This window comes from Dunckerocampus dactyliophorus, chromosome 14 (assembly GCF_027744805.1).
Source record: "Dunckerocampus dactyliophorus isolate RoL2022-P2 chromosome 14, RoL_Ddac_1.1, whole genome shotgun sequence".
In the NCBI taxonomy this organism is placed as follows: Eukaryota; Metazoa; Chordata; class Actinopteri; order Syngnathiformes; family Syngnathidae; genus Dunckerocampus; species Dunckerocampus dactyliophorus.
The window spans coordinates 28,705,438-28,809,616 of NC_072832.1; the positions used below are offsets into that span (position 1 = coordinate 28,705,438).

Genomic DNA, 104,179 nt, shown 5'->3' on the forward strand with positions numbered 1-104,179 from the left:
AATGCAGCATGTGACTATAAGGTAAGCGATCTACTGTACGTGAATGCAACATGTGAGCTTCACAAGTATTTGGACAATGAGGTCTTGTCTATGGAGTCAAATGTCCAAATACTTTTGAGCCCCTGGAAGTGGAGCTATTCTCCATAATTACTAAATGCTAAAGGCTATATTTTCATGAAATATCGGAAGCTAAAGCTGTAAGTGTGCACTTTGATTTGCTTGTTGTGGCTGCCAGTGTGACTGAATGTGCTCCCACTGGGCATAATCAGCATTTACATTCTTAATGAATGAATGATTGTCTTGCATTCAACCTTTGGACTGGTTGGTGTTTTCATCTGTTATGTTGAACACAAACACTCTGCTGAAAAAAAAGCAGTTCATCTTGCCATCTGCTTTTCCACAGTCATGGAATTATGTTTTTTACCCCCCACCCCCCAAAACCATCCCCTTCCCGTCCCGTTTGGCATCATCGGAGCTTGCACATAGATGTGAGTGGAGCCCCTCCTCCTGTCCTTGTTTTCCACCACTGGAGCAGAACCGAGTCACGCTGGCTGTGAGTCATGAGAGTGGAGGTCAGTGCTGCATGCGTGGGTGTGTCGCGGGGGGGGGGGGGGGGGGGGGGGGGGGAAGATAAACTATATTGAAAGAATGTTGTAAACATGTTCAAAGTTGATAGAAGCCGTACGTACGCTGGAACCTCAACTGTCGTCACTTCAGTCTTACTTTTCTTCTGGCTTTTTTATGTTTATTTGGGACGCTTGCATGCTGCTAGCAAATAGAAAAATGTGATGATAACCATAGAATGGGAAATGGAAGCTAGGAAAGGGTGTGGCAGTAACAATATGCTATGACACACAGCAATACCTATAAAACTCCACTAGGGGGGCATGTGGATCTACAAACACCTTCCTCTTGCATCTTCATTGGTGCGCACTTGTAACTTTACTGTATGAAATCTGACACACATACACTAATCCTTCATTGAAGTCACTTACTGAAGTATACTGAGGTAGAACACGCCATCATACAGTATGTCCAAGTGGTATTTTAAACAATAAAAAAGAAAATAAGTCAAATGATGAAACCATGAAATAAATAATCAAATTATGAAGAACGGTTAGAACAAAAACTTTATTGACAACTTCCATCTGCCACCTGTATGCCGTGTCTTGCCTGCACTCATGGGCCGGCTGAGGCAGAGCCACCGGTGCACACCTGCTTCTGGTCACCGGACGTCCCGGACTAAAGCTTGGCACTGGGAAGCATTCAGTGCCAGATGGTCTTCTTTATGCTGCACGTGTTCCCTGTGCCGTTGTTTCTTGCTACCACGTCTGGCGTCGTCTTTGTTCTGCATGCTGTAAGTCTTTACTTCCTGCTAGGTAGTTCCAGCAGAGTTTGCTATTTCCCTGCTGTGGATTTCCAGCAGCGCCTCGAGTTAGCCATTCGTGTCTTTTCCCCTGTCTACTTTGTGTAGCAGTGTTTTTGTGTTGTCCTTAGGTGGCCTGGCCCGTGGCTTGTGTTTGAACTGTTTCTGTACTGCTGCTTTTTTGGGCTGGCATTTTTCCTGCTAAGGACACTTTTTGTATGAAACAATTCCGTGTTTCACCACTACGTGTCACTCTCTGCTTTGGGATCCTAACTCGGGCTACTGCTGAATCCTAAAACCGTCTACGATGGGTCATCGTGGGTCAGATGACTGCAGTATTCAAAGTATCGGTATTTTCATTTGAGAATGAAGAGCTGGTATCGGAAGGATCGATATTTTAGTATGGTTCCGCACATCACTACTCAGCTCAGATACAAACAGAAAGTCCGGCATTTTACTTTGAAGAGCCAATTTTCAGCGTTGTATGAAAAGAAGATGCAAGAATAGAATTCATCAGTGGAAGCATGTTGCTTAGCAACCTTATCAGCTTGCTGCAGCCTGCGCACGTGGAAGGCACACGCTCACCAGTTACATGCAGACACCACCGATCCACCAGGGGCAGCGTACCACGCCTGCCAGGGTGGGGCTGTAGTGGACTTCCTAGTTGGAGGCTTCTTCCTTGGATGGAATGAGCTTTGTGACATCTTCCAGACCACGACTTCACCAAAGATGGAAAGTGCAGAAAAGAGGGGCTGACTGGTCTCTTCTCGGGACAAACACACTCGTATTACGTTTCATGCTCTCTTCGTCAAAAGATGTTAGTTTGTAGTGAGATGTCAGCGTGTGGAAGAACATGCGAAGATGCTGTTTTGTGTGCTATGCTGGAAGTCTCGTCCAAAGTACAAAAACGTCCATGTTAGTAAGTGTAGCTTGTGATGACGGCCTTGTAGACATCTTTGTGGTAAAGTAGCAGTTATGCCAGTCATTTGTCATATCGTTGAGTGGTCCCAAGTGCAAAGTAACCATGCAGTGCGCAGCACGCATGTCAGCCAGCTGCAGCACTTTCTTCCACAATCCCCCCTCACAAAGTCTAATAAAAGATAGAAAAAAATGGTTCCCACCCCCTCCCAACATAAAAAACGGGAGCTGCTGGACTTCCTTCTCCTGTGCTTGTTTTCAAGTTTGCAGGCTGACGCGTTCAAATGTCCTGTTGGGCTGTGGGACTTTAGAGCTCTTTTCCTGCTACACCTGCCCGCCTGCCAAGCAGGCTTAAGGGGCGCGGCTGGGACCTCTGCCCACATCGCTTGGGGAAACTTGTGGCAAAAACGGAGAGGACTTTGAGGAGTCCAGACGCCACGCTATCCCCCTCAGGAGGTCCACAAGGCGAAGGGGACTCTATTGACTCACGGACTTGGAGGTAAGGATCTTAACGGACTAGAGATACTTTTTAACCAAAGCTGGATGTTGCTGCTGGTTGTGCTTTCATGACAATAAGTTGCTAAATGCTTAGTTGCTAAATGCTTATTGTGCGTTTATGACAATAAGTTGCTAAATGCTTATTGTGCGTTTATGACAATAAGTTGCTAAATGCTTGTCCCTCTTCTGCTCACATCTCCTGTCTTTATAATTAGTGTGTTACGGTGATCTGTGGATAGTTTTACATGCACTTTCCTGAGCTATTTCCATCCCTCCTAAATATATTCCCCATCTTGACCTCCATGCTAGCTAACAGTGGGACAGCAGCTTGATGGACTTATGCATCAAGGCAGGTTAGGAGGTGAATTAGGCTGTGGAGGAGGCTTATTAGGTGGCTTGTTAGGATGCTGTGTGTGGTCGGGATAAGGCAAATAGGAAAGTGGAGTGTGTGAAACATCCTGAGGGTGTGGTGAGTCAATGGACTTTTGTGTGTGTGTTGTCCAGACACAATAAAGCTGTGCTTCTATGCCCTTCTTGACATTTGACTTTTCCAGCTCTTTTGTCCCTGAAAGGTATAAAGTGTTAGCTTGGAGCCCCATGGTTACCTCTAGTGGTGTAGGTTGGACCCTAAAGGACACATAGCGTACATTTAGGAGTTCCTAAGTGAATCTTGTGACACCCTTGAGCTGCTTTCTCCAGCATGAGATGATGATTTATGGCCTGAATAAACATTTGGCACTCTCACTGCTCTAAACAAGCATCCATGTTGTTCTTATCATGTCAGCAGAAAAGATGGGATGGAGCAGCTAACCACACTGGTGGACTTCTCAGAAGACTTGGCAGACCAGCAGGGTGAGCTTTCTTCACTGGAATTCTTTCAGGTGTGTTAAGAAACGTCTCCAGCTTAGACCCGAGTGGTCAGCCTCGGATTTGAAGAAATGGAAATAGAACTGGTTCAAGTCACAGTATATCAGTATGCATATCAATATATCAATATACCATCATATCAACATATTCATATATCAATATACCATCATATCAACATATTCATATATCAATATATTCATATATCAATATATCATCATATCAACATATTCATACAGTATATCAATATACCATCATATCAACATATTCATATATCAATATACCATCATATCAACATATTCATACAGTATATCAATATACCATCATATCAACATATTCATACAGTATATCAATATACCATCATATCAACATATTCATATATCAATATACCATCATATCAACATATTCATACAGTATATCAATATACCATCATATCAACATATTCATATATCAATATATCATCATATCAACATATTCATACAGTATATCAATATACCATCATATCAACATATTCATATATCAATATACCATCATATCAACATATTCATATATCAATATATTCATATATCAATATACCATCATATCAACATATTCATACAGTATATCAATATACCATCATATCAACATATTCATATATCAATATACCATCATATCAACATATTCATACATCAACATATTCATATATCAATATACCATCATATCAACATATTCATACATCAACATATTCATATATCAATATATCATCATATCAACATATTCATACAGTATATCAATATACCATCATATCAACATATTCATACAGTATATCAATATACCATCATATCAACATATTCATATATCAATATATCATCATATCAACATATTCATACAGTATATCAATATACCATCATATCAACATATTCATATATCAATATACCATCATATCAACATATTCATATATCAACATATTCATATATCAATATATCATCATATCAACATATTCATATATCAATATACCATCATATCAACATATTCATACATCAACATATTCATATATCAATATATCATCATATCAACATATTCATATATCAATATACCATCATATCAACATATTCATATATCAATGTATGGATATATCAACATATGAATACAGTCAAACTTGTCTATAGCGGCCACTAGAGGGAGTCTGCAAAAGTGGCTGCTATAGACAGGTGGCCTCTATAGACAGGTTGGCGTCCAGTTTGAATGTTGACCAGTAGAGGGAAAAAAAAGAAAAAAAAGGGAAAATAATAATAATAATAATGTTGACCAGTAGAGGGCACTGCGGACTGCTGATAAAAGTTGTACAGCACTACTAGGCTTGTTATTATCATGGTTCATGGTTTTAATCCTGAACATGCATGAGTCAAACAGTAGCACATCACATAGTACAATTCACAATTTTGCATGTCCAAAAAGGAGTAGGAAGAAGCAAAGCTTATTTAATCCTACCCCTCATCAGTTTCACATCAGTTGCAATACATTTATTCACCTCTTGTTCTTCCAAGTGTACTTTGTAGGTCTACATGACAATGTAGTGCAATCATAGCCAAGGTTTTTACTTACTAAAAGGAAGCTAGAGGCTTAATAATAACTGATAAGTGATAAAATACTTCAATTAAGTACAACCAAACTCAGTTTTGCTCCCGCTGCCGCATGCATGCTAGCGTATGTTTTTTTTTATTGTAGCGTCGCTGGGAGCACGTCCTGTTCCCAGCATACTTTGCGGTAATGTTTTGGTGCAAATGCTCTTAAAGTTACATGTTTGACCAGGAAATAGCAAGCTCAAAAGAAGACAGCTTTTTTATGTGGAACAACTGACAGTTTGTGTGGATCTTGTGAATGATTGTGACTGAGCTAGGACTCAGTAATTAAAGTCTACACACGACGGCTTCATTGATTGAAAAACTAAACTTTTTCATGCATGAAGCTTCTACTTGAGTCGGCAATTTGGCCGCTATATGCGGTCAGATATTGACCAAGGGAGACAAAATGGGTGGCCGCTGGCTGCGTTGGACAGGTGACTGCTATACACAGGGTCTATAACATGTAAATTTGCTGTGAGGGATTTTTCCGTGGCCGCTATAGGCAGGTGGCCGTTCTATAAAGGTGGCCGCTAAGACAGGTTTGACTGTATATGAATATATCAACATATTCATATATCAATATATCGATATATCAACATATGAATGTGTGTATCACTGTTTGGTACGGTAACTGTACAACACGTGATAGGAAGGCACTCCAGCGGGTGATCAAGACCTCACAGAACACTGTTGGGGCAGCCCTCCCCTCACTGCAAGACATTTATAAAACTAGAGTCCTACGAAGAACACACAACCTCATCAAGGACAGCACACATCCACAACACTCATTATTCACACTCCTACCGTCAGGCAGACGCTACAGGAGTTTGAAGTCCAGGACCACAAGGCTGGCAAACAGCTTTTACCCACAGGCCATCAGGCTCCTCAACGAAGCACTCGCACACGCCGCACGCAACACACGCACACACTCATAGCACTTTATTTATTCATTTATTTGTATTATTTATCTGTATTAATGTCTCTTCTGTTGTTGTTGCTTAATTTATTGGTATTTATGTTTCTTATGTTCTTATTCTTTCTTGTGTTTTCTTTCTTTTCTTGGGAGAATGAACAGAATAAGAATTTCATTGCATGGTATAACTGCTGTTTTACTGTGCATATGACAATAAAACTCTCTTGAATCTTGAATATATCAACATATGAATATATGAATATATCAACATCCTGTCCGTAGCATAAGAAAGCAATAAAACACGAGGGTGATGCGTTCCTACACAAGTTCATTCAACGTGTTTTGCAGACAAGAAGGTTAAAATGACTTCATAAAACGTCATCTCGCTGGAAAATCATTCCCTAAAATTCCACAAATCATTCCATAAAAGAAAGAAAAAGATAAAAAATGAAGAGTGAGGATAAAATAGTTTGAGTTGGGAACTTTTCATCCTGGATTTGAACATTGCCAACGTTGAGGATTGTCACGCGTCTTCTGCAAGACTTTCAGATTTCAGCAGCATAGAACTGAAACGCAGCCTCGCCGTATTTAGTCCTGACACCGAGCACCCAGAGGAGACCCCACCGCCCCCGAGCTTCTCAGAGTCCGAGATTAAGGACGTCATCACAAAACATCTCATTTTTTCAACATTCCTGATCGCCACGCAAGCGTAAAAAGAAGTGCACTCTTCTAAAAGCAGCAAAGCACTCCCATTATGGCAGTCACCTAGCTTCCTGCCTTATTACTCATTATTATTATTATTAATTATTACTAATTACTTAAAAACACATGACCAAAATCACCCCTCTTTTTAAAGACCCTTTTTGGACTTCATAAGACAAATTCAGAAACAAAATTATTACTTTCTTTTAAAGCATTTTTGTTTGAATTCTGAGTTGTCCAAGTGCTGCATCGTCACATTCTTGCTCTGGTTAGCGTTAGCGTTAGCTACCACTTCTCCACCACCGTTTCTTAGCTGCCACTTGTGACTCTTTTATTCCTGGGATGTTTGTGGGCGGGTGGGCTGCAGACTATTGCTTCTGCTTAAAAGTCTCAGCTTTCATATTTCTCAACCTCTCCTCCTCGTCTCACGTTTAGCGCTGCTGGCGAGCTTTCATAGCTGACTTATCAGCGTGCGTCTGCTGATATCCCGCAAGTGGACACATCATCAACTCACACCGCACTTTTCTTTGTGTGTCACCTTTTAATAGAATCCCATACACACATAGCTAGCATAGCAATGTGCTAACATTACAGGCACATTTTACCAGCAACATCATGCTAGGTTAGCTTACTCGCTGAAGTAAAACAAAGTGATCAAACTTTTTGCTCTCATGTCTTTTGCCAACTGACAGCTAGCTGGCCGCGTTCCAGGATATATTTTACAGTGTGTAGCAAAGCCTGTTTTTCAATTTTTCTCACATTCGGTGGTCATAAACACACTCTATACACCCTTAAAGGAAAAGTACACTTTTTTTGGAATGTTGTCCATCATCCACAATCCTGATGTGAGACATGAACGCATCTTTCTCTTTTCTGTGCCTTCTAAAGATATAAAAACAGGTAAAAAGAGGCAGCTAAGAATGCATGTAATGGGACACACCTGAAAAAAACCTCCAAAAAGCACCAACAAGGCTCCATTTCCATAATGTGATGCATATGAAGCACATTGTTATTATTATTGTTATTAACATTGTTACACCCAAGAACTACCTTACTGGCGTAGTGACACCTCACCACACCACAGCGGCTAGCTACTAGCCGGCTCGCGACTAGCTTCACCACACATTAGCCAAAGGTAATGCTACATATCGGAGCTGTGTTGGTGTTTTTGATGCTAGGTGTAGCGTTCCTTTCTATGTTGCTATGTGAAATCAATGCATCCAGGAAGGAAGTTCCCAAAATACTACAAGTATGACATGTTATCATGAATGTAGCTGTTAGCATGGATAGAAAACCACTAAACCTTGTTGGAGCTTTTTGGAGGTGTTTTCACAGGTGCGTCCCATTACCTGCATTCATTAGCTGCCTCTTTTTTTATCTGTTTTATATCTTTAGAAGGCACAGAAAAGAGAAGGGCGTGTGTTCATGTGTCACACACTAAGGATTGTGGATGATGGGTAACTTTCCTCAGAAAGTGCACTTTTCCTTGAAGACTCACATAAAAGTAGAAACACGCACATTAGAAAGGTGCAAAGCAAGTTTTAGGAGATGGACACAAAGCTGGCGTGACAAAGACTTGCTTGTTGCTTGTTGCTTTTTGGCAGCACAGCCAGAAGACTTGAAACACTTCAAGTAAGCTCGCCTTTACTTTGTAGCCATAAAAGTCTGCTAGAAGAAGAAGAAGAGGATGACGTTGCTGCATGCTATTAAAGAAACCTTTATTACTCTTATTGTTAGTCTTATTGGTCTTATTATTATTATTATTATTATTATTATTATTATGGGTGATCACATCCAGGAAGTATACACAATGACGGGACACTTCATTAGGACACTTCATTAGGACACTTCATGACGGGACACTTCTGCACTCTAATAAAAGACGACAATTCCGCCTTTCCAAAGAAAAAAGTACAAGTACCGTAGATTTATTGTTAGTTCTTGTGGTTCATCTTGTAGACACGTGGATATCATACATTGATCATTGATATATTGATCACTGATTTATTAGTGCTTAGCATGTTGGCCACACAGTCAGGAGATGTGGAAGACCTGGATTGGAATCTCCGTCGGGCATTTCTGTGTGGAGTTTGCATGTTGTCCCCGTGTGTGGGGGGGTTTTCTGGGTACTCCGGTTTCCTCCCACATTCCAAAAACATGCATGTTAGCTTCACTGGAGACTCTAAATGGTCCATAGGTATGAATGTGAGTGTTTGTCTATATGTGCCCTGCCATTGGCTGGACACCAGTCCAGCTGGGATAGGCTCCAGCATGCCCGTGACCCTAATGAAGAATAAGCGGCATAGAAAATGGATGGATAATTTATTCATCTTGCAACATTTTCATTTGTATTTATTTTACAATATCAATATCAATACATTTTATTTGAATCTTTAGTGAAATCAAAACTTTTTTACATTTTCCTTGGCATTTTTGCCATTTGATGAAATGAAGTTTTAAAGATGAGCGGTCCATAAAAGTTGTGATCAGATTGTTGTTTCCGTCTGGATAAATGTTGTTATTTGTTATAGTTTGCTTTTCTAAAATGTTGTTCGAATATTTCTTTCATTTCGATCAATACGTCTTCAGTGAGAAAAAGAAGTCGTTTGTAGGCCTGTTGTGATAATTCATAAATGGATGAATTGAATGAACAGGTGAAAACCAGGTGAGTCATTAAGCCGCCCTTGATCAGTGGACACGTGCACGTATGCATGCACAGGCTGGATGACAAGAGGGTTCACTCTGTGCGCATTGGTTCTCTAGTGGGGTGAAGGAGAGAGTGAACCCTCCTGTCCTCTCATTCAGCCTCTTTGTGGAGGCGGGGCTACCAGCGAGTGGCTACAGAGTGCTAGCAGGTAGCCTGGTGAGAGAGCATATGCTAACATGAATGAAGGCACAGAAGCCATGGTTTCTAAGGCGAATTCAACACCCCAGTGTGGGAATATTTGGGTTTAAGCAATGAACAAGGGGAGCGCATGAACACCAACCAACCGATATGTCGCATTTGTTGGAAAGAAGTGATGAGGAAGAAGGGGAACACGACCAATTTGTACGCACACCTGAAACACGACCAGCCTCTTCAGTTTTCCCAACTGGGAATAAAACTACCGCCGGAGGTGCAGCAGAGCCTTCGTCCCGACAGCCAACGCTTACGGAGGCGTTTGCTCGCCGATGTAAACAGAAACAAAATAGTGCAAAAGAAATGCAACCATTCAATACGGTTACGTGTCATACATTTTATGGTATATAATTCATGAAAAAATGGTCTTAAACGATAATTTGTTGCACAATTATCGACCAGCAAAATTTGTGCAACATGAATAACGTAGGCATATTTTCTCTGTAATATTGTTGTAGTTCATATTAAAAAAGCTGCTGTAGGCACTTGTTCGGATGTTCTGACTGATGGCAGCACTAACCTTGTAAGGAAGCGGTGACCTGTTAAGGATGCTTCCTTATTAGAAGATGTTCTAAGATGTCAGCACCACTCGGATGCATTTGGGACGACTCATCAGGCTCCCACTCGTTTGTCAGTTGCTTAGCAGGGATTACCGTTGCTGCTAAAGTAAACATTCCTTTTAAAGAGTAAGGAGTCTGTCATGATTTTCTTTGTGTTTGTGTGCTTCATCAGTGGTGACAGAGTCCACGAGCAGACTGACGTCCCTCCCGCCAAGTGAGTGCGGCCATGTCCTGGTCCCGCATGACGCTGGAGATGCAGTAATTATAAGCGCGTAGCAAGGAGGGAAGTGCCCGATGAGTAATGCTTTCTCCTTGTTTTGCTTGTGTGTCTTCTGGTTGCTAGAGGGAACCGCAGGATCGAGTCACAGGAACATGGCCAGCAGCAGCAGTGGGACGGCCGTGGAGAAGAATGTCTTAACCCAGAAGAGCAGCACCACTTACTTCACTTCATGTGAGCCTTCACTCATCACATGCCGACTGCTGCAGCCATGCACACGTTCACCTGCGCAAGCTTCCTATCACAGTCATATTAGCTGTTAAGAAGAAGAAGAATAGCAGTAAATAATCACAGCATGTTGCACATGTGGTCCCTGCAGCCTCAGTGGGCATGAGCAGCAGCAGCTACAGCTCCTCCCCGGGGGTTTACCAGGCAGGAGACGCTGCAGGAGGAGGCCACAACGGCACGGGGAGCTACCTAGATGGGGAGGGCTACGGCAGCGGTAGCGGAGGAAGCTACCTGGTGAGCTCCGTGTCCAAGGTCAGCTCGTCAGGTGGCGTTAAGAGAGGGCAGGCCGGCGCCGCCGCTTCGTCCTCTGACAGGAAGCACACGGCGAGCATCCGCTCGGGAGGTTATGAGGGTGAGCTGAAGCCTTGGCACACAAGGACACTGTTCACACTTGGTACTTGATGCTCTGCTATTGTGTCTCTTCCAGGGAGTTCCAGTGCTAATTCCTCCCCGGACTTGGCACGCAAAGACTATGGAATCTATTGTGAGTCACTTTGTTTTTACAGAGTGGAACCTCTACGCTCAACACAATCTGTGATACTACTGTAGTCATCTTTATGAGCTGTTCATGGGGTGTACACTGCAACAGTACACCCATCATTAATTCACTGTCCCTTTTGCCAGGGGTGGACTGGGACAAACATTTCACCATCAGCTTTTTGCTTCAGACTGCCCCGCTTGCCCCCATGATGAGCCTCTATGAACCTGTGTGACACCAACAGCAGAGATTTTATTCTCTAATTGGTGACAGAGCCTCAGGCTGCCTTGCACATCCTTTGAGCATTTGCAGAGAATGCGCCCCCTTGCAGAAAATGGGCTCCCCCTGTGTATCTGTGCCAACTACCCGCCATTTCTGTAGGGTTGTCTGCAGCGACATGTTCCCAGGCCAGCCTGGGACAGTTTGTTACCGTAGTTACCGAGGCCAGGTGCAGCAAAAAATACATTCAATCCATCCATTACTGATTGGCCCCGGTACTCCTGATGTTGGTTGTTGGTTTCGGCAACAATGACGATGAAGAAATTATTTTGGTAACAAACCTTTTTTTCATGACGAAAAGGAGACGGTGACGAGCTAAACTTGGCTCTTGGTCAGTTTTTGTTGACAAGCTGAGACTGGGGGTGGTCGATCACGGTGGCCCCCAACATTTTTACACCCACGGACCAGCTTGTGTTCCAACAAATCTCCGGCCGGCGTACGTACCCCATGAACGTGATATCCACTTCCCCGTGGGACAAAAGGGAGCTCCCAACTAACCGCAGTGCTTGTTTGTTTTAAGAACAAAATGTCACTCTGCTAAAAAGTCACATTTGGCGTCCCAACACCAGAAGCTAGGTGGATAACGCCATCCAGTGACAGCTAGGCAAAGCGTGTCAAGAAAGATGGAAGAAAAGTGTAAGATCAATAGGTTTGATAAGGGATGGGCGTGGATTGGAGTAGTCTGTGTCAAGCCGTCAAACTGAAGCTGTTGAGGTTTTACAGACTAGTGGCGATACGGGACAAAGTGCATCCTTTATCGTCTTTGCGGGATCAGTACGGGTGTCGGCAACCCTCCGTGACACAGCACACATGCTGATCGGTTGTTATGATCGGCTTTGAAAGGCATTTATCGACATATGCCATCACGTGTATTTCCGATATTGATCGGTGGCTGATTGATGGGAGCATCCTTACTAGCACAACCCTTAGGGGGCGCCACAGATGGAGTGTCCTCACTTTTTCATGTGTTTGGACTTTGCAGGCTCCAGCGGCACCAGAGGAAGAAGTGAGAGCAGAGGTATTGACTACTCATCATCCTTCATTTGTTCAACACCTGCACGTTTCAAAAGTGGATTTTCTTTTGTTTCTTGTTGTGATTTGGCTCAGAGAGCGAGATCCGGGCCAGATTGCAGAGCGCCTCTCCCACGGCCGGCAGATGTGAGTAGATATTATTACTAGTTACGCAATACATCGTAAAGACACAAAGCATCTTGCTTTGGCCTTGTGGACAGGGTGGGGGTGCACTGTTGCTGTCATTTTTCCAGATGATCCCACATAGGAAATTCTTTTATTTCTCACGTGTATGTTTAGTGACAAACGACTAACACGTGCTCTACATGCATAATCACAGCTTAGCTCTGCCCTGCGCTGTTTCTGGTGCACATTAGAGGCTGCAGTGGCACCAGTGACTCACTGTCATGTTTATTTCAGTCTCTGTGATCACGCCCCCTGCAGTTAGAAGAGAGTAATTGCACCGACTCAGTCCTGACTGTCCTGTTCACGTGTTTGCACAGCTGGAAGCATTGGAATCAGGATGAAGGGATTTATTGTCTTCTAATAAGAAGAAGAATGGTCCTTTTGTTGTGCAAAAAAGCCGAGCTTTTGCTTTTTCTTAGTAGAGAGACACAGCAATGTGCTCCTAGCAGGCTTAACCCCCACGTGCGGCCACACCGCGGTGTCCAATTACCCACACATGCTTTTCATTTGCAAGGGAGGACCTTCTCTTCTTTTCACTGCAGGGAAACTACTTTTCACATCCAGCTACCAAACAGTAATACATTACTCGAAAAGGAGTACATGACTCTTATAGTAATAGTAATGCATTACTCTAATTCAAGATTCAAGATTCAAGAGAGTTTTATTGTCATGTGCATGGTAAAACAGCAGTTATACCATGCAATGAAATTCTTATTCTGTTCATTCTCCCACAAAAAGAAAGAAAACACAAGAAAGAATAAGAACATAAGAAACATAAACACATAAACATATATACCAATAAATTAAGCAACAACAACAGAAGAGACATTAATACAAGTAAATAATACAAATAAATAAATAAATAAATAAAGTGCTATGAGTGTGTGTTGCGTGCGGCGTGTGTGAGTGCTTCGTTGAGAAGCCTGATGGCCTGTGGGTAAAAGCTGTTTGCCAGCCTTGTGGTCCTGGACTTCAAACTCCTGTAGCGTCTGCCTGACGGTAGGAGTGTGAATAATGAGTGTTGTGGATGTGTGCTGTCCTTGATGAGGTTGTGTGTTCTTCGTAGGACTCTAGTTTTATAAATGTCTTGCAGTGAGGGGAGGGCTGCCCCAACAATGTTCTGTGAGGTCTTGATCACCCGCTGGAGTGCCTTCCTATCACGTGTTGTACAGTTACCGTACCAAACAGTGATGGAGGCGGTAAGGACACTTTCCAGAGTGCATCTGTAGAAGCAACTCAGGATTGTGGTGGACATGCCAAATTTCCTCAGTCTTCTCAGGAAGTACAGTCTCCTTTGGGACTTCTTCATAATTTGTTGGGTGTTGTGAGACCAGGTGAGGTCCTTGCTGATGTGTGTGCCAAGGAACTTGAAGGTTTTCACCCTCTCCACCTCAGTCTCATCAATAAACAGGGGTCTATGCGGCTCCTTTTCCCTTGTTCTTGGATCGATGATCATCTCTTTAGTCTTATCTGTATTGAGAAGGAGATTGTTATCACGACACCAAGCTATGAGGTCCGCCACCTCTCTTCTGTATGATGTTTCAACACCACCAGTGATCAGTCCGATGACTGTAGTGTCATCCGCAAATTTAATGATGCTGGTGTTGTTCTGGGAGGCCACGCAATCGTAGGTGAAGAGCGTGTAGAGGAGTGGACTCAGCACACACCCCTGTGGGGTCCCAGTGCTCACAATTCTTGAGCTGGATGTGCGATTGTGGACTCTGACTGACTGGGGTCTGCCTGTGAGAAAGTTAAACACCCAGTTACAGAGGGAGGGTGACAGGCCAAGTGTGAGGAGCTTATTTGTGAGTTTGTGGGGGCTGACTGTATTAAAAGCAGAGCTATAGTCTATAAATAGCATTCTGACGTATGTGTCCTGGCCCTGTAGGTGAGAAAGGGCTGTGTGGATGGCAGTGTTGACTACATCATCCGTGGACCGGTTCTGGCGATATGCAAACTGTAGAGGGTCCACAGTTGCCGCCGGGATGCTCTTTTTGATGTGGGTCATGACTATTCTTTCAAAGCACTTCATAACAATAGGAGTGAGTGCTATAGGGCGATAGTCATTCAAGCAGGTCACGTTGCTCTTCTTGGGTACGGGCACTATGGTGGTGGACTTAAAGCAGGTCGGTACAGATGCTTGTGCAAGCGACAGGTTAAATATATCAGCAAGCACATCAGCTAGCTCTGATGAGCAAACCCGAAGTGCACGTCCTGAGATGTTGTCTGGGCCTGCTGCTTTTCGTGGGTTAATGGTAATACATTACTCCCAAACAAAAGACAACAAAACAAGGACACTGAACAAGTTGAACAAGTGCATTGCCTTCCACCTACCATTACTCTAATAGTAATAGTAATGCATTACTCTAGTGTAATAGTATTACATTACTCTAATGTAATAGTGATACATTACTCTAGTGTAATCGTAATACATTACTCTAATGGTAATAGTAATGCATTACTCTAGTGTAATAGTAATACATTACTCTCATGTAATAGTGATACATTACTCTAATGTAATAGTGATACATTACTCTAATGGTAATAGTGATACATTACTCTAATGTAATAGTGATACATTACTCTAATGGTGATACATTACTCTAGTGTAATAGTGATACATTACTCTAATAGTGATACATTACTCTAGTGTAATAGTAATACATTACTCTAATGGTAATAGTGATACATTACTCTAATGGTAATAGTGATACATTACTCTAATGGTGATACATTACTCTAGTGTAATAGTAATACATTACTCTAATGGTAATAGTGATACATTACTCTAGTGTAATAGTAATACATTACTCTAATGGTAATAGTGATGAATTACTCTCGTGTAATAGTAATACATTATTAAATTGGTAATAGTAATACATTACTTTAATAGTAATAATTACTTCAATAGTAATACATTAGTATAATAGTGATAGCAATACATTAGTATAATAGTAATAGTAATACATTACTGTAACAGTAATATGTTAGTGTACTAGTAATAGTAATAATACTGTAATAGTAATACATTAGTGTAATCGTAATACATGAGTGTAATAGTAATACATTAGTGTAATCGTAATACATGAGTGTATTAGTAATACATTAGTGTAATAGTAATACATGAGTGAAATAGTAATACATGAGTGAAATAGTAATACAGTACATGAGTGTAATAGTAATACATGAGTGTAATAGTAATAAATGAGAGTAATAGTAATACATGAGTGTAATGGTAATAGTAATACATGAGAGTAATAATAATAGTAATATATAAGTGTAATAGTAATACATGAGAGTAATAATAATAGTAATATATGCAATGTGCAAGGTGCAATGTGGTTTTCGTCCTGGTCGCGGAACACTGGACCAGCTCTACACCCTTGCAAGGGTACTGGAGGGTACTTGGGAGTTTGCCCAACCGGTCTATATGTGCTTTGTGGACCTGGAAAAGGCATTCGACCGTGTCCCTCGCGGTGTCCTGTGGGTGGTGCTCCGGGAGTACGGGATTGGTGGCGCTACTACGTGCCATTCAGTCCTTGTACAACCAGAGCAGGAGCCTGGTTCGCATTGCCAGTAGTAAGTCAAGCCTGTTTCCGGTGAACGTTGGCCTCCGCCAAGGCTGTCCTTTGTCACCGATTCTGTTCATAATTTTCATGGACAGAATTTCTAGGCGCAGTCAAGGTGTCGGGGGAGTCCAGTTCGGGGGCACTAGGATCTCATCTCTGCTATTTGCAGACGATGTGGTCCTGATGGCCTCATCGGGCTGTGACCTGCAGCGTTTACTGGGACGGTTTGCATCTGAGTGTGAAGCTTCTGGGATGAGACTCAGCACCTCCAAATCCGAGGCCATGGTTCTCAGTCGGAAAAGGGTGGATTGCTCCCTCCGGGTTGGGAATGAGGTCCTGCCCCAGGTGGAGGAGTTCAAGTATCTCGGGGTCTTGTTCACGAGTGAGGGAAGGTTGGAGCGTGAGGTCGTTGGCGGATCGGCGCAGCGTCTGCAGTAATGCGGTCGCTGTACCGGACCGTCGTGGTGAAGAGAGAGCTGAGCCGGAAGGCAAAGCTCTCAATTTACCGTTCGATCTATGTTCCCACCCTCACCTATGGTCATGAGCTTTGGGTCATGACCGAAAGAATGAGATCGTGGATACAAGCGGCTGAAATGAGTTTTCTTCGTAGGGTAGCGGGACTCACCCTAAGAGACAGGGTGAGGAGCTCGGTCATCCGGGAGGAGCTCAGAGTAGAGCCGCTGATCCTTCACATCGAGAGGAGCCAGTTGAGGTGGCTCGGGCATCTAGTCCGGATGCCTCCCGGACGCCTCCCTGGTGAGGTGTTTCGGGCATGCCCAGCCGGGAGAAGGCCCCGGGGAAGACCTAGGACACGCTGGAGGGATTATGTCTCACAGCTGGCCTGGGAACGCCTTGGTGTCCTCCCGGTGGAGCTGGAGGAGGTGGTCGGGGACCGGGAAGTCCCTACTGAGAATGCTGCCCCCGCGACCCGGACCCGGATAAGCGGAGAAAAAGGGAATGGAATGGAATGAGTGAAATACTGTAATAATACATGAGTGTAATAGTAATAGTAATACATGAGGGAAATACTGTAATAATACATGAGTGTAATAGTAATACATGAGTGAAATAGTAATACATGAGAGTAATAGTAATAGTCATACATGAGAGTAATAGTAATACATGAGTGTAATAGTAATACATGAGTGTAATAATAATAGTAATACATGAGAGAAATACTGTCGTGATACATGAGTGTAATGGTAATAGTAATACATGAGAGTAATAGCAATACATGAGTGTAATAGTAATAGTAATACATGAGAGTAATAGTAATACATGAGTGTGATAGTAATAGTAATACATGAGTGAAATACTGTAGTAATACATAGTGTAATCGTAATACATGAGTTTAATAGTAATACATGAGTACTATTACAAGTACTCCCAGGTATTTGCACACACACACACATATATATATATATATATATATATATATATATATATATATTTATATGTGTGTGTGTGTGTGTGTGTGTATGTATGTGTGTGTGTGTATGTATGTATATATAATATATATGTATGTATGTCTATATAATATATATGTATGTATATATAGGTGGATATATTTGTGTCTGCAGGGGCAGAGCTAGACGATGTCAAGAAGCTACTGAAGGTCCGCTCCAGCAGTGCCAACCCCACCCGCTCCTCCAGCACCTCCGCCATCATGGCTGGCCCTAAGAAGGCCAGCGTGGAGACCCAGACCATCTCTGTGACCTCTCGGGCCTCTCAGTCGGGTATTTACCCCCCTTACTCCAACACACACACACACTCAAACACACAGTCCTGGCATGCATGCACATACACTTTGTCTCCCTCCCGCTCTGGGTTTACTATTACTGCATGTCCGTGTTAGTCACACATACATGCATGCGCACACACGCACACACATACACACACACACGCGCGCGGAGGAGAGACTTCTCTTTACTTGAATCCAAGTGTCCAGTCAGGATTCCTGCTCCCTTAAAAACACATCTCACCACTTCCCAAGTCAAGGAAAACACCATCACAAAGATGGCAAAACATTCTCACAACATCCAACAGGAACATGGTGCCTTTCTTGCAATTGATTCATATATTTAATTGTACGAGTCAAATGTTAGCTATGATTTAACAACGCATTTAAATACGATGTTAGCTATGATCTAAGGTTTAAGCGTTTAAATACAATTCCTGGCTGCAGCCCTGCTGTTGGCTAAATGATATGAAAAAGGAAACATGAAATCACCTTGATTCGGCCACATGTGACATATTTGACTTAGATTGTGAAGAGAACATATGGTGTATGACAGGTACACTACATTACTACACTGCTGGTACACTACATTACTATACTACTGGTACACTACATTACTACACTGCTGGTACACTACATTACTACACTGCTGGTACACTACATTACTACACTGCTGGTACACTACATTACTATACTACTGGTACACTACATTACTACATCGCTGGTACACTACATTACTACACTACTGGTACACTACATTACTATACTACTGGTACACTACATTACTACATCTCTGGTACACTACATTACTATACTACTGGTACACTACATTACTACATCACTGGTACACTACATTACTACACTACTGGTACACTACATTACTATACTACTGGTACACTACATTACTACATCGCTGGTACACTACATTACTACACTACTGGTACACTACATTACTACATCACTGGTACACTACATTACTACACTACTGGTACACTACATTACTATACTACTGGTACACTACATTACTACATCGCTGGTACACTACATTACTACATCACTGGTACACTACATTACTACACTACTGGTACACTACATTACTATACTACTGGTACACTACATTACTACATCGCTGGTACACTACATTACTACACTACTGGTACACTACATTACTATACTACTGGTATACTACATTACTACATCGCTGGTACACTACATTAACCAACCCTAACACCACATCACTTGCTTGCTCGCCCTCTTGTGGCCAAGTGCAACAACGCAGGCGGACTGTATCCATATAAAGACCATTTAGCCACTTGTGATGATTTTGTCTCTTTTGTCTGTCTTTCACAGTTTTAACATTTGGTTCTGGTGTCAGAGCAGACGGCCTCCACGCGGTGGACACAAGCGGCCCATTTGAAAGCGAGCACTTTGATACGGTGGGGAAAAGCAGCCAGTACGAAGGCAGTGTTAAATCAGCACACTACAGTGAAGGAGGGAGACCAGGACGCTACGATACCGGTGTCAGATCAGTGGGTTACAGCACAGCTGGGAGATCAGGACAGTATGATAGTGGAGTAAGATCAGTATCGTATGATACTGGTTTGTGGTCAGGACAGTGTGAAGACAGTGTGAAACCGGACCCAGCTGTTCCGTCCATGACTACCGCTGTGAGATCTGCCCAGTATGATGGTAGTCTGAGGTCGAGCCAGTATGATACCGGTGTCATATCATCCCAGTACGATGGTAGTTTGAGATCGGGCCAGTATGATACTGGTGTGAGATCAAGCCAGTACAGTATCAGTCAGAAGTCAGGCATCCACGACTCCACGGTGAGGTCGGCTCGGTACACTTCCTCCACGCTGGATGGCGTGCTCCCGTCTTTTCCCTGGCCGCCCTCCTCCACCGCCACTGGTACCGGCGCCGTGGCAGCGGGCGGCACCAGCGGTGGCTACACGATACACCAGGCCAGTGCCAACAACGTGGCACCCGCTGGCATCACAGCACCTTCACTCTCAGGTCAGCACTTTTTAATGATCTTATTAGTAGCTTCTCATTGATTTCAATGGTTATTATATGCTGAACTATCATGACCATAATTTCATTTTATACTCATACATTTGGACTAATAGTAACTATTTGTCACAATGAACACATCGTAGAATAAATATGAATTTCATCATTCATTCATTCATATTCTGTTACTTGAGTTACATCAGGATATTCAGAAGATCACATCCAGAGGAAAGTATTAGTGCTTTTAGGAAAGATTTGGAAAAACAAAGATGGGAGTGCGTATATAGTGAGAATGATGTGAACGAGGCGTATAAAAACTTTCTTAATGTTTACATGAAGTGCTATAACAGACATTGTCCACTGAGAGAAGTATTTAATAAGCAAAGGAAGAGAAATCAGCCATGGATGACCAAGGGACTACTAAACGCCTGGAAGAAGAAAAATACACGATATAGGAGATTTATCATTCAAAACACTAAAGAAGCAGAAAAAATATATAAAACATACAAAAATAAGTTAACAAACATCCTGAGAGTGTGCAGGAAAGAATATTATAGTCAATTATTAATCAAGAATAAAAACAACACTAGAGCAACATGGGGCATTCTAAAGAGTATTATACGGAACGGTGCAAAGAAAGACTACCCTCTTTATTGTATAGATGGAAATGATAAATATGATAATATGAATCAGGTAGTTGAAAAGTTCAACAATTACTTCGTAAATATTGGACCGGAATTGGAAACAAAGATCCCAAATGACCCCCAGTAGAGGAAAGAAATGAGATCATAGACAAGAATCCCAATTCCATGTTCCTCACTAACGTCACACAAAAGGAAATCATAGATATTGTCAATAAATTCAAAGTGAAAACATCAACCGATTGCAACGGAATAGAAATGGAAAGGATAAAAAGGGTTATAAATGAGATTGTTCAACCGCTAACGTACCTTAGCAACCTATTATTCCAGACAGGTCAATTCCCAAAGAAAATGAAAATAGCTAAAGTAGTTCCAATCTTTAAAAATGGAAACAAACATCAATTCATAAATTACCGACCAGTGACCTTATTGTCACAGTTTTCCAAAAACATTGAAAAAGTATTTAATAACAGGTTGGACAATTTTATAAACAAAAATGAGTTACTCACGGACAGTCAATACGGATACAGAAGCAACATTTCAACTTCCATGGCACTGATAGAACTTACAGAGGAAATCACCAATGCTATAGATCATAGAAAGTGCACGGCTGCAGTATTTATGGATTTAACAAAAGCCTTTGACACAATTAATCATGATATTCTAATCACTAAACTAGAAAGGTATGGAATCAGGGGGTTAGTCTTGAACTGGGTTAAAAGCTACTTAGCTGACAGGAGGCAATATGTGAAGCTAGGAGAACATACGTCCGAGGAGTTAAACATATCATGCGGCGTTCCCCAGGGGTCAATTCTAGGACCAAAACTATTCAATCTACATATATAAAGGACATCTGTAAAGTCCCAAGAGACCTAAAGCTAATATTATTAGCAGACGATACAATCGCATTATGTTCTGGAGACAGCACACCAGAGCTAGTACAACAAATCACAGATGAACTAACTCTACTAAAAAGATGGTTTGATAAAAACAGACTATCACTGAACCTCAGTAAAACTAAAGTAATGCTATTTGGTAAGTGTAAAAAGGAAACGTACCAGCAAATACAAATTGATGGTGTAGACATTGACAGGGTGAACGAAAATACATTTCTCGGGGTTATAATAGACCGGAAGATGAACTGGAAATCTCACATTAAAAATTTAAAACATAAAGTGGCAAGAAACACCTCAATACTGAATAAAGCTAAATTTGTCCTTGACCAAAAAGCACTACAGTACATACGCTCTACTGCTCACTGATATTACCATATCTAACTTATTGTGTGGAGTTATGGGTAATAACTACAAAAGTGCACTTCAGCCACTAACTGTGCTACAAAAAAGGTCACTCAGGATCATCCATAATGCTGCTTACAGAGAACATGCACTCTTTATTTATAAAATCACAATTATTAAAATTTGCGGATCTAGTAAACCTTCAGACGGCTAAAATTATGCATAAAGCAAACAATAACCTTCTACCGAAAAATGTAAAACAATTCTTATCAACAAGAGAGGAGAAATATGATCTGAGAGGAAAATTTAACCTAAAACACTTCTTTGCACGGACAACACTGAAAACTTTCAGCATTTCTTTATGTGGAATCAAGTTGTGGAACGGATTGTGTAAGGAACTCAAACAATGCACAACAATGAGCCATTTGAAGAACAAGTACAAGCAGTTGATGTTCACAAAATACAAAGAAGAAGAGACCTGAACCACTGTGTACATACAATGCAACATCTAACCACTACTATACTGACTACTAACTCTTCATTGTGGTGAGTACATGGTCTGTACTCATTCATTAATGAGTCAATCAAACACTTCTTCAATCATTCTATCAGTTATTATTAAGCCTGTAGCTTCCTTTTAGTAAGTAAAAACCTTGGCTATGATTGCACTACATTGTCATGTAGACCTACAAAGTACACTTGGAAGAACAAGAGGTGAATAAATGTATTGCAACTGATGTGAAACTGATGAGGGGTAGGATTAAATAAGCTTTGCTTCTTCCTACTCCTTTTTGGACATGCAAAATTGTGAATTGTACTATGTGATGTGCTACTCTTTGACTGTATATGCATGTTCAGGATGAATTAAAACCATGAACCATGAACATAAAAACAATTCATTACACTCATTATGAGATCTGTTTTAAGGACTTGTTGCTGTTTTACTGGATTTCAATGATTGTTTGCATCAAAATAAGTCAACTTTTGCTTTTGTGACGTTAAAATGTGTACTACATTTGAATGATTATTAGTACATATTACTACAACATACCAATTGTTCTTAGTACCATTTATTAATATTAAAATGTGTATTTATCAATAAATGGCATGGTGTGACATAAATGAATCAATTATTTGTAAAAATTGAAGTCAAAAAGGAAATATGTGTTTTTCTTCATAAAGAAACAACTCTTAGTCACTGATGTTTTTTTTTAATTTATTGTTTTTCCAGTTTATGGCTTTCAGAACAATTTGGCGCCGACGTCTGGCGGCGCTGTGCTCACTGCAGGTGGAAGCAGCGCCAACACTAGTATGGCAGGTAGCGTCATGCATTATGTCATTTTCATGTTCTCACCTGGATAATAATGTGGTCAGTTGGATCCAATGTCCAGTTGTATTTTTCTCAACAGGTTATGGAGTTCAGAAAAACGTGTCCGGCATCAGCGGTGGTTTGGTGGGCACTGGAGTCTCTTCAGGTAAGCTCTAGCTCCCTCAGGTGGCACAATGCCGCACATTCGGTTATGATCCCAGTAAGCATCACGATTAGCATTGATTTCAGCCAATATTGGTAGCGTTATTATTGAGTAGCTGAAAGCATGCTCATGACAAGGTTATAGGGCTCGGCCTGGTCAACTTAAGACACCATTTTTTATTTCAGTATGCGCTACAGTTCGTCCCTCGTACGTCACTATTCCAACATCGCTCCCTCACCCTGTGGTGGTTATTCAAACATGAATTCATGAATAAATGATGGCTGTTGACTATTATTAACCAACAAATATAGAAAGACAAGTTGTTCAGTTTAGAATAAATAACCTGGGGGCTAACAAGTTAGCTCGCTATTCTTATGTCTCTGCAGTGATCCCGCAGCCATAGGAGCGTAAAGGTAACTATAGGGGTGTTATTCCATGTCCACAGGCCTCTAATAATGGTAAAAAAAACATAATTAGAAAGTCGTAAACAGGTTTTCTATGCTGTAGCTACAAAAATATTCCATTTATTAATATGGAATTCTGATTTGCTCCTCCCTGAGCTACCACCTTATCGTGGTGGAGGAGTTTTCGTGTATCAATGATCTTAGGAGCTAAGTTGTCGGGGGGTTTTATGCCCCTGGTAGGGTCACCCACGACAAGCAGGTCCTAAGTGAGGGACCAGACAAAGAGTGGACCTCTATGATGAAAAAAAACATTGGACCATGTTTTCCCTTGCCTGGACGCGGGTCACTGGGGCCCCCCTCTGGAGCCAGGCCTGGAGGAGGGGCATGATGGCGAGCGTCTGGTGGCCGGGCCCGGCCGGGCACACCCCGAAGAGACAACATGGGTCCCCCCTCCAATGAGCTCACCACTCATGGGAGGGGCCAAAGGGGTCGGGTGCAGAGTGAGCTGGGTGGCAGCCGAAGGCGGGGACCTTGGCGGTCCGATCCTCGGCTACAGAAGCTAGGTCTTGGGACATGGAATGTCACCTCTCTGGTAGGGAAAGAGCCCGAGCTGGTGCACGAGGTTGAGAAGTTCCGGCTAGATATAGTTGGACTCACCTCAACGCACAGCAAGGCTCTGGAACCAGTCCTCTCGAGAGGGGATGGACTTTGTTCCACTCTGCCGATGCCAGCAGTGAGAGGCAACGGGCAGGGGTGGCAATTCTTGTTGCGCCCCAGCTTGTGGCCTGCATGTTAGAATTTAACCCGGTGAACGAGAGGGTAGTTTCCCTCCGACTTCGAGTGGCGGGACGGGTCCTGACTGTTGTTTGTGCTTATGCGCCAAATAGCAGTTCAGAATACCCACCTTTTTTGGAGTCTCTAGAGCAGGGGTCTCAAACTCAATTTACTTGGGGGCCGCTGGGGATAGGGTCTGGTTGTGGCTGGGCCGCATGAAGTATTGGGAGCAATGGTACAAAACGATGAGGATGTTTTAGCAACATAAGTGTAAACAGGATTTTAGTTTCGGTGTCTGAAAAACAGTAAAGCTATTTTAAACTCATTCAGAAAACACAACATCTCATGTCTCTCAAATAGATCAATGATATAAAGTAGAATCATATCAAAAAGAAATATTTTTTATAGCATTTACACTATTCCTCCATGTCTAGTTGCGGGCCACAAAATATGACCAAAATATGGCCGCGAGTTTGAGACCCCTGCTCTAGAGGAAGTACTGGAGAGTGCTCCCTCAGGGCTTTCCCTTGTTCCTGTGAGGAAGCAGAGCCTATCTCTGGGGCTGAGGTTGTCAAAAAGCTCTTCGGTGGCAGGCCACGACTCTGCAGCATCGCGTGGACATCGGGGGCAGTACCTCCGGATTGGCAGACTGGGGTGGTGGTCCCACTTTTTAAGAGGGGGGACCGGAGGATGTGTTCCAACTATTGTGGAATCACAGTCCTCAGCCTCTCTGGTAAGGTCTACTCAGGGGTTCTGGAGAGGAGGATCCGACGTATAGTTGAATCTCGGATTCAGGAGGAGCAGTGTGGTTTTCGTCCTGGTGGTGGAACTGTGGACCAGCTCTACAGTCTCAGCAGGGTCCTTGATGGTGCATGGGAGTTTGCCCAACCAGTCTACATGTGTTTTGTGGACTTGGAGAAGGCATTCCACCTTGGTCCTTGGGGAATTCTGGGGGAAGTACTCCGGGAGTATGGGGTTTCAGACCAGCTAATTCAGGCTGTTCGTTCCCTGTATGACCAGTGACCAGTGTACGTGACCAGTTTGGTCCGCATTGCCAGCAATAAGTCGGACCTGTTTCCAGTGAGGGTTGAGTCTCTGCTTTTTGCAGATGATGTGGTCCTGCTGGCTTCATCAAGCCGTGAACTTCAACTGTCACTGGATCGGTTCGCAGCCGAGTGTGAAGTGGCTGGGATGAGAATCAGCACCTCCAAGTCCGAGTCCCTGATTCTTGCCTGGAAAAGGGTGGAGTGCCATCTCCTGGTTGGGGATGAGGTCCTGACCCAAGTGGAGGAGTTAAGTACCTCGGGGTCTTGTTCACGAGTGAGGGAAGGATGGAATGCGAGATCGACAAGCGAATTGGTGCGGCGTCTGCAGTGATGCGGACTCTACATCGGTCCGTTGTGGTGAAGAGAGAGCTAAGCCAAAAGGCAAAGCTCTCAATTTACCGGTCGATCGACGTTCCTACCCTCACCTGTGGTCATGAGCTTTGGGTAGTGACCGAAAGGACAAGATGGTGGGTACAAGCTGCCGAAATGAGTTTTCTCTGTAGGGTTGCTGTGTTTTCCTCAGAGATAAGGTGAGAAGCACGGTCATCTGGGAGAAGCTCGGAGTAGAACCGCTACTCCTCCGCATTGAGAGGAGCCAGATGAGGTGGCTTGGGCATCTGGTCAGGATGCCTCCATGGGGAGGTGTTCAGGGCAAGTACGACTGGTAGGAGGACCCTCGGGGAAGACCCAGGACACGTTGGAGAGACTATGTCTCCCAACTGGCCTGGGAACGCCTCGGGATCCGCCGGGAGGAGCTGGAAGAAGTGGCCAGGGAGAGAAAAATCTGGGCCTCCCTGCTTAGGCTGCTGCCCCCGCGACCCAACCTGGGATAAGCGGTAAAAGATGGATGGATGGATGGAATCCTGATTTGGACTTATGGACTTACTGGGAACCAATGAAGCGCCATAAATGAGGCATGACTGTATTAAGACTGAGTTGACTGTATGCCTAGAAAGTATCATTTGGACCCTAATACCCTAATACGTAACTTCTATGCTGTTGTTGCTGACACTCTTGTACTTCCTGACTTTGTATTCCGTGTGGTTTCCAGCCACTAGATCCCAAAATGAGGACGCATACAGAGACTACATGTTTGTCAACTCGGACAAGGAGAATCTATCGGGAAAGAGGGAGACGGAAACGCTGGTTTTGGCCAAAGACAGCGGCAAGCAGTTCAGCAGAACTACAGGAGGAGGTCCGTTGTACGCTTTGTCTCCCTGAAACATGAAATTATTATTCATGTCAACAGCAGAAGCATGAATTGAATACAAGCCATGTACAGTCGATATTTCATTCCTTTATGATCAATCACTTATTTCTCAGACTGTATTATGCAATGTTTCTGACACTTTTAAAAAAATGTATTCTTCATTCATCCTTCTTCTATGCCGCTTATCCTCATTAGTGTCACGGGGGTATGCTGGAGCCTATCCTTGCTGAGTTTGGTACACCCTGGACTGGTGGCCGGCCAATCACAGGGCACATATAGACAAGCAACTATTCACACTCACTCTTTATTAATCATTTATCATTCATTTTATTATTATTATTTACATTGATTTGATTTATTTTTATTCATTAGGCCTGTTTGGAACTGTTTGTGATTATTATTGTTGTTGTTGTTGTTGTTGTGCGTTTCCTTGCCTTTTTGTGTGCCTTAACTTTCATGAGAACATGAGAGAAGTTTGCAAGCTCAAAGCCGGGTGGAAAATGTTGTATTTTAAGGGTGCTGAACATGAACCCCAAAAACTCACTCAATCGCGCCCCCTACACTTTTTTGTAGCCCCTGCCACCAGTTTCATCCATCATCACCGGACTTGGTGGAGACATCAGTGCTGCTTTTTTTCTTTTTCTTCTTCCTTTCATTCATCACTGCATAAGCCATCCATTTTATGATAGTTAAGATTAGGATTATTATTAGGATTATTATACAGTACATCGGCCAAGATGAGACATGAATGAATGAAATAAGATCCTTTTGGGACATGCGGAGATGTGATCATGTGATGTAGCTTTGTTAAACATGTGCGTGATGTTCCAGGTTCTCTGTCAGGTGATTCCCTCCAGAAGGAGAAACTCATCACAAGCTTCAGTGACACGTCTCAGCTGAAGGCCGGAGCAGGAAACGCTTACTGTGAGTTGAAACAACAAGACATCTGCGTCCTGTGTTGCTTCAGTCCTAAGACATGTGCTTTCCTGCTAGATGGATCATCAGGAGTTCTGATGAAGGACAAAGCCACACATGCAAGTATGTATACTTTCATAACTTCCATGTGCAAACTATATGTAATCACATGGAGCCTTGGTTAGCATCATTCATCCCTTCAGAAGGTCCCACTCAAACCAACAGTCCTTACATGGAATGTACGTGCATTACATATAATGTACGTACATTACATTACATTACATTACACGTACATTACATTACATGTAATGTGTGTACGTACATTACATGTAATGTGTGTTCATTACATGTAATGTACGTGCATTACATGTAATGTGTGTTCATTACATGTAATGTACGTACATTACATGTAATGTGTGTTCATTAAATGTAATGTACGTACATTACATGTACATTACATTACATTGCACGTTCATTACATGTAATGTATGTGCATTACATGTAATGTGTGTTCATTACATGTAATGTGTGTTCATTACATGTAATGTACGTACATTACATGTAATGTGTGTTCATTACATGTAATGTACGTGCAATGTAATGTAATGTGTGTTCATTACATGTAATGTGTGTTCATTACATGTAATGTACGTACATTACATGTAATGTGTGTTCATTACATGTAATGTACGTACATTACATGTAATGTGTGTTCATTACATGTAATGTACGTACATTACATGTAATGTGTGTGCAGTACGTGTCATGTGTGTGTCTTTCAGGCTGCCGTAGTTTAGGGTGGTCTGAGATGGCTGTGTAACAAAGCAAGCACAAATAGAACAGTTTGCTACGTGCTCCATATTGCATGTTAACCAAGTGGGTGAAACCAAGCCCAGGCAAAAATTTCAATAAAAATTTGGATGCCAACCGAAAAATGTGCTATCTGGGGCAGATGTTAACTGAGGTAACACTCTATTTCACTTTAATGACACGTGGCCATTGGCTACTCAGAGATTCGCAGCAAGGGTGGTGTCTTCGGGGGTGGAGGATGGTGCTGCTGCTCCGATGCTTGCTGCTCCTGGTGGAAATGGCTGCTGGCCTTCCTCCTCCTCTTCTTGCTGCTGCTCGGACTCCTCTTCGGCCTCATTGCGTTGGGTAAGCTCCATTGTCATCAAGCGCTTGACCATCATGACCATCAAATAAGCTTGAGTCCAATTTGCTCTGTTGTGAATATGTTTTCTTCCTACTCCTTTGCCCATATGTTCATTTAGAGCATTGCTTCTCAAATAGTGGGGGGTGCGGTGAACTGTCAGGCAGGGTGTGAGAGGCAGGGACTACTTTCGTTGTTAGTGCTGTCACGGGCGGCGTGGAGCTGATAATTAGGATCCCAAGATGCAGAGAGACACATATCCGTGTAACAAAAACTTTATTTACAAGTCCAGAAAAGGATAACAAGAACAAAAATGCCAACAGGGAAAAAGTACAACAGAAACTCTGTGCTTTGCCGTGGGAAAAATATTAAATAAACTAATAACACCGCACACAGGGGAATAGCAGGAGAAAAGACACACACTGAGGCTAACACAAAACACTGCTGAAAAAATAGCCGGACAAAACCGAAATAGATACTGAAAACCAAGCAGACTCCAAAAATACAAAGTGCAAACAAAAAACACTGCTGCAATCTCGCAGGCAGGGAATACAGATACAGTCAAACCTGTCTTAGCGGCCACCTGTCTAGCACGGCCACCTGCCTATAGCGGCCACTGAAAAATCCCCCGCGACAAATTTACATGTTATAGACCCTGTGTATAGCAGTCACCTGTCCAACACGGCCAGCGGCCACCCATTTTGTGGGGCTTGTTGTGGGGAAGGAGAGACTCACGTCGCCGATGCACTTTAATGGCTTTATTAACAGCGGAGAACACTGCAGGACTTTACATCCACGCCAACATAAACACACTTCCCAACTCTCTCCAAACTCACAGCTAGCACTGAGCCTAGCTCTCCTGCTCGGGACGCCCACCGTCACTTCCCGTCACTTCCCGTCACTTCCTGATGAACTAAAGCTGTAATGACACTCTGCCGTATAAAAAGTAAAATATTAAAAACAAGCGTAAGACATTACTAGCACAGCTTTGTTCTGTGGGTCGTGGATAATAACAAGCCTAGTAGTGCTGTACAACTTTTATCCGCAGTCCCACAGTGCCCTCTACTGGTCAACATTATTTTTATTATTATTTTTTCCCTTTTTTTTCTTTTTTTTTCACTCTACTGGTCAACATTCAAACTGGACACCAACCTGTCTATAGAGGCCACCTGTCTATAGCGGCCATTTTGGAAGTCTCCCTCTAGTGGCCGCTATAGACAAGTTTGACTGTACTTATAAGGCAAGGAAGGGTAGACCAGAAAGCTGGGGTACAAGGAATTACTGACACTATGAGAGCAGGAATCAGGCAAGCATGGGAAGACAAACTGGCAACAGGTTGGTGACAGAGCACAGTCTAAGTAGTCCCAGAGATAATAGAGATAATAGAGATAATTGTCTGCTGGTGTGCAGGAGCTCCTCCCACATGAGTGCACAGGTGTGCTGCAACAAATAACAGACAGAGGGCAGCAGAGCAGTACCACAGCTCATGACAAGTGCAGGCTTGCCAACATGTACAAGTGTATATATGTATGTGTGTGTGTGTGTGTGTGTGTGTGTGTGTGTGTGTGTGCTTTTTCACCCTGCCAGCTACTGTTAAAATGAGCAAGTCTCAAAGAGCAAAGTCCTGCTAGAAACATAGAAAATATATCCTGACTATACAGTATGTATGAATAGGAGTGTTTGTGTATGTTGTACATGTACATCGGGGGTGCACGTGCTTTTTCAGCATGCAAGTTACAAGTGGACGTGATCTATCTCTTCCTATAAAACATATCAAGTATATCAAATGTAACTACTATACTAAATACTAATGATGTACAGGTCATCAAAGTAGTTGATATCACTCACTAATAACTGATACGGCAGTAAAGATAATGACACATAATACCTGAGTAGTATGTCAGGGAAAATAGCTAGCAGGCGTTCATCATGTGTTACGTCCGGTTAGCATTTGCTATCAAACATGACACATATACAAGACATGAACATGATTTAGTCAAAGAAGTCCAGGTGACATATTCAAGCATCATGAAATCATAGTTGAACAAACGCAAGTGTAGAAAACACACATTTCTATAGCGGAGTTGATGACGGGAAGCAAAGCCATCAAACTATTGACTTGTTTTCTACACGACGAGTCAACACACAAGTTTTCTTCTAGATATAAACATCTTACCACTCACTTAGTTTATCCCATCACCACAACCACTAAGATGACACGTCTCTTCAGCGCTTCATCTTTGACAACCAGGAGGGGAGATGACCCATGTCATGGGACATCTACCAAGTGACGTTTATACGATCCACCCAAACTACCTTGGCGATAGACTGGTAGCTCACGATGGACGTAATGGCCACCCCTGGTGTAGAGAGTGATTGTTTCATGACATCATGATCATATCAATTATCCCTGATCAAACATTTTATGATGAAATCAATAATAAGATGGAAATAGACTAGTTAAGTAGTACTAACTAGTTGCTAGTTGTAACAATGCAAAGAGCGTGTCATGTAGATTCCTCTTGGTGCACAAATCAAGTGTAAACGTGTGCAGTAAAAACAGAGTTGTGAGACTAGCAACATGATGACCGTACCAACATGAGCTAGACATACACGTGGCCTGGACTAGCATCACAATGCAGCCTTTTTTCCTCATTTATTTCAAAAGGGACTCAATATAGTCAGTCAAATTCAAACAGGAAGTAGTTGTACCAGATTACAAGAAGAATGAATACAGCCCCCCATGGTAGTATACAGCAGCAGTAGACACAGGCTGCACTGGTTTGGCTTTTTCCAAATATGAAACTGGTATTGTAAAGAACAATACCAGTGTAAGTGTAACACTTTTATAGTGCATGCAGAGCTAGATGAAGCTGCTGGATGCTGACCACTCATCATACTGCACTGCCATATATCAGGAGGTTACCTACAGCCACAAATGTCAGTGTTGTTAGACTGGGTGCTATGTGGAGCGTGTATGTTATTTGTCATTTCAACTCGTACAAAACTAAAGAGATATTGTTTCTTAGCGGAGGATGTGAGGAAGCTGAAGAATCGAGTGGCGACCCTGGAAACCGAGTCGGCCGTCGTGTCCGCTCGCACCAGTCAGCTGGCGGGTAACGGTGGCAGCACCTTTGCGGACGGAGGCGGTCAACAAACTGACATCTTCCTGGTAGGAGGAGGTGGCGGAGGCTCGGACTTAACTTCTGGTGCTGGTGCACAAGGCATTGGTGTCGGTGCTGGAGCTGGAGGGGCGGCTGACACCAGTGGTACCAGCATAAGTGGTGGTGCTGCTGCCAGTGGTACCGGCTCCAGTGGCAGTGCAGGTTCCAGTGGCACCATGAGTGGCAGCGCTAGTGGCACAAGCGTCAGCGGGGGCTCCAGCTCAGGTCGCACTACCATCGTAAGTGGCAGCACCCACGCCAGTGGTACCAGCGTAAGCGGTGGGGCTGGTGCCAGTGGAACCGGCTTGAGCGGCGGTGCTGGTAGCAGCGATAGCGTCTCAGGTGGCAGCGGCAGCAGAGGAGGCACCGACTTGAGCGGCGGTACCTCCTCTCGTCACACTACAAGCTTCAGTGGCACACGTGTGACCAACTTCAGTGGCGGTTCCAGCGGGTCCACTTTCACAAATGGCTTTTGGAGCAGCGGTACTGATGGTTACATGGATGCTGCTGCGCTTCAAATGGCCATCCAGCGTATGGTGAGAGCTGAGATGCAGTCACAGGCATTCCAAGGTGCGTTTCCGGGCAGGACACACGACACGCAGCACGCCCATCATCTCATGTTCAAACCTCTTTTGCAGCTTTTCTGGCATCCTCGATGCAAGGAGACAGAGGACTGCCTGGACCCAAAGGTCACCTTTGCTTCTTTTAGCACGCATGCTGCTCTACACTGCACACTCACACCTTAAAGCGACAAAGACGTGCTCCAAAAGTCAAACAAAAATGCAGAATCCCAACAAAAACAGTGTGATGAGATGTTTTGTTTTGTTTTGAGGGGAGTGCGGTACGGTCATGTAGTCCTGAAAGTAACTACTACTACAGTATAGTACGTATACTGACACTCATCATAGGCAAAGCTTGCTAAAGATGTGAAACATTCTCACTATGTTCAACTGGCATAAATCATTTCATTTTAATATTAAAAAATAACATTTTACATTACAAATGCACGATATGGCTTTTTTTCAGACTGATACCGATAACGTTCAGCCTCTCAAAACCGATACGGTACCAGTAACTTTTTCAAATGTAGATGGAAGTGTAGTTAGTGCACATGTGGAGATAAGAAGGACTGGAACTAATTAGGATGTGTTGATTAGTCCTAATGAAATACGATGACATCACTACCATCAGGAGAACCAGAGTATAGAGGGGGAGGAGCTGCCTGCTGTGGCCCAGCAAGGTGCATTGTATTCGGACACACGCTCCCAGCAGCCGGTGTGATGCCGCGGAGGTCTCTGGCAAACCTTTTGGACCTTTTGCAGTGCTGGCGTTCCAAGTAGCTGAAAAGCGTTTTTTCCCCTCATTGTGGAGCATTTGGTACAGCCAGCACGCCAGATGTCTTCATCTTAAAGCAAGTGTTTGTTTACAAGTGAGCTCAGGAGAACTTACGACAGACCGCAAACGTCACAGGCAGGAGAAAATGGAGCGCTTGATTTGCTCACCCGCACAGGTTATCTTGCCTCATTGAAGCGTTTTTTTTTATGTTTTATAAATGATCAGTTATGGGATCTATTTTGAATGTTATCAGATTTATTGGTATTGTTACAGCCAAAACTGTTGGCCTTTGTGTCTGTATGTGTTTTTGTATCCACTGGGAACGCCACGTTACAGGTATGACATCATAATTCCTTCATATTGGTCGGATAATTAGCATGCACCCCTGATTTAAAGAACAAATATTATTGTAAATGAATAATGTAAATGTTTATATCATTGGAACATTTCAAATCATAAAGACATTCCTATCATAAACAAATATTCAGATTATGTTTTATTGTTGCCAACTCTTTTAAAGGTGAACCAATGATCCAGGATGCTACTTATGACCTTGACATGACCTTGACATGTGTCCAATGGTTATTAATCATGGGTCATGTTTTCCTCCTGGCAGGTGATCCTGGTCATCCTGGAATTCCAGGTAAGGAATGACAAGTGTCGTGTTGCATTCAAGAAAACATCTCATTGGATTGTCACTCCAAAAGGAAAGACAAGCTAAAGAAGAAGCTAGCTTTTTGATCAAGATTGGAAGTGGTTGGCTGCAAGTTGACTTTGTGAATGCATCATGAGTTTGAAAGTAATGCAACGTGGAGTTCACAAGCCATGAACTTTCATTCATTATCAATGTGACCTTTGATCTCAGGTGTACCTGGTGTGATGGGTCATGAGGGCCCTCAGGGTCCCAAGGGCCAGAAAGGAAGCCAAGGTAAGGAGAGTTATGTGCTTGAAACTAAGTTTGATTTCACCTGCTAAGTATCTCCACGTAACGTGTCTGATCAGGTGAGCATGGCTTGGAGGGTCCTCTGGGTCCACGGGGGCGTGAAGGTCCATCTGGGCCCAGAGGTGAACCAGGCTTTGGATCCAAAGGTGAAAAAGGTACATATTGTATGTCCACGCTAGCGTACATCCACCAGGAAGTGGTATGAGCCTTCTGTCTTTGTGTTCATGCAGGTGATCCCGGATCAGTTGGCCAAAAAGGTAAAATGACAAGCCGCCACCTCCACATGGACAGCAGTGTTCTCCACTGAATGCACTTGTCTTTCATGTCAGGTGAACCTGGTCTGCTTGGGCTCGCCGGAGAGAAAGGAGCTAAGGGATCCATGGGTGAGTGACAGGACCACCACGGCCATCTTAAGTGATGTGTAGACCTAGCTACAACACGCCTCAACTAGTCTGCATGCCTTACTTATGTGAGCTTGTCTGCTAAGTGATAAATAGCCAAGTTCTGTACCGGTTGGTCAGTCAACAGTCAGCTGGTTAGTCACTCTGGCAGGCAGGCAGGTAATAAGGTTCTACTGTATGTCATCTACTGACACATGAGGGTGTTTGTGTTTCACTCTCGTTTGTCATTAGGACCAGCAGGGCAAGATGGCACCAAAGGCTCCCGAGGTAACATGTGAAGCACTTCCGCTTGTTCATTTGCAGTTATCTTGACGACGTTTTCTTCTGGAAATAAAACCCGCAGGTGATCAAGGCAGTCCTGGACAGCCGGGACTTAGAGGCCCCGCTGGGCTGCGTGGAGACGCTGGTCCTCCAGGTCCGTCCATGGTCCTCTACGCATGATCTCAATAATAATTTGATGATCTGATTTCGAAACTCGTGTGTCCTTCTCTGTAGGAACACCAGGGCTTCAAGGGCCGCCAGGTAAACATCTACCTGTTGTGTTAAAGTACAGTGGAACCTCGCTAGCGTACGCCTAGGTTAGCAGGATTTTTGTGTTAACCACGAAAAATGTTGGCAAAATTCTGCCTCTGTTTTGTTAAACATTTTGTATGTTTTGGTATATTTTGCGGTCCTGTTGTGTGATTAATACACTACGTGAGTTCTTCATGTATTTTTATCACAAGGCCTCTATGTTAGCATCCTATTAGCTTGCTAATACACGAGTCTCAAAAGGTTATCACAAAAAACATTTTTGTAGTTTTACATGCATAAACAATTGTACTGTAAATGATGAATGGAAGGGATTGTTGCCAAAGACAACATGTGGCAGCGAGATCAACACGGACACCACCTCCCTGTTTTGCTATGAGTTATTTCTTTAATTTAATAGCGTTCCTTGCCTTCTTCATCGGAATGCTGACACTTCCAACTTTCTTTGGCACCATTTTGGCTTATTTTGCAGCCGTGATCAAAAGAAAAGCAGAGACTTGAGGTGAGAAACACTGTCATTGATTGAAGAAATAACTCCTAGCAAAACAGGAAGGTGGTGTCTGTGTTGACATCGCTGCCACATGGTGTCTTTGGTCTTCAGTGAAGGTCAAAGTAAGTGGAAATGTTGATTTATCTCTCATTCATCATTTTATGCGTTTACAATCGTATGCACATCAAACTAGAAAAAGGTGTTTTGTCTTTTTGGCCTTTTGGATGGATGAATGGGATTTACGTTATTTCTTATGGAAAACTAGATTGGGTTTGCGTAAGTTTGGGTTCAAGTCAGACCTTCTGGAAAAGATTGCTAACGCTACCCGAAGTTCTTCAAGGTACTTCCTTTCAAAAGGCTGAAGCAAAGCAGTGAAAATGTTCTCTTCTACTTGAAGGGGAAACAGGAAGAATTCTTAATGCAGGTAACTCATCTACAAAAGTCACCACTGGTTGAAGAGAGCTGCTACCTAACCTCCCATTTATCCAGCTGGCCTCTCCACTGTGGGCATCCCTGGACCACCTGGGCCTGTAGGACCTCCAGGTCCCAGTGGCCCTGCTGGTCTACCTGGTAAATCCTCACACAGCTGATTTGACGTTGCATACAGGATGTCTGACCCTCCCCTTGGTGGTCTTGCCAGGTCCGAAAGGGGCCAGGGGAGAGCGAGGATTATCCGTGACCACATCTGAGACTTTCAGCTCAAGCGCAGCCGAGAGTGAGTGGCGCCCAACTGTATGTGCCATGTAGCGTTAGCTGAGCATTAGCCTGGTAATGTCAACCCATCAAGGACGTGAAACTATCCATGGATAGAGACGTGACTTATCTTACACATTTTTAGAAATGAAATGAAAAATTTGGGATTTTTTGTGGCAAAACGAAATCAATAAAAATGAGTATTAAAATACAATAAGAATCAAATGTAAAGTACTTAACATAGACGGGAGCGTTTGATTCAAAATAGCCATTCATTCCTAATAAAAAGTCAACATTGAATTATGAATTCATTACATTGGGAACATGCAAACAGGAACAAATCATTGTATTTATTTCTTCATGTCAATATTGATTTTACAAACACACTTAGCCACTCATGTGCCCACTTGACACACAAAGTGTTGGCTGTAGTGGAAGGAATTAGTAAAAATGACATGAATAAAAGAGCATTTTTGGCAAACACCATGACAAAAGAATCCTATTGAATTGAATATTTGATTGATTTCATGCTATTATATATTTTATTTTTGTTTTTGCTTGGAAGTTTGAAGTCAAAATGCAAAAATACACAGCAAGAAACTAAATAAAGAGAAATACCTTCAATGGAAATGCCCAAGAAATCCAAAGTAGCGTTCATCATCTCTTTCTTTCCCTCATGATTCAGGACAGTTTGCATCTGGTCGTGTCTCATTGCTACCGGGCCCACCGGGCCCACCGGGCCCACCTGGACGCCCAGGTAATCATACACCTCAACTGTTGTGTTATTTCTAAATATTTGTGTGAATATTTCCATTAGGAGATTCAAGGCAAGGACCTCAAGGTCCACCTGGTCCACCTGGTATGTCTTGCTGGAATTGAAACAACTTTATACATGCACGTCCTTTCTTTTCTAACTGCCATGTCTTGTGTCCACATTATGTGAGAGCAGGACCCAAAGGAGAGAAAGGAGATTCTGGTTTTGCATCCAGCTCTGGTACGTACCATCCAGCAATCTGCTCATTCAGCACTAAAGGAACCCATACGGGATGGCACGGATACCGAAGAGGAACCCATGTGTTCATATTAGCTATTTGCATGAATTTTCGATGTGTGAACACCTGAAAGCGATCTGTGTAAAGAATAGGCGTGTAACGATTGGTTTTAACTGCTTTAGCATCGAGTCAAGTGATCCTGGCAGGTACCGCCCGACCACAAAACACAGCATAGCACGTTTGGAGCCATTTACATCAAGTCGTCATTTCGTGCATGCCACACTACACCGCTAATTGCACGTACACACTCATCAGTCACTCCGGGCCAAGATGAACATGTTTCATAATTCATCACAATGGAATGAAATTTCCTGTGCAGGAGCGCAGATATTAAAGTCCATTTCTATCCTCATCCCTTTCATCCTGTCCTGAAGCTCTTTGGATGTGACTGGATGTGGTCCACCACTATAGAAACATCAAGATCACATCACATCACAGTGTGGCGTCCCGGAGGTCGGCCATCTCGAGTCTCTCTTTACAGGACGAAACCTCCCCGACGTGTGCTCTTTGGGGAGGACGTGTGGACTCCGTTTATTGAACTTACTCAACACCGTAACCCCTGGCAACCAGCACAGTGCCTTTACATGACGTCATCCCTGTGCCCCAGTCTACAGGCATGACTAATCAACTTAGGCCAAATCAAACGTTGAAGTGGTAAAAAACATCCATGTAAAGCCTGCCGTGCTTCCGTCCAATGATTTATTTCAATCCTTACCTTTGAAACTATGTTACATCAATATACGTTGGATCATACTGTAGGAATAGAAATCAATACATCCATGTATTGTATTGATGACCCGTTACACCCCAAGTAAACATCCATGGTCACAACCTGCTTCAAAGCCTTTGCTTTTGCTGTGGTTCTGATGCACCGCGGGCGTATTTGTATTTGTCTAGTACGACCATTTCAAGCACATTCCAAAGTGTAAAGTTGACTTGTCCCTCAGGAACCTATTATACTGGACCACCAGGACCACCTGGGCAGAAAGGATCCACAGGTGACACCAACAAGCCTGAGTCCTGAGCATTTTCACGCATGAACATAACTTCTTTCCAATGATGTTTCTATTAGGTTCTCCTGGACCAAGAGGTTACCAAGGTGACCATTTTTCTTCACTCTTACGCAAACAAAGGTTTTGTTGCATTCCTGACCATTTGTCATCTTCAGGTGAGCCAGGACAGCCCGGTTTGCCAGGAAGACCAGGAAGCTTGGAGAGAGGTCAGCTCAGGGCCGTTAGATTTACACATTCCACTCACTTTTTCACCCACTGTGTCCTGCTGGACTAAAGTTGAGTTTGCTTACAGTGTCAACCTACAGTGGAGAACATCGAGTACAAGGGCCTCCTGGACCGCCAGGGCCTCCTGGATTGCTGGGACCACAGGGAGTCAAAGGTAAAGCCAGTGAGGAAGCTCCAAACAGGGCGTGAAATATGAAGGCTTGTTATTTCTACTTCTGAGGTGACACTGGAGCGCCTGGTATTCCTGGATCTTCTCGAGGTAGATAGACTGAAATCCTCAAATAAAGATCATTTCAAGAGGTTTGCTCAAATAACCTCTCACAGCTTTTTCTTCTGGCGCCATGTCAGTCACCTCAGGGCCTCCAGGTCCTCCAGGTCCTCAAGGACCTCCAGGGCAGCCCGGCTCCTTGGCTTCATCCGTCGAGATGCGGCAATACCTGACAGATTACATAAGTACAGTCCTCTCTGGAGCTTCTAGACTAAGACTAGACCGCTAAACACAATCATATCCTCAGGTCGAAGCAGAGAGGCAGGCGTACCTGGACCTCCTGGCCCACCCGGACCACCAGGACAACCCGGAATCTTCACAGGCTCCATAGAAGAGATCTCTGCTCGTATTGTTGCCTACTTGCAACGTGAGTCTCTGGTGTTTCTCATGTTTTCTCTGGCAGCCAGAGTTGTCTAACTCCGTGGCTCTTCTGCAGGTTCAGGTCCAAGCTCGGGGATCAGCATTGGAGTTCGGGGTCTTCCAGGACCACCTGGCCCTCCTGGACCTGGAGGGGCACTGACAATCAGCGGTCTCATTGCCATGCTACAGAGTCAGTAGTACAAATTGAGCCTGTCGTGTCGTGGTGCTTTTCCACTGCATGGTACCTCCTTGCTATAGGCAAAAGCTGGTACTACCAGGGTCTACAGGGTACTATTTGTAGTACCTGTTCTCTCATTGGTCGTAGATAGAAACAAAGATGCTATCAAGCTGGCTTCTGCTGTGAGCATGATAGTCTCCGTTTGGATGAAATACTTGATAGTATTTACGCTTCAAATACTTCATTGCTTTCCTGCTGTACTGCACGGTGGAAAAGTGGCATTCAGAGTTCTCGCATCTCTCCAGGAGAAGAAGTGAGGAGGTACCTATCAGGGCCACCAGGGCCTCAAGGACCACCTGGAGCTCCTGGTGCATCAGGAAGCATTTCTAGCATTTACAGCGTTGAGGAGGTGGCCACGTACGTCTTCAATATCATGAACGGTAAGTCCACGGTCCAGTCGGAGGTGCCAGCGTTTCCGTCAACAAGCTTTCGCTCCACAGACAGAGGAATCGCTCGAGGCCCACCTGGACCACCAGGTCTCCCCGGGCCTCCAGGTGGAGGAGGCGCTGGCTACTCGACTGTGACGATAGATTACGCAGCGCTGATCAGAAGTAAGATGAAGACTACAGGATCATCAAGTAAAGAGCACAAGTTGACTTTCTAATCTTTAACAGATCCAGACTTCCGTACGTGGATTAGTTCCGCAGCACACCAAGGTCCCGCTGGTCCTCCTGGTGTTCCAGGGCAACCCGGTCCCCCTGGGCCTCAAGGGCCACCAGGGGTCTCCACTGCCACCGTGCCAGGAGCTGGTGGTCGCGGGTACAGCTTGGAGGAGCTTCAGGGTTACCTCCAAGGTAGTCTCACCCCGTTGGGGTCCCCTCTCCTTCCCGAAAATAACTATTTTCTTGAGCTTCTTCTGCTCAGCCCAGACTCTGTTTACTTTGTCATTGTCGGAATTAAATATCAATTCATTTTTATGTTTAACGCTAGCATAAAAGGTTTTTCTTTATTTTACTCAAGCTGCTGCACCTCCCCTGAAGTGTTCCAGTCACTCACACAAGGAAAACCCCTGAACTGCTGAATGGTCATTAATATTGATTTGAATGTTCCCCAGGCTCTGGACTCAGAGGACTTCCTGGCCCTCCTGGACCTCCGGGCCCACAAGGACCAGCCGGTGGCCACGGTGGGACCGTCTCTTACAGTGGAAGTGTCCCACGGGAGACCATCCGTACTGAAGTTCACAACTATCTCAGCAGTAAGCTTCTACGGCACAATGACACCTTCACATCAAACAAACATCACAGAAGAACTTCCCTCCAACAGCCGAGAGTGTTCGCCGCGCCTACACCGGAGCCCCCGGGCCTCAGGGGCCGAGAGGTCTCAAGGGGGAACGTGGAGAGCCGGGTCACACCCAAAGACACGGCCAGAGTCAAAGCGACTCTCGCTACGCCTCGCAGCAACATGAGATCGACGTCAGCAAGATCAGCGACAGCACAGACTACACCAGCGTGGCCTTGAAGGTCACAGACTACATCAAGAGTGAGTCCACCGCTCTTGTGGTAGAACCTCACGTGATAGCAGCACCATGACTCGTAAGCGTCCCATGTGGGACACTTCTGGCTTCTAACATGTTCAAAAGCAAGTTATGGGACTGGGATTTGATATCACGACCAAGATAGAAACCACAATGGTGGCCTACGGGATGTCCCAATAGTTCTTTAAATATGACAAAACTGAGTAGTAAGTGTGAAGACTCCACAAGGGACAAGAGAGGCCTTCGGGGTCAGGGTTGTATTTATTTTTTATGGATTACATTAATAAATATTAATATTATTATTATATATATTATATTATTATTAATATGTGGAACATACTGTGTGTATATTAGCATGTATTTGCTATATTATTACATACATTATATGCACATGTATTCCCATCTTTGTGATCATATAATAGCAATATGGTGTAAGTTCAGAAAAAAGCAATTTTGTCCAGTAGTCCTAAATCATTTGGATTCTTACCTGTATAGTTGATGTTGTATTGTTTATTTTATTTATACATACGCGCATAAATATGTTAAATAAAATAAATAAAATTCATCAAAGGGGGGAGGTGGGCCTAAGGGGCACCAGTGTGGAGACGCTGCAGCTTAACAAAAAGAAAGAAAATCCATTTTCCTCCTCTTTATAGACTACACTGTATTTGAAGCTCTAAAGCAGGGGTGTCAAACTCGTGCCATGAAGGGCGGAGACACTGCAGGTTTTCTTTCCAGCCAGTCACTAAAGCAGGTGATTTTAATGATCAACACCTTCAGTTTGAGGGAAGGAGCTCATCAATTAAATCACCTGCTGAAAAAACTGGTTGGAGAGAAAACCTGCAGCGTCTCGGCCCTCCAGGGCACCAGTTTGACACATGTGCTCTATATGGTGTTGTTCTATGTGGTATAAAGAAGATCTAGGACTGTGTTTTGTAGTATCATGCTTTTAAGTTCTATCCTTTGCGTGTAGACCAAGGCCTCCTGCAGGAGTACCTTGTAGAAGGTCCATGGAGGACTCATGTCAGAGCGGTTCAAGGCCCGCCAGGCCCACCAGGACCTCCTGGCACACCTGGCATGAGCCGGGTCATGGCTGCTTATGACAATGTCACTGCTGACCTCATGGACTTCTTCAGAAGTGAGACTTGCATATTTCCATTAAGTTGGGGGGCAAAACTCTGAGGTTCTGACGTAATCCTCTGCTCTCGGCACAGCTCATGGCACCGTGCCCGGTCCTCCGGGAAGTCCGGGACCAATAGGAGACAGAGGCTTCCCAGGACCCAAAGGAGACAAGGGTATCAGATGACACAGAGATGAGACGATTGCATCAGGATGAAAATTCAAATGTGCCGTTTCCAGGTGATCCAGGACGTCCAGGATTACCAGGAATTCCGGGATCGTACACGATCCAAATTCCACATGGCGTACAAAGGAGAGACACGGGTACGTCCTAAAAAAAAATATGCAATTCAAATAGCTTATGGCTCGTCATCTGTTGCAGGAAGTCAAGTGGTCAGGCGAAAGAAGCACAGAGGGCCACCTGACGGCGGCTAAAGCCCCAAGAGAAGCGATGCAATTTAAAGACAAAATGCTTTTATTAAAAAAAAACAGCTTGAGTATACATAATGAATAAAGGCGCTTGATGCTGCTGGTCACGGACAGTTTTCCATCGCTGACATGAATACTCCCTTTGGTGTTTCCAAGAGAACATATTTGATCTAGCTGTGTTTTTATGATTTGAAGTATTCTACTGTATTGAGGCCAATTACTGTTTGTTGTATAGAATAATGCTGTCCTAAAGCAAATGCTCATTTCAAATGAATGTGTTGCAATGTGTTAGCAGTTCACCCAGCCAAGTCATGACTGATGATTGCTTTACTTGAAACAGTTGGAAGGTTTAAAAAATCATCAAAAAGAAAGTTTTAGTTTGAGATATGTATGTTTTTGTATAAGTGCACACTGACTTTGTTACTTACTTCACAGTTTGACAAAGATTAAATTATAAATTGCTGCCAGGCTTGTTTGACTCATTTTATTTACAACAAATATGTCCCATTGACAGTTTCAATACATTTATTTGATCTGCATATTTTTCCACTGAGATGGACGGAGAAAGAGACAAAATCATTAAAATGTGTTCAAAAAAAAATCTACGATGACTGTTTGGGAAAAAAACTCCAGCATTTGTTATTGAGAGAATCAAACATATTTGATGGGATAAATAAATGACGTCTTTCCGCTTTTTATAGTCAATAACAGCATGACGAGTGGTCATTAGAATAAGCTAAAAGTGTCGGTTTGTACATGATTGATACTGCATATTCAATTTTTAGCTAATGTGGCAACAAGAGTGCAAATGAACAGTGACATTCCTTTGATATCAAACGCACTCACGTGTGTTGAAATGAATGCAGGAATGTGACAAATAATTCAAGTGCTGTAATGGACATCTAAATGCAGACACAACTCAACAAAGAGCAGAGGAGGCACTGGAGAGAATCCATAATGCAGCCGGTACGACCTTCTGCAGACTTTTCAATTCCGAACATGATTGAAAAAAACAAAATAGACTGATGGGGCCTATGAGCCAGAGCTGTGCAGATGTGGGATGGGGTAGAACTTGGACACACGACTCTGAGCAGTGGGGTTAAGGCATTCCGACTCGCCGCTCATCTGGAAGAAGACCTCCTGCTCCTGCAGCTTGCGTGTGAACTCCTCCTCTAGGGCCTGCAGGGGGCAGCAGAGACAGTGAGACTGAAGGTCTACTAGCAGTCTGGGTAAAACGGGACCAGCTCACCTTCTTCCTGGGTCTTAGCTTGTCTCTCCACTCCTTTATCTCCTGGCTGTGCTCCTCATCCAGTTCCTTCAGCTTCTGGGTCTCATGCTCAATGAGGAGGTGACATTTCTCATTCTGGAACATGATGGGTGATTGTTACGGAGTGCATGGTTGGACCAGTTGTCCTGAACCATGCTTGAGCAGGCTTACATGGTGCTACTGCAGTAGAAGTGGCGGCAGGAACAATGGCGTTGATTACAGTTTGACAAAAACAAGAAATGGGAGTGAGATGACAAAGAAGCATTGAAGTGAAATAGGCTGTTCACCAAACATTGAAGGGCACAGCTTTTAAAGGGCAAAATGTTGGTCACAATGTGGTTTGAATGTGATTTACTGTAGTGTGTCAGGTATTCACACTGTCATCATCTCAAAAAAAGCTTTCTGTCTTTGATTGCTGAGCTGCATAAGCAAGGCTTCTCTCTCGCTGGGCACCATTGCTGCCGAGCTTGGACGCAGTAAGACAGTCATTCCAAAAACATCCTGAGGCTCATGGAACAAAAAAGTCAAGTGGTAGACCCAAAATGAAGGTTTTGATCACCATCAGACTCCATCTGCCAGAGAAGAAACAACATCTTCAAAGGCCTGGTCTCCTTCAAGGTGTGGAATTAGCAGGAGAGCACCAAACATGGGACATTGAAAGGTGGAAGAAAGTTTGATTCTCCCTTGACGGTCCTGATGACTTCCAACGTTACTGGCGTGACAAGGAGATCCCACCTGAGATGTTTTCCACATGGCATAGTGGACGGGGCGCCATCGTGATCCTTCGATGACACAATGGCGCTTCAGGTCGCGCAGGGTCGTCAAACGGCACCCAGCTATGTGGAGATGTTTCAGTTCTATTTTAGGGGGGTTTTGGGGTTATGGCCTTAAAAAGTTTTGATCAGCTGATGAACAGCCTATTTCACTTGAATGTTTCTTTGCAATAAATTGCTTTTTTGCTTCACTCCCATTTCTTCTTTTTGCATTTTGAAGCTCCAATTAGAACCTCCTGAAGATTCAACAGTTCAAAATGTACATTCTTCACATTTTTCAACTGCTCTTGACATTTTGATGAGGAGTGTATACAGCAGTGTGCCCGTGCATGAGCAAATGTAACGTGCATGAGCACATCCTAACAAACTTTACTGCATTCTCACAACTTTGTAGCTTATTTTGAGCTGTGGTGATTAAAAATGACATTTTGTGGGTCTAGCATGCTTCAACAAGGTATGCTTTGCTTGTGTGACTGCACTTGTGTTACGAAGCTACGGTTCACACCAACGTGCTAAATAAAGTGAGAGCTGCGTGAGAAGGCTTCAGCACTCATTTGGGCTTCACTTTAAACCAGGGGTTCCCATTACGTCCATCATGAGCTACCAGTCTATCGCCAAGGTACTTTGGGTGGATCGTATAAACGTCACTTGGTAGATGTCCCATGACATGGGTCGTCTCCCCTCCTGGTTGTCAAAGATGAAGCGCTGAAGAGACGTGTCATCTTAGTGGTTGTGGTGATGGGATAAACTAAGTGAGTGGTAAGATGTTTATATCTAGAAGAAAACTTGTGTGGTGACTCGTCGTGTAGAAAACAAGTCAATAGTTTGATGGCTTTGCTTCCCGTCATCAACTCCGCTATAGAAATGTGTGTTTTCTACACTTGCGTTTGTTCAACTATGATTTCATGATGCTTGAATATGTCACCTGGACTTCTTTGACTAAATCATGTTCATGTCTTGTATATGTGTCATGTTTGATAGCAAATGCTAACCGGACGTAACACATGATGAACGCCTGCTAGCTATTTTCCCTGACATACTACTCAGGTATTATGTGTCATTATCTTTACTGCCGTATCAGTTATTAGTGAGTGATATCAACTACTTTGATGACCTGTACATCATTAGTATTTAGTATAGTAGTTACATTTGATATACTTGATATGTTTTATAGGAAGAGATAGATCACGTCCACTTGTAACTTGCATGCTGAAAAAGCACGTGCACCCCCGATGTACATGTACAACATACACAAACACTCCTATTCATACATACTGTATAGTCAGGATATTACACATTGACATGTTTAGAAATATATTTATATGTTTCTAGTACAAGGTACATCATTCAAAATAGTTTGCAGGCTGGTCTACACCATCACTTCATAACACAATATGATGAACTTTTCTGACTGGTGGATTATTTCTAGTTGTCTATGCTTTTAATAAGCAGCAGCAGAAGTGATTGCATGAATTGCACCACATGTGTGCATAAGTGAGTGAGTGAGTGAGTGAACCACTACACTATCAGTGTGTGTGTGTGTGTGTGTGTGTGTGTGTGTGACCTGTAGTTGCAGCAGCTCTCTGATGTTTGAGTCGCACTGTAGCTGAAGATCCCTCATCTGGTTCTCGTGTTTCTGGTGTTGATGGAGACGCTCGTTCTTCTGCCTCTTTTCTTCCTGACAAGCAAACTGGACCAACAACAACAACAACAAAAAATGGAGCACTTGTCCACCAAAAAGAAAAGTACTAACTAGAACACGGGTGTCCAAAGTGTGGCCGGGGTCCATTTTCAGCCCACAGCTTGTTTTTTATTGGCTTGTGGAACATTGTAGAAATAAAATGAAACAAAAAAAACCCCAGCAAAACTGAGAAAAATAGTGCAAGAGGATAAAATGTAAATAAAAGAAAGTGAAATGTTGTGACTCATAACAAATAAAAAGTCACATCTTTGTCTTTAAATATATATTCAAAGGGTTTATTTTAGCCTTTTAAAATATGAAAATGTCAAAGTTGCCCCCGCATGCTTAGATTTTCAGAATGCAGCCCTCGTTGGAAAAGGTTTGGACACCCCTGAGCGAGAACACTGGGAATGCTCTACCTGTTTAATGCGTTCTCTCTCCTGCTCGGGGGTAACGACCGCCGAGGCAGCGATGCGTAGACTCTTCTTGAACATGGCCATGCGAGTCTTGCCGTCGCTGCGCTGGATCTTGGGCAGGCGGACCCTCTCCTGGGTCTGCTTGTTCTTCATCTCCTCAATCAGCCGCTGGTTATATCGCTGCATCTGCTCCATCTCCTGCAGCAAAAACACGGTGGTATCATCAGCCAATATTGGCAGAAAGACGAGATTCTGTTTCTTATTGGTATCGTGTTTCTCAGCCTGCGCGTGATGACCTTCTCCACACAGCAACAAGCTGAACAGCTCACAGATTTTCATGACTTACACTTTGCATTTTACTTTCCTCATATACGGATTTGTGGAAGCAACACGAGTCGTGAGTCACTGTGCAGTATCGTTATAATGGGGCAGCGTGGCTCAGGTGGTGGAGTGGTCGTCTCCCAACCTGAAGGTTGCAGGTTTCATCCTCCGTCCTCCCGTGATCGTGTCAAAGTGTCCTTGGGCAAGATACTGAACCCCCAGTTGCTCCTGATGCTGCGGCATCAGTATGTAAATGTGCTAACAGTTCAAAGGTCATCAGTACGTAAATGTGCTAACAGTGTCAAAGGTCATCAGTACGTAAATGTGCTAACAGTTCAAAGGTCATCAGTGCGTAAATGTGCTAACAGTGTCAAAGGTTATCAGTACGTAAATGTGCTAACAGTGTCAAAGGGCATCAGTACGTAAATGTGCTAACAGTGTCAAAGGGCATCAGTGCGTAAATGTGCTAACAGTTCAAAGGTCATCAGTACGTAAATGTGCTAACAGTGTCAAAGGGCATCAGTGCGTAAATGTGCTAACAGTTTAAAGGTAATCAGTATGTGAATGTGCTAACAGTGTCAAAGGGCATCAGTACGTAAATGTGCTAACAGTGTCAAAGGGCATCAGTGCGTAAATGTGCTAACAGTTCAAAGGTCATCAGTATGTAAATGTGCTAACAGTTCAAAGGTCATCAGTACATTAATGTGCTAACAGCTCAAAGGTCATCAGTATGTAAATGTGCTAACAGTGTCAAAGGTCATCAGTATGTAAATGTGCTAACAGTTCAAAGGTCATCAGTGCGTAAATGTGCTAACAGTGTCAAAGGTTATCAGTGCGTAAATGTGCTAACAGTGTCAAAGGTCATCAGTACGTAAATGTGCTAACAGTGTCAAAGGGCATCAGGATGTAAATGTGCTAAGTGTCAAAGGTCATCAGTACGTAAATGTGCTAACAGTTCAAAGGTCATCAGGACGTAAATGTGCTAACAGTGTCAAAGGGCATCAGTGCGTAAATGTGATAACAGTTCAAAGGTCATCAGTACGTAAATGTGCTAACAGTGTCAAAGGGCATCAGTGCGTAAATGTGATAACAGTTCAAAGGTCATCAGTACGTAAATGTGCTAACAGTGTCAAAGGGCATCAGTGCGTAAATGTGCTAACAGTTTAAAGGTAATCAGTATGTGAATGTGCTAACAGTGTCAAAGGGCATCAGTACGTAAATGTGCTAACAGTGTCAAAGGGCATCAGTGCGTAAATGTGATAACAGTTCAAAGGTCATCAGTACGTAAATGTGCTAACAGTGTCAAAGGTCATCAGTGCGTAAATGTGCTAACAGTTCAAAGGTCATCAGTACGTTAATGTGCTAACCGTTCAAAGGTCATCAGTCTGTAAATGTGCTAACAGTGTCAAAGGTCATCAGTACGTAAATGTGCTAACAGTTCAAAAGGCATCAGTGCGTAAATGTGCTAACAGTGTCAAAGGGCATCAGTACGTAAATGTGCTAAGAGTGTCAAAGGTCATCAGTGCGTAAATGTGCTAACAGTTCAAAGGTCATCAGTACATTAATGTGCTAACAGTTCAAAGGTCATCAGTATGTAAATGTGCTAACAGTGTCAAAGGTCATCAGTATGTAAATGTGCTAACAGTTCAAAGGTCATCAGTGCGTAAATGTGCTAACAGTGTCAAAGGTTATCAGTGCGTAAATGTGCTAACAGTGTCAAAGGTCATCAGTACGTAAATGTGCTAACAGTGTCAAAGGGCATCAGGATGTAAATGTGCTAACAGTGTCAAAGGTCATCAGTACGTAAATGTGCTAACAGTTCAAAGGTCATCAGGACGTAAATGTGCTAACAGTGTCAAAGGTCATCAGGATGTAAATGCGCTAACAGTGTCAAAGGTCATCAGTACGTAAATGTGCTAACAGTGTCAAAGGGCATCAGTGCGTAAATGTGCTAACAGTGTTAAAGGGCATCAGTGCGTAAATGTGCTAACAGTTTAAAGGTAATCAGTATGTGAATGTGCTAACAGTGTCAAAGGGCATCAGTACGTAAATGTGCTAACAGTGTCAAAGGGCATCAGTGCGTAAATGTGATAACAGTTCAAAGGTCATCAGGACGTAAATGTGCTAACAGTGTCAAAGGTCATCAGTACGTAAATGTGCTAACAGTGTCAAAGGGCATCAGTGCGTAAATGTGCTAACAGTTTAAAGGTAATCAGTATGTGAATGTGCTAACAGTGTCAAAGGGCATCAGTACGTAAATGTGCTAACAGTGTCAAAGGGCATCAGTGCGTAAATGTGATAACAGTTCAAAGGTCATCAGTACGTAAATGTGCTAATAGTGTCAAAGGTCATCAGTGCGTAAACGTGCTAACAGTTCAAAGGTCATCAGTACGTAAATGTGCTAACCGTTCAAAGGTCATCAGTCTGTAAATGTGCTAACAGTGTCAAAGGTCATCAGTACGTAAATGTGCTAACAGTTCAAAAGGCATCAGTGCGTAAATGTGCTAACAGTGTCAAAGGGCATCAGTGCGTAAATGTGCTAACAGTGTCAAAGGTCATCAGTACGTAAATGTGCTAAGAGTGTCAAAGGTCATCAGTGCGTAAATGTGCTAACAGTTCAAAGGTCATCAGTATGTAAATGTGCTAACAGTTCAAAGGTCATCAGTACATTAATGTGCTAACAGTTCAAAGGTCATCAGTATATAAATGTGCTAACAGTGTCAAAGGTCATCAGTATGTAAATGTGCTAACAGTGTCAAAGGTCATCAGTGCGTAAATGTGCTAACAGTGTAAAAGTTTATCAGTGCGTAAATGTGCTAACAGTGTCAAAGGTCATCAGTACGTAAATGTGCTAACAGTGTCAAAGGGCATCAGGATGTAAATGTGCTAACAGTGTCAAAGGTCATCAGGATGTAAATGTGCTAACAGTGTCAAAGGTCATCAGTACGTAAATGTGCTAACAGTGTCAAAGGTCATCAGTACGTAAATGTGCTAACAGTGTCAAAGGGCATCAGTGCGTAAATGTGCTAACAGTTTAAAGGTAATCAGTATGTGAATGTGCTAACAGTGTCAAAGGGCATCAGTACGTAAATGTGCTAACAATGTCAAAGGGCATCAGTGCGTAAATGTGATAACAGTTCAAAGGTCATCAGTACGTAAATGTGCTAACAGTGTCAAAGGTTATCAGTGCGTAAATGTGCTAACCGTTCAAAGGTCATCAGTACGTAAATGTGCTAACCGTTCAAAGGGCATCAGTGCGTAAATGTGCTAACAGTGTCAAAGGGCATCAGTGCGTAAATGTGCTAACAGTGTCAAAGGTCATCAGTACGTAAATGTGCTAAGAGTGTCAAAGGTCATCAGTGCGTAAATGTTCTAACAGTTCAAAGGTCATCAGTATGTAAATGTGCTAACAGTTCAAAGGTCATCAGTACATTAATGTGCTAACAGTGTCAAAGGTCATCAGTATGTAAATGTGCTAACAGTGTCAAAGGTCATCAGTATGTAAATGTGCTAACAGTTCAAAGGTCATCAGTGCATAAATGTGCTAACAGTTCAAAGGTCATCAGTGCGTAAATGTGCTAACAGTGTCAAAGGTTATCAGTGCGTAAATGTGCTAACAGTGTCAAAGGTCATCAGTACGTAAATGTGCTAACAGTGTCAAACGGCATCAGGATGTAAATGTGCTAACAGTGTCAAAGGTCATCAGTACGTAAATGTGCTTACAGTTCAAAGGTCATCAGGACGTAAATGTGCTAACAGTGTCAAAGGTCATCAGGATGTAAATGTGCTAACAGTGTCAAAGGTCATCAGTACGTAAATGTGCTAACAGTGTCAAAGGGCATCAGTGCGTAAATGTGCTAAGAGTGTCAAAGAGCATCAGTGCGTAAATGTGCTAACAGTTTAAAGGTAATCAGTATGTGAATGTGCTAACAGTGTCAAAGGGCATCAGTACGTAAATGTGCTAACAGTGTCAAAGGGCATCAGTGCGTAAATGTGCTAACCGTTCAAAGGTCATCAGTCTGTAAATGTGCTAACAGTTCAAAGGTCATCAGTATGTAAATGTGCTAACAGTTCAAAGGTCATCAGTATGTAAATGTGCTAACAGTGTCAAAGGTCATCAGTATGTAAATGTGCTAACAGTTCAAAGGTCATCAGTGCGTAAATGTGCTAACAGTTCAAAGGTCATCAGTGCGTAAATGTGCAAACAGTGTCAAAGGGCATCAGTGCGTAAATGTGCTAACAGTTCAAAGGGCACCAGTGCGTAAATGTGCTAACAGTGTCAAAGGGCATCAGTGCGTAAATGTGCTAACAGTTCAAAGGGCATCAGTACGTAAATGTGCTAAGTGTCAAAGGTCATCAGTTAGTAAATGTGCTAACAGTTCAAAGGTCATCAGTGCGTAAATGTGCTAACAGTGTCAAAGGTCATCAGGAGGTAAATGTGCTAACAGTGTCAAAGGTCATCAGTGCGTAAATGTGCTAACAGTGTCAAAGGTCATCAGTACGTAAATGTGCTAACAGTTCAAAGGTCATCAGTATGTAAATGTGCTAACAGTTCAAAGGTCATCAGTACATTAATGTGCTAACAGTTCAAAGGTCATCAGTATATAAATGTGCTAACAGTGTCAAAGGTCATCAGTATGTAAATGTGCTAACAGTGTCAAAGGTCATCAGTGCGTAAATGTGCTAACAGTGTAAAAGTTTATCAGTGCGTAAATGTGCTAACAGTGTCAAAGGTCATCAGTACGTAAATGTGCTAACAGTGTCAAAGGGCATCAGGATGTAAATGTGCTAACAGTGTCAAAGGTCATCAGGATGTAAATGTGCTAACAGTGTCAAAGGTCATCAGTACGTAAATGTGCTAACAGTGTCAAAGGTCATCAGTACGTAAATGTGCTAACAGTGTCAAAGGGCATCAGTGCGTAAATGTGCTAACAGTTTAAAGGTAATCAGTATGTGAATGTGCTAACAGTGTCAAAGGGCATCAGTACGTAAATGTGCTAACAGTGTCAAAGGGCATCAGTGCGTAAATGTGATAACAGTTCAAAGGTCATCAGTACGTAAATGTGCTAACAGTGTCAAAGGTCATCAGTGCGTAAATGTGCTAACAGTTCAAAGGTCATCAGTACGTAAATGTGCTAACAGTTCAAAGGTCATCAGTGCGTAAATGTGCTAACAGTGTCAAAGGTTATCAGTACGTAAATGTGCTAACAGTGTCAAAGGTCATCAGTACGTAAATGTGCTAACCGTTCAAAGGGCATCAGTGCGTAAATGTGCTAACAGTGTCAAAGGGCATCAGTGCGTAAATGTGCTAACAGTGTCAAAGGTCATCAGTACGTAAATGTGCTAAGAGTGTCAAAGGTCATCAGTGCGTAAATGTGCTAACAGTTCAAAGGTCATCAGTATGTAAATGTGCTAACAGTTCAAAGGTCATCAGTACATTAATGTGCTAACAGTGTCAAAGGTCATCAGTATGTAAATGTGCTAACAGTGTCAAAGGTCATCAGTATGTAAATGTGCTAACAGTTCAAAGGTCATCAGTGCGTAAATGTGCTAACAGTTCAAAGGTCATCAGTGCGTAAATGTGCTAACAGTGTCAAAGGTTATCAGTGCGTAAATGTGCTAACAGTGTCAAAGGTCATCAGTACGTAAATGTGCTAACAGTGTCAAACGGCATCAGGATGTAAATGTGCTAACAGTGTCAAAGGTCATCAGTACGTAAATGTGCTTACAGTTCAAAGGTCATCAGGACGTAAATGTGCTAACAGTGTCAAAGGTCATCAGGATGTAAATGTGCTAACAGTGTCAAAGGTCATCAGTACGTAAATGTGCTAACAGTGTCAAAGGGCATCAGTGCGTAAATGTGCTAAGAGTGTCAAAGAGCATCAGTGCGTAAATGTGCTAACAGTTTAAAGGTAATCAGTATGTGAATGTGCTAACAGTGTCAAAGGGCATCAGTACGTAAATGTGCTAACAGTGTCAAAGGGCATCAGTGCGTAAATGTGATAACAGTTCAAAGGTCATCAGTACGTAAATGTGCTAACAGTGTCAAAGGTCATCAGTACGTAAATGTGCTAACAGTGTCAAAGGGCATCAGTGCGTAAATGTGCTAACAGTGTTAAAGGGCATCAGTGCGTAAATGTGCTAACAGTTTAAAGGTAATCAGTATGTGAATGTGCTAACATTGTCAAAGGGCATCAGTACGTAAATGTGCTAACAGTGTCAAAGGGCATCAGTGCGTAAATTCAAGATTCAAGAGATTCAAGAGATTCAAGAGAGTTTTATTGTCATGTGCATAGTACAACAGCAGTTATACCATGCAATGAAAATCTTATTCTGTTCATTCTCCCAAGAAAAGAAAGAAAACACAAGAAAGAATAAGAACATAAGAAACATAAACACATAAACATATATACCAATAAATTAAGCAACAACAACAGACGAGACATTAATACAAGTAAATAATACAAATAAATAAATAAATAAAGTGCTATGAGTGTGTGCGTGTGTTGCGTGCGGCGTGTGCGAGTGCTTCGTTGAGGAGCCTGATGGTCTGTGGGTAAAAGCTGTTTGCCAGCCTTGTGGTCCTGGACTTCAAACTCCTGTAGCGTCTGCCTGACGGTAGGAGTGTGAATAATGAGTGTTGTGGATGTGTGCTGTCCTTGATGAGGTTGTGTGTTCTTCGTAGGACTCTAGTTTTATAAATGTCTTGCAGTGAGGGGAGGGCTGCCCCAACAATGTTCTGTGAGGTCTTGATCACCCGCTGGAGTGCCTTCCTATCACGTGTTGTACAGTTACCGTACCAAACAGTGATGGAGGCGGTAAGGACACTTTCGATAGTGCATCTGTAGAAGCAACTCAGGATTGTGGTGGACATGCCAAATTTCCTCAGTCTTCTCAGGAAGTACAGTCTCCTTTGGGACTTCTTCAGAATTTGTTGGGTGTTGTGAGACCAGGTGAGGTCCTTGCTGATGTGTGTGCCAAGGAACTTGAAGGTTTTCACCCTCTCCACCTCAGTCTCATCAATAAACAGGGGTCTATGCGGCTCCTTTTCCCTTGTTCTTAGGTCGATGATCATCTCTTTAGTCTTATCTGTATTGAGAAGGAGATTGTTATCACGACACCAAGCTATGAGGTCCGCCACCTCTCTTCTGTATGATGTTTCAACACCACCAGTGATCAGTCCGATGACTGTAGTGTCATCCGCAAATTTAATGATGCTGGTGTTGTTCTGGGAGGCCACGCAATCGTAGGTGAAGAGCGTGTAGAGGAGTGGACTCAGCACACACCCCTGTGGGGTCCCAGTGCTCACAATTCTTGAGCTGGATGTGCGGTTGTGGACTCTGACTGACTGGGGTCTGCCTGTGAGAAAGTTAAACACCCAGTTACAGAGGGAGGGAGACAGGCCAAGTGTGAGGAGCTTATTTGTGAGTTTGTGGGGGCTGACTCTATTAAAAGCGGAGCTATAGTCTATAAATAGCATTCTGACGTATGTGTCCTGGCCCTGTAGGTGAGAAAGGGCTGTGTGGATGGCAGTGTTGACTGCATCATCCGTGGACCGGTTCTGGCGATATGCAAACTGTAGTGGGTCCACGGTTGCCGCCGGGATGCTCTTTTTGATGTGGGTCATGACTAATCTTTCAAAGCACTTCATAACAATAGGAGTGAGTGCTATAGGGCGATAGTCATTCAAGCAGGTCACGTTGCTCTTCTTGGGTACGGGCACTATGGTGGTGGACTTAAAGCAGGTCGGTACAGATGCTTGTGCAAGCGACAGGTTAAATATGTCAGCAAGCACATCAGCTAGCTCTGATGAGCAAACCCGAAGTGCACGTCCTGAGATGTTGTCTGGCCCTGCTGCTTTTCGTGGGTTTGTTTTGTTTAGAACCCTGCGCACATCAGCTGATGTCACCATGAGAGGTGAGTCCTGTGTGCTCCCCAGGTTCAGCCACCCTCTCTGCTCATCAGGAGTTTGGGTGTCAAAGCGGGCATAGAACTTGTGCTAACCGTTCAAAGGTCATCAGTCTGTAAATGTGCTAACAGTTCAAAGGTCATCAGTATGTAAATGTGCTAACAGTGTCAAAGGTCATCAGTATGTAAATGTGCTAACAGTTCAAAGGTCATCAGTGCGTAAATGTGGTAACAGTTCAAAGGTCATCAGTGCGTAAATGCGCAAACAGTGTCAAAGGGCATCAGTGCGTAAATGTGCTAACAGTTCAAAGGGCACCAGTGTGTAAATGTGCTAACAGTGTCAAAGGGCATCAGTGCGTAAATGTGCTAACAGTTCAAAGGGCATCAGTACGTAAATGTGCTAAGTGTCAAAGGTCATCAGTTAGTAAATGTGCTAACAGTTCAAAGGTCATCAGTGCGTAAATGTGCTAACAGTGTCAAAGGTCATCAGGAGGTAAATGTGCTAACAGTGTCAAAGGTCATCAGTGCGTAAATGTGCTAACAGTGTCAAAGGTCATCAGTACGTAAATGTGCTAACAGTTCAAAGGTCATCAGTATGTAAATGTGCTAACAGTTCAAAGGTCATCAGTATGTAAATGTGCTAACAGTTCAAAGGGCATCAGTGCGCAAATGTGCTAACAGTGTCAAAGGTCATCAGTACGTTAATGTGCTAACAGTGTCAAAGGTCATCAGGATGTAAATGTGCTAACAGTGTCAAAGGTCATCAGTACGTAAATGTGCTAACAGTGTCAAAGGGCATCAGTGCGTAAATGTGCGAACAGTGTTAAAGGGCATCAGTGCGTAAATGTGCTAACAGTTCAAAGGTCATCAGTACTTAAATGTGCTAACAGTTCAAAGGTCATCAGTACGTAAATGTGCTAACAGTTCAAAGGTCATTAGTGCGTAAATGTGCTAACAGTTCAAAGGTCATCAGTATGTAAATGTGCTAACAGTTCAAAGGTCATCAGTACGTAAATGTGCTAACAGTGTCAAAGTACTTTGAGTGCCTTGGAGGTGGAAAAGCGTTATACAAGTAATGACCAATTCCAACTATTGCATCATTATGAAATGAAATGGATTCTTATTGGTTGATAATAGGAGGACATGTTATTTTAGCTGACTACTGCACATGACTTTTGAAGAACTATTTTGTTGTTTCAAAGAAATATGGCACTTCCATTGGATGTTTGTTGATGGCATGACAGTAAAAGACACCACACCACATGTGACCTGACATTAGTTGGAATGAAGAGCTGCTGCAGATATCGGTATCAGATATGAAGTGCTGGACAATATCGATACACGAGACATCGGTAAGAAAGCCAACATGAAGCATCTCTAGTTGTGAAGCCTCAGTAACGAGGCCAAAAGGTTACTACTTACTTTCTCGTGACGCTTGAGCAGCTGGTGTCTCTGCAGGAAGTACTGGTCTTTCAGCTGTTGCTTGAGCTGCAGGTGCTTCTCCTGCAGGTGGCGCTCCTCCAACTCCCACATGGCCGCCTCCCGAGCTGCAGACATGTCAGTCAGTTTACACTTATTATAGCTGATAGCTTTTTACTAGCACTGTATAGTGTCATTCCCTGTGGCCCTTAAATGCACCATACAGTGTAATGCTATTCTTCCACAACCAACTGGTGGGAAAGGCTTCTTGAGACGTCATCTGTACTTCTGTGAAGAAGGTGTCAGACATTTCGCTCCTCATCTGAAGAGCTTCGTCAGCAAACTAACAAGTGCTGGTAGCTTAGGCCTTAAATACAGTAAGAGTGGGCGGAATTGGTGTGCCAACACCCTCCTTCTATTGGTTCCTTACACTAAGCCTGGGCGGAGTAGTGGTATAATCCTCTCCTGCTATTAGCACCTCCGATAAAAGGGAAGTGTCGCTCCCTGAGTTGGGTATGAACGACTCTGATACTGGCTTGTTAGCATCTATTGTTCTGGCTCAGCCCTGGCTCCACCTCATTTGCAAGATGAAGAGCTGTGGGTTTTGGTCTCAGTAACCTGCTGAACACAGGGTCCAAATTAAACCTCAAACCACCATTCCGATTCAATGATGGCTTCTGTTGTTTGACAAAAATAGCTTCCTTTACTCCTCTTTCAAACCATCTGTTTTCTTTGGCCAAAATCTTTACCTCGCTGTCCTCAAAAGAGTGATTGGTTGCTTTAAGGTGTAGATGTACTGCTGATTGAGGACCACTAGAATTGTCCCTGCGATGTTGATAAAGCCTTTTTTGGAGCATTTGCTTAGTTTCCCCAATGTAGTGCTCTTTGCATTCCTCATCTTTACAGTAGATGGAATAGACCACATTGCTCTGTTTTTGGTTTGGCGCCTTGTCTTTAGGATGCACAAATTTTTGTCTCAGGGTATTTACTGGTTTGAAATAGGTAGGAATTTTGTGTTGCCATAAGATCCTCTGGAGTTTTTCGGAGACCCCCGCTACATAAGGGACTACCACTCCTCTCCTTTTTGCTTCTGTGGGTTTTTGGGTTTCTTTCCCTACTCTCTTCTTTTGACATTTGTTAAAGGCCCATCGCGGGTACCCACAGGTTGAGAGCGCTCTCTGGACATGTTGTGTCTCCTTTTTCCTTCCCTCAGCACTAGTTGGTATTTGTTCCGCTCTATGTTGGAGGGTCCTAATAACCCCTAGTTTATGTTGTAGTGGATGGTTTGATTCAAAAAGCAGGTATTGGTCAGTGTGTGTGGCCTTTCTAAAGACCTCTGGAAGTAGCTGTCTGTCCTTTCCTATAATTACCTTGCAGTCTAAGAAGGCTAGTTGGTTTTCTTTAGTGTCCTCGCGAGTAAATTTGATATTGATGTCCACCGCATTGATGTGAACTGTGAAAGACTGAATTTCTTGTTTTTTGATTATGACAAAGGTGTCATCCACGTATCTAAACCAGTGCCTTGGTTTTGTCCCTGAGAAGGATGTGAGAGCCCGTTTCTCCATCTCTTCCATGTACAGATTCGCCACTATGGGTGAGACTGGTGAGCCCATAGCACAACCATGAATTTGTCTGTAAAATTTCCCTCTAAACTGAAAATATGTTAAGGCAAATTTCCAATAATTGGCAGATGTGGTCAGCACTAAGTTATGTTCTCCGATGCAGAGCCGAGTCCTCGAGCAGTCTTTTCCTCACCACCGAGACAAAACCAAGGCACTGGTTTAGATACGTGGATGACACCAGAAATGTCAAAAGAAGAGCGTAGGGAAAGAAACCCAAAAGCCCACAGAAGCAAAAAGGAGAGGAGTGGTAGTCCCTTATGTAGCGGGGGTCTCCGAAAAACCCCAGAGGATCTTATGGCAACACAAAATTCCTACCTATTTCAAACCAGTAAATACCCTGAGACAAAAATTAGTGCATCCTAAAGACAAGGCTCCAAACCAAAAACAGAGCAATGTGGTCTATTCCATCCACTGTAAAGATGAGGAATGCAAAGAGCACTACATTGGGGAAACTAAGCAAATGCTCCAAAAAAGGCTTTATCAACATCGCAGGGACAATTCTAGTGGTCCTCAATCAGCAGTACATCTACACCTTAAAGCTACCAATCACTCTTTTGAGGACAGTGAGGTAAAGATTTTGGCCAAAGAAAACAGATGGTTTGAAAGAGGAGGAAAGGAAGCTATTTTTGTCAAACAACAGAAGCCATCATTGAATCGGAATGGTGGTTTGAGGTTTAATTTGGACCCTGTGTTCAGCAGGTTACTGAGACCAAAACCCACAGCTCTTCATCTTGCAAATGAGGTGAAGCCAGGGCTGAGCCAGAACAATAGATGCTGACGAGCCAGTATCAGAGTCGTTCATACCCAACTCAGGGAGCGACACTTCCCTTTTATCGGAGGTGCTAATAGCAGGAGAGGATTATACCACTAGTCCGCCCAGTCTTAGTGTAAGGAACCAATAGGAGGAGGGTGTTGGCACACCAATTCCGCCCACTCTTACTGTATTTAAGGCCTAAGCTACCAGCACTTATTAGTTCGCTGACGAAGCTCTTCGGATGAGGAGCGAAATGTCTGACACCTTCTTCACAGAAGTACAGATGACATCTCAAGAAGCCTTTTCCTTGATGGACAACTCCGGTACGACTGACAGCCTACACAGACACAACCAACTGGTGTCACTCACTGCTGCTCGCTTCAATGTTTTTTTTACAGCCTAGCCATAAACATTAAGCTAGGATTTTGTCCAATTACAGGGAGAATTAGCATAACCTAAGCGACTAAAGTCATTAAAGAGCAGCTAATGTAAATGCTAGATGATGTGTGCGTGCGTGATGATGAGCAGTGTGATGAAAACAATGCAGACAAACTGCAACACACCTGAACGTCACGTCTTTGTTAACACAGCCCAAGAAACTACTACTACTGCTACTACTTTCCAATTAAACTACAGTGAAACCTTAAAATGGTTGTACAATTTCAAAACTGGCGTAAGGAAGTGGTCCATGCATCTCTACAATATGACTAAGGCAACAATAAGAATGCAACATAAGATCCATCCTCTGCACATTCATGACTGCATTTCGTGCTGCCTGTCATCAAAACACACGAGTGAGTGGGCATATTTCTTGTTTTAATGTCATTTTAGCATCTCTTCACTTCTTTTTGAGCTTGTATGACAGTTCAGAAGTATCGCTTGCAAGGTACGTTCGTTGGATGTTTGAATGTGTGGCTAACTTCTTTTTACGAGGGATGCTCTTTATGGCAGGCGCTTGACTCGGGCACAGACTAGCTGTGTTTAGATGATTGCCTATTGAAACAACTGTCCAAAGCGCAACAAAGGAGAGGTTGAACAGCATCGTAGAATAGAAGGTGTTTGATGTTGAAGGGTTAACTGGAGATGCCATCTTGCTGCAAGCCTACTGCTGTGTATTTCATCAAGGTTGAAGATATCATATGTAAATTTCATATGGGAAGCATGACGGCATAACAAGCAATGTTGACCCACCTCTCATTAGCTGCTGCTTGTGGTTGAGGCAGTCCCTCTCGATGGTGGCAATCTCCACTTTGTGCTGCTGGATGATCTTCTTCAGCTCTCCGTCCAGCTCCTGCTGCTGCTTCTGGAGGAACTCCTGCTCCTGAGGAGGCAGTGAGGAAGAGTTGATTGGAGGATGCGAAGATGGCAGAAGAAACAGTTAACAGTGGAAAAGACAAGAACTCTGCTGAAAAAGTCAAGTTTTCTGATGTCACCCACACAGACCACATCATCATCATCATCATCGAGTGGAACCAGCAGAGGAGACTCTCAAAGAGAGATTGTGGATGTTCCACAGTAGAGGTAAGTCAGAAAAGTAGAGATTCACAGTCACAGTTCGATTTTAGCTTCACAGTCCATACCATGACTCATCGTGTAACACCTTCCACACGACTCACGTTATTTCCTCATCGTGTAGCACCTTCCACATGACTCACGTTACTTCCTCATCGTGTAACACCTTCCACACGACTCACGTTACTTCCTCATCGTGTAGCACCTTCCACACGACTCACGTTACTTCCTCATCGTGTAGCACCTTCCACACGACTCACGTTACTTCCTCATCGTGTAACACTTTCCACACGACTCACGTTACTTCCTCATCGTGTAAGACCTTCCACACGACTCACGTTACTTCCTCATTGTGTAGCACCTTCCACACGACTCACGTTACTTACTCATCGTGTAACACCTTCCACACGACTCACGTTACTTCCTCATCGTGTAACACTTTCCACACGACTCACGTTACTTCCCCATCGTGTAAGACCTTCCACACGACTCACGTTACTTCATCATCGTGTAGCACCTTCCACACGACTCACGTTAATTCCTCATCATGTAACACCTTCCACACGACTCACGTTACTTCCTCATCGTGTAGCACTTTCCACACGACTCACGTTACTTACTCATCGTGTAACACCTTCCACACGACTCACGTTACTTCCTCATCGTGTAACACCTTCCACACGACTCACGTTACTTCCTCATTGTGTAACACTTCCACATGACTCACGTTACTTCCTCATTGTGTAACACTTCCACACGACTCACGTTACTTACTTATCGTGTAACACCTTCCACACGACTCACGTTACTTCCTCATTGTGTAACACTTCCACACGACTCCTTCCTTATCATGTACACAATGTACACATCCGCGTTACTTCACTGTGATTATCATCCTTATGTAACAGACATCAATGCAGACAAAACGTCACAACTCCACAGTGTTAGTTTACTCAAATACTTTAAAAAAATTATTATTATATTAATATATCACTGCTGAAATGTTTCCTGTTTAAATGATTTCTTATCGAATTTCCATAATAATATTTACTATATATAGCTATATTATATATACTTATAGTGAAATACTTATACTTTGACTTAAGTTACCAAAAACGGTTCCTTACATAAAATAAAGAAAAAGCAACTTTTATTTGTTTTAGCTGCTTACTTCAGCTACATGTTAAACAGGTGAAATATGAAAAGTAAAAAAAATGACTTGAATTGTTGAGATGAGATTATTTAGTATGGCATTGCAGACCAGGGGGGCATTACAGGGGAAAATGTTTGGCCGAGTGTAAAAGCTTGTTTTTTTTTTTAAGCCTAAATGGACAGTATAGCAGAATAGCAACAAGAATAAAAGCTAGAATATGACATCTAGTATTCAACTGTGCGTCATCCTGATGGAGACAAACATAAATGCAGACCCTCAAGTGACCCGGTAAATACAATACACGTGTACATGCGCGCGCATGCGCGCACACAGACACGCGCATGCGCGCACACAGACACACACACACACACACACAATAAGACTAGAGGAAGAAGGAAACTGCACAAACATGGCGATCGATGACATCACTTCAGAACACAGCAGCGCCCATGCTTACATGTAGCCTCCTTATTGAATGGAAAAAAGCTTCACTATGACTTCACACACATCTAAGTATGGGCTGGGAGCAAGGACAGAGAGTAGAGAGGAGGGTAATGGGTGAGGGAGGACTTACATCCTGCATCTGAGCATTGAAGAGTGCGCATGAGGACAACTGAAAAGACTGTATCATAACCTGGGCGACCGCCTGCGGAGGAGACACACACAAACACACACACACACACACACACTTGCCCCCGTCAGGGATAAGTGGGGGCAGGCCCCCCCCCCACACAAACACGCATATCCCACCCAAGTCTGGAATAGACTACCCCATTCCCCAGTGGATAAATGTTAGTGCATGTACAGTATTACTGAATGATGCTCTGTTTGCTTCTCATGCGAGGATGAAGGATGAAGGAGCTCAGCTTGCAAACGCATACATGTTCCATGCTCCATTCCACGGAAGCTTATTTAGTTATTTGTTAACATACATGTTCCATGCTCCATTCCACGGAAGCTTATTTAGTTATCATTCAGAAGAAAAAAACACTTCCTGATGTAATCAATCTGCAATGAGCATCAAACTGGATTGTGTGTAATATGCCCTAAAAATGCCTTTTTAAAATCTTACTGTGCACTGAACAGGAAGGCAGAGTGTGCATATTTGAATGCTGTGTAGATACAGTAGACAGTGGTTCTGTTGCTGTTGTTATTTCACACTGCCTAGCATGATGATGATGAAGGTAACATTACTACATGTTACACATGACTCATTTTTCATCAAATGACCTGTCTGGCTCTCTAAATTTGATGTTGACATATGTGCTCGGCTGTGTATTTCCACATTGATTGAAGGATGTGTAACAGATGCCAGCTAGTGTGGCTGCGTGAAAGGATGTCAGTAAACCTCACTCTCTGACATTTTAAGAGTCGCACTGGACATCAAGTCGACAGCTGCCTAGTGCTTCGGCTCTCATTGGGTGGGCCGCGGTTCGGGCATACCTACTGTAGGAGCAGATCAGAAGGGTTTCACAAGCACTTTACTTTTAATAATAAGAGCACGGTGGATTAGGACCGGATGAGCTGGTCCACACAGATGACTAGTCGACCCACACTAAGCGGGTCCCACTTAAGCGGGCAGGACTGTAAAAGTTTTGGGTGAACATGAAGTGTCCAGGACTCATGACTGACTAATCTAGTGACTTCAATGCAGGAAAAAGAGCGCTCATCAGAAGATGAGAAGAAATAGGAATAGGAGATGAAGACAAAGGACGTCAAAAGGAGGTGGTGTTCTTTACCTTGGCCATCTTAAGAAGCGTTAGGTCCTCCTTTAAGCGCTTCATGAGCTCTTTTCGCATGTGTTTTGGCGACTGTCCAACTTCCTGTTTGGCCTAAAATGTGTTTTGTGTTTGATTGCAAAACAATACAAAGTCTAACAGTAATAGGCAAGAAGGCATGCAGAGGATAAGAGAGCGTCCCACCACCAGAAGATTGAAGTAACCCCCAGCAGCCCTATAAGATTAGTAATCAAAGAGTTGGACCAAGTCAAGTCTGATCATGGAGATACTTGGAGTCAGCTAGCAAGATGATTGTTTTCCACCTTGGAAACTAAGAGTAACTGAGCTGGAATCACTGGTCATGACCTGTATGCACATTAAAGCCGATTCCAAGTCAGTCATCTCCCCAAATAATCCTGATACCACTTAAGAGTCATCCATCCAGTGACCACAGCCACCTCACGCACACTCATTCCACACACACAGTTAGTTCAACTGATCACAGTGCAAATAAAGAATATATTAATAAACACACTTCCATCGGTGGTAATAGTCTACATGCTGTAGTTGCTGCAAGTGGAAGCTAACAAGCACTTGATCACACTAAACACAGCACCAGATCACCATGGGAACACTGTGCACAAAGCTAAGTGGGCATTATTTGCAAGCCAGAGCAGCATAAGGTGAAAGACACACACAAAGCAGAATAACAATGATAATAATAACACAGATACTGACAGGCAGAGGAAGACGTCTCACCCTGCTCACAAAGCACCCTTTTCCTGGGGACGAATGAATAGTGGAAAGAAAAACATGCAGCAGCTAAGATAGCTGTGTGCAGCACAGTTCACCACACCCACAGGCTTGAAATGACTCCTCAAAGCAGCCACCAGGTTTCGTCAACACACACACACACACCCTTAAACATCTCCCACTGATGCCATGCAGCACACCTCCATGCAAAGCCCTCCATGTACCTCTTTCTTTTTGTTCTTCAGCATGTTCTGGAACTTGGACAGCTCCTTGTCTTGATCTGCCTTAATGCGTTTGGCTTCATCTCGCAGCCGGCTGGTGTGGTCCTGCTCCAGGCGTTCAATTGTCTGCTTCTGCTTCTTCTCCAGGCCCTCCACTTCTTGGTCGTACTGACGTTTCTTTGCCTGAACGCAAAGCACCAGGTACAATCACACAAACAATATGGCAAACACTGCAATAGCGTACTTGATATCTCTGTCCTGGCTGCTCAGTACTATATGTCTAAGTCGACAATAAGTTGTCAAAAAAACATCTGTAACTGTAGGCAACCTCCTGATGTTAACTCTACAAGATGCCAGCAGCTGCAGTGGTGAGCATCCAGCAGTGTTGCTTGCGTGTTACAACTCGGCGTAGTGTAATGATTGTGTATCCGCGGAATTCATGCAGACTGAGAAGTTTGCTAGAACACTGGTTGAGTTACTGCTGTGTTGTACAATGTAGTTCTCAGTCATGTTTTCATCTGCACTCTCTCATGCAATCATTATTCAAGTTTAAAGAATGTGAATCAACCAGATGGGGATTCAATGTCAAATCTAAACCTATCAATCCTCCTTTAACATGTACGAATCAGGCATGATATAAACACTATGTGTATACTAGCAAAAGGTCATCTGGGTGATGGGGCAGGACACCAGAATCTTTTGCTTCTTCCTGCTCCTTCTCGGACACATTCTTTAGACTCTTTTTAGGACTCTTTTGTTGAAAGTACTATTTTGTTTGAAATGATCTTATTGTTGTGTTTGAAATAACAAGGAAAAAAAGAATAAAAGAGAAAAGTGTGAAGTCTTCTTTGTGGTTTGGTTAACTTACAATTCTAACATTTATGCTATCGTCATAATCATCAGTTACAGTATGTCTTGACATTTATGACTGAAGCAGAAGATGAAGCCTGCCAGTCTCTACAGTGCTACTGTGTGCAACCATAACAACAGAAAACACTTTTTGGTAGAAGTGACTGACTGTAGTTTCCTGTTCAAAGCGTCGCAAGATCTGGTCTCGCTGCTGCTGCAGCTTGTTGCAGAGCTGCTGCTGAGCTCTCTGCTCCTCTTTCTGCAGCAGCCGCAGCTCCCGCAGCTCCTGCCGCCTGAAGAAACCATAACATCAAGTGATGCAATCGGGGAACTCACTAAAACTTTGCATAGTTTTTTGTGCATTTGCAACAGTAGAACATTCAGAGCATCACATAGTGTCTTTAAAAGGCAACATGGGAGCAAAGCCATGCAGCATTCATGGCAGCAGATAACCCAGCCTATCTGAGTGGTGAGGATATGTGAGGATATGTTTGAAGATATGTGTGCTAGATAGGTCATGTTTCTTATTTTGGACCAGCAGTATAGCGGGGAGATTACAAGTCAGACACACCTCAGAAACCTCATCTCCTCGTTCTTGGCGTCATCATCTGTCACTATCTTCGACGTGGTCACGCTGACCTCCACGCCGTCCACCATGAACTTACGTGTCTTTTTCAGAGTCTTCTTCTGACGTTTTGACTCCTAAAAAAAGAGAGGTAGCAGCGCAGTGGAGCATGGAGGTTAGTACTCACAATCCAAAAAACATGCACATTTATGTTACGTGAAAACTCTGCATTTTTTCTATAGGTGGGAAAGTGACTGTCAGTCTTGTGATCTGCTTTTAGGTCAGCTGGGATAGGCTCCAGCTCCCCTGACCTTAGAACAGGATAAGCAGTATGAAAACTGATGGAAAGTTATTAAAGGGACTGTATGGAACTTCTTCCAAATTACATGCAGTATATACACTCCTGAGTTGAAAAATGTCTAGAATGATCATTTTGCACATTTGGATCTTAATGAGGTTTTAAGTAAAGCTACAATATGCAAAAACAAGAAGGGGGAGTGAGGCTGTTTATCAGCTGATCAAAAGTTTAAGACCATCGCTCAAAAAAGAACAAAAAAAGTCTCCAAACAAGAACCAAAAATGTTGTCAGTAGGACTCAGTAATGAGTAGCTCCACCGTTCTTGTTCATTACTTCATAGATGGCTTTGGGCATGCTTGATGCCAGTGTTTCCAGGAGGCTAGTGGGAACATTGCTCCAAGTGGTGAAGATGGCTTCACCAAGGCCATCAACTGTTTGGAACCAATGGCCATTTTTATAAACTTCCCTTGCCATCCATCCCCAAATGTTCTCTATGGGATTTAACATGCAGGATGGTCCAAAAGAGTGATGTTATTCTCCCTGAAGAAGTCCTTGGTCAAGCCAGCATTGTGAACTGCAGCGTTGTCCTGTTGAAGAACCCAGCTGGTACCACACAGACGAGGACCCTCGGTCATGAGGGACGCCCGCCGCAAAATCTGCATCCGTTTGACGACCCCGCACCACCTGAAGCTCCGGTGTCCACTGAATGAAAAAGCACCCCAGATCATGATGGACCCCCCCTCCACTGTGCCGGGTAAAAACATCTCAGGTGGGATCTCCTTGTCATGCCAGTAATGCTGGAAGCCATCTGGACCGTCAAGGTTACATTTTTTTCTCATCAGAGAATACAACTTTGTTCCACCTTTCAATGTCCCATGTTTGATGCTCCCTGGCAAAGTCTAAACGGGCACTTTTGTGGCGCTGAAGGAGACGAGGTCTTTGAATTCCTTTTTTGTTTTTTAAAGCCTTTTCCCTCAGATGCCATCTGATAGTTATTGCTGCAGTTGGCACCAGTAAGGCCTTCATGTGGGTGGAAGACTGCCCTGTGTCTTGATGGACGGCCAATCGGATCCTCCGGCTCAGCGCAGATGTGATGTTTTTGTTCCATAATGCTCAGGATCCTTCCAAAAAAGGTGGCTACCTACCGTTGGGAGGGTGTGGCCTGGTGTCTTCCTGCTCCCCGGCGGTCCGCGCTCTCCGCACCTGGGTTCTGGATTGTATGTCTGGGACCCCGGCTCCGCTGCTCCTTGGGTTACCAACGGGGGATAGGGCGAGGCTTCCGGGTGTCGGGCAGTCAACCACTATGTGTGTGTGCGCGCATGTGTGTGTCCGTGTGTGTGCGCGCGCGCGCGTGGGGGGGTGCGCAGGAGTGTGTATGTGCGTGCGTGTACTTTTATTTATTTATTTATTTAAGTTATTTATTTTTGGGGGAGGGGTCGCATACGGGGGTTTGCTCCGTGGGGTCGGGTGCTGGGTGATACATCTCTGCCACCCGTGCCTCCGCCGGGTGGGTAGAGGGTGTGCCTCCTGCATCCCTGGGCAGGGCGGCCCTGTGTCGGGGATTGGACGGGGGTTGGCCCCGCTCCCTGGGGGGTGGTGCTTGGGGGGGGGGGGGATTCGTGCTTCCAGCGTGGGCGGGCTTCATTCCGGTTGTGGGGCCGTCTCTGGGCCTGCCGGTTTGTGGCCCCCAGTACTCGTCTGCCTTTGTGGGGTGTGATCTCTCGCTGGTCTTAGGGGTTGGCTGTCCTCCGGCCCGCCGGCGCCCTGTTTTGGCTGGGATTTCCTCTCTTCGGCCCCTTGCTGGTCTTCCCGGGGGGGAGGGCTCTCTGGGCTGGCTCTTGGGGCACTGATCTTTGTGCTGCCTGCCCCTGTGGGCCTGGTGGCCTTCTGACGGCGGGGGCTCGGCCTGGCTATTTGGGGCGGGGCTCTCTGGGAGGTGGAAGGCGGCCCCTTTCCTTTCATGCATTCTCAGTGACAATTACACGCCCACACATTCTTGCACCTTTATATATATGAAGTCTTCCCCATATACAGAGATACCTGTACATATGCACACTCACAGTACATACGTACTTCCCCACATTACTCACTGAGTTAACCAGGGTGTTATTATGTTGTTGGTTTTATTACAGCAACGGTGATATCAGCAGTATGATTATAGTTTTTTTTACAATGATGTGCATTACAGTAATTATCATTCTGTTCACTATCATAGTTCATCATTTCATTACTGCTATTATGTGTGACTGTTTCAATGCAGTATTATCATTGTGATCACTATCATAGTTCATCATTTCATTACTACTATTATGTGTGACTGTTTCAATGCAGTATTGTCATTGTGATCACTATCATAGTTCATCATTTCATGACTACTATTATGTGTGACTGTTTCAATGCAGTATTATCATTGTGATCACTATGATAGTTCATCATTTCATTACTACTATTGTGTGATTGTTTCAATGCAGCATTGTCATTGTGGTTGTTGATATTGTTTTGTCCTTATGTCCTTGTTCGTCTTTATAGTTGTCACAGACATTTATTTGCTGATGTCGTTCTGTATGTTTCTGTTGTTCTGTTCTTGTTGTCACAATTGTTGTTGTTGCTGCTGTTGTCCTTGTCTCTCTCTTTTTATTTTTTTTGTCCCCCTCTCATCCCCGCACCCCCCCGTTTTCTTTTCTCTTCTTCTCTGTCCCCTTCTGCTCTGGTCCGGTCGCTCCAAATTTGCTTAATAACAAGCATCAAAGTCAAATAAATTCTGTATAACAGGGGAATTGTATATCACACTTCTCCCTGGCAGAGTAAATCTGTTGAGCACTTGACGGCATTTAGGTATACAATTCTATCTGCTTTAAAGGCTGGACAGGACAGGGGTAAAAAAAATTTAAAAAAGAGGGCACTGTGGGACTGCGGATAAAAGTTGTACAGCACTACTATGCTTGTTATTATTCATGACCCACACAACAAAGCTGTGCTAGTAATGTCTTCTGCTTGTTTTTAATATTTTACTTTTTATACGGCAGAGTGTCATTACAGCTTTAGTTCATCAGGAAGTGACGGGAAGTGATGGTGGGCGTCCCGAGCAGGAGAGCTAGGCTCAGTGCTATATATATATACTGTAATATATATATATATACTGTAATATATATATATCTATATATCTATATATATATAATTCAGTTATTTTTTTACCCCAAAAATACAACAACTCCACCAGCGACTAGCATATGTTACCAAAAGTGTCTTAAAAGAACACATTGTACAAAAACATGTCTAGATTTTTCACAAATACAAATTCAACTGCATAAAAATTGACGTAAATTTTCTTTGGGCCTGAATCAAATAAATAACGTTCATGGCTGTCACTCAGCGCTTTGACATTCCAAAATGCCAGACTTTTCCTCAGTCAACAGACATGTATCATTGGAGCAGGGATGGACTTACCATTAGGCAAACACAGGCAATTGCCTGTGGCCAAGGGATTTCCAGGGCCCCCAAACTCTCATAAAAACTGATCTCTTTCTTTGATTTGTAGTATTAGTCTTAATTATTAAAACTACTTCCAAATGCATAATCTATCATGATCATTTCAATCGCCCCGCCTCCCTCCTTGTGCACTGGACTATTCCACATTTACTGGGCATGTGCACATTGCTTCTGGAAGACGGCAGAAAAACAAACTTGCGAGCGGAGAAGAGAAGAAGGCGAGAGGAAAACTAACAGATTTTATCCATAGTAGTGAAGTTGTAAACCTTTTTCACAGTCACAAGGAAGTAGACACACGAGGACAGCAGCAGCGCTACTGTCAGTGTCAGTGGTTTTAGACAGTCACGCTTTTCATCACGTGACTATATTGAGACTTTATAGCTCAGGAAATAGGAGAATGTTGTCATCCTTAGATGATAAACAGTATTTCAAATGGTTTTTGGGAGGGGGCACAGTATATAAACATGGCTATGTAAATAGCAACTTAAGATGACAGATAACTAACAGATTTCAAAGGCAGGAAAACAGTGGCCTAAATGACATTTAGTAAAGGTTCAAATTAAAAAAAAAAAAAAAAAAAGGATGTGGAAGGCCCCAATGACTAGGTTTGCCTTGGGCCCCCAAATGACTAAACATTCCCCTGCATTAGAGTTGCAACAATTAATTAATGATTCATCAATTATCCAACTTATCAACAATCATTTTGATTCTCGATTGTTTTTTTTTTTTTTTATTAAAAATTCAAATATCCTTTGTAATGTAAATACCTTTTTAATTTCCTCAGTCAGCCATGAAAGCAGAGCTACTGTGTTATGTTTGCGTTTTAAGTAAAACAAGACATTCACGAACACATCAGCTTAGGCCTCTTTTCTGATTTTTGCAGATCAAAGCACAAACTATTTGTGTTTGCTTCATATTGATTTGGTCCATCTATGGCCTGACCCATTACTCTCGTCATCCAAACAACAAGCTTCACATGAATCCACTAAGAAAATGGTCATCCCTGTATGGTGTCGATCATTTCCAGGAGATTATAGCTGGTAATGTAGCTCAGACAAAGAATAATGTACTGAATACTGTAAGAGCAGAGGGCTGGATATTCAACTTGTCAACCTTTCCAAATGTTTTCCGGGATGCGTCGCCCACCGTGTGCTCTCACACAAACATCTTGGCTGCCCTATCCAGCACCTGTTTCTTTCTTTTTTCAGATATTCATCATTGATCTTTTAGAAAACAAAACAGGGGTAGCAGCCTTAGAAACAGGAATATCCTTCCATACTTGAGGTTCCATTTTCCATACTTTTTCAGACCTGGAAATGTATAAAATAAAATCCATACTTGTGTAGGAAGCCTGTGTCTCGCATACACATACATACATGTCCCTAGTATGTGCACATACATGCAATTATTGCGTGGTTATGACAGGCTATACATTCAATGATAGCCAACGTGGCTAAACCGTAACGACAGCAAACCTAACTAGTGTACGTAAGCAATGGGAATGATGCTTATAGTACGTTTCAATGTTGGTGCGCTCTTAGCAGCTGGAGGAATGGGCTGCATAGAGATGTTTGATGCACCATGCTGGAATATATATTATATAACATAACACAATGGAAGTGGAACATATATATTTAACATGAATAAGTGAATGATTTCTAAATTAATAAATAAAGTGCAGTTGTCAATGCAGTCTACTGTGGCTAATCCTGGAACACAATAAATATTTTCTTAGTAAAAAAAAAAAATCTGACTGCAAATAAAATGCAATCAAGTGGCTCAAGAAGGTGACAAAATAAATCTTTTTTAAAACTCGTACTGTTATGTTATTCTTTCATAGTGGCAGGTGACACACTGCAACTGAGACGTTAAGTGGTTGCTGCTTGTTGTTCAGTGGAAAATAAACTAGCGATGCTCTGATCGATCAGCCAACGATCAATATCGGCTGATTTCTGTGGCAAAGCATGTGATCGACATACACAATAAATACCTTTCAATGTCGATCACAAAAGCCGATCACCTCTAGCCTGTATAATTGCAGCCTGTCGCGATGCCTGCATGCAGTGTAGTGTCTTGCTCTGACGTCTTGGAGAAATGGCCCCTGCCACGTTGGGCACCCCTCTAACCCCCCCACCTTTAATTTTTTTTATAACTATCCAATTTTTTGGGCCTGGCAGTCAGGGGGCCTTGGAATTGTCTTTACTTCCCCCCCTTATATAGCACCCCTGGCCAATGGCCAATGGAACATAAATCAATTGCAAAATTGACACTTAATCCATGTGATCGGTATCAGGCAATTTCATTCATAGAAGATCAGCATTGGAATTGGCAACATAAAACCCTGATTGGAGCATCCCTAGAATAAAGGTTTTACAGCCCCTCTAAATGACATCTCTACATCTGGTGACCCTCCACGTGAGCAATATGTCCTCGCGGCACGGCCGCAGCGGCGCCATCTATGCCCAACGTATGGAAACTAGAACTAACACAGGCTGTATTTCCATGTAGTGGCCGCACTGGATCTCCACGTTCTCTCATACGGTAGAAATGCTGTGACTGTAACGATTTTGGTGGTTTTGAAAGCGTAACATTTTCATTCCGTGGTATACCTTGAAAGCGCTAACCAGCCCATGCCTAGCTGGACGTGAGGGATGGATCAACATACCTGCACAGACACTGAACCCCCGTCTTTGCTCTTAGACAGGAAGCTGGAGATTGACAAATTGAGGTCAAGACTGTTGCTGTCAGCAGCTGAGGTACTTCCGGAGTCAGAGTCCTTCTCCATATCCTGACATGGCACAGCAGGACTTCCCTGCTCCATCTTGGTCTCAGAGTCGGTTTTGCTCTCCGGAATACTGCCGTCTTCTACTGGAGCGGTTTCCTCATCTTCCTTAATTGGGAGCACTTGTCCTGCATCCTCAGAGGAATCCATGGTGTCATCACACATGCCATTTGTACTTTGGAGAACCTGATCAGGCAGCTCAGATGTCTCCTCCTCTATTTCGAGTGTCTCCTCAAGCAGAGGAATGGGTGACTCGTCCTCACTCTCCTTGGTTTGTGCGTCTTCATACGTGTTTGTGTCCACTACGTGTGCTTCTTCATTTGCTCCACTGTTATCATCTGTGCCATTAGCCGTATCAGCCAACTTATGCTGAAACATCTCCTGTGGTTTGCTCACCTGCTGGATGTCTAATTCCTCCACTTCTTCTTTGGCACGTGCAGGTGGCTCCTCTAATTCTGAGGATTCAGTGAGTTGCCGATTTGACTCTCCTTCTTGGGGCTCTTCTTCGGTCACCACTTGAGGCTCTTTCTGAACTTGTAACACCTGTGTGGAATCGGCGTTTGTTTCTTCTTCCTGCATCTCCTCTCTCTGACCATCAGTCACAAGGTTTTCTGCAGCCACTCCTTCTAAAACGCCTTCCTCTGTTGCAGAAACCTCATCAGCTTGTCCCTCTGGTCCAATATGCTCTTGTGAGACCAAGTCCTTCTCCATCAACCCTGAGGCTTTGTCTTCATTACTGGCGTCGGGCACCTCATTGAGCTTCTCTTCCATCTTGTTGGTCTCACTTGCTCCTTGACCTTCATTAGCGAGCTTACCACTGGCCTCATCTTTGGTCGGCTCAGCCTCTGTCTTTTCTGTGACAGATTCCAGCATGGAGGGAGTCGCTGGAACTTTGTCGTCCTCTGAGCTCACCATACTTGCATCTGACGGTTCTCGCTTGTGTCCAGGACCGGACTGAAGAGTAGAGAAAAAACACAGAAAAGATCAAAATCACATTATCACTGAGTCGCGAGCGCCATTCGTTCGTTAGTACCAGAGGTGTGTCAGGCTCCTCCTCCTCTTCCTCTTCTTTGCTATCCTCAATCTCCTCCGTGACTTCAGCTTTGGACTCTGCAATAAGCTCTCGCAGAGGTTTGCTGTCCATGACGCTGGCGACAAAAGGATGCTGCCAGGGATGGCAAGGAGACACGTGGGGTTTAATTACAAAGCTGGTCAGCAGGTGTTGTTGTGCAGGGATGAAGGCATGAAGGCAGTCAACTGAGCACGGAGGCCCACCTGTAGAAGCTGCAGCGGGCCCCACCGATTGTCCACGTTCTTGTCAAGTGCTTTGCGGAGAAAGTCACTGAATTCCGGTGTCCTAAAGTGACACATTTTAAGAAATGAGTTTGAAGCATAAAACTACTGCAATTCCTGCTTGAACAATAATGACCGCCAGTGGAAGCGTGCAGCGCTTTGGCACATTAAACACGCAAACAGTCCAGCGCCACCTCCTTGGGGTTGTAACACCAGCACGTCATCTCACCAGCGAGAGGGATGCATGAGTGTGGGCGGCTCGGACTTGGCTATTTTCAGCAATACTCTCATGGGATTCATCTCGTGGTTGGGTGGCTCAATCTGTGCCAGCTCAATCAGGGTCACCCCGAGGGACCAGATGTCCGCTTTGTAGTCGTAAGGACGGTCCTTGGACGTTTCACACATCACCACCTCTGGGGCCATCCTGCACAGTGACAAGCAGTTAGATTGGCACGCATAAATTAAAGATTCCAAATGATACTAGTTTTCACCATGGGTCCCAAAATAAATCAGATTCTCTATCACAATTTCTTGTTTAGCTCGGACACACACTAGCCATCAAAAGCTTTGTAACACCCCCGCTGTTTTTTGTTTATTGATATTCAAGTGGTTCAAGTCCAATCAATAGCTTTGAAATGGTACAAAGGTAAGTGGTGATGTGGGAGAGGTTATAAAAAAAGGTAAGGTTAGCCAAAGGTGAAGAAAGACTATTTCAAAATGATACTGTTTCAGGGACCACAAAACAGGCCAACAATTTCAAGCTGTTCTGCAGAAATGGAGGTTGATCAAGCCTTGGCAGTTGCCGCAACTTATTCTTATACGTGTTGCAGCGTTGAGTACTACTCCTCTGTCTGTAAGAAAGCAGTGTTTGGAACATACAGTGGTACTAGACCCTCCGCATCAGATGAGCATTATACTGCAGAAAGGCATGTGTTGCTACAAAAATGTTGCAAGAAAAATGCAATTAACAATGGAAGAGAGACAGACCTTCCTAACATGTAGAAATGGAGCTTTTCCCTACAGAGAAATTGGGCCTTTGAAAACTTTTGACCAGTAGTGTACGCAATTATGCCACCCAAGAAATGTATTTGACCTAAGGTGCATGCAATCTCCTTCCCAAACAAATTATATAAAAACCCCTCTGCTAAACGTTTATTCTGCAATATAAACCACTCACCCGTGAGAACTGACTGCGCTAGACTGTATTATTCAAATCTAAAAATGCTATTATCTGCTGTTCCAAAATACAGATAGTACATATACTATATTACTACACTGAAATTTGACATGATCAAACTTTTATCTTATAGTAGGATTTTATCTGCTCTTTCATTGGCTATATTTTACAACATTAAATGATAATATTACTGTACAATTACAATTAAAATGATTTAGATCATTAACAAATAAAAAGAATATAATAATTGCATCTTTTATACCATTGTATTTTCTTTCGGACCTCAGGAAAAATAGCAGCAGCTTCTGCTGCAGCTAAGGAAATAAACATAAACGTAGCGTATTATAATTGTGTTGGATAAAATCTAGCCTTGACCCTGCAATTTAGATGGGGAACACCCTGTTTTGTGAGCACTATTTTAAAATGTGTAGCGAAGCCTGTGAGTTATTTTTTTTTTTATATAAAGCTGTCCTCCATGAAGTGGTGGGATTGGCTCGGTCAGAGGTGGCATCATCATTGTCCTTGAGAATTTTTTCTCCGTGGACGTCATAGCAACCCGTAACCTCAAATGTTTGGTGCGTCATAAACAGGCCCTACAGACACTGCAATAACATCATTTAAAAGTCACTTTTGCATGACGGGGACCTCTGGTTTGTTTGATACGTTGCTAAGCAGGAAGGGTTTTTCTCATTTCTTGGAGGAGAAAAATGCTGTGGGCATCAGTCTGTATTTAAAGCTGAGGTCATCCCACCCTCACGTGCATTTAACTTGCTGAGTAAAGACTTTTTTATGCCCCCTTCAGCCTTCATTTTACGATACCAGAATGAAAAATGATCCTGTTGAGACCTTTAAACAATCACCAGGTGCAACCAGGGCTGCATGACTCACCAGTATGGCGTGCCAATGAAAGAATCTCTCCTCTGTAACGTCTTTGTATTTTTTGCAGAAACTCCAAAATCCGCTGAAAAAGAGGAAATGAATGGATAACTCTTTTCTCCATTGTGATGCTTTGTGTTCATCAGTGACTCGAGCGTCACATTTCTGCATCCCAAACACAGCTGTAGGTAATAATCTCCTCCATACTTGCTGGAGAGTGCAGCCCACTGCGCGACAGAAAAGCTTCATCATAGTGGTCATAGCGGCCATGTCCATCACCTGCCCTCTCTTTTCCTTGCCTCACATGCCTTACGGTAGATACATCACATATCTCCAAGAGAAATTCACAATTCATTATGTTTACATCCTATAAGATCTAGAAGATGTACACATAACATCTTTCATGAAGACCCTTGATTACTGCTTGCCAGGCTATGCCACTGATCTTCTGCCTACACAGCGTGAATCATCCAGGAACCAGCAAGCTAGGAGTGCTACAGGAAAACATGGATACTTTTTGATTATTATGCAACTCCAAGATTGTAAATCTTTCACTCATGGCAACACAACAGCCATCACTTAGTTTAAAAAAAAAGGAATGTGAAACAGCACATGAATGATTCAGCCTCGTGTGTAAACACGAAGCTATGCAGCGTACACTTGGCTCAGCTGGGTACCGCCGTGCTGGTGGGACAGCCAAAAATTGACTTAGCTAATTATCTCCTTGAGCCTTTAAGTGGCTCAGTAGGAGGCTTCTAAGTGGCCCCCCAGGACACCAGTAGGAAAAGAAGACAACAATTAATCTGCTTTTCTTCAACAAAGTATTGAGCTTTAGCAGAAACGGGAGCGATGAATAATCCTTCCCATTTGGTGACACACATGATCCAATGCAAAGAACATTAGGGCTGGGAATCTTAGGGGAAATCACCATACCATGCAATTTGTGATACATGGATCACCATAATGATTATATCACCATACAGCAATAAGCGGAAACAAAAACAATTTCATAGTTTATATTTTGCAGCATATTTTAACCAGAGTACAAACAATATATTGTTTACAATATTACACTGTTTTAGTGCAACATAACTCAACTGGGGATGCTCTGATCGATCAGCCACCAATCAATATTGGCTGAGTTCCATGGGAAAACACGTGATCGACATATGCCGATAAACGCCTTTCAACGCTTATCACAAAAAAAATCCAGTGGGGACAAGATCTGGGCAGATGAACTCAATCTGTTTTTCAACAGATTTGAGTCTGTGCCCCCTCCCTCCCCTACCCACCCTGCCCCCTCTTCACACCTTCCCGGGAAAGCCCCACCTCCCCATCCACTCTTCATCTCATCCCAGCCATCCTCTACCCCCCTCTCCATAACTGATGATCAGGTGAGGAGTCAACTAAAGAAGATCAAGGCAAGGAAGGCACCGGGACCGGACGGCATCAGCCCTAGAATCCTCAAGGACTGTGCTGACCAGCTCTGTGGAGTTTTCAGGCATTTGTTCAATCTCAGCCTGAGCCTGGAGAAAGTCCCGGCCCTGTGGAAGACCTCCTGTGTGGTCCCGATACCAAAGACACCGCGTCCCAAGGAGCCTAACCACTTCAGGCCTGTTGCCTTGACCTCTCACCATCCTCGCTAAGTTTCACCAGCGATGTTCTCTTGAATAAATATGTTTTGGTGAAGGTGAGTTGGTTTGGTTGGTTCCCTTTTCATATCATACAGACAATAGCATGGCTGCAGCCAGGAATTCTGGGCCCCATGAAAAATAAACCATGTGGGGGCCCCCCTGACTTTTATTTTGTAATAATGACCTATGTTTTGTTTATACTTTGGCCACCAAATGCCTCAGTGAGCGTTGACTGTCAGGACAAAGCCTCTGTAGTTTTTTTCCCAGTTGGTAAAACTGGGACAGTTTTGTTGGACAGCATTGTTGTGTTTGAGGTGGTGCGCATGCAAGTTGCTTGTCGTCCCCTTCTTCATCATCACTACTTTCTAACAAACGGCACATATCAGTTTGTCAGTGTTCATGCGCTCACCCTGTTCATTCTGTTTAAAAGTGAAATATCCCCACTATGGTTGGGCGATCATTTTTATATACACTGGTATACCAGTATACTGTAAATTATTCCAATTATGACATAATGACAGATACTGGTATAAATGATAAAAGGAAACAAGCAGAGTTGATGACTGCGCCCTGCATTGATGCACTGGCGCCTCACGTGTACCACAGCATGTTTGGCCCGATGATTTCTGCGTTAACGGAATCACGGAATTTTGCGGAAATTGACATAATGTGAATGAAATGCTGTCATCATGAAGAGAAGGAATGTTGGTGTGGGGAAGTATTTACTCAGCGGGTACTTTTACCTTCATTGAAGTTGTGATTCTCGATGTCCCCAAAGACACGATGTGGCAGTGGGTTCAACCACTATCTTCCTGTTTTGACATGAGTTGCTTCCTAAATTCAATAGTGTTTCTCACCTCAATACTATAACCCAAAATGAAGCCAAAGAAAGTTCCAAGTGGCAGCATTTTGATTCAGAAGGTGAGAAAGACTACTGAATTCAAAAAAATAACTCATAACAAAATAGGAAAATGGTGTCTGCCCAAGGAAATGGAATGGAACAAATGTATATATTAAGAAGACAAATGGACTCATACAGCAGATTAATAGCACGCGTGCCACATTGTATGCTAACCAGAGAATGCACGCAAACCGAGGGAAAATTGTGGCGTAAATTTTCAATGTTATCCAAAAAACTTGCTAACCGGGGGTAGATTTGATCTACGCGAGTGAATGAGATTAATAAGTTTAAAAGTGTCATAGTTGGTCAGACACCTAAAATAAAATCCTGTTTTATACTTACAGTACGTTGCACTAAACCACTCCCATTGTTGACTGTACTGTGATTAAAATAGGCTGCAAAATATCCGCCCATTTTCTATAGCGCTTGTCCTCATTTCAGTCACAGAAACCAGCTGAAGGTTGCAAAATATAAACTAAGAAAATTTTTTCTCGGTTTGTTTCACCCTATCGAGGTTATTATCGTTATTGTGAGTCCTGTATCACAAATCATATCGTATCGTAGGTACTCTGAGATTCCCAAACCCAGTTGCTAAGCTGTGAAGGGTGTATGTACTCACTTTTGTGAGATACTGTACAGCCCCAAATGATTCAGAACTTCATACCAAGTTTCACTTCTCCATCCAGGGAGAGGAGAATGTTGCCGGCCTTCAGGTCTCTGTGGATGATCTTGTTCTCGTGGAGGTAGACCAAGGCCTCCAAGGTCTGCTTGCACACCACACGAATCTGAGGCTCAGTCAGGGGCCTCTCCAGTTCTGTCGACGCACGCAGAGAACTCATGAGTCACATTTTTTTCACATTGCATTATGATGTCACAACACATACTTTGTCCATTTGTACAAATAAACATACGATGCAACTGCAACCAATAGCAACTGAAGAATAAAACTCAGCTGGTACAATAGCCAGCTTGTATGAGAGGAAACGTTTAGAAGACTGCTTTCTCTGCAACAGGAAATACATTTGCACACAGCAGAGAGGTGCTTCTAGAAGCTTCAGTATAAGAAGGTGAAACTATGAGCATTCGCAAGGGGCTTGAAAGCACTCCTTGAAATTGGAGCTACAATAATTACACACTTCAAACCCACAGATAAAAGAATTGGCAGTTGAGGAGGAGGAAGGAAAAGCAGCAGAATTTTATTACACTGCAGTTACACGAGCGAGGGACTTACCCAGCATGATGGCATCCACCGCACCGCCCGCACAGAACTCTATGAGGATCTGCAAAGAGCACAACAATAAATGTCCAATGGGACACATTAAAATGATGTGTTTAAAAGGAAGTCTGTATTAGGGCCAAGAGAGAGACATTTCAAAGGAAATACAGCATGGATTCGGCAGGTTTCCAAGAAGAAAATCAATTCAGGCAAATTATCAATGCACATCTTACAAGGAGTCAACATGGACTCTGAAATATGTCTTATTTTGAATGCAATGCTGCTCCTTGGGGTATTATGGAATATTTCCTAATGACTCACATTCCAGACATTTCATCATACATTTGAATGAACAGTCCCTTCCTCATTGTGGTCATTTAAAATGTCAAATGCAACACAGAAGACGATTTCACTGACAGGGAAGAAAAGACCTTGCTAAACAAATGAATTGAGTATATTTGCCGAATGGGGGTGATACACATGATGAAATTCAGCACTTTGACAACAGTGCTCCATCTAGCCGGCCCATTATGTGGTATGAGAGAGCTAAAAATCAATCAATCAATCAATCAAACCCTAATCAGTCAGAGCTAATATCAAACACTGTCTTCCATTCAGCGATAAGACAGCAAAGTTCCTTAAGGCCCTGGATGTTGAGGGACTGTCTTGGCTGACACGTCTCTTCAAAACTGCGTGGAACAGTACCTCTGGATTGCCAGATTGGGGTGGTCCCGGTCCCACCCTTTTCAAGAAGGGTGACTGGAGGGTGTGTTCCAACTCTAGGAGGATCACACTCACGGTGTCCTGTGGAAGTGCTCCGAGAGTACGGATTGGTGGCATGATACTACATGTCATTGGGTCCTTGTACAACCAGAGCAGGAGCCTGGTTGGAATTGCCAGCAGTAAGTCCTGCCTTTTACTATGAACGTTGGCCTCCACCAAGGCTGCCCTTTGTCATCCATTATGTTAAGAACTTTCATGGACAGAATTTCTAGGCACAGCCAGGGCATCAAGAGCATCCAGTTTGGGGACTTTAAAATCTCATCTCCACTATTCACAGACAATGTGGTCCTGATGGCCTCATGGAGCTGTGACCTTCAGTGTTTACTGGGGAGGTTTGCATCTGAGTGTGAAGCTTCTGGTATGAGACTCAGCACCTCCAAATCCCAGGCCATGGTTCTCAGTGGGAAAAGGGTGGGTTGGGAATGAGGTCCTGCCTCAGTAGTAGTAGTAGTAGTACTTTATTAATCCCACAGCAGGGAAATTCACCTGTTACAGCAGCAAACAAGATACACAAGTAAAGAATGCATAGTGACATCGTGAATACAAAATGGTTCAGGTGTTGTAGAGCCTGACAGCGGTCGGTATGAAGGACCTGCGGAACCTCTCCTTCTTACACCGTGGGTGTAACAGTCTGCTGCTGAAGGAGCTGCTAAGGGAACCCACAGTGTCATGTAGCGGGTGAGAGGTGTTGTCCATGATGGATGTCAGCTTAGCCAACATCCTTCTCTCCCCCACTTCCTCCACGGAGTCCAAAGGACCGTCCAGGACAGAGCTCGCTCTCCTGATCAGCCTATTGATCCTGCTCCTGTCCCTGTCCGTGCTGCCCCCTCTCCAGCAGCCCACAGCATAGAAGATGGCTGAGGCCACCACAGAGTCATAGAGGGTCCGTAAGAGAGTCCTGCACACACCAAAGGACCTCAGTCTCCTCAGCAGGTGGAGGCGACTCTGGCCCTTCTTGTAGAGGGCGTGGGTGTTGACGGACCAGTCCAGTTTGTTGTTAAGGTGAACACCCAGGAATTTGTAGCTGTCTACCAACTCTATGTCCGCTCCCTGGATGTTCACCGGTGTGAAGTGGGATGTTTTCCTCTGGAAGTTAATGATCATCTCCTTTGTCTTGCTGGTGTTGAGCTGCAGCTGGTTAAGCTCACTCCAGCTGACAAAAGTCCCTGATGACCATCCTGTATTCCAGATCATTCCCCTCTGAAACACAACCAACAATGGCTGTGTCATCAGAGAACTTCTGGATGTGACACTGTGTGGAGTTGTGTGTGAAGTCCGAGGTGTAAAGGGTGAAGAGGAAAGGGGAGAGGGGAGGTCAAGTATCTCGGGGTCTTGTTCACGATTGAGGGATGGTTGGAGCGTGAGGTTGACAGGATCGGCGCAGCGTCTGCAGTAATGCGGTCGCTGTACCAGACCGTCGTGGTGAAGTTTATTAAACCCCCCCATCTATGTTCCCACCCTTACCTGCGGTCATGAGCTTTGGGTCGTGACCGAAAGAAGGAGATGGTGGATACAAGCGGCTGGAATGAGTTTCCTCCATAGGGTGGCTGGACTCACCCTAAGAGATAGGGGGAGGGGGTCAGAGTAGAGCTGCTGCTCCTTCACATGGAGAGGAGCCAGTTTAGGTGGCTCATCTAACCCGGATGCCTCCAGGAAGCCTCCCTGGTGACGTGTTCCAGGCATGCCCGGCTGGGAGAAGGCCCTAGGGCAGACCTAGGACTCGCTGGAGGGATTATGTCTCACTGCTCGACTGGGAAGGCCTTGGGGTCCTCCCGGTGGAGCTGGAAGAGGTGGCCGGGGACCGGCAAGTCTGGACTTTTCTACTCAGACTGCTGCCCCAGCCACCCGGACCCGGATAAGTGGAAAAAAATGGAATGGAAAAATAAAATCTTCGGTAGTTTAGCTTTGATTTTGAGTGTTTGTTTGCTCTGTCTTGCTTTGCGTGACTTTATTTAGAGGGTAATTTGTTTATTTTTTATTTTGCTTTGTATGGTTTGCTGTGTATATGTGTCAGTATTCTGCGTTAGGATGTCCCACTTTGTTCGGCATCAGTGAATGCACCATAGTTGTGTGTTGTGACACAGATGTGAAACTTATGCGTACAACTTTCTCTGACATTCTTTCCCCATTCAGATGGCACGAATGAATGATGTGGTCCTTACAGGGCCCCAAATCCCTCAAGGAACAAGAGATGTTCCCTCAATAAAGTAACAGATTGCTAACTCCCTACAATCGAAGGAGGTGGATGTCGATGTCAGCAGCACAGACACGTGCGTCCCACTCCACGGCAGAAACAATACCGCACCTGTCATCATTAAGTTCACCAACAGGGAATTCAAAACTGCTCTGCTGAAACAGGGAAAGAAGCTAAGAGGCACCAACGTCTACATGAATGAGCATCTGACAAAACGCAATTCCGACATCGCCAAGGAAGCACGAGACCTGAGGAAGCAAGGAAAGATACAAAACACTTGGAGCACTAAAAAAATCTACATCAAACTAAAAGGAGGTCCAAGAGTCGCAAGAGTGCTTGTTGTCCAAGATATCAGCAATCTGGATGCATATTAAAGATCATATTACTATGATAATAAGGATGATGGACAAAACACCCTACAAGACAAACCAATGCAACGAGAAGGACTACATTCCACAGCAATAACCTTGACATAATTAATAAAAGGAACTCTTGTATACAAACCCAGCATCACTAGCAGTGCAATACCGAAGAGGATGTGGATATCAACAGGAGAGAAAGGACAGGATTAATAGAAGAGGAAAAGGAGAAAAAAGGGGAAAAATATATATATATGTTTTTTTATTTTTAAACATGTGTGTACCTGTACACTGTATATGTGTATACTGTATATGTACTGTATATTTGTTTGTACTTGTGTAGGTGCAGATGTATGTGTATATATATGTATACGTGTGTTTGTATGTATTCACATGTATGTATTAGCAATTGATGTACTATGAAAAGGGGGTAGGATTAAATAAGCTCTGCTTCTTCCTACTCCTTTTCGGACATATGCATGTTCGAAATAAATTTAACCAAACCAAACCAAACCATTTTTCCTGTCACCTCGTCCTTGCCTACAAATGTAAATAACCTAACCCTGTGAATGCACAAAGGTGAGGTGTAACAATGTTGAACATCCTGCCTAGTGCCCCCACAAAGCTAGTAACGTCCCTATCTGCACCCATTCCAATTTGTAATGGCACATGAATTGGCGACCAGTCCAGGGTGTACCCTGCCTCTTGCCCCAAGTCAGCTGGGATAGGCTCCAGCACGCCCCTGTGACTCTAGTGAGGACAAGCAGCATAGAAAAAGGATGAATAGATGGACATTGCTTTCACAGTCCTCCAACTATCTCCTGCGTCCTGGGAGGCATGACCACATTAAGCAGCAACAACACATTCACCAAGCTGCTTACAGGGTCATCCTGCCATGGGGGTCTGAATTATTTACAGACACTTTCTTCGCCGTCCTAAACAAGGCCCATTATTTCAGTGTAGTTGTGCCGCATGCTCGAGGGATGGGGTCACATGACACCACCTGTCAAAAGGTAATTGCCGAGGGGCCCCAGTCTGTAGTTGCACACAGCGTGAACATTTACTGCATGTGCGTTTAGACAGCAGAGGGACTCTACACTGCTCTCACAGTCTCGCAAAAATCTGAGTGAATGGACCTTTTGCGAGGGGTAAATTTTGCATTTGGAGCGACGAAAAAACAGTTTTCTGATGCATATTTTGGACAGACATAACAACAATGGTATTTCCTCCAAATGACAAGCTAAAGGGCAAAATGCCAACATCAAGCTTGCCCTATATTGTTCATCAGTTTACTGGGCGACTGAGCATGCCATGGCTTCAGTGGTGGATGCTATTTACACAGGCCTACACTATATGTATCACCACAATGTGTTTCAGCCTTACCTATTGCTCATTCAGCATCAACTTCCTGCAGCAATGTGCACATGCCACTATTCACCAGCAACAGGCGCTGTTGCAACACTTCTGCCATCATTTATCACAGCACATCTACACTTGGTTACAATTGCACACCTTGATAGCAGCTTTTTTGTTTTTTTTTTTTTAACCAAGTGGACATTTGGTGGTGGTGGTGGTGGTGGTGGTGGTGGTGGGGGGGGGGGGTGGGGGGGGGAGTGTTCCCATTCGCCTGTACAGGGTCAGCAACCTGCGGCTCCGGTGCCGCATTCTGCTCTCCTGGTTGATAATAAACCATTCGGCCTGTAGCAGTTCAAGCAGATGGTCCTAAAGTACTCAAAAGGTTCTGTTCTCCACATCTCCTATTCCTCTGCAGGCACACACTGTAACATACAGTACGTGACAACATTATAGCAGTAAAAGTGTACTAAATGGTCTCACATGAGCCTTGTTAACCACTCACGTGGAGGCGAAAGTCAAAAATAATCGAGATGCTCATCTGCTATGAGGAGGAGAAGAACTACTAGCGTGTGATAAACTGGCATGTTTCCATGCATCAGTGCTTGCCTTCCCGTGTGTCCTTAGCTTCAAATCCACACAACAAAGCCATTACCTACCCAGAGTTTCCCTTCGAAATAGAAGGCGTCCAGCAGTTTGACAATGTGATGGTGGCTGCAAGAGGCCAGGATGTCAATCTCGACCATGTAGTCCTCCAGCTCATCCTCCGTCTTGGTGTCAATAACCTTGGCGGCAGCGAGGGTCCCGTTTTGCTTGTTCTGAGCCTACAACGGAACAAAAAAATGTCAACATACAGGTGGTCAATATTTCAACCACATTTTTTTCCACTTCCAATCTGATTTGAGATATTTGCCGATATCGATACACTTCCGATACCAGAGCTCTGTTTGCTTTAATATGCAACCGCACCAAAAGAATATCAGCAAATGTAGCTAGAAGAATATCTACGAGCGTAGCTGTCCCCGCACATGCAGTGCCGCACACACACTGAAGGGCTCAGCCTGCCACGTTCTCAGCTTCACAGACAGTTGGACAACACAGAACTCTTAACTTTACAGTTAACGTCATTGCTGACTTGATCAAGTTGTTCTATGAGGCTGTAACTAACTCTCCTCTATAGGCAAGTACAATGTTTGGTTTGGTTTAGTTTATTTGAACATGAAGGTTACAATGGAATACATCTCATGAATCATTTTTTTCACAGTTCTACATGTCCAAAAGGAGTAGGAAGAACCAAATCTTATTTAATCCTACCCCCCTTCCAATCTACATCTATTACAGTACATGTTGTTCACTTCCTGCATTCCATGTCATGTTTTCTGTGATAGTCAGAATAATACATGATAGATAACGGTAAGATAGCCCTCCCCCCCAAAAAAAAGAAAAAGAAAAAAAATTTATATATATATACACATACACATGTATATATGTCATCATTATTATTGTTATTAATGTGTATATATATATATATTGTTATTAATGTATATATATATATATATATATATATATATATATATATATATACATTAATAACAATAATAATGACAATACTAAATAAATAAATAAATAAAAAAGAACAAAGCTTTTTTTCTTTAACAAAAATAATACAAATTTAAAAAAATAAAATAACAAACCTGACAGAACAATCAAGACTCTTCTGCCTTGTATTTAGCAAACATCAACTGCTTGTATTGTTTATGAATGTGCTCATCTCTGTTCTTTGTTTTAGTTCCTTACTCAATCCCTTCCATCATTTCATTCCACACACGGAAATGCTGTGGCTTTTCAGCGTATTCTGGCATATCAATGTTTTAGGTTTAATTTTCCTCTAAGATCATATTTCTCCTCTCTGATTGAGAAATACTTTATTAGGTTTTTGGGTAACGAGTTGTTATTAACTTTGTACATTATTCTAGCAGTTTGAAAGTGTACTAAATCTGCGAATTTTAATATCTGTGATTTTAAAAATAAAGGGTTTGTATGTTGTCTATACTTGGTATTATGAATGATCACTAATATGTGATATTAAAAATAAAGGTGTGTATGTTGTCTATACTTGGTATTATGAATGATCATCACTAATATGTGATATTAAAAATAAAGGTGTGTATGTTGTCTATACTTGGTATTATGAATGATCATCACTAATATGTGATATTAAAAATAAAGGGTTTGTATGTTGTCTATACTTGGTATTATGAATGATCATCACTAATATGTGATATTAAAAATAAAGGGTTTGTATGTTGTCTATACTTGGTATTATGAATGATCACTAATATGTGATATTAAAAATAAAGGTGTGTATGTTGTCTATACTTGGTATTATGAATGATCACTAATATGTGATATTAAAAATAAAGGTGTGTATGTTGTCTATACTTGGTATCATGAATGAATACATTATGAGTACAGTGAGTGAGTAAAGATTGCTTTTGTAATTATTTCCCATATCTCCACACAATACATTAAATATGCTAATACTAAGGAACAGTACAGAGTGTGGAGTGTTTTTTGATCAAGAACATATTTTGCTTTATTCAATATAGAGATATTTCTCGCCACCTTTTGTTGAATATATTTAATATGAGATTTCCAACTCATTTTTTCATCTATTATAACCCCAAGGAATTTATATTCTTCCACTTTTTCAATATCCACTCCATTAATTTGTATTTGGTCGTACGTGTCCTTTCTACTATTACCAAATAGCATTATTTTAGTTTTACTTAAGTTCAGAGATAATCTGTTCCTGTCAAACCATGACTTTAATATGACCTTTTCATCCTTGACCTTTTTAATGAGTTCTTGTGTGCTTTCACCAGAACAGAAAGCGGTGGTATTATCGGCGAATAAGACCAATTTTAAGTTGTTTGTTACTTTACAAATGTCGTTAATGTACAAGTTAAACAGTTTTGGTCCCAGTATGGACCCCTGGGGTACTCCACACGTGGTATTTAAACTCCCAGATGTATATTCTCCTAGCTTTACAAATTGTTTCCTCTTTGCTAGGTAGCTTTTAACCCAATTTAAGACTGAACCTCTAATTCCGTACCTTTCTAATTTGGAAATTAAGATTTTGTCAGATCCATGAATACTGCTGCTGCGCATCTTCTGTTGTCCATAGCAGTAGTGATTTCCTCCGTGATTTCCATCAGTGCCATAGAAGTTGAAATGTTGGCTCTGTAACCATATTGACTGCTAGCAAATAATTCATTCTTATTCATACATTTGTCCAACCTATTATTAAATAGCTTCTCCACAATTTTAGAGAATTGTGGTAACAAGGAAACTGGCCGATAATTTGTAAATTGGTGTTTGTCTCCTTTTTTGAAAATTGGAACCACCTTGGCTGTTTTCATTTTGCTTGGAAATATTCCAGTCTGAAATGATAAGTTACTAATGTATGTTAACGGGTCTGCGATCTCATTGATGACCCTTTTCATTGTTTCCATTTCCATTCCATGACAATCAGTTGATGTTTTTGCCTTAAAATGGTTAACAATGTCAGTGATCTCCTTTTTGGTTACAGCAGTGAGAAACATAGAATTAAGATTCCTATCAATGATATCATTCCCTTCATCAATTGTGTCTTGTTTTGGAATTTCTTCTTCCAGTTTTTGTCCAATATTTACAAAATATTCATTAAACATTTCAGCTACCGCATTCATGTCATTCCTGTAAGTGTTTCCAACCATGAAATAGGGAGGATAGTCTGCTTTCTTAAAGTTGTTCTTTATAATACTATTTAAGATGCCCCAAGTTGCTCTCATGTTATTTTTGTTCTTATTTAGTACATGACTATAATATTCCTACATTTAATGTTTAAATGTAGTGGTGTGTAGGTAGGTGTGTGTGGTGCGAGTGAGGAGGACAGCTGCAGTGCAGGTGTGCAGACAGCTACATCCGCTGATACCGTTTTGCCTACCTTGGCTGATATTGTTCTAGCTATGTTTGCTGATAGCATTAAACACATAGATGTGGCTCACGGATCGGAAATCTCTACAGGTGGTATAGGCATTACGCTGGTATCAGAACCCAATCGGCCCATCCCCAACCTGTGGCGAGACAGCCATCACAATAATCCACAGCAAACTAGTCAGTATCACAGCAACAAATATGAGTACATTATTAATACATTTCATAAAGACTTCTTAACTACAGGGTGGGGCAATTGTGGTTGCACAAAACCCCCCAGAGGCAAAAACAAATGAGGCTATTGTCAGTGAAGCTTATCATCTGACCCACTCATACTGAAACGTGCACATTTCCTGACTGCTTGCGTGTTTCTGGTTCTTTTGCGTCACTTTTAACTCAGCGTGAAGTCAGAAGTGACTAGTCAGTGGCTTTGTAGGATGGTGGTATCAAAAGGCCAGCTTCATCAAGTGAGACAAGACGTCAGAGAGCAAGAGGAAAAAGAGGGAGGGAGGGAGCGTTACAGGAACAACTGATCCTATGTTTACCCACGTCGAACCTGACACACACACCCTGTCTCCTGCCCTCTGTACAGGCTGACGTCAGTGTTCATTTTTGTCTCCACAGTATGTCGAGTGATATGCATTGCAGATTAATAAATGAAAACAACAACTCCATTTGAATTCTAATTATAAGTGGATGATTCCAGCCGCTACTCTACATGCATCATGGCATTGATGATACTCTCTCTACAATGATATAGCAACTTTAGTCCATATAGACCCAATGACCCGACTCCTGGCTTTCATCACAGCAACTTACTCAGCTGAAAAGGGAACTGCAAACTGGCCAACAGACATTTCTGCCTGATTAGCAGTATGATGGTTTATTTCATCACCAGACATCCAGGAAGGAAATCCAGTATCAGCACTGAAGGGACATCCAGGGAAAAGTTGTCCAGCTTATACTATTACAGCCCAATATAGATTTAGGGGACTTGTAAAAGAAATATTGACATTTCCTCTCATTTCCACTGTATTTCTGATAAAATGGGGAATAAATGTGGAATCTACTGGCAGGCCTGTTTGGTGGCATCATATACTCCAGGGTTTCTGCTACATGTGATGGATCGTGGCAGGGCGCCACAGCTCAATCAAAGCTGCCAACAACTTAGTTTGTTTGTTTGTTTATGTGAAAACAATGTTGAGAAATACACCGTATGACGGGACATCCAGTATATCACAAAGGGAGTGTTTGTCGCTTCACCTACATCACAAACGTCACTTCATAGATGTCATATGACATCAGTCAGCTGACATTTCGTCCCCTCCTGAGTTGTTCTCGTGCCGCCGTGGCATACAAAAAATGGACAACAGATGTCATCAGCTGCACACGGATAATGCAACTTCCATCGTTACATTCCGATTACGGATAAACTAACCGAGCGGTAAGATGCCTACTTTATATCTACAACAAAAGCTATCCCTTCACTTGGAGAGGCTACTTACGTAGAAAAAAAAGTCAACTGTTACTTGGCTGCGCTTGGCGTCATCAAGTCTGTTAAACTATTATTTCATGATGAACTGGAAAATGTGACCATTGCTGAAAGCTTTTTAATATGTTGCCTTGATTGTGGCTGCATTGTCTTTTGCATCATCCGTTTCATTCCTCCTATACAGCATCTATAATGCTGTATAGCAAATGCTAACCGGATGTAAGACACGATGAACGCCTAGTAGCTACAGTATTTTCACTGCCATACTCCTCACTTTATGGACTCAACTACTGAGGAATTATGTGTCATTATCCTTATTTTGTGCCAAGAACACCAACCTGTCAAGTGCATCAGGCTTAGAAAGTGTCTGTCTGACTTCCTTGTACGTTTGTGGTAGAGCTTGTCGTGCTAAATCATTGTGAACGGGAAGCTCGCCAGATGTGGTGTGTCCATCGTCTTCAGCGAGTTCTTAAAGCCGTTTTTTTCCACTGTTGCAAAGGGGACCATATCTTAGCAATGTGATAGCAAACCTCTTCATGATAGCACAGCACTTTGCTTTTCCTTTCATGAGGAACACAACAGGAGCACGCAGCATTCCTCCTATTGGACTTGGTGTTAAGGTGGTGAAAAAGATTTTTATGCTCTGAATTGGAATTACCTCCACATCACTGAGCTAGCGCTTATTCCTTGCTGTCGCTCTGCCGGGCTTCTGCTCCGCCCCTCCTCCCTCCCCCTGTATGCAGGGATGAGGGAGATACAGCACGAATCCAGTCTATATCAATATCAACAATATGGTTGGTTTTGATATCGTGCATGAAGTGAATATCGATATATCACCTAGCCCTAATATAAGCTAGATGTTTTATCGTAAGAGGTAGATCATTTTGATTGTGTGCACCCCTGATATACATGAACATTGCACATACATACTCATATTTATAAATAAAATACATAAATATACTGTATGTACAGACCCTTTCCAAAAAATTTGAATGTCATGGAAAAGTTGTTTAATTTCTATAATTCCATTCAAAAAGTTAAACTTTCATAGATTATAGATTCAGGGCCCACAATTTAAATGATTTCAAGTATTTATTTGTTTATTTTTACATAATTTGGGCTTCCAGCTCATTAAACCCACGAAAACAGGAATTCAAAAAATTAGCATACTGTGAAGAAATCAGCCCAAATTTTGCAGGGCATGAATGTTTTAAACTGAGTGTCACACACTAATCATCTACTAAACTTAAATCACCTGCACAGGCTTCCCCAGGTGTCATTAAATTGCTTCAGTTTGGTTCAATTGTCTCTGTTGGGTTCAATATGGGGAAGACTGCAGACATGACAACTGGCCAGAAGACCATCATTGATACCCTCCTTAGGATGGGTAAGCCACAAAAGTTCATAGCTAAGGAGGCTGGTTGTTCACAGAGTGCTGTGTCCAAGCATATCAATGGAAAGTCTAGAGGAAGGGCAAAATGTGGCAGGAGAAGATGACCAGCAAAAGAGATGACCGTGGGCTTCAGCGGATTATCAAACAGGGAAGATTCCAGAATCTGGCAGAGATCCAGAAAGAGTGGAATGAGGCGGGAGTCACAGCTTCAAAAACCACCACATTCAGACGCATCCGGGAGATGGGCTACAACCGTCGGGTTCCTCGGGTCAAGCCACTTCTGAAGCTGAGCCAACGTAGGAAGCGTCTCCACTGGGCCAAGGAGAAGAAGGACTGGACTGTTGGCCAGTGGTCCAAGGTCCTCTTTTCCCATGAAAGTAAAGTGTGCCTTTCATTTGGGAATCAAGGTCCAAGGGTTTGGAGGAAGACGGGTGAGGAACAGAACCCAAGCTGCCTGAGGTCCAGTGTGAAATATCCACAGTCCGTCATGATTTGGGGTGCAATGTCCGGTGCAGGTGTTGGTAAACTCTGCTTTCTTAAATCCAAGGTCACCGCAACAGTCTACCAGAATGTTTTAGAGGACTTCATGATTCCTTCTGCTGAGGATCTGTATGGAGATGCAGATTTCATCTTCCAGCAGGACCTGGCCCCTGCCCATACCGCCAGAAGCACCAAAACCTGGTTTGATGCCCATGCCATCACAGTGCTTGACTGGCCAGCCAACTCACCGGACCTAAACCCCATTGAGAATCTATGGGGTATTCTCAAGAGGAACATGAGGGGCACCAGACCCAACAACAAAGAAGAGCTGACAGCAAGCATCAAGGAAATCTGGGCTTCCATAACTCCCAGGCAATGCCACAGGCTGATTGCTTCAATGCCACGTGGCATTGAGGCAGTGATTAAGGCAAAGGGATTCCCAACCAAGTATTGAAGATTGACATATCGTTTTGAAAGTACCATATTTTGATTGATTTGATCCTAATTTCTTTCTTTTTTTCCTGTAAAAACTGAGAAGTAAATGGTGATTTCTTCACAGTATTCTAATTTTTTGAATTCCTGTTTTCGTGGGTTTAATGAGCTGGAAGCCCAAATTATGTAAAAATAAACAAATAAATACTTGAAATTGTTTAAATTGTGGGCCCTGAATCTATAATCTATGAAAGTTTAACTTTTTGAATGGAATTATGGAAATTAAACAACTTTTCCATGACATTCTAATTTTTTGTAAAGGGTCTGTATATGCCCTCTGTTATAGTGGGAGGTAGATCTTTGGGACAAATTAGCCCACAGGCTGAAAAAGTGTGAGCCCCCCGGTGCTATATAGACACATGTGAAGCCTATTGTTTACATATTGACCACAATTTATTGGAAATAAAATATCTATCAAATATCATAAAAACTTTATTTTGAAAAACATGCACCAAAATCCCACGTCTGCCCTGTTGGCACTTGACAGATAAGGAGAGGAAGAAAAGGCTGGGGGAAAGGCATTTAAAGTTCATTCATGCATTTCCTGTTCAAGCCTGTGAAAACGACCCTAATGTTGACATTACTACAGACAGTCGATTTAAATATTTTTTAAAAATAATAAAAAAAGGTTTGAGGCGCTCAGTCAAACGTTTAAACCCAACATTACAGTTCAAGCTAATGTGGTGGTATTCAACGTCCCATTTCTGTGCCACCACGGGAAACGTGTGCATGACTCAGCTGCAGCATCACACAGCTCACACCACTACTGCCCCTTAGTTAGCACGCTAGCAAACACTGCTGTTGTCATCACGTGGGCTCTAGCCAGTCACTGCCGGGTAGACCCGGTGGGGCGGAGTCTGGAATCGACTGCTTGCATTCAAGTGCCAATGTCAAAGATTTGAGATGCAGACCGATATAATTCGATATTGTTTTTTTTTACTGATATCGGCCCAGTATCCAAAATCAATATCGGATCAGAACATACTGTACCTATTTATTACATTGTCAATATGATCGTTATCATCACATGTTGACTTTAAAACAGGGGCCCCCATGGCCGTGGAAAACTTTCAGAATCCATCCATCAATTTTCTATGTCGCTTATCCTCATTCGCGTCGCATGGGTATGCTGGAGCCTATTCCAGCTGACTTCAGGTGAGAGGTGGGGTACAATCTGGACTGGTGTCCAGCCAATGGCAGGGCACATATAGACAAACACTCACATTCATACCTATGGACAATTTAGAGTCTCCAATGAAGCTAACGTGCATGTTTTTGGAATGTGGGAGGAAACCGGAGTACCCAGAAAACCCACACACACACGGGGTGAACATGCAAACTCCACACACAAATGCCCAACGGAGATTGGACCTCAGGTCTTCCTGGTCTCCTGACTATTTGGCCAACATGCTAACCACTTTCAGAAGCAATAATTTAAAAAAAAATTCTGTAAATAACTACACTGAATAAGTAAATGCTTGTCAATATGGAAACAAGGCCTATTATTTTATTGGAGAAGAATATACTGTTAAAATCCCATAGTTTTTTCACATTTAAGTTGTTCTGTTTCGTAATGTTTCCCAGCGGCCCTTGTACAAACCATAGTTTGTCGGATGCTGCCACCCATAATACTTGTGTTGGATGTGGATGCATAAAGGTGAGCTTTGATGACATTATTATGTCTGTGTCGCGCACCGGTGTTCGTACTGTGGCCATCTTGCATCTGTGAAGAGACTTGAGCTGCTTGAAAGGACGTTGCTCTTTATTTGGGAAGGAATAGCCAGGACAGAACTTGCAATGCGTGCTTTGCACACGATAGGATGGAAAGCGGGGTAACTACAAAGAGTACTACCCATGGCCACGGTGTAGACAAAAAGATCAAAGTGTTTAGCACGATATAGAAAACTTTATCATCCACCATCCTTATGTGAGAAAATGAACACACATTTTTCTCTTTTCTGTGTGTTCTAAATAAAGAAAAACTGCTAGCATAAGGCAGCTAACAATGCAAGCAATGGGACTCACCTAGTCCGCCTATAGAACCTTCTATTGAAACACCTCCAACAAGGTTTTCTATCCATGCTATGAGCGTGTAGTAACACGTACATTCATGATATTTACAATATTTTGGTCATTTTAACTAGGGATGCGCCAATTGACCGGCCACCGATTAACATCGGATTATTCCCGTAAAAAACACACGTTTGGCATACAGCATGTGTTCATCAAGTGTTTGTTGTTCAAATGCCGTATTAAATGAAAGCTACCCCCCCGCCAGGTATTTTTCATGGCATGTGTTGACAGGGAAGTTCCACAAGAGAAACATGTTTGTTTTTGTTGTGGAAGGAAAGTGGGCAGAGGACGTTACCCATGACGTTATTTAGGGCAAGACGCTTCACTTGTACGCAGGGATGGCTACAGGCAGCAACAGTACAAGCTACAGGCTTTGGGAAAGGCATTTATCAGCATGTGCCGATCACGTGCTTTTTTTTTTTTTCAGAAATCAGCCGATACTGATTGGAGCCAATTGATTGGAGCATCTTTTTTTTTTTTTTTTTTTAAGAGAGATTTATTGTGGAAATAGGTTCGTCCATCATGTGCATTTTTAGCTGCCTCATGCTAGCTGTTTTTCCCTTTTTAGAACACACAGATGTGTTCATGGTTCACATAAGGATTGTGATGATGGGCAAATTAAAAAAAAAACAAAAAAACTGCTTTAACGCCAAGAGATCAGCAGACACACGCAGCGAGGCAGCTACAAATACTACATGAATGATAAAAAACAACTTACACACCATTAAACATGTCATATTTACAACTATTTCCAAAACAGTCCAGCAAAGCATGCTGGGAAGCAGGAAGTGCTCCCAGCAACGCCACAGTATTTGGTTGGGTGTTAAGTGAATTCATGCTAGCACGTCATCTTATCTTCACAGTAAGCTTGCACAACTTCAGCAGTGATCTTGAAAAGACCCTGGGTTCCATTGTGCTTGTGTTTGCACACAACACATCATGAATATTATTACATTACATAACTCTAATCTGCTCTCTTTACACACGTAAGCCAATCACAGCAGCCATTTGCCCCTAGGTCTCACACACGACGGCTCACCTTCTTCTTCTTCTTCTTCGGCGTTCATCTCCTTTGTTCTTCTTTGTAGGTTAGCAAACTAGATCATTTGAACACTACTGTCCAACACCGTGCTGAAGTGTGTTTGTCAGCAATGAAAAACATTCAACTAGAGAAGCACTGGGAGAGCACAGACCAAGTGCCATAGTACCCCCCCATACTGTGATTCACACCAAAATAATAATCCTACATTTTTTGGATCAGTCTTTGATATTTTGTAGAACCTGTTGGAAACTCATCCTGTATTTTCTTTCCAAGTGCTCCAACCATTTTTTGTGGAGTTATACGCACAAATGCCAAAAATGCTCCTAGGTTGCAATGTTAAAGAATCCTTTAAAAAAATCCCTGGATCCAGACGGTGGTCCGGATCACCCCCAAGATTTAATCAGTTCTTTAATCCATGTCCCATTTCTGACAATTCCAGAAAATTTCACCCAAATCCATTCAGAACTTTTCAAGTTATTTTCAACACAAACAGAGAAACAGACAGATAAACACTGGCAAAAACATAACATAACCTAAAATAATGCTGTGCTTGGCGGAGGTAATAACAAACAAATTAAATCGGCAAATAGCACATAATGAGTAGATCAAACACTTAGTTGCAGTCTCACCCGAGACCATAATAAGGCCAAGCAGGTCTAGACAACGGATGGATGGTTGTTGCCATGTGAATCATTCTACAGACTATCTCCCCTGCTCCAAATGTCATGACCTACAACCTGGGATAGGCTCCGTCTGGAAACGTCCCTCCTCCCAGCTTATAGCAGTGAGTCATCCTGTCTGATTTACCATGATGGTCTGTCATCATGTGTTACAACTTGACAAGCACGTGTCTTATCAATATAAAGCCAATGGGCCAATAAAAACCTAAAAAGAGTGTTATGACAAAATACCTTGTAGACTTTCCCAAAGGCTCCATCGCCAAGTTCCCCGATGATGTCCCAAATCTCCTCTGGGTTAACGTCTCTGTGCACATGCTCGTACTGCTTCTTCTTCCTGTCGGACCCTAGCTTGAAAATCTTGCGAAAATTAAAAAAAGACATCCTTTTTGGACCGGGTGTTACTATGCCGCCCTTCTTTGTGATGTCCGCTAAGAAAGATGCGGAGCTGTATTAGCTACTATGTTGTCATTTAAAACTGCAATGATGATCAATTCCAACTTCCTTCGACTGCAGCTGGCATCTCAAAGCTAGTCGCCTCGGTCATTCGAGAGGCGGAGGCAGCAGAGAAGAGTTGTCTGTTCCGCAAAAAGGCTATTCCTGTTGTTTATGTTTGAAACAGTCAAGTAGACCACATCGCCGGTTACGAGCATAATCGTCCAAGTGCCGACGCGCCTTATTTTAACGTCACCACCGTCATGGAACATCGAGACGCCCCTCGTCTTCGTTAGCTGACCAGCATACTGAAGTTGGCCAGCGGGAGTCAAGCAAGCTTTTCGTCGGAAGGATTTCCGTCACCACGTTCACAATAAAAGCATGACGAATTGCAAGGTGTTATACAAATTGTGCAACCTTAACATAAGCACATTTATCCTACCATTTATGTTTCACCTACTTCACGCACTTTCCCAGGCGTCTATATTCTTCATGTTGTGTTACATTGTGTCGCTCAAAGTAGCTAAATGACCACTCACTGTCAAAATAAAACCGTCAACATATTTTAAACTGAAACACTTTTGGTGTGATGCTGCTAAGACTTGTTAGCTTGATAGCAGATGAGCTGTATCACCTTCTCGCATTCCCCTTTGCATGCCTTCTACTATAGACATTGATAGACGCCGCGTAGAGTGGGTTTGTCCACTGCTGCGATACGTCAACGTCGGCGCCATATTGGATGGGTCAAGGCTGCGCTGTTAGTGAATACAAGTCAATGTACTTTCTTTCATAAAGCGCCTTTCTATAAAGAAAGTTAGGTTAATTCCTCTCGTTTATACATTCACACACGCACTGATATACTTGGGAAACATTTAGGCATAAAAAACAATCACCATCGCATTGTACAAAAACAAATAAAATCACAATCACGTTGTACAAAAACAAAAACAATCACATTGTTTTTGGAGCCTGTTTCCCCAAGTATATTAGTTCAAAAAACAGAGAGCATACACAAATAATATCACGGAAGCCTCTGTGATCATTCAGTGTCATAAGGGATAATTTTAAGTAACCGACCTTTAGCCTCTATATATAATCATGTAATCATTTATAGACTAAAAGTCTATAAATGATTGCAATATAACGGAAAACTACCGCTAAAGTAATCACAAAACCTTAAAAAGGCAAAGTATTGTTTTCGACCAACTCTATTTTTGTATTATTCACCCTTTGGCTTCTCTCGTCATCACACGTCAGGCGCAGTGTTGTACTCTTACAATTTAAGCATTGTACTGCACTACAAATTCTTCTTCTTCTTTTAGTTTAATGGTGGGTTGCAACCATGACTTTAAAAGGTGCATACCGCCACCTACTGTACCAGAGTATGTAACATGGGCCATATACAGTATCTTACTTTATGCTAACTTAGATAATGAGGAGACTACTTATACTACTACTAATAATAATCCTAATAATAATACTATAATAAAATATTCTAATAATTATCTATATTCTATTATATAATACTGTGTCCTTCAAATATTCTATCACTGCCCTCTGTATATCTCTTACCCCCTCCCCACCTGTTCCTAAGATACCCTCAATGCTCCATTCCCTTCCTATCTTCTTAATTGTTTTCCTTAACGTTACACGTTCTTCCCTATATCTCTTGCAGTGTAGTAATATGTGTTCTACATTCTCTATACTTTTACACTCCATACATACTTTGATTTACATTTCCCTATCAAAAACATCTTGTCATTTAACCCGGTGTGATTGAGCCTCATCCTAGTTAACACTATTTCCTCTTTTCTGTTTTTTCTCTTCACCCCTTGTGTACTAATAGATCTTTGTACTTTATAATACTTTCCCCTCATCCCACCTATTTTGCCATTTCTCCATCATTTGTTTTTTGATTATTGCCTTTACTTCACCTTTACCAGCAGGTATATCTATAATTTCATTCCTTCTAATTCCCATTTTAGCCATTTTATCTGCCACCTCATTCCCCTCCACCCCTACATGTGCAGGCACCCAGCAAAATCTTATGTCTATTTTTAACATGTATAGTTGGAATAAGTTTTGATGTATTTCTAGACCACCACACGTTGGCCAATACAGGAACTGCCTGGAGACCGGGAAGACCTAGGTTCGATTCTCCCCTGGGCATTTCTGTGTGGAATTTGCATGTTCTCCTCGTGTGTGCGTGGGTGGGTTTTCTCCGGGCACTCCGGCTTCCTCCCACATTCCCAAAAACATGCAGGTGAGGTTAATTGACGACTCTAAATTGTCCATAAATTGTCCAGCGATTGGCTGGCGACCAGTCCAGGGTGTACCCCGCCTGTCGCCCGAAGTCAGCTGGGATAGGCTCCAGCATGCCCCCGCGACCCTAATGAGGATGAAGCGGTATAGAAAATGGATGGATGGATGGTATTTCTAATAATAAATCCTCTCCACTTGATTCCATATTTTTAATACTATATAATGCTGCCAGAGAGTCCACACAACGTAGCACTCTATCTGCTTTTATTTCCTCTATCTATTGCAAACCTATAATCATTGCCATCATTTCTGCTGTATAAAGCGAGAGCTGGTCTGGTAATCTTTTAATGATGCTATAGTTCATTGTTGGTACATAGATTCCAATCCCCACCTTCCCTTCTTCGCTTTTTGATCCATCTGTAGAAATATCTAAGTAACCATAATATTTGTTTTTAATATGTCCTTATGTCCTTTTTCACTATCTTTCCATTTATTTTTTAACTCTGTTATATATATATATCTACTTCAGGTTTTGGAAATAGCCAGATAGGAATATTGCTTATGAGTGTAGAATTATTAATCTGTATATTTTTATGTTCTATTTATCCATTTTATCTTTAATTACCCACCCAAAGCTATTACTTTTAGTTGTATTATACTCCCAACATTCCTCCATCACATCCTTGGCCAGATGTCCATGCCTACATCCTTTAAGTCTACTCCAGTATGTCAACATAAGTTGATCTCTTCTCAGGTCATACGCTACTTCTCCTAACTCAACCTGCATTGCTTTCATTGGTGTTGATGTGATTGCACCTGTACTTATCCTAAATGCTTTGGGAATATTTCTTTCTATTTTCCTTAAATGTGTTTTAGCTGCAGCTCCATATACAAAACTTCCATAATCTATATTTGCTCTCATCAAAGCTCTATATACGTATATACATTAGTGATTGTTTATCTGCTCCCCACTCCTTACCTGTAACAGCTCTCATTAAGTTTATTATCCTCTTACATTTCTCTTCTACCTTTTCCACATGGGTCTTCCATGTGCCTTTCTGATCTAGCCACATACCAAGGTATTTCAAATGATCTACTTTTATCATGTTTTGTCCATACAGCATCAGGTTCTGATTTTTTATGCCTTTTTTCCTGGTAATCGTCATGTAACATGTTTTATCCAACCACGTCCAGCCAAACCACACTTCCTGATGAGCTGAATGAGTTCTATGCCCGCTTTGACACCCAAACTCCTGATGAGCAGAGAGGGTGGCTGGACTTGGGGAGCACACAGGACTCACCTCTCATGGTGACATCAGCTGATGTGCGCAGGGTTCTGAACAAAACAAACCCACGAGAAGCAGCAGGCCCAGACAACATCTGAGGCCCGTGCACTTCGGGTTTGCTCATCAGAGCTAGCTGATGTGCTTGCTGACATATTTAACCTGTCGCTTGCACAAGCATCTGTACCGACCTGCTTTAAGTCCACCACCATAGTGCCCGTACCCAAGAAGAGCAACGTGACCTGCTTGAATGACTATCGCCCTATAGCACTCACTCCTATTGTTATGAAGTGCTTTGAAAGGATAGTCATGACCCACATCAAAAAGAGCATCCCGGCGGCAACTGTGGACCCTCTACAGTTTTCATATCGCCAGAACCGGTCCACGGATGATGCAGTCAACACTGCCATCCACACAGCCCTTTCTCACCTACAGGGCCAGGACACATATGTCAGAATGCTATTTATAGACTATAGCTCTGCTTTTAATACAGTCAGCCCCCACAAACTCACAAATAAGCTCCTCACACTTGGCCTGTCACCCTCCCTCTGTAACTGGGTGTTTAACTTTCTCACAGGCAGACCCCAGTCAGTCAGAGTCCACAATCGCACATCCAGCTCAAGAATTGTGAGCACTGGGACCCCACAGGGGTGTGTGCTGAGTCCGCTCCTCTACACGCTCTTCACCTACGATTGCGTGGCCTCCCAGAACAACACCAGCATCATTAAATTTGCGGATGACACTACAGTCATCGGCCTGATCACTGGTGGTGTTGAAACATCATACAGAAGAGAGGTGGCGGACCTCATAGCTTGGTGTCGTGATAACAATCTCCTTCTCAATACATATAAGACTAAAGAGATGATCATCGACCCAAGAACAAGGGAAAAGGAGCCGCATAGACCCCTGTTTATTGATGAGACTGAGGTGGAGAGGGTGAAAACCTTCAAGTTCCTTGGCACACACATCAGCGAGGACCTCACCTGGTCTCACAACACCCAACAAATTCTGAAGAAGTCCCAAAGGAGACTGTACTTCCTGAGAAGACTGAGGAAATTTGGCATGTCCACCACAATCCTGAGTTGCTTCTACAGATGCACTATGGAAAGTGTCCTTACCGCCTCCATCACTGTTTGGTACGGTAACTGTACAACACGTGATAGGAAGGCACTCCAGCAGGTGATCAAGACCTCACAGAACATTGTTGGGGCAGCCCTCCCCTCACTGCAAGACATTTATAAAACTAGAGTCCTACGAAGAACACACAACCTCATCAAGGACAGCACACATCCACAACACTCATTATTCACACTCCTACCGTCAGGCAGACGCTACAGGAGTTTGAAGTCCAGGACCACAAGGCTGGCAAACAGCTTTTACCCACAGGCCATCAGGCTTCTCAACGAAGCACTCGCACACGCCGCACGCAACACAAGCACACACTCATAGCACTTTATTTATTTATTTATTTGTATTAATGTCTCTTCTGTTGTTGTTGCTTAATTTATTGGTATATATGTTTATGTGTTTATGTTTCTTATGTTCTTATTCTTTCTTGTGTTTTCTTTCTTTTCTTGGGAGAATGAACAGAATAAGATTTTCATTGCATGGTATAACTGCTGTTTTACCATGCACATGACAATAAAACTCTCTTGAATCTCTTGAATCTTATTGGGTGATAGCTTAAATCCACAGTCATATGACCATTGTTCTATCTTCTTTATTGCTTCCTTCATTTTACGTACTTGTCACATTTATAGAATCTCGTCCCCTTGCCCAAATCACTCCATCATCTGCGTGTAGGGCCGACCCAATCCTTCTATCCAGATTCATGAATATATCATTTATCATTACATTAAACAAAACTGGGCTAATTACACTCCCCTGTGGTATACCATTTGCTATACTGTATTCTTCTGACATCTCTGATCCTATTTTTACTTTGAATTTTCTGTCCGATATGAAATCAAGGACCCAGTTATAGAACCTACCTCTAATTCCCATCCTATTCATCTTAATCAATAAACCCTCCCGCCACATGGAATCATCAGCCTTTTCAATATCAAAGAATACAATATTCATCAACTCTTTCATTTTAAAGCTTTTCTCTATTTCCTGACTTACTCTAACTACAGCATCCATTGTTGATCGTCCTTTTCTAAACCACACTGATAAGTTGCAAGTAACTCTCGACTTTCAAGGAAATAGTTAAGTCTTCTGACTAGAACTTCCTCCATCCATTTGCATAGATGTGATGTTAGCGCAATAGGTCGATAATTCACAGGGTGTTTTGGATCCTTACCGGGTTTATTAAATGGCAAAATTAATGCACTTTTCCATTGCTTTGGTATTTTACCTTCTTCCCATATTTTGTTAAATAAATAAAATATTTTCCCAACATATTTTCTGGTAAGTTCTGGAACATAATATAACTCAACTGGTCTTCTCCTGTTGCAGTATCTTTACTTTTATTTAATACTATTAGCAGTTCATTGATATTCATTTCAACATCCATCACACTCTCCTCATCATCCTGTTTTAGAAACACATCCCTATTCTCTTTTATCATCCTCTCCTTCCCTCGTCTATGATTTTCATCCAGATGGTCTCCACTGTGCACCCCCGCAAGCTTTTTCCCCAGCACATTTGCTTTTTCTTTATCAGTCACATACAGTACATTGTTCCATTGTCTCCTAATATACAGTAGGTATTTTAGTAAACACGTTTTTCCCACTCATCTTCTTCAACATTGACCATACATCTCCTATCTTGATTTGCCTTCCTATGGCAGAGCAATAATCCCTCCATGCGTTTTGTTTACTGTTTTTAATTACTCTTTGGGCTATAGCTTTTTTCCTCTGATAATTTATTACATTTTCTTGGCTGAGGTTCTTCCTTAACCTTCTTAATGTGCTATTTCTTTCTTTTCCAGCTGTTGTGCACTTTTCATTCCACCATGGAACCATTTTCCTTTCCCTCCAACTGACTTCCACGGTATACTTTTCATTGCTGCCTCTATTATCTTATTTGTCATCTTAACTGTGCATTCCTCTATGCCACCTTCCATTGGTATTGAATTTGCTGCTTTGCTACATTCCTCCCTGAATTTTCCCAATGCGCTTTTGAAAAGCACCACTTTTTATGTCTGGGTCTTTCTTTGATATCTACTTCTGCGTTTATTGTACAACTTCTGGGGAAATGATCACTTCCTATACTTGTGGTTTCATGTACTTTCCATTCACAGGAACTTGCCAAGCTATGTGAGACCAGAGTTAAACCAATGCATGACATTCTATTTGAGCATATATCTATTCTTGTTCCATTTCCCTTACTTAAGCAGACTAACTGTCTGATATCCATGAGTTCTTCTACTACTATTCCATTGTGATCTGTTTGCTTACTTCCCCATCAACTATGATGTGCATTAAAGTCCCCACACCAGATCTCTCATCTAATCTCAATCTCATCTAATCTCAACATCTAATAGTTTACAGGGGTTATATATATTAATAATGATTATATTTGTATTTGCTTGATGTATTTCAATAATCACACATTCTATTTCATTTAATGTTGTTATTCTATTATATATTATTCCATCCCTCACAAATGTTGCACACCCTCCCCCTTGCTTTTCTTTTCTATGGAATGGCACTGATTCATAGCCATTCAACACATCATCCACATGTGGTCTAAGCCATGTTTCTTGCACACATATAATATCAGGTCTTTTCCTACTTTCTCTTCTATATTTCTTAAGTTCTTGTACGTTTGCTATTAAACTTCTTGCATTCCATGGTAGGATGTGGAGTACCATTGTGATTTTAATTACCGTTCTGAGGTCCTGCATCATTATGTATAGTCAACATACTATGTATTTCTTCTGCTTTCACGTCTTTGACGTTTAAATATTGTTCTGCCGCTTCCACAACCGTTTTGATCCTGTCACTTTTCCTTTCCTGCCTCGTGGCCACATTGATGACTTTACATATAAAAGCTACAAAGTTCTTTTTATTTACTACTAATGTGTCTTCTTTAATTGCACACTTATGATTACATTTCTGTTGGGGAGCATTCCATTCTGATTGAGATCTTCTATGGTCTGTTCTCTGAGGAAGTCCTCCTGCATGTCCTGTCTGGTCTATATGAGTTTCCTGATTCTCTACTGGTTTATTTTGCTTAATTACACACACACCTATATTCTTTACTGCTTCAGCATATGATACCTTATTTCTCTTTTGTATTTTTGCACTTCTTTGGCATGTCTTTGCACTTCACAGCCACCATATGCGGCACTGTGTTCTCCTCCACAGTTGCAACATCTTAGTTTAGCATCGCCAGCACACTTCCCATAGTCATGTTCTCCACCACACTTTGCACACCTTTGCCTCCACTGACATTGCTGTGCTGTGTGTCCCATTCTCTGACATTTATAGCATCTTAGTGGTTGAGGAATGTACTCCCTCACCCTAAAATTCATACCCCCGATACGTATGTCTGTCGGTATTGTCTTTTCAAATACAAGTAATACAGACAAACTGTCACTTTTTACTCCTCCTCTGCTGGTTTGGAGTCGTCTAGCTTCTGTTATTTTGCC

At 42.8% G+C, this 104,179-nt stretch overlaps 2 protein-coding genes across 4 annotated transcripts; one reads left to right on the forward strand and one right to left on the reverse strand.

Annotated features, from left to right (window-relative positions):
• Nucleotides 1-2,547: 2,547 nt before the first annotated feature.
• Nucleotides 2,548-43,173, forward strand: col17a1b (collagen, type XVII, alpha 1b). The gene is made up of 49 exons (XM_054798064.1): nt 2,548-2,783; nt 3,567-3,634; nt 10,497-10,538; nt 10,668-10,775; nt 10,921-11,181; nt 11,257-11,313; nt 12,569-12,604; nt 12,694-12,744; nt 17,933-18,088; nt 19,441-20,106; nt 23,214-23,300; nt 23,392-23,457; nt 26,730-26,873; nt 27,720-27,812; nt 27,882-27,926; nt 28,815-28,958; nt 31,983-32,687; nt 32,756-32,806; nt 34,069-34,095; nt 34,318-34,380; nt 34,455-34,550; nt 34,626-34,652; nt 34,725-34,778; nt 35,028-35,063; nt 35,140-35,211; nt 35,292-35,318; nt 36,215-36,241; nt 36,307-36,387; nt 36,458-36,532; nt 37,196-37,267; nt 37,328-37,369; nt 37,460-37,504; nt 38,510-38,560; nt 38,635-38,661; nt 38,731-38,781; nt 38,868-38,954; nt 39,021-39,059; nt 39,125-39,253; nt 39,316-39,435; nt 39,505-39,618; nt 39,912-40,046; nt 40,107-40,217; nt 40,281-40,460; nt 40,721-40,861; nt 40,930-41,145; nt 42,114-42,278; nt 42,355-42,435; nt 42,500-42,583; nt 42,642-43,173. The coding sequence occupies exons 2-49, from the start codon at nt 3,580-3,582 to the stop codon at nt 42,692-42,694; spliced, it is 5,295 nt and encodes a 1,764-aa protein (XP_054654039.1). The 5' UTR covers nt 2,548-2,783; nt 3,567-3,579; the 3' UTR covers nt 42,695-43,173.
• On the reverse strand, nt 43,159-100,177 carry slka (STE20-like kinase a). 3 transcript variants are annotated; one of them, XM_054798065.1, is made up of 20 exons: nt 95,837-100,177; nt 84,635-84,799; nt 79,302-79,350; nt 78,735-78,884; nt 75,548-75,620; nt 73,712-73,906; nt 73,465-73,546; nt 73,223-73,354; nt 72,073-73,143; nt 65,627-65,757; nt 65,225-65,348; nt 64,210-64,389; nt 63,254-63,346; nt 62,089-62,160; nt 60,041-60,170; nt 56,477-56,601; nt 46,829-47,023; nt 46,293-46,418; nt 43,938-44,051; nt 43,159-43,867 (listed from the first exon to the last, which is right to left on the reverse strand). In XM_054798065.1, the coding sequence occupies exons 1-20, from the start codon at nt 95,984-95,986 to the stop codon at nt 43,721-43,723; spliced, it is 3,504 nt and encodes a 1,167-aa protein (XP_054654040.1). In that variant the 5' UTR covers nt 95,987-100,177; the 3' UTR covers nt 43,159-43,720. The 3 variants fall into 3 exon arrangements, with proteins under 3 accessions (XP_054654040.1, XP_054654041.1, XP_054654042.1); XM_054798066.1 differs by lacking the exon at nt 63,254-63,346 and having other exon boundaries at nt 95,837-100,174; XM_054798067.1 differs by lacking the exons at nt 62,089-62,160; nt 63,254-63,346 and having other exon boundaries at nt 95,837-100,170.
• Between the last annotated feature and the right edge of the window lie 4,002 nt (nt 100,178-104,179).

Bases quoted from the DNA above. Each gene is read 5' to 3' on its own strand.
- slka (XM_054798065.1), bottom strand. From the start codon at position 95,986: ATGTCTTTTTTTAATTTTCGCAAGATTTTCAAGCTAGGGTCCGACAGG. The intron at 84,800-95,836 runs GTATTTTGTCAT...GTTCCGTTGTAG, and splicing joins CCTTTGGGAAAGTCTACAAG to GCTCAGAACAAGCAAAACGG. The intron at 73,144-73,222 runs GTACTAACGAAC...TCTACTCTTCAG, and splicing joins AGGAGCCTGACACACCTCTG to TCCGGTCCTGGACACAAGCG.
- col17a1b (XM_054798064.1), top strand. From the start codon at position 3,580: ATGGAGCAGCTAACCACACTGGTGGACTTCTCAGAAGACTTGGCAGAC. The intron at 11,314-12,568 runs GTGAGTCACTTT...TGGACTTTGCAG, and splicing joins CAAAGACTATGGAATCTATT to GCTCCAGCGGCACCAGAGGA. The intron at 36,388-36,457 runs GTAAATCCTCAC...TGGTCTTGCCAG, and splicing joins TGGCCCTGCTGGTCTACCTG to GTCCGAAAGGGGCCAGGGGA.